The 112,965-nt window shown below is 40.8% G+C and overlaps 3 protein-coding genes and 2 long non-coding RNA genes across 22 annotated transcripts; 2 read left to right on the forward strand and 3 right to left on the reverse strand.

The window, feature by feature from the left end:
- Window positions 1–13,681: 13,681 nt before the first annotated feature.
- On the reverse strand, window positions 13,682–33,390 carry mical1 (microtubule associated monooxygenase, calponin and LIM domain containing 1). 9 transcript variants are annotated; one of them, XM_035521511.2, is made up of 24 exons: window positions 33,179–33,364; window positions 27,511–27,814; window positions 27,179–27,386; window positions 26,831–26,944; window positions 26,660–26,755; window positions 26,376–26,531; window positions 26,032–26,132; window positions 24,979–25,236; window positions 24,543–24,658; window positions 24,016–24,142; window positions 23,797–23,881; window positions 23,347–23,494; window positions 22,735–22,931; window positions 21,331–21,425; window positions 20,789–20,854; window positions 20,287–20,470; window positions 19,389–19,483; window positions 17,875–18,751; window positions 17,404–17,516; window positions 17,103–17,210; window positions 16,624–16,717; window positions 15,703–15,796; window positions 15,137–15,210; window positions 13,682–14,897 (listed from the first exon to the last, which is right to left on the reverse strand). In XM_035521511.2, exons 2-24 carry the CDS (start codon window positions 27,769–27,771, stop codon window positions 14,698–14,700), a joined length of 3,867 nt encoding a protein of 1,288 aa, XP_035377404.2. In that variant the 5' UTR covers window positions 27,772–27,814; window positions 33,179–33,364; the 3' UTR covers window positions 13,682–14,697. The 9 variants fall into 9 exon arrangements, 6 of the variants coding, with proteins under 6 accessions (XP_035377404.2, XP_035377403.2, XP_081560567.1 ...); XM_035521510.2 differs by having other exon boundaries at window positions 17,404–17,519; window positions 33,179–33,362; XM_081704441.1 differs by having other exon boundaries at window positions 26,660–26,944; window positions 33,179–33,365.
- Window positions 33,391–36,135: 2,745 nt separating this feature from the next.
- On the reverse strand, window positions 36,136–61,103 carry src (SRC proto-oncogene, non-receptor tyrosine kinase). Of its 5 annotated transcripts, none has more exons than XM_027008301.3 (13): window positions 60,664–61,103; window positions 44,620–44,899; window positions 44,256–44,355; window positions 43,278–43,295; window positions 42,252–42,350; window positions 40,764–40,867; window positions 39,711–39,860; window positions 39,244–39,399; window positions 38,803–38,982; window positions 38,533–38,609; window positions 38,139–38,292; window positions 37,838–37,969; window positions 36,136–37,502 (listed from the first exon to the last, which is right to left on the reverse strand). In XM_027008301.3, the coding sequence occupies exons 2-13, from the start codon at window positions 44,888–44,890 to the stop codon at window positions 37,294–37,296; spliced, it is 1,650 nt and encodes a 549-aa protein (XP_026864102.2). In that variant the 5' UTR covers window positions 44,891–44,899; window positions 60,664–61,103; the 3' UTR covers window positions 36,136–37,293. The 5 variants fall into 5 exon arrangements, with proteins under 5 accessions (XP_026864102.2, XP_081560295.1, XP_081560294.1 ...); XM_081704169.1 differs by having other exon boundaries at window positions 60,999–61,064; XM_081704168.1 differs by lacking the exon at window positions 60,664–61,103 and adding an exon at window positions 59,832–60,175.
- On the forward strand, window positions 59,146–62,186 carry LOC145652788 (uncharacterized). Its single transcript, XR_014119041.1, has 3 exons — window positions 59,146–59,356; window positions 61,501–61,605; window positions 61,859–62,186. It is a non-coding gene; the product is annotated as an uncharacterized LOC145652788 (long non-coding RNA).
- A 1,480-nt stretch (window positions 62,187–63,666) lies between these two features.
- kcng1 (potassium voltage-gated channel, subfamily G, member 1) lies at window positions 63,667–78,889 on the reverse strand. Of its 6 annotated transcripts, none has more exons than XM_027008323.3 (5): window positions 78,585–78,889; window positions 76,076–76,113; window positions 74,806–75,012; window positions 67,073–67,948; window positions 63,667–65,050 (listed from the first exon to the last, which is right to left on the reverse strand). In XM_027008323.3, exons 4-5 carry the CDS (start codon window positions 67,874–67,876, stop codon window positions 64,271–64,273), a joined length of 1,584 nt encoding a protein of 527 aa, XP_026864124.3. In that variant the 5' UTR covers window positions 67,877–67,948; window positions 74,806–75,012; window positions 76,076–76,113; window positions 78,585–78,889; the 3' UTR covers window positions 63,667–64,270. The 6 variants fall into 6 exon arrangements, with proteins under 6 accessions (XP_026864124.3, XP_026864122.3, XP_026864123.3 ...); XM_027008321.3 differs by having other exon boundaries at window positions 76,053–76,113; XM_027008322.3 differs by lacking the exon at window positions 76,076–76,113.
- A 46-nt stretch (window positions 78,890–78,935) lies between these two features.
- LOC145652864 (uncharacterized) lies at window positions 78,936–98,375 on the forward strand. Its single transcript, XR_014119137.1, has 4 exons — window positions 78,936–79,348; window positions 95,456–95,508; window positions 97,276–97,539; window positions 97,630–98,375. It is a non-coding gene; the product is annotated as an uncharacterized LOC145652864 (long non-coding RNA).
- The last annotated feature ends 14,590 nt before the right edge of the window (window positions 98,376–112,965 follow it).

The following is a 112,965-nucleotide window of genomic DNA, read 5'->3' on the forward strand; positions in this document are numbered from 1 at the left end:
GGTCTCATCAACAAAGACAACGAGTCAATATACAGAGAGGAGGTGCGAGAACTGGTGAGCTGGTGTAAGGCCAACAACCTGTATCTGAATGTTGACAAGACAAAAGAAATGGTTGTTGACTTCAGGAGAGCAAGGCGAGATCACTCCCTGCTTGCCATCAATGGCTCCTCAGTGGAGATCGTCAAGAACATCAAGTTCCTTGGTGTTCACATAGCGGAGAACCTCACCTGGACCCTGAACACCAGTTCCATCACCAAGAGAGCCAAGCAACGTCTTTACTTCCATCTCCCATCACCCATCCTCACTACCTTCTACAGAGGTACTGTAGAGAGCATCCTGAGCAGCTGCATCATTACCTGGTTTGGGAACTGCACCGCCTTTGACCGCAAGACCCTCTAAAGAATAGTGAGAACAGCTGAGATAATCATTGGGGTCTCTCTTCCCTCCATCACGAACATCTACATAACACGCTGCATCCGGAAAGCCACCAACATTGTGAAAGACCCCACGCACCCCTCACATGAACTGTTCACCCTTTTGCCATCTGGAAGAAGGTACCGCAGCATCCAGTCCTGCACCTCCAGACTGTGCAACAGCTTCTTCCCAGAAGCCATTAGACTCCTGAACTCTGGCTAACTCCAATTCCAATTCAGATTCCAAAATGGGCACTTCTCTATATGCTTATAGACAGTCTAACACACATACACACACACACACACACACACATACATACATACATATCTATACACACACACACACACACACACACACACATTGTTTTGCATCGGACTAGTGCTGAAGTCAAAACCTTGCACATTATCCTACTTGCTGCTAGAGTACTGTACTAAACCAGCACTGTACTCTGAACGGTTCTGGCTGCTACCGGTGACTGCTATGTTCAGGGTAGCATGTCACTGATTGCTATGCACAACTCGCTTTACATATGCCCAGTACTGTGTACTGTACTAAATAATTGCACTGTCTACTCATTTTGTATTTGTCCTGTCCTGTATTTATTATTGTTTATTTAATGTTTATTTAATGACATTTAGCACTATATTGGACTGTTTGTACTTGTGTAGCATGTTGTCTGTTGCACTGTTGTTTTTGTGTTGCACCATGGTCCTGGAGGAACATTGTCTCGTTTTTGTTGTGTACTTGTATATAACTGAAATGACAATAAAACCTCTTTGAACTTTGAACTTTGAACTTGAATGTTACAACCTGGAACATTATGTGGTGAATTGTCCCTAGTGAAGGGCAGGGATTTATTATATACTGTATATAAGCATATGTATATCTCATGCATATATGTATATGGATACATAGTACATACGTGTGCATATGGTAAATGTTTTGTGATGTATTTGTTGTGTACTGCTATTTGTTTAGTATATTTTGTATGGTGTTTTGTGGTGGGTTGGACTTGGACTTTTGTGGAATGGTGACAACTTTGAGCTGCTAACAAGTTCTCAGAAATTTTAAATGCTGTGAGTGGGGAGTAGAACTTCCACCTGGGACCAATAGAGTTTTGTTAGTATTACAGGACTGCAATATCTGCAGGATAAAAAGGCAGCGGAACTAGCATGTGAGGAAGCAGTTGTGGGTGAAGGGATTCTCTGATGGACACTCAGCAAGTGGAAGTGCTCCAGCCATGTGTGCAGGGAATTTTAGAATTTCTGTGGCTTTGCTGGGAATGCACATTTTCTCCATCAATATAGACTTACTGTTGTGGAAAAACTACTCAATAGATAAGATTACCGAAACAGATATCCTGCACAAGTAGTTGCATTTAGATACGGTTTATTTCTTTTTGCAACATAGGAGTCACACACCCCCCTAAAAGACATGCTTGAAGTATTCATTAAAAAAGTAAAACTTCCTACCACTTTCTATTAAGTGGTCAAGCTCACTACAGCATAAAAAATACATCTCTTTAATTTTGTGTAGTGCTTTGTACTGAACTTTAATTTAAATATTTTGTTCGTTTTAGACCTATTTTTTACTTACCTTTTTACTGTCAATTATGTTGAAAAGATTTGTAAAGCAATTTGAGTCCAGAAAAGTTTATGCATGCTCCTGTATGAGAAATGCTCTATAATTAACATTTGTTGTCATCAGTAAAATCACACTTCATAAAGTCTGCAAAACATCAAGTAGACCATTGATTCCTGCAGCTTGATCTGCTGGACTGCAGTGGTATATTTTTCACACTGTGCCTCTGTGTATCCTGTGTCGCTGAACTCAGGTCCACGTGGCTGGGGACAACACCTTGCTGTACCCGCACACGTATATTCCATACTTTGGTTCTGCTGTAGTTCCAAACTAAAAAGCAGAGCAGTAAGGTTTAGTGTATTCAATGAAGTTAAACAGACTATCCTCAACACCACACATATAGCTGGTAAACCTGGTAATAGGCAGCTATAAACTGATGAATCCACATGTCTCCGTGTTATAATCTCCAAAGATAATGTCTCTCACTGTCATATTAGTACAGCAAATGTGATTAGCCTTGGTGTGGGATTGGTCAGCAAGACAAAAGTCCTGCAATCAACTGTAACCAGATTTTACCAAGGACACTATACAGGGTGTAATACTTAGAAAGAGATTATAACGGTCATAGCCCTGACTTTATTATAAATGACTTATCAAGCTGTGAAACATTCTCTCTGTGTTTAACACAGTACTGCAATTAATGAAAGCATGTTACCAATAAGCCAATAATGAAGGTTCATAGTGTTGTTCGACTGCTCCCATTTGCAGAGCTCCCAGATGGTGCTTTGGTTTGTACAGTCACTATTGCAGTATGTGATTAGTGGTTTGCAGATCCCATACACACACATGCTGCCTCTGTTCTGTGGGCTTTATCACCATGAGATTGAGGGGGAAGAGTACAGGATATTTAATATGCAGGCTGCTGGGAGCTAAAAAGTCTTCTATGCCCAGCAAAGAAAGAAAAACAAACTGATGAGTGTATTATATTGTAGTGAGGAATACATTAATAGCACCAGATCACCACAGATGTTTTGAATTTGAACCCAGCAAAATGATACATGAGGCCTAGATTACTTTACACCAATGGACATCACTGTGTTATCACATAATTTAATGCATATACATCCCAGTCCAGTCCAGAGATCCCCATGTGCATGTATTCGATAGGGTTTGGAATTAAACTCTTTAGGTTAGATGCACGTCGGTACCAGCAAGCTGGCGATCACCTAGACCAGACCTGAGCTGTTATAATTAGCTGCACCTCCAGCTTTCGCATAATACTTATTTCTTTTCTTTTTCTTCTTTTTTTTTTTTTTACCAATGCAAACCAACTCTGTATTAATGACATTTCCCTCATCTACATCCAACCTGTAAAAAATGTTGTTGAAACAGGTCTAAAAGCACTGCCTTGCACATATACACCCTCAAACACACACAAACATACACTCACACACACACATTTATTTACGCTTTTCACATTTTCATTAGTAGTAATATGAATGAGAGTTATGTTAATCATTTCTCATCTAGGCCAGTTGAGAATGTGACTTATATAAATGCTGCGTTTCAGTTACCCAAGCCCTTAATGCTACATAACTAGTGCACCAAATCTATATATCTAACTCGGTGTAGAATACAGAGGCTATAAAATTAGGATTAAGATACTGCAAAAAGGTTTTACACACCACCCTAATAAGTCAATAAGTGCATAGATCTATAAGTTTTACTAATTGAATTGCACAAATAAAACAAGTATGCAGCAATGAGTGTTTAGTTTCATTCTTAACATTACCTACATTACATGTGCAATTTTACCTGTGTTGCATGCACATATTATTTAAGGAGTATGAACTGAAAGTCTGGTTAAATGTATAGTATAGCATTTTGTGAGCGTGCCTGGGCTCATTGTAACATTGTGATGGCATGCCCTCTAGTGGTGCTGTAGAACTGTGCAGAGACATATTGCTACCCATAGTCACAAAGGTGGTTTTAATTGTATGCTTTTAGCTGCACTTTTAGATATCTCCTATAGGGCTCTACAGGCTTTTTTTCCCTAAACACCAGTGATTATAACGGACATGCCCAGTCATATGAAAACAGGAAAATATAAAAATGTATAACATATGAATATACCTCATAGTGACTGAATGAATCATGGAAAACATCTTAACTTTTAATGAGACTGCAAGTAAGAATGAAATGTTTCAGTAAAATTTTAACTTTGATGTCTTGAGGTGCTGCTTCCATTTTTCTAGATAATTCTAGAAATCCTCTAGATAATTTTAGATGATCCTTGTGATGTCATGTTTATTTTTATGTGAACTAGTCCCTTTTCCAACAAAACACCCCAGTATGATGCTGCTACCACCATGCTTTATAGTTCAGAAGATGTTCTTCAATGAAAACACTCACCCTTTTACCTCTATATACAGCACTGGTCATTCAAACCAAATTTGTTTCAATTGGCCAGAGAACTCTATTCCAAAAGGAGAGGTTCTGGTGATCCAATGCAAACTGCAGTCTGTCTTTTTTAATGGAAGTTTTGAAGTTGAGGTTTCTTCCTTGCAGGCGAGACCTTCAGGCTCACCGTGACATTTAGTACTCTCCTAATAGTGGATCTGGAGTTGAGTAGAGTGTTTGTTCTAAAGAAAACAAAGTTTGTTCAGTCCTTGCTGTTAACTTATGCCTTCTTGTTGAACAATGCTGTATGGGTGTGGTTCCAATATTTGTGGAGGTCCAGTTTTTTCCTGAGGATTTGGTTGTTGGAATTTCTTCATGGTGCCAAGAGCAAAAAGGCTCTGGCTTCAAAGGTAGGTCCTTACATACAACCTCAGGTACACTCCCAGTTAATTGGTAACTATATCAATTGGTAACTATATCAATAAAAAGCTTCTTAAAAATCATTACCTCAATTTCTGAAATCCAAAACAAATTCCAAATTGCTTCTGATCTGTAGCCTATGTTCTTTAGTGTGAACATTAACAAACTCTTGACCCATTTCTACATGATTGGCTGATTGGAGGATTATATGAATGAGCAGGTATTTGATGTTTTTGTTAGAAAAATCTGCAACTTGTTACTTGCTGGTGTTCCCCCTGTAGGCCTCTATAATTGATCCAAAAGTTTACATGTTACTCCATTGCTGCATTCCCTTTAATGGCTTCCGGTAGCTGCATGCATCAGATTTAAAACCCTGATGCTTGCATACAAAGCCAAGAATGGACCAGACCCTCCTTACATGATGACAAGGTCAATGCCTGATCCATACCTCATGAAGTTCGGATTTCAAGAATTGTTAGACTCGAAACATCATCCTTCAGATCTCATGGAAGATGAACATCAAAACTCTTCTTTGTCCTGGCACCCCGATGGTGGAACAAACTTCTACTGGCTGTCCAAACAGCAGAGTTCCTTCCTGTCTTCAAACGCAGACTAAAGATTGATCTATTTCTGGAGTATTTTGAATGTCCACTAATGTTGCACTTACGGAAATAAAATATGGAACTACTATTGATTAATTGAACCCTTCTAGCCATTAATGCTTGGTATTGCTGTTTGATACTGCACTTTTATGTTCATTTTGTAATTCTTTCAAGGTATCAGCACTGACTCCTCTATATAACAGTATCCTAGTTCAATGGCATGTTGGACTCCAATGTATACCTATTGTACTGGCTTGAATGCACTGTAGGAGACAAAACACTTCGTAAGTCACTCTGAATAAGAGTGCGCTACATGCCAAAAATGTAAAATAAATGCTTGTTCCTGATAGACACAGAAGCTTTTGTGTGTGGCCAGCAATTAGTCAGTTCCAGAATCTTCAGAAAAGACGAGCAGAATCCAGAACCTACCAGTACCAAGACTGCAATTATGCCATTGTTCAAGGAGACGGCATAGAATGACAATGAAGAAGCTCTCTGACTGAACCAGCTTTGGAAATCAAGTCCAGTGAATTGGCAACAGCTCAGTTGTTCCCATGCTCATGATGTACAATAAATGCAGTTTTCATAAATATTTTGTTTATCTTCTCATTGATGAGTAGTTTTTTTTTGTAAATTTTACTTATTTGTACCAAATCTTTTTCCACCAGTTTTTCTAAAAGGCTGATCAGCCTCTTCTCTCTCCTTATTCCTCTTGGCCCCTCTCATCCTCCCATTCCAATAGTTCAAGGACAGGGTCTTTCTTCATTTTGACAGGATTTTGCCCTGCCTCTGCTTCCGTAGGAAGCCACTGCCTGAGCCCTGGAATGTTCCCCCAAAGCAGAAGCAATGAGGAGGGGAGGCTTAATAGATGGCCTCTCCCCCAACACTGCATCCATGAGTGAGTACCATTTCTAGATTCCCACAGTGGTTCCCCACGATTCTAGTCCCCTGTCTTGTTGGGGTTTCTTGAGTTCCTTAAAGCATTAAAGTATCATTTTTCTGAAAACAAATAGCAGATATTAACTCATTAATTCATTTAGCTGATGCTTTTATCCAAAGCAAGTTATATTATGACTGAGTACAATTTGAGCAATTGAGGGTTAAAGGCCTTGCTCAGGGGCCCCAACAGTGGCAACTTGGTGGTAGTGGGCTTGAAATGGCAACATTCTGATTACTACTCGAGTACCTTAACCACTGACCTACCACTACACTACCATTCTAGATCACAAATCATTAATTATGTTTACATGCATGCAATAGCCTAACTATTAATCTGGACTGAACTAAGTCCTTTACATGGCTTGCATAAAAGACTAGTCTAGTGGCTCCCAAAGTGAGGCCCATATGCGCAACACAATTTTATGCTTTCTATACTCTAACATCTGATCCAACTCACCTGACCCAACACATAAGGAACTTGGTAATTAGTTTATGACTTTTTTCAGTGCACTCAAGCTTATGGGTTTCCAGCCATATCGAAATAAGAGTACTCCTCCTATTTAAAAACAATAATTTCTGTAGTTTCCAATTAGGGACATCTCTTCTTTGATAAAGAAGAGTGAGCAATTTTGTCTTTTGTGAATTTGTCTTGGTGCGAATAAGATATCATGTGTGATTCTACAGAAAAAAAAAAGCAAAATGTTCCAAAAAAAGCTCCATGTGCCAGTCAGTGGGTCAATCAAAGTATTTACATCCAAATCTGTTTGAGTATTGCAGATAATATTGATAATATTGGCCTGGAATATTGTTTTAATGGCAGGCTTGTTTGTTTTGGTTTTTTTGGGGTTTTTTTTTTATATAAATGACCGCCAATATTTCTAATCTATTAGCTACTTAGCTAGCTAACAAGCTTATGCTAGGCCTACTACAACATATTTAGCTATTATTTAGCACACTTAAGGCTCACCTGTTTTTTGTTTTTTTGTTTGTTTGTTTTTGTTTGTTTCTCTCTTTGCACAACTTTCATTTCTGAAATCCTGATATTTGGTTTCATTTTAACCAGGTCTAAACTTCTAGTTGGTCAACAACATTGCTACAAATGACATAATAGATTTGCACGCAGGAGGAGCAAACCACTTTTGATGTTAGGGGGGGTGGGGGTGGGGGGGTGATAGGACTCAAGACAATGGTCTGTAAACCTTTAAATGTATCTGTCATCTGTCACTGGCTCTTACAAATTCCTCAAACAATCTTTCTGCCTAACTGGTCAAGTTATTCTTTGTGCACATGGCATTGTACAGCATTGTTATTAAGCCTTGTTTGTGATAGTCGATCTAATTCAAGTTTTTAGCCTTCAGGAACATAAGATATTGCTGACTGCATGGATGGCATACCACATGCATGAGAGATGCATGAGAACATAAAGACAAGCCTGCAAATCCAAGTACTGTAATCTTAGCCCAGGGAGAGGCTAATAACTGGAAGACCACACCAGGGTCAGACACACGCAGACACACACACACTCCAATGCAAGTAATATACACAGTGCATTAATCCCATTTACACACTTTTTATCTGCAAGTCTCTTTAACAGTTTCATAATTTCATATTTGACATACAGCACTTATACAGTATATAAATGTGCTTTTAATATGAAGTGCCTTAAGAGTCACATATCCCATGCATAAAAATGCAGTAATAAATATTAAAATTCCTATGTTTTTATAGCCCTTTTCCATTGAGTAACTATGATTTAGCTGTTGGACGTCTAGATATAGGGAGAAAATCAGTACTAGAAATTATTTACAGTGCTGTTACTTTAAAGTAGGCTAATCTCTAGTAAAGATAACATATTTGCCAAGAAAGTTGCTTAAGAAAAGGGTACCAAAGGTTTACCATGTTTTAATTGCTCTATACAGTATGAACATATTAACCTCTAGTATGTACTACAGGGAGAAAATCACATGTTATATAATTCATTTTTGATTAGATTGTAGTTTTAATATGACATTCCTAATTATTTTATTTTATATTTGAGCTAAATAGCATGGATTAGGAACAATTGACCACAGTTTCTTTAATCTTTTTAGACTTTGATTAATTAATAGATACATAATAGCCTCAATATCAGAAGGACAGACATCAGTACTGTACTGATTCATAGAAAAGGTAAAGTAGCCTATGCTTTATTTAGCCTTCATCAGCCTATAGTGCATGCAACCAAACTTACTAAACACAGTTCCACATATACCACAAAACTATATACAAGCAATTAGGTGACCCATGTACTGTATATCCCCTGCTTAAATTGCAGATATTCACACACAGGACTTACCTTTTTAATTTGAGCCAGAGGTACTGCAGACATGACTGGAGGCTAACAGTGTTAATGCACAAGATCAAAGTATTTCACTATACTGTTCACATATGGTGTTCAGAATGCTAATTTGTGATCACTAGGAATTGAGTGCACATCAACAAGCAGATCTGAAAATATTATATAACAGTGTAAACACTGCTAATTTTTTAAAGAAAAAAAAAAAGATATGTTTTTAGTTTAACAGTTGTGTTAAAATATATACTTACGATCCCAGCAGCTCTACTAAATCCAACACTTCTTTAATATTATTAGGGCTCTTCTTCCGGCCATTAGCCTCCTTCTGACCTGTTTTTACAGCACAATAGAACAAAGAAAATTCTCAATTATTATTTAACCTAAGCATCAAAAGAAAGCATTTCCCAGCCAAGCCAGGTAGAGTTCATGGAACAACAAAACATGGCAGAAGTACCCATGTTTGGAGTGCAGTTCCTAATATTATGGACCCATGGTGTTTGTTCTACAAAGCCACTCCATTTAAAGTGTTAAATGAGAAGCTTTAAAAAACTGTTTCACCTGCAGCCTCTGGAGTATAGAATGTGAGGCTGTGAGTGATGGGGGTCAGAGCACTCATCAGCTAGCTGCTGCTGTCTCTGCCAGGGCACTTGACTGACTAGGTGCATGTATGCTAATACTTTGCTTAGTTATAACCAAGCAACAACCAATGATTGTTGTACTTTGACAGTGGTAATATTGAAAGAAACTTCTAGTAATTTGTTATGTAGTTTAAGTTCAAGTTGTTTTATTGTCATTTCAGCTATATACAAGTACACAACAAAAACGAGACAATGTTCCTCCAGGACCATGCTGCAACATAAAAACAACAGTGCAACAGAAAACATGCTACACAAGTGCAAACAGTCCAATATAGTGCAAAATGTCATTAAATAAACAATAATAAATACAGGACAGGACAAATACAAAATACAAAATGAGTAGACCAGTGCAATTTAGTACAGTACCTAGTACTGCGCATATGTACCTTAATATTATGCTGACAGATGCCTGAATTTGTTTGATGGTGGTATATGAAAGCTTTGAGCATACAATACAGTCTTTTTACTGTTAGGTAATGGACCATTAGACACAGAGGCAAGGTATAAACAGATGCATACTAAATTAAAAAATGGATTAGGTACTCTGGGAAAGTCAACACACTCAAGAAATAGATTTCTGGGATCTTCTGGGAATTCTAGAAAAAAAAAACATTGATATTAAAACCACAAGCTCATATTCCTGGCACCTATTTGTTTCAGTTCATTTTAGTTTTTAGCCATTTTTAGTTATGTATCTGTACCTAATGGGCTGCCATACATTTTATAGTAAATATAAAAGCCATTTTCCACCACATGTGATGAGACCATTGTATTCTGAAGTCAGATTAATAACTGCACTGCAGTCCTGTACTCCGTGCATTCTAGTCTGTGGCCTCCCACCTTTCACTTAGTGTACAGTCTCAGAGTGCTGGATTTGTGATAAAACCCTCCGTGCATTGTGAGGAGTTTCCTTGTCTTGATGCCAATTGCTTGACATCAATCTCCTCCTTAGACCAACTTATTATGCCAGCAGGGTACCTGATGACTAGTAGAGCATAGGTGTTGATAGCTCGGAATTTGTTTCTCCCGTTCAGGTGACTTCTCGGGACTTGTCTTACTCTTTGTAGGTACTTGGCTGTAGCTGCTTTCCTTGTGAGCTCTTCATGACTCATATTTACCTGTGGGATTCCAAGGTACTTGTAGCTGCCCTCAGCATCTGTTATGTTACCTTCTGGTAGTGTGAGCCCCTCTGTTCTAGCTACCCTCTCTCTCCTTGTAACTATCTGACCACACTTATCCAGTCTGAATCACGTTCAGATGTTGTTGCTTACGATGTTGTTTATTCCGATCCTGGTGATATAGATTAGTGAGTCAAGGTCTCATTCACTTCTGGCATAAAGCTTGATGTCATCCATGTAGAGGAGGTGGCAGATGGCCGGTCCATTCCATAGCCATTGTCTGTAGCCACTCTTAGTGATGAATTCACTGAGGGGGTTCAGGCCTATGCAGAATAGCAGCGGGGACAGGGCATCTGCTTGATAAACACCACACTGCGTGACTCGTGCTATTGGCTTAAAGTTGACCTTTAGCATAGTCTTCCACAGACCCCATGAGTTCTTGAAGAAGGTTCTTAGAGTCCTGTGATGTTATACAGCCACAAGCATTTCAGGATCCAGGATGTGGTGCAGTGATGCCTTTCTGGGCCCCACTCATCCATATGCCTATCCAGCCATGTGCCTATCCTCTAAGCTATCCAGCCACTATATATGCTATTTTTCCCTCATACATTAGTGAAAGAGGCCACTGGAAAAAAAAAAAATGGCACAACTGTAAAGAGAACAAGGCAAACTACCATCAGTCAATGAATCATGAATGTCTAAGTACATAGAATTACCTAAAAAAAAAGGATTGGTTGTGTATATATAAGCTATAGAGTAGGTGGGCCTAATAACCTGACAATCAGTCCAAATTGAGTTAATTGGAATTAGTGTGGCAATCAACTTGAAAAGTACACAAAATGCTCTCCATGGATCTTCTATCGTAAAAGTATACTATACCAGGCATCACAGAAATAGCCAAGCTCGGGGATACATTCTCACAAAAGAAGAGGAAGCATGAGCAGGAAGGGTTGCTTCTTAGAACTGCAAAACTCTATATGCTCTGTAATGTAATAATTATTCAGACTTCTAATGTTCAAAGCTGGCTTGACGGTCATCTTAACAGTCAGTAACCCACTGAACGATAATGATGAGCCATAGCCATGTGCACAAAATTATACATAATCACTTGATAACATCAGCAGTTAACCCTAACAATATCTTCAGCCACACAAAAGCACTATTACCAGCAGTAAGTCAATAATTATGAGTGTTCATAGTGCTGTCCGATTGCTCCCATTTACAGAGCTCCTAGATAGTGCTTTGTTGTGTAGTCACTATTGCAGTATGTGATTAATGGTTTGCAGATCCTGTACACACACATGCTGCCTCTGTTCCGTGGGCTTTATCACCATGAGAGTGAGGGGGAAGACTACATGATATTTAATATGCAGGCTGATGGGAGCTAAAAGGTCACGCTCAGCTCATTATGCATAGAAGCACATTTCGATTTTTAAGCTGACTGAGCTGGTACTGCTTTGGGTTTTAATTTAGGACAATTTATTAAATTCATTTATGACTGTCATTTCAAGAAGTAAAATTTACATCAGGCACATGACATTAGCTCAGATGCATGCTAGGACAGCTGAGGTTAGTTTGTATATAGGCTACTACAGAATAAGTGCCAATTTGTGCCGAGTCTGCTAAATACTAGTTAGGCCAGCACCATATTGCTTCACTGTATGATTATTTGAATGCTATGATTCAACAAAAACATCCACAGAAAAGCTGACTGGCAAGCCTGAGATTGGTCAAGATGCTCTAGGAACTAATTTAATTTGTAATTTTTGAGAGTACTCATTTAATATTTGGGCCTTCCATGGTCAGCACTTACCTTAAATAAAAAGACATATCATGCATCTTTAAAACAAGGTTTATCCCTGTTTATTTTGTGTATTATTAACAAACATAATAAAGACCTTCCAAAAAACAAGAATATATAAACAAAACTGCAATTATAAATAGGACTTTACTGGAGGAAAAAGTGGGCTTTAAAACTTTTAAAACTTTCTCTTGTATCTATACCTAGCAATGCACATGAATATGCACCAATGAGTCTCACTAATGAGATTAACTATTTAGTTATGATGTACCTTTTGATTGTGGTGCTTGACTTGTGATTGGGCGTTTGCTGGTTCGGGCCCTGCCTCGGCCGGGTTGTCGCTGCGTTAATGTATTTTTTGATCAAGCTTCATCAGTGGTCATTCACCCCACTGATACCGTAGCAGCAGTATTGGGCCCTTTTAAAACCACAAGGTTTGTCGATCTGCTCCCATGACCTTCCATTTGGTTCTGTTCAAATGGTGACTCACTAACGCAACATACATTGGAAAGCGTCAGCCACTTGAGTCAGTCTTGCTCACTAGGGGGAAGAGAGCCATGTCTGGGCCAATATCTGACTTACCAAGCTTACCTTCCAGCTTTTGGTGCTCATAACAGTCTCGGGGGAGAATCTGGTATTGGCTGCTCTTTTCTGAGCCCATATGCCAATAAGACATGCTATGCTGAATTTGCCCACCAACCCCTTTAGATGTCTCATACCTCACATGCCTCATCTCATGACATTGTCTTCCGTCTGTTATTCTTGATGTTAACTTCACATTTTGTTTGATCTCCCACACTAAAATGGCACACCCCTAGTGACATGACAGATTAAGGCAAAACACTGCTCTTCCAATTCACTAGAATTTGCGGCCATCTCATAAGCATTATTAATATATCAAGTATTACAAAAAATACAAGGTATAAGGATTTTTATTCTTCGAATAATTTTAACTCACCAAAAGGTTAGATTTCTCCCATATACATTCATGTACATTCACGATGATGAACAACAAAGTCAATTTTGCGTAACATTCCTTGCTCATCTTTAACAAGGGTAAAGATTTACAAACCATATACAAATGCCGACAGGAAAAGCATCAACCATGAGTGAACTGCGTTAGACTTTGGAAAGGGGCTTAAGTGAAAACATATGGACCCTTGTCTTCCTTTCTAACACTACAGTAATGCTGTCTTCTTCAATCTATGTCAGTCTTCTACATCAGTTGTTAGGTAGCTGGGTCACTGTGAAAAAGTTGGGCTCCTCCGTGATATTTTAGCTTATACCTGCTTTGCTGAAGATCACCTGCGCCTCATCTCCTCTCAGAAGTCTGCAGCTCTGCCCTATATCTAACATCATGTCGGCACACCAAGTCAAGAATATGCACAATCACCCCATATGCATCAAAGACCAATCCAGCAACGTGACAAATGTTTCATATACTGTATTTATTGTTGTTGTTAGGACACTATGTATTGCCACAGTTAAAAAAAAAGACAAAATGAGAAATGAGGGCCCCCCCCCCCACCCCAGAAAACTGTTCCACTACCACTTCAGCTATGAGCCTCATGCCATCCATCATCAAATCCAAACTTTTCAAGCACCTCAGATGGAAATACAGCTTTTCTATTTACTGGATGTTGACACTGATATGGATTATCATATCAGTGTGGATCATGTCACCAAACCCTGAGTTTCAAGACCACCTCACTTTTTTACTGTGATGATAATAAACAACAAATAAAATTTTACATTGTACAACAGTCCAATGTCATAAGGAATATACTCTTTGATGTGGCAAAGATTAACAAAATGTGTTTAACTGGTACTTCTTTAACAGTGTTTGCACTGACATTTTGTGGCTATGGCATGGTATCAATAAGCAGCAGCAAACAGACTCAAATAGCATCTCTAACAAACAATACATTATAAATATATTTTTTTGGAATGACACCATGAACCTTCTGAATGTTGATGTGCTTGGCAGACAACCCTGATAAATATTACAGATATAATATAAGGAAACACGTTCAACACCTCCTCTTTGTTACTTACAGTATAATGTTGTTGAGGGAGAGGGGTGTTCGCAATATCACTGTTCCAAGTCCAGCTCTCTGATGCAGTGTCTAGTACACTCCGTGTGCAGAATTATAGTTACAACAAGAAAACTCTCCTGGTATCTCTTTAGGCTGTGACAGGGCAGTGAAGGCTGGGGTGGTCTTATTACATTCCAGATCATTCTGGTACAATTCATCATTAGGTAGCCTCAGCACTGCATGGTTTGAACCCCACTATGTACTGCCAATGGCCTAACCCGAGCGTGCCCATGTGCACACGGTTATGAGCCCCACCTCAAAGGGTTATAAGTCTTTGGTTTTTAAGTGTTTGTCGGCACAAGGCCATGTCTGAAGTCTGCGCGTGTGCGTGGGTGAGTGATGCATGTGCTCCCTCATGCCCAGTGTACCTGGGCTCCTGGAGCAGGCTGCCTCCTGGACTCCACAAGTGAGGAGCCCAGCTGCTCCTCACCCAGCTCCTTAAGTCTCTTCTCCTCCAGGAAGGCCACAAGTGAATTCCTCATATCCACCACCTCCAGCATCTTCTGCAAGATCTGCTCCTCCTCAGTCTGCTGCTCTGCTGTCTTCTCAGAGTCTAACACACACACACACACACACACACACACACACACACACACACACAAACACAATCAATTTGGCAGGCAGGTGTGCCACGCAGCATATTACAGGCTCTTACTGCCAGAATGCTCCGACACGTAATCAAATACCGAAAGCACAAATCACAACATGCATGATAACGCTGTAAAAATAAATCTTGAGTGAGCGATGCAGAATGTGGAGAACTGTGAAAACAGAAGGTGTCTCCGCTAATACCATCCATCTCCATGCAGCGGCGCAGTTCCAGCTCCAGCATACCCTGCTGGTCCTCCAGCTCCAGCTGCCGAGACCTGCACAATACGGCCGAAGTCAGAATCAGCTCTGCTGCGTACACTGCCATGACAACATTGTGATATCATGTGGCCAACATATGTAGTAATGGGATTATGTGCATCATTCAGAGGCAGGGATATTGGAGGTTTGACCATGACTGATTACAAATATGTGCTGAATATATTGCTTTCTAAAGAGGTCTTAAATGCAACCTTTCCAGCTCCCACATTCAGCGCAAGTTTATATATTGAAAGACACTCATAACAAAGGTTGCCAATAGCAACAGGGCAGGGAGAACAAGATAGCAAGGCTTTCATTATTGCTGGAATGATTCACCCCCCCCCCCAACCAAACCAGTTCAAAGTCCTGCCATAAACAAAATGAGTAAGGACAGGATAAAACAATGATAACTGCTATTATAATTAACCATCGCATCCGTTGCTTCGAATCTGAGAAGTACACTCCAGGTTTACTGAGTTGCTATAAGCACAATGAGGCTAGCGACTTACGCCACCATGAGATCTGACTCCTCAGAAACCAGAGCATTCTTCTGCTGGACCAGCTCAATCCACTGGTCTATCATAACAGAGGAGCCATCAGAACCTTAGGAAGGAGCACAGACATGAATTTAGCCAAGGCAGTATGGAGGGAGAACAGCAGTTAGAGCCGCCACATCGTTTTGGTAATCCATCATTTCGTTATTAAATTAGGTGCTCTCTTGCCACCTTGTGATAAGCTCTCTTAAGAAAATATGAATATTTATGCTAGAAATCATGAACAAAAATGTAAAGATTCTAACTGAATTAGACTATGTAAAATATAATTTTTCTTGGCAAGGTGCTCTGCAGTGTCCGTGAGTGCCCGGCTAGACCATTCAGTGTTCAGTGTATTAGATTCAAAACAGCTGAAGCAAAAATTCAACTTCAGTGATGCTGTGGCCATTTCTCATGCATGCAAACCCATTACATTTGACAAAATGTAACATGATCTTCAAGAAAATGGATATTTGACAAAACTGGTTGCTTTAGAAAATCTCAATCAGCATGGAAGAGAGGACTCTCACAACTCACAAAAACATTTTAAAACAAAGTACTTAGAAAAGTACAAATTAAGTGTATATAAAGTGTATATATTTCTACTACACTGGCATTTTCCATAGGTGTAGCCTGCCAAAAAAAAAACCCAAAAAAAACACAAGAACTGATGTATAGTGTAGCGCAGAAGACTGCTTAAGAAGTTTCAGTTATTTGCTGCAATTATGCTGTTGACTACAGCAAAACTAAAGCAAAGAAAAAAAAAACCCCCATAAAACAGTGTACTCAAAATATCCTAACAATCAGTCATGTGCTACAGAACAAAAGGATGTGAACTGCATGCAATGTGTAGTGTACAGTGTGTGTGTGAGAAAGTGTTGCGAAACCAAGACATACCAGGCTCTCCCCTGAGAGATCTCTCCAGCACCACTCCCTTCTCCTCCAGGTGCTTAAACGTCACCTCAATCTCCTCTAGCCTCCTCTGGATAGACTGCAGATCCCATCCAACAAACACCAGAGCCATTAGTGAAAGAAATTACCGGTGCAGGACTAGACATAATAATTGTAAATTAGTCTAATCGATCTAGGAACAGTTTTGGTCACAGATTTTACCAAAGACTATTCAGTTGGGGTGTGTGGGGGAGTGAAAGAGAAAGGCAGTAGCCCATTTCCATTCTCTAACATATCACACATGAGCGTTCAGGTTAAATTAAATGCTGCTGCAGGGTGAAGCTAATCGTAGTTGGTTAGAACAGGCAACGTGCCAGATAAAACGGTGAGCGCGGTTCAGGAAAGAAAAAAAAAAATGGTTTAGCAGGGGCTAAATGGATGGAAAAGTGTATGTGGCGTCACACGCAGAACGTGCTGCTTCCAACCTGAGCTTTGTGGAAGCGCCGCAGCTCGCTCATCTTGGCCCTTCGCTCCAGAGTTCTCATCTTCATCAGCTCCTGCTTCTCTGCCTCGGACAGCTTCAGCTGCACGGCCTGGACCCATGAAACAGTTCAGTGTGTTCAGATCCAAGTGCAAGCCTGAGAAAAGGGACTTGCAGTTTTGCATTCAGCTGGTGACCTATTAGAGACAGCACTCCACCTCGAGGGCTTAAATATACTGTGACCCAAGACTGGCACCTACTGAGCCGGACGCACATATGACCGCCGTTTCATTCCAGCATCTAACCTGGCCATCCATATAACGATCCACTGACACAAGTGTCTCTTCATTCTCTTCGTCATCCTCATCTTCAACGGCATCAGTTTCATCCTCTTCCTCGGAATCTGGCTGAGCTGGCACTGCTAATGAAATCCAATCATAAGCAGCAGTGAACAGGGCTGGGGTTCACAGCAGAGTTTAGGCTTTTTTTTCACCTCTAACATAACATAGTTAATTCAGCCTGTTTACAATTTACTGAGCCTTTCATTACATAACAAATTCATATCTAAAACATCTGCCAGTGGAGTATAGGATTTTATCCCAAGCAATTTTGAACCATTTCTAATTATATAAAATGTATAGTTATGTAAATGTATAGGTTTGCTTACAGTGGTACTATTCATTGCTGCAAATGACACCCCTGGCTTTGAAACAATCGTCCCTTTGTTAACAGAAGATCACTGAAAAGATGCATAAGCTTGAAGGATGTAGTCCTACCTGCGGGATGGACCCTCAGCACTGTGAATCGCTGCTGCAGCCGTGGCGAGGACAGGTTCCAGGGGGAGAACTTCGATCGCACCCGGCCCTGTAGGGTGGTGGCAGCTCGCTGGGGCTCGGCCTTCCGCCGGAAACACTGCCGGTTCTTTTTATCGCGTAGGTGCCCACTGCCTGGTCCACCGCTCCAGTAACCCTCCTCCTCGCCACCATCGTGGGGTTTGGAGGACGAGGAGGTGGAGGCAGCCGACGACGATACAGGTGTCTCCGAGTCGGAGTCCTGGCTGAAGCTCAGGTTCATCAGTTGGGTCTTCTCATCTGTGAGCTGGAGCTTCCGCCGTGACTGCTTGGGCTTGGAGTCTGCCTGCTCAGGAAGACTACCAGCCTCCTCCTGGGAGGGTGGGCTCTCAAGCTCCTCCCCATGGCCCACGGCCGGCATTGGGGCAGGGTCAGACAACAGCGAAGGTACCACATTGTGAATGGTGCGGGGTTTAGGGACTGGGGTGGTCATCTGGGAGCCACGAGGGGCAGGCACGGGTGTGGCAGCGGGACAGAAGGGCTCCATGCCCTCTTGTGGGCAATCTGCGTCACTCTCCGGTGATTGGCTCTTGCCACACAGTGCTATAGTTTCAACAGGCTTTGGGGGTTCTTGGTCACCACTGGCTGCTGGCTGGTTCTCTCGGTCTGCGCGAATGTCGGACTCGGTCATTTCAACACAGTCTGGGTCTATAGAGATTTTATAGGAGCTTTTTCTCCTCACAGAGCGGCGTGTCTGAGAAAGCTCATTCAATTCTCTTGTTTCACCGTTGTCATGTTCGCCCTCCTTACTTTTTTGATTCTCCTCCTTGCTGAGCTCACTCATGCCATCCTGGATTGGGTCCTGTATAAATAGCAGTTAAAAACAGACCTAATGTAGTACCATGTTATGGCAATAATGCATAATAGGTGTGTCATTAACAAACCTTTATAATAATTGGGCAATCATGAGCTCCATTACATAAATTAGGTGAAATTATTTTATACTGTACTATAAAAAGCATGCTTATAAAATTGTGTAGTACACACAGTATTGATTCAGCTTTAAAGGGTCTTGTTAGAAGGCATTCAATACTACAGGCTACCAATCTACTTTATCCTGAGCCACTTTGTGTACGTGTACACACACACACACACACACACACACACACACACACACACACACACAACTCTCTCTCTGTCTGTTACCTTTCCACTCAAGTTCTCTCAACACAAATCATCAGCAAAACAGACCTCATCTTTGCCAAAAAATAAACCCAACCCAATGTTTACTCCACCGTTACCCTAACTGGGCCCTGGTGTCCAAATTACATCAGTTCCTATTGCAGAAGAAACCATGCTTTCCTATTCAGTTACGGACGAGTTACTCCCCCTGAAAGACGTGGAACATCCATTCACGTTACCGCAATGTGAATATGGCAGATTGTAAAACGTCAGCGCGCTATAATGCACAGTACGGTTAGCTCTGTCGAGTTCCATACCTGAGCGCCCGTGGGGCAACCCGCTTGTGCCAGTTCTGACTTTACCTTCCCGGTCTCCTCCACAGGCTCGGAATGCTGCTCACAGAAGAACTTCCCTGTGAACAGGGCAGACAGCAAATAGTGGAAGACCTGTGTGCATGGCAAGACACTGGCAAGCATAATGGCCAATCTGCATGCATTTTTCATCTCTGCAGTGAATAATTCAGCCAATCCTATTTTACTGCGAGAGATAGGCTGAGGTTCTACAGGCTAAACAGCTGTTGGAGAACAATGGAAACATTTGGCACATAAGGGTGTCTACAAACTACAGGATTAACTCAGGTTGTTGGTGTGCAGTGCACCAAAACATTGTGTTACTTTTCAAATATGTATTAGTGTGCAGTGTCTCCCAAATCTATTTCTTCCTCTACAGTCAATCGTGAACTGCAGAAAAATATACCTAGCGGCATAGTAGTCAAGACGTTGCAGATATTTTCTGCGTGTTCATATGGACAATAAATCACACAAAATAGGTTAATTTCTTTGAATGAACACCTATGGATATGCTCTTCTTTCACATTAATCTCAAGCACATTTGCAGATCCCTTAACCATCTGCATTCCGCCCTTAACAAAGTGAATCATGGCAGCACACATGAAGCCAACACCATAACCCAGGCCTCGTTCAGCATGGTAAACGACTCATAAGTTCATACATGTCATACGCATAATGCAGCTGGACCATATGCTACAGACATTTTTGCAAAGCCTGGTTCATGGCCACATATAAAAACCATATTAACCAAGTCATCATAGGTATCGTATAAACAGCACTGTCATGCATCAATATTACAGTAATGGAGTGTTAACAGTAAGGCAGCGGTTGGTGGTTCATCTCTGAAGGCTGGCCGGGGGCTCACCTGTGTCCGAGAGGAAGGTGTATCCGCCCTGGCGCAGCGTGGCACCACACTGCTGGCAGGCGAAGCAGCTGCGGTGGAAGAACTTGCCCTCCGCGCTGCCCCGCTCCACCACGTAGAGGCGCCGGTGGCAGAAGTAGCACAGTTCATTGGTGCCCGCCTCCGAGGCGGTCGTGGCGGGCACAGGCTAGAGGCACATGACAACACACACGGCATGGTCACCTACTTGGGGCGGGGGGTTGAGAGGCAGCAACAGCCTCTGACTACAACACAGGCTTGATGCACCAAAGCTTAAACAAAAAACAAAAAACAAAAAAAAAAACCCAACCATACAAGCAGGGACTTCGCATCCATAGTCATAAGCGTCATTTGTGTCTGACCTGCTCAGCAGGCAACGGAAATAAAACAAGGGGCTTGGCACAGCAGGGCTGCCATCAGCTAGCGCATGTCTGTGGGTACACACAAGTCCCCCCACTAAAAGGAGAGACGACATCGTGATACTCACGCATTTGCCCTCATCTTCAGCCCTCATGTTTTGTTCTCTTTCTTCTTTCTCGGCTGCCAGCCGCTCCTGAGGGGGCACAAGTCACATGACCTTGTTTACCACTCGCGTTATGCAATGCAGCCAAAAATATACAATGATTTTTATCATCATGGTCTGCTACTGTTCGGAGGAATCAGTTAGGTAGTTTGGCTGTTCCGGGGGTTGGAATTAAATTGTACAGAATCACTCACACAGTGCATTATTTCTTTTTATGTCTCCCACATTCTCTTCCCCCTTCAATTTCTCCTTTTGTGCCTTACCCAACAGTGACAGCAGTATGAGGCAACTGGCAGTTGCAAAATGTGAACGCGCTTAACGAGGCAGTTGAAAGGTGACCACACTCTAACGGCCCATTGTAATGCTGCCGGCTCGAGAGCACTTCGCGCTCAGCTCGGCTCATCAGAGCCAGAGCCGCTGAAAGCCTCTGGAATACCCGCAGCCCAGCAGAGCAACCGAGCGTTTGCGAGAGCCAAAAAGGTGGGCGGCTCTGATATGGGACCCACCTTGCGCCTCTGAAGGGAGTTGTGCTTCAGTTTGTTCAAGAAGAAGACAGCAGAGCGGGTTCTGGCAAGGGACAGCGACTTGGAGCTAGACCACTCTGTGGAGGGCGGGACAAACCACATGAATCAGCAATCCCCTGGAGCCCGGCTCTCGAATAGGGGTTCCAGTTACCAGAGGCCATCTAGTGGGTGGGTGAAATGGACTCTCCAGAATATGAGCTGAGGGATGCGTTTGGCAAAGAAGATTCTGACAGACATTTCAGTAACGTACAATAGGCTTCGGTGACATACAAAGGGTGAAGTGAAGCAAGCAAGTAAACTTTTTAAATTGTTCAACTGGAAATAAAATAAAAAGATTCTAAAATGCAGAAATACAACAAATACAACCAACTGAAATTAAAATGGAATGCTAAAAGGAACATTTTAATATGATAACTTTTTGTCTAAACATTGTATATTGGATAAATACATTCGTAACAGCTATGTTCAGAGCATACCTCATGATTCATATCTCATGTACTGAAACCTTATATTTATATGTCTGCTATGCATACAGGAAATTCTTCCCCTCACTTCATTTTTTCCTAAATCAATAAATTAATTTAGAGAACAAGCAACAAAAGAGCATCCGCATTCACTAATGTGTTCGCGGCGGCTGGAAAAATAACCCTGGCGCCATCCTGTTTCCCAGAACACACACATCCACACATGACTGACAGCTCGACCTGCCTGCACATCTGGCCGAGGTTCCCTCCCAAGTGAACGCAGCATCCGAACCCCCGAAAGACGCACCCAGCCCATCAGCCAGCCTTTGAAAGCTCCTCCGAATTCACCAATACCTTTTCCTCCGTCGACGGCTGCCTAGACCTCCCTCTGAGCGGGATTAGCGCTCGCTGACGTCGGCTGTGGCCGGGCTGGGAGAGATCCCCGCCCTTAGCCCTGGCGAGCCATTTCTCTTCCCAGCTATGTGTCGCCTGGTGCAGTAGCTCCCGAGCTACAGATAGCCCAGCTGAGGAGCAGAGCACTGCACTGCCCATTCACAGCAAAGCATGCTGGGAAAGGACTCTTAAAGAGGCAGTGCCACTATTGACCAGGAGCTGCCGCCCATCACAGCTAATGCTACTGCTACCTAGCAAGCTATTGGCAATATAATATTAATTAAATTATGTGAATAAAAAGTCTAATATCCTTACACATATTTGCGGTACCGTCTGACATGACGAATCACTAGCTGTCGTCATTAGGTCGGTCATAGAAGTTGGTTTCCAAATTATGTTTTATAAAATTTTTCAGCTGGGAAAATGTTTTGGTTTTTTTGCCAGGAATAAAAAATAAATAAATAAAAACTAAATAAAAGAAAAACTGCAAAGCTAGTTGTAGATTTCTAGGTGCTGTTCAGACTATTACCTGGTGGTGGTGATATCTCAGTAAAAGCATTATGGACTTGGGTGAGGTAGAGCACCACAGACAGCTGGTCAATCTCCTTGCTGGAGGCCATGTCACTGGCAGACATGATGGGCTCAATGCCGAACTCTCTCTGGAGAACGGTGAAGGCCAGCTGGTTGTTGTCCACCACTGTGTTCTTGTCGAGAGAGGACATGTCTCTGCAAGACCGGGGGGGGGGGGGGGGGGGGGGGGTTTGGGAGGGAAAAAAAAGTGAATGGTGCCAGATGGCAGGCCAGGTGCCTTTTCAAAGCCACAAAATACTTTTAGATGCACACAAGCTGCGGCATGCTAAATACCGCACGTAACTGAGATGACAAAATGTCTAAATGTTTCACAAAGTGGCATAAAGTACAGTGATCCAAACTTAACAGGGTTCATCCCAAAATTTTGCATTAAATGACCTTTTAATATTAATAAAAACATGCCATAAATAACCCAGTGATCCAGGTTTGAAATGTGAGAATTTCAAAACTATTGCATTGCTTTCTGGTTTCTTTCCTCAGACAGTAATATCCTTCTAGGCCACATTAGGGTCAGCAAGACCCTGTTCAAATGCAGTGGGAGGAACCTTACATGAGATTGGGTCTGAAGTGGTGAATGAGGGCACAGAGAGCCACCCCAGACCTCCAGGACTGACTGAAATCCTTCACCTCAACCTGACTGCACCAGGCTGTGTGTTGCTGACACCATCTCATCAAGTCTGCCATGCGTCGCAGGGAGTCTACACACACACACTATACATTTAGAAGCAGTTTGTGTGTCTAAATTGTGGCAGCAGGGTCAATTGTACCTTTAGGCAAACATCTAAGGGAATAGTTTAAAAGGACTAAATATTAAAATATGGCATGTTTAAAAAAAAAACAAAAAAAAACAACAACAACAAAAAAAACCCACTGACAACTTTGTCTTTGTCTCCATTGCACTGCCTAACCTTAAAGAATTACATTAAAATTAAGGAATTCAAATGACTCCGTAGAGGAGACTGATTGTAGGTAAGAGGCTTGGGTGTAGCTTATCGCTAACCTTGACTTTTAGAAGGCAAGGGGCCTTTCTTCTTTTTAGCTGCCACACTACTAACCAACTGATCAGCATCACACAGATGTTGCACCTATAGAATGCACACAAGCACACGCAGTCATGCACCACAAAGCAGTTTCACTTGCTGCTCGCATATACATCCTGGCCATCCAGTCACTCGACGCAACCATGGGAACAAACATTAAACGTGGCTCTTCCGCTTACTTGTTTGGGCTTGATGGAGGACAGGTTCACGTTGGGGTAACGCGTTCTGGGATCGATGCTGTACGCTGAGTGGTTCTTGCTGGTGTTTTCTGGCGTGGTCTGCGATAACAATTGATACACACTTTCCCTGTTTTAGCAAAAGAGAGATGAGATGGACAGCCTTTCCTCACAGTCAAGTCTGCTTAAGCTAAATGTGTCAGAGCCAGGCTACATAGATCCCACTGCATGTTACACCCTGACTTCTTTAGAATACCAAGGCTGTTATAAAACCTTCATATTATTCCGAAGGGGTACTGGTTTTTGCCTAGAAACCTATAATATAACAACGGTTATAAAATATTTTTTCAAATGGGCTGCATAAATCATAGACACAACATACAAAAGCAGGCTTTTAATGGTGAAATGATTTACCAAAGTAAATCATAGCAATAGATATATTTGCTTATTTATCATAGCAATGGAAACATTTGCCAAAGCTCTAAATCGAATCTAGTGTATCATTAAAATGCAGAGTGGCCCTCCAGTACCTCTCAGCAAGGAGCTGCAGATGGGGCACTCCTTTTGCCCAGCTCCTCACCATCCACGCTGCATCAAAGGCAGCAAGGAAGCCCCGAGCAATACCCGTGCCCAGGGGCCAAAATGGCTGCACACAGGGGCAACACCGTAAATAACCATATCCCTTACAAATGAGGTTGGTCCGCTGAAACGTGTCCAATCTTGCTTATATAGTTTTGGAAACAGACTTGAAACACATCTTGGCTGATCAACCACACTTGGCATAGAGAGGAACAGTAATCCGATTTTTTTTTTTTACTAACAAAACATGATAAATGGTAATTAAGACCTTCAAAGATAATTTAAGACTTGTTGGAAGAAGGATGATGCTATATTCTGCAGTGAATGAGTGTGTGTGTGTGTGTGTGTGTGTGGGCACACGTGTGTGCACAGTTGCCTCCTACACACCTCAACCAGGCAGTCTCCGACCAGGCTGATGAGAAGTTTCTGCCCTCTGCGTTCCCTCACCAGCGAGGCGTTCTCAGCACGGTGCATGCTGGTGAAGTCGAACATGGCCACGTCTGGCTGGCCTGCGTGATTCAACGCAAACTCCAGCTCGGGCAGCTTACCACCCGTGGAGAACCGAGCCGCGTCGCACGCATATCGCAGCAAAGCCTCCTGGCTAACATTAGCTGGCGCCAACAGCTGTTCAGCATCCCCATAGTCCTGACAGACAGAGAGAGGCAAATTGTGAATTTGTGACACTGTACTTCAATTCTTAATGACTAAAATGAAAAGGACTGAGTTACATGCAGCAAAGTTTCAGAGAGCATACTAAAAATAACCAAGCTGAGAAATACAACTTCAATTGTTGCCAAATATATTCATAAATGATTCTCTCTCTCTCTCTCTCTCTCTCTCTCTCTCTCTCTCTCTCTCTCTCTCTCTCTCTCTCTCTCTCTCTCTCTCTCTCTCTCTCTCTCTCTCTCTCTCTCTCTCTCTCTCTCTCTCTCTCTCTCCCTCTCTCTCTCTCTCCCTCCCTCCCTCCCTCCCTCCCTCCCTCCCTCCCTCCCTCTCCCAGTCAGACTGAATCTAAGACATTTCCCTACGAAAGACATTACACACTAAATCTAATCTGCTGTAAGAAACGACAACTTACATGACACCCAAGTTACTGTATTATTGGTATCGTCAAAACATTTTGAAGGTCTCCATTTGAATAATTAAGAAAATATTAAATCTACTTGCTATAATGGAACAATTATGCAATGCCAATATAGAGTCAGCAAAGAGACCAAAAAGAGCCCTGATAATATATAGAGGATTTACGTGAATCTGTCAATGTCTCTGTGGGTCTCTGCATGTCTCTTCTGTCTGTGTGCATGCATGAGTGTGTCGTCATGCATGCGCATATGTATATATGTATGTGTCACTTACAAATACCACTTAACTTCACTGAATCAACTGTTCACTGCTTATCACTGCTATGTTCTAATGTGTCCGTGTGTCTGCTGGTCTTACTTGTTTAATGACCCCTTTCTTCAAAAGGCTGTGTTTCTTAGCAGTCATGACAAAGTAGTGAGTGTCATCTTTATAGTAGACTATGTTCTCCAGATCAATGCCTGATAAGGGAAACAAACAAAAAAATGTATTTTAAAAAAAGAGAGAAACAAGTATCTATTCTAGTCCATGGGGTACGTTTCTGCATACATATTGGCATGCGAGTGTACGCATTTCATTAGCACGTAAGCATGCGATCTAAGAGTATTGTACAAGAATGTTTAGACACACGAGTATAAATGCATGTGATCATGTATGTACACATCAATCTACGTCTATGTCTCCACAGTATCCTTTTACCATACCCATCTCTGTCTGGAGATTCTGAAAGAACTTCTGGTTGTAGATGCGCGCCACGCCACTGATCTCCTGCACCTGGGCCTCGGCTGCACTGTGGCGGTTTACAAAGTTCGCCGTGATCCCGATGGCCAACTTCCCCCTCAGCTCCTTTATCTTAAAGCCTGACACACGTACACGGAACTTTGAGCAAAATATAAATCAAGTACAGCCAATCGCTAGTCGAATGGCATCAAATAGCTGATGTAAAAGTGTGTGGGGGCGTGTGTGTGGATATGCATGCATAACCTACCGGCAGGTACAAATTTTCCTCCTCCAGCGGAGACGAAGACGTCAAACTGATAGGAGGACAGAGGACGGGACGGAGGATGCACGGAGGCCGTCCAGCCTGGAAGAGAGCCAGAGTTAGCCGGCTCAAGTGTGAGCTGGGTGTCCCCGTGGCCCAGAGGGCTGCACTGTGTACCTGTGGCCCCCGATTCCTGTGGCTCCACCAGGCCATTGAATTTCACTCCCATGTGAACCTCAACTCCCAGCAGCAGAACCAGCTTCAGTAGGATCAGCTGCAGCTGACGGATGCCTGCATACACACGTCTTAACATTAACCCTCGGACACAGATTACAAGTAAGCAACATCAGCCAAGGGCACAGTCATAAACCACTGCACACCTACATGAATACATAAATTAACACCCAAAAGAGAAGCATTTGGCACAGAGCTCCCGATATTTCATGTAAATGATGCAAGATATATTTGGTTTTCAAGGGATAGTGAATGAGCTCCACAACAGAGGAAAAACCTCTAGAGACCCACTGATGTGGTCCAGAGAGCCGGAGCAGAATCTGCCATAGAACTTCTTTGCACCGAGGTTGCGCAGGTCCCGGATGGTATAGGGCCACAGGTGCAGAACATTGTTCCTGGAGAAGGAGTGTCGCTTGTCCAGCAGGACCACCCGTGCGCCGAGCAGAGCCAGCTCGACGGCAGTCCTCAGCCCGCATGGTCCCGCTCCCAGCACTAAACACTGAAAGATCAGAGCAAAACAAAGGAAAACAGTTTCCGAAAGTCTAAGATCGACAGAAGAAGCATGGCTGCAGTAAATATGATTGGACTGAGTGTATTTGTTCAAAGCTTTGGCACAATCATACCTTTGTCTTGGCACAGGTTTTGCCCTGCTCATAGTCTGGGTGGGAAGCTCTTTTGTCAATCTTCTGCCACAGCTCTTTAGCTTTCCAGAAGTTGAGTCTCTCTTTTAGCCTGATGTAAAAGTGCTGGTAGTCTTTGGGGTCCACCTCTAGGTGGCGACAGAGCTCGGCGAAGGTCTGACGAACCTCCTTGCATGTTTTGGCGGCTACGAAGTTTTCAAACAAGACGTGAGCCTGGTTCGCATGCCCCTGCTGGTCAGCCATACTGATGGGGTACAGTGCTCGGGGTTACAGACTGCTGCGCTGCCTGCAGGATAAGACCAGCAAGGAAGAGCTCACATTAGCATGTGGATATTAGGATGCGTTTAGTGGCAAGTGAACTGAGGTAGCAGGGTCATCTTATCCATGTCCATTTCTTTTAATCATCTAAATTCTTAAAAGAAATAGACAGAATAAATTATTTATCTTTTCTCAACACTTTACATGTTTAATTTAACTCTTTAGGCGCCAATTTAACACTTTATTTCCTAGTTTATTTAGATCTTTCATTTTGACACTTTTGTTCTATTACAGTTCCCTTTTATATGAGTAGTCTTGTTTATCTATGCAGTCTCTTTTTTTTTCTGAGGTAACAGATTTCAGGATGAAATAAGCCTGTTATTTACCTGTGATGTAAAACACTTTAAATTGCCATTGTGTATGAAAAAGTGCTAGATAAATAAACTTGTCTTGACTTGTGCATGGATGAGATTCAGTCACACCCAATTTAATATTATATATATTTAATTTAAGTTTTATCGCTCTGCTCCAAAACACAACCACCATTTTTATATATATATATATATATATATATATATATATATATATATATATATATATATATATATATATATATATATATATATATATATATATATATATATATATAAATCAATAAATCACACACACATACACACACACACACACACACACACACATACACACTAAATTCTTGCTCAGAGGACACACCTTTGCCCTGGATCTTTGAACTGTGGGACAAAGGCATGCTCATTAAAGCAGGCTCATTAAAAGGCAGCTCATTAAAGCAGCCTTAGGCAGGCTCATTAAAGCAGCCTTAGGTCATTATCATAATAGCACTACACAACATCGTAAAACTACACATAATAAGAAAACCTACAGGCTTCTCTGAACATGTGCACTAAAGAATCTAGCTCACAAAGTTTGCTTACCTTTGAACTTAGAATTTGCCATAGCTATATTCAAAATGTACAGCGTTTCCTATCCAAAATTTTTATCCATAGCCACCACAGCTCATTACATGAAGTTCAGCATAAAAATGTAAGCTCTCTAAATCCTGTGACTGTTTTTTAGTGTAGAAAGGTCATGAGAACAGATGTGGAAACTTTTGTCTTCTGTGTGATGATTTGTCAGAGGGCATCTCAAAAAGCATTTCACATTTAAGCTGCAAATAAGTCGTCCAATGTCATACTCACAAGTTCCCTAGCAACCACACTCACAGCTGGAAATAGTGAACTTGCAAAACACCATCAGCTAATTAAACACATTAGTATCTATACTCAGAACCAGTGCCTCCCACGTCCATGCCAAAAGCAGGTTAGGACATGAACTAGAGCAGAGCTTTTTTACCAGAGCTCTGCTTGGGATGAAAAAGACATGTCAGAGTTACAACCAGAGCCTCCATAAACAATGCTGCACATTTAGTACATGATGAATCTACCCATGATACTGAGGAATGCACAGATCGCCCAGTAAAAATGCTCATAAGTTGACAAGCCTTCCTGCTTAAATTGTTTCTATCTCCACTTGCTTTTCCATGATTAGTTGGGCATAAAACAGCAGGGGCTCCAATGATTAGTAAACCAGCGCAGAAGGCCATTCTCTTAAGATAATGTAAGATGAACAGAATCAGCAGGAGGGGAAGTTGATAAGAGGGGCACTTATGAACAATGAACCAGTGAAGGTGGTTGCTTTTCCATGGAAACAAAAATTAGACTTGTCCAATAACACTGGTTTGGATTAAAGTATTGCAGGAAAGCACAACACATAATTACAATGTCGTAGTAAAGGCACATTGACAGACAGTTAGCTTTAGGATTGTCTGGCTGCTTTGGGCTTTAAAATACTGGCTTTGTGGTGCATTCCATATGTTTAATATGTTTCTATATGTTTAAATAAATACATAAATAAAGACAAGAAAGAAATCCAGGAACTTATTAAGCAAGCAAAAAACAAATTATATTGCTGCTCTACATAACAAAAACACAGGAAATATGTGGTGGAATGTGCACAAACAGTTCTCTGGCACACGCAACAGTAGTTTAATGATAACTGTACCCACGCCAATTAAGACAGGTTACCACCAGTGAACAATAAAACAGTAGTGTATGAACAAAAACACGATCTTCTGTCCAAAGAGATTCGAGATGCTCATTTGCACGGCTGCAAATACAGCAAGTTTTAAAAAGCAGCCAGTAGAGGTTCAGTCCACCTGATTTCTTACAGTGGTCAATAACGAATCCTGGACCATGTTAAAAGAGGCTCTTGATCAGGGTTCACCACATCAGAGCGATCGGCCGATGAAGGTACAATGGGCACATGCTCATATGTCTGCTCCCGTCGGCATTAGCACCCATGACCAACGTGACCTAGCTCAGAGCAGGCCAGAGATTCAGCAAGGTAAGGGTGTGTGCTGTTTGCCTCACACTGCTCACTTCAGATAAGCTAAACACACGGTTCCTCTGAGTTCAAGCAAGAACAGATGTGTGCACATGTGACTGGTCAATCTATATTTTCTAGATTTCCTTTACACAACTTTCAGCACTGCCTTGAAATGATACAAGTGCTGCTTAGTATTAACTTATTAATTTAGTTCCAATTTCTATTGCAACTAAATTATGGTAGTTTCAGTCTTTAAAACAAAGCCATTTCAAAAGTAGACAGTGGGTGCCATCAATTGTCTCTAGGTAGTCTTTACAACATGCAATAAAAACATTAATCATTAAACAAATGACAAAAAGGCCACAGCACCAAGTTGGCTCTTGCTTTATATCTTTCGCTTTTGCTCCATGTTGCTCTCCGTTTTCATCTGGTCATGTTAAAGAAATCAAGACAATGGAAGGACACCATTTCACCTCCTGGGTGTACTACCTACACCACTGTGGTGCATGTTTAGAGCATTCACTACTTGGGACACAGGAAAATGTTTATTATATTTGAAAGAAAGATGTGATTGCACTATGAGTGGCCCCAGTACTCCTGTGTTTGAGTAAAAATCTGTGTCAAGTCTATCGCTTAGATTTGAGTTGCTTTACCTTCAAGTTTATACAGCTAAAAGATCATAAATACTAAAAGATCATAAATATTTGTTGGGACAGAAACAGTGACCAGAGTTCACGTCCAACTGCAAAATTTCTTTTTGTTCCCATGTGGAATGGCGAGGCCCAGAAAGAATATTAACATGATAGTTTGAATGTGATCATGTTGCTAATATAGCCTTACAACTGCTGACGCAGGATTTGAGCTTCCACCCTTTCGTCAACATATAAAGATATATTTAAAAAAAACAAACAAACAAAAACACCACACACATCCCAGCATAAGGCCCACAAAATCATTCCTAGAATGGCCATCAAGTGGCCTTAACTGTTAATTTACATAGCAGTCATGTAATATATGGACTAAACCTGATGCCTTTTACATATGGTTTTCCCAGAACCTTTAGTCTGTTTGTGTGCATTTGTATAGACTGCCTAAGGCTGATTGATACATGCAAGGCTGACTGAACCCCTCTTCAAGCTGCAGGATAAACAACTGGCTCATCGGGCTGGTGGGCATGCGAAGGAGAGGAAATGTGATGCTGTGCCCACCTTAACATTAACGTTAAGGTTAAGTGTGTACTTACAAATACACCCACATTTCATCCTCATCACACCTTTGCAGCTTGCAAATAACACTTCCACAACTTTGTAGTGTACAAATAACAAGATCATGTTAGCAAAGAAAATAAAACATGGACAGCTAAAATGTAACTTGTAGATTCTCTACAATGCAAGAGTACTACTCAAGTCATCTACTTGAGTCTTCCAATTCCTTCAGCCCATATTTACATCATGTAGACTTCAGTTCATATTTTAGTGCATTCCTGCTACAGCTACTTGTTAGTATGCACAGCAATGCTGCAACAACAAATAGCTACACATTCGCTTCCAAAGAGAAGTCCCCCTCCCCCAGCTCACAAAAACCAGATGATGCTTGAAAGAGAGGATTATGGAAGAATTTTATAACCGAATTGATCTTGATACTTCTTGTACTTTCACAGTAGATCCAGGAAACCTGGTAGATTGTTTCATACCAATGCCAGGCAACAAATGAAGTCAAAGGACTACATTTTGTATTAATTGCATCTAACGTTCTTTAGTTTTCCATGAGTGAGATGCCACCCTCCAGGAACCGGCATTATTCTGCCATCCTCCATATTTCAACCCATCTAGAGGGCGTCTCTGTGGTCCAGAGTACTTGGTGACCCTGAAAGTGAAGGGCAGATACAGGCTCCTGACAGCAGGTCCTGCTCAGACAGACTGGCTTGGTGTGCCAACGTACAGAGTTCTTCACTGACAGATGTACCCAGTAACAGAAGTCAAGCGAGCCTAACGCTTCCTGCTCACTAAGCAGTCCATAGTGCACTGGTGAGTTTTTCCTTCTGCACGGAAGAGCCACATCGGCCGTTACCAGTGACAAAGTGTTACAAAACGTTTCGTTCTCGGCTAGTTTGAATGCCAAATACAGACGGTTGGGTACCGGCTAGATTGTTAGATGCCACTGTTTAATTACCAGGTCAATGTTTCGAAGCAACCATTTACGCTCGCAAAAAAACTTCAATGGTGAAGAAAAATTAAGTGCCATGCGTTCACCATTTGACGGAGTTGTTAGCTCAAACTGTGGACTTTCAATACACATCCAAACTATAAAAGAGTTTAATAACAGAACTGAATCAATATTGGAGTAAAACGCATGCACACGAATGAACCCTACACACCTCAAATGCACGACCGCTATGGGATTGAGATCATTTTAACGATTAACTGTTGATTAAGAAACCAAGCCCCAGTCAGTGAGATCTTCAGCAAGCTCTCAGACCTCTGCAAAAATGTTTCTACATCACCCTTAAAACATAAATGCCCCGAGTTTATCTGAGGCACACAGTAGTCATAAGCTCCGTCAACGCAGACAAGCTTATCGTTTCTCGTGAAGGAAGTGTAGCAATACCATGCGGTTTGTTCTGGGAAGTGGTTAACTTAAATTTACTTATGTGCACTGCATACATTAATTCAACGTAAAATACGACATTCGAATTCTGACAAAAGTTTCAATGTGATTTTACATCCTGGAAGCCGACTAGGATGCAAATCATTACCTTTCATTTAGGCAACTATTTACTAGTCGTTATTTAATGTAACTTAATGTATGTCAGCAAAGGTAGCCAATAGAATTACAGGCTACAGCATGCCAACAAACAATATGATTCAACACGATGGTTTAATAAGGTTCATGTTCTTTTATGGATGACTGTATAAATGCCACAAGAATCGACACGGGTACCGCAATCTGGATCGATAACACAAGTTTCTAGGATAACTTGTCGTGTACCTACCCAACTTTTATCTTGAAGCTCGGTAGTCTCTTATGCAGTACAATAGAAACAGCGCCTTTGTTTGAAATGTCCACTGTTTCTGTTCGTGACATTAGCGTGTAATCATGATCCCTCAACTTCTACCTGCACCAATAGTCCTGAATCTTCCGGACTCAGAGAACCCGACTTTCTACGCGTTACTGTTGGCTATATACACGTCATACACCTACAGTAAGCTACGCCAGTGTCGGGCAGCAGTGTAGACTGCTACAGAGATCTGCCTCAGTTAATAATAACCTTGTTTCAGAATGGTTTTCACCGCACTCAGTTTCTATATGTTTCACTCATTGATAAAACATGACACGGGACATATGATTTAGATCACTGACGGTCAGATTATAACACGCACAACTCGATCAACTTCCATTAATTTTGACGTAAAATCGAATGAGATCACAAACGTATTATATGACGATATTTATTAAATAACTACATTCGTATTTTTATTTAAACGCTTTAATATATGATACTTCTTAATGAATGATTAAATGAACGAATGAAGGAACTGATGTAACCGATTCACACAATTTTTACGATTTCCGGTGTTTGTTTTTTTTTTACTTTTAAAATTTCCATCAGTAAAAAGAAAGACAATCGTCCACTTTTGCAAGGATCTGGTGCCCCTAGTGTCAAACACAAAGCAATACAATTTAAAAAAAAAGCTGACGCTTTTACCCAAAGCGACTTACAAATATGACTGAGTACAACTTGAGCAATTGAGGGTTAAGGGCCTTGCTCAGGGGCCCAACAGTGGCAGTGGTGAACCAGCAACCATCCAATCACAAGTCAAGTACCTTACCCACTGAGCTACCACTGCCAATAATATCTCTCTCTCTCTCTCTCATCTATCTATCTATCTATCTATCTATCTATCTATCTATCTATCTATCTATCTATCTATCTATCTATCTATCTATCTATCTATCTATCTATCTATCTCTATATCTCTCATTATATATATATATATATATATATATAAATATATATAAGATAGATAGATAGATAGATAGATAGATAGATAGATAGATAGAGATATATAGATAGGCCTCAGGTTACAGCTATATTGTTGCTTCTGTTTCTCTTCTACTACATACCTGCTGTGATGTGTCCAAAACACTTTCAAGTTCACTCTTAAATCCAAACTTTAGAAATGTAGTTTATTGCACTTTAGAAAAGATAACAACATATAATTTTTTGAAGTATACAACTCTCCTTGCAAAGTCGACTTCTCAATTTGAAACAAGTCATTGTAGAACTGTAAAGTATAGTGTAAGCAAACAAGAAAAATAATCAGTTAAAAAAAGCAAAGCCAGGAGCAAAAATTGCATAGGCTGGGTACACTAAACAGTTGTCAACATGTTTACAGAAAGGAAAATGATGTGTGTAGGTTCAACAATAGCAGATTGTTGAGAAATTGCTTAACTATTCATCCAGTCCCTCACCATAAACTAGAATGTAACTCAAACCACAATTGCCTAGACTAACAATACACTATGGTATGGTAACAACAACTATGGTAGGACCTCACACAATACCAAAAATGTGACCAACAAGAAAATGGTGCAGTTACATGGGAATAACTTACATGAAGCCAAACTAAAACAACAACAACAACAACAACAAAATACCCATTACCTTTAACTTAAACTTTAAAAAAAATGTAGAGTGATAATGTAAGGTCAAGAGTGCATCAAATAACATAAATACAGGAAAAAAGCTTCCCGTTAAAGACTGAAGGGGTGGGGGGATTGAAATATAGTGTGATTAGCACAACTGGCTACTGTCAAATAACTCGTCTTAGGTATTTTTTTGATTGATCCAGTTCAATCTCAATGTCAGTGCCATTCCAGGAATGGTTTCACAACACAACCTAGAGCCACAGACAGCAGACTGAGTGATGGCTGGGGAGGAACAGGCTGAGTGCTCTCAAACAGCTTCTGCAAATGATGGATCAGTTATATTAGGGCAGTGCTTCAGACTAACTAGGCCTAGTCCTATTCTCCCAATAATTTCTAATGCAAACATTCCAAGATTTTGCTTCAGCAGTATCTGGAGAACCACCCCATAATGCTTTAGTTTGAGGATGGTCATAATATTAAACAAAATGAATAAATAGAAGATTTACAATAAGTGGTATGCAGAAAAAAAGGTATTTACAGTAACCTGACCAGTGTCACAGGAAATGTCCTCTATCAGCAACAGTACCACGCAAAAGCACGTCTAACCCCAGACCCCGTGAAACGCATCGGTGAGCACCCATTTATGCTAGTTCACCTACCGTTCACAGTTCTGATCACCATAATTATGACTGAAATATCCTACAATTCTTACAAGCCTCAACTATATATCAGCTTTGCAGTTTTACAGCATTTTGCCTCCTGTAACAAAACAGATGAAATTTCTTGGGAAGAGGAACGTAATGCTTATTCTTGTTTATTTATTCTTAATATTATTTTTAAAATTCTGCATGTGATCTGAGATCCGGTGATATAGCTGATGACAAAACTGAGCTACACATACAAGGTCTTCCAAATTCCCTTTGTTACCATTGCTATGTGTTTATTTTTAAAAAAAAGAAAAAAAGAAGTGTGTTTTACAGCCCTGCAGCACACTGCATGACTGTTTCAGGTGTTACTGTTGACTACTGCGATATAACCAATCAGCAGGACACTTCAACAGTCTGAAGTAAGGTTAACATACTTACTGTTTTTTCAAACTATTGCAGGCTTAAGGTAAGAGCAGCCCACAAATACCAAAATCTGTTTAAACACCAAAAATGATATACACAAAGATGAATGCCCAGTGCTTAGCATTTGGAGATCTGAGTCGTTCATTCCGATGAATCAGTGATATTTATACCTCACAATTCAAATCTAGTTATAAAGCACACCCACCCGTTTTTTGATGATACCAAAAGATCACATTAATAAAAATACACTTTATATATAATAAAATGGTACAAAAAAAGTTTCCACTATTCACACATACAGTATAATCACTTATAATAAAGACTGTACAGTCCCCATGTTAGAGACTTTATCAGTAGTTTTGTTTTGGGTCAAATCGGCAAAAAGGATTCAGTAATATCAGAAAAGTAGAATAAGAGCAATAAATGAAAAAGCCAGACAATGATTTTTGAAGTTGAAGGCTCAATGATCTATTTTGCCATGAGTTTGACCTGTGATACTTTATGTGCCTTGTCCAATTCAGCATCATGTGGCAATGTTTCTTCTGCCACAAAACCTTGTCAGTGTGCTGACATAAATGCCATAAATAATCTCAAAATAAAATACAGCCACTATTTTTGACAGCCTTTCACTGTTCTCCAGTTTATCCAGGCTGAAGAAAGGGGGGAAAAAATGGGACATTATCTTCTCCAAAAGGGGCCATGAAATACTTTGAGGAGTTCCGTTAGATGAGGCTCTGGATGAATGTTGGAAGACAGCAAGAATTTATAAGTCTATTCCGCTCATCAGGTCTCAGATGTCTCTTTTCAAGTCAGTCTCACACAGCTAACAGCTAAAGTCCTGTGGGTGTTTGACAGTGGTGGTCTTGTCTCATCTGCCAGTTTTCTGTCTTGTGAGACTGCAGTTGGCAGGAAAGAACCATGGGATCATCGGTGAAGGCTGGAGACTCCCAGCCCTGTCTGTCAGGGTAGAATTAGGACGAAGGGCAGAAACCGGGGGAGGGGGGCCCTTAACAGAGGAGTGGGGTAAGGGGTGGGGTGGGGCATCAGCAAGGATGAGTGACAGATCTAGATCATCCTGGAAAAGAGCTCAAGAGAGGTGAAGATGGAAGCACAGTGATGTCAGAAAAGCAGCTAAAGACTGATCCGTACTGACCTACAAAAGGAGCTAGGGAAATAAGGAATTACGATGGTGCATCCATCAATCTGTTTGTTTGGGGGTATGAAGAGGTGTTCTGTAGAAAGAGTTATATGGCTAAAACAATAAAATGTTTCTTTCTCCTTTAACTGTGCAATTGAGCCACCACTCTTTATAGAGCTGTCTACGTCACACACCTCCACCCCCCTGTTCCTCCACCTGCAGTTCCTCTCCTCAGCCCACACTGGTCCTCTACAGGTTCTCCCCTGGCTGGTACTGTGGCTCGGTGGAGGTGAAGTAGTCCTCCAGGAAGCCCTGCAAGTACTCAAAGGTGGGCCGCTCCTCAGGCTCTTTCCTCCAGCAGGTAAGCATGAGTTCATGCAGAGAGTCTGGGCACTCGGGCGGACACGGCATCCTGTAGCCGCGCTCCACTTGGTCAAGCACCTCCCGGTTCACCATCCCTGAGAGCAACAACAGAAGAGACAGGTTGTGAGGGGATACAGGGAACAATGTGGCTACCACAGAGTTTCCACTTCCAAAGGGAGTAAAAACTGCTTAATTGGAATGGCAATTAATTAATAACTAATAACGAGCAATTAATGGCTACTATTAATGGCTACTAATGGCTAATATGAGAAATGCATACGTCTTCCACTCAAGAAACCAAAAAGTGATCAAGTCTACAGTTACATACAATTTGCTGATATATGTATGGTCTGAGACTCAAAGTTGGGCCCCATTCTTCAACATCACTTTAATGAAATATGTAAAACTATTCCCTTGGAAAAAAACGTACCTGGATATGGCACCCTGCCTTTAGTAGCTAGCTCGGTCAGTAAAACCCCAAAAGACCAAACATCTGACTTGATGGTGAAACGACCATAAAGAGCAGCCTCCGGTGCAGTCCACTTTATTGGAAACTTTGCCCCTGTCACAAGGAGGAGATGCCAATATGCATGCCAAGAAGAACAATTACGTACAACATGTTTCAGAAATTCCCATGGGCTGAAGAGACAGAAACAGAGAGAGAGAGAGAGAGAGAGAGAGAGAGAGAGAGACACACACACACACTCACTACCCTTTCTTGTGGTGCTCACCCTGTCTGGCAGTGTATTCGTTGTCCTCTATGAGGCGTGCCAGGCCGAAGTCTGCCACTTTACACACCAGGTTGTCTCCTACCAGGATGTTGGCAGCCCTGAGGTCTCGGTGCACGTAGTTCATTCTCTCCACGTACGCCATGCCTGAAGCGATCTGAGGATGATGTAACCACAGACAGAGCGTACCGAACACACTGAGTTTACCATGCACCCTGAACACACCACACTATTCCTGTGGCTATCTATGTCAGGCCCACATTTCAGCACACATCACAGTAATGGGGTATCGGTTAACATGCAATTATTTATAAGCAGCTGTTGGGCCAACAGGAAGAGCAACATATTGATTCGGTGATTTGTTAATTGTAACAAATGCGGTTCAAGAATCACGCACCTGGGCAGCCATGTCAACCAGCTGGGGCAATCGCAGCATCTTACCCATGTCCCCTTTCAAAAAGTCAAGCAGACTTCCTGTGTTGAACCAGATCAAAACATGGCATCGGTCCCATGCTTACCTTTACGCAACTTACAACACACACTTAAGTCATTTTACAGTTAAATTAGCTTCTGTTCATGTGCGCTCAGTGTAAAACAGATTAAGCATAGTTGGGTTTAACCACGGCAGTGCAGTGGGAAGGTGAGAAAGCTCCCCGGTTTGGATCACCTTGGCCCATGTACTCTGTGACGATGTAGATGGGTTCCTCTGACACCACAGCGTACAGCTGAACCAGTTTCTCATGTCGCAGTTTCTTCATGACCTGGGCCTCCTGCAGAAAGGCCTCAGGGGACATGGTGCCCGGCTTCAGGGTCTTTATGGCCACACGTGTCGTCCCATTCCAAGTGCCTGACCAGAACATGAGTTGTGGGGCGTTGGAGGGTAGCGAGGGGGATGTTTGGTTGCCATATTTTGTGGAATATTGCATTAGGCCTAGTGCTACAGATAATTATGAGTGCACATGTTAAATAATGTGCTAATCTAAATCTGACAGTCATGGATTTCGGTTGTACACTTGCTTACACAGAATAACCAGAAAATAGGCTGTATGGTGAAACTGCATCTCTTGACTGACCTTGCAGTGGCTATATGATGAGATTGTGTTCTTACCCATCCAGACCTCTCCGAAGCAGCCCTGACCCAGTTTCACATCCAGCCGCAAGGACTCACGGGGGATCTCCCAGGCATCTCGAGCCAAGCCCTGAGTCTGGGGCTTCAGCACTGGGCACACCTCCGTCAGACTGTGACACAAGCCATCAGCATGCTCTGGGGGGAAAAGGAAGGTTTGGTTGAGTTTATCCTAACGTCAGCCTGATCATCTTCATCTTGGACACGGCATGTGTCCAAGACAGACAAATGGAGCATTTTCAACAATTTGTTTGCAACTTTTCATACATTTCATCATTTATCATCAGCACCTGACATTGTGCAGTCAAGCAAGATTCTATTCATGTCACTATGTTCCTCTAACGGACCACATCTGACAGAGTCGCATCACCCCCCCCCCCCCCACACAAATAGAAGCGCCCAACTTCCCACAGTCCCCAGACTTTCAGTGCTGGGAGGCGCTGACTCACTGCGGTAGTGGCCAACCAGCTGCTGCAGGTTGATGAACTGCGTACGGGACGTGATATAGAAGCCGCCACTGTCCAGCTTGCGGATCTTGTAATGCTTCACGTTCAGCCCCTTCACATTGTCGCAGTCGAGTACAGATAGACAGTAAGCACCTGGAGGAGGAAGGGAGACAGGAACGATACAGACATGAGACACAACATCTGCAATTCCACACAGGCAGAAAACCAGTTGGGTTTTAATGAGAACAATGAAGCCCAAACACTTAATACTATGAGACTGCTAGGACCTGTTGACAAATAAAAAAAGGCACTTGTTATATGCTTAACAAAATGTTGTATAGGTTACAAAGTACTTGAACAATAACACAACGTGTATTGCTCTAAAAAAAACCTTAAAAAAAACCAGCAGAGGGCAGTGTTCCAACAATGACATTCTTTATCTTTGTGTACCAGACCACATACACTGGCTCAGCCACTCCCATGGGTTATGCTTTCATGACACTTGCCTGATTTTAATTCCCTGAATATGTCCCTATCTATTTCTTACTCAATCATACCCTTTCTCTCTCTCTGTCTTTCTCTCTCTCTCCCCCTCTCCCTCTCCTGCTCCCAATCCCTCTCTCTTTGAGGGTATAAACTGGGAGACATGGTTGCTGGCTATAATGACCGCTATGTGATGACCTACTTCTGTCTCTCACTTCCTGCACTATGTCCCCTCCTTCACCTTGAACATTCCCCCACCTACTCCTGTTTCTACACACCCACACACCCAAACACACCTCCACACACCTACACGAGTAGAGTCAAACAGAATTATGCAATCTTGTTGTGAATATGCATTCATGGGAACCGTTGCCCCTAGCATCCGTGACTTCTTCAACAAGGAGAACAAAGCTTTGTTTTAACCTGTGTGGCATGCAGCAAGGCAAGTGTCCTCATTCAGCCTATATTTAAACACCATCCGAGCACCATTGATTCTTGCTTCTAGTTTTATGTTCTGAAATGGTTAGAAGTGTGTGACGTTTGTGATAAAACATTCCCTGAATGTTTATTCACCTTTGGTGGTCTCACTCTCCCGAACCAGGAAAGTTCCCCTTCTGTTCTCAAGATTCAAGAGCAAACGTTCAGAGTCCCTGCGGGTTATTTTCCCAAAGTACCACCTAGGGCAACGGGGGGGAGAGAGAATTTTATGTACAAAATAAACAACATGAGATTAAATGTGGAGGATCTGTGTGCATCCAAGCATCGCAGAGTAGCAGAGCAGACTAGCCAGTTTTATGCAGCACCTAGAACAGACCAGAAGAGCAGGAAACTGCTCAGTCTGCTTAGTCACCGGGCTTTACCTTTTTTCCACAGTCAGTCTGAGGTGACTGGCAAGACACAGGTGGAAAAAGCGAGACCTTACAGCCAATGAAATGCTGACTTTATCTAAGCACATTTGTGTGAGTGGCACATACCAGAAATGTAAGGGGCAAAGTGGACGAATACCAGCACTTTTGCACAGTCGAGTGCAATCCTCTGCAGATGGAATACGATGTAGACGGTTCAAGCTCCACAACGGAACGCTCAAGCCCTCGATTTAATAATTTAGGATGCTTTGAAAACTTTGCGAAGTTAAAGCAGTTAATGCATGGTGAAGCAGGTTCAGCTTCCTCCACAACAGGAGTGGCTAGAGGAAGCATGTGGTTTCAGTCAGTGCAATGTGAAATGAGTTAACTGGAGAGGATGAGGCATATATCTGCTCTTGGAATCCATATGTTTTGCTTTTTTTTGCTAATAAATCCATGACATTAATCTAGTAATTATGCACTTTGGTCTCCCTGAAGTTATGAACATCAATATTCGTCATGTGAGATCAGAGAAAAGCCGGATAACTCTGTGTTTGAGTATATATATATATATATATGTGTGTGTGTGTATGTGTGTGTGTGTGTGTGTGTGTGTATGTGTATGTGTGTGTGTGTGTATGCGTGTGTGCGTATGTGTGTGTGTGTGTGTGTGTGTGTGCGTATGTGTGTGTGTGTGTGTGTGTATGCGTGTGTGCGTATGTGTGTGTGTGTGTGTGTGTGTGCGTATGTGTGTGTGTGTGTGTGTGCGTATGTGTGTGTGTGTGTGCGTATGTGTGTGTGTGTGTGCGTATGTGTGTGTGTGTGCGTGTGTGCGTGTGTGTATGTGTATGCGTATGTGTGTGCGTGTGTGTGTGTGGAGAAAAAAGGCAAGTAAGCTTGGGACACTGACTAATGGACGAGTGGGTGGTGAGGACGTCGCCTTCAGGTTGAACTCTGTCATAAAGAAGGATGTGACGGCTCATGAAGAAAAAAAAACACAAGACAAGCCTTCACGGAGAGAAGTAATATGTGCAGGTCAAAATGAGACATTCAGCGGAATAAAGCCTCAAAACAGACTAGAGAAGGGAGATGACAAACAATGATGGGGAATATAAGGAACTAGGGGAAAAAAGCAGGCAGGAGCAGGCACCAAGAACCTAAAAGGGGGCAGTACAGGAGGAGAGAGGATAGGAGAGAGGGAGAAAATGGCCTTTACTCTTCAGCCTGGATGGAGTCCGATGGCGCAACGTAGTTGCTGGGGATGTAGCCACTTTGTCCTGTGGTCAGTGAGCGGGCCAGCCACCAGTCTCCCTCCCTACAAGGAGATCACGTGCACGCGCACACACACACACACACACACACACACACACACACACACACACAGTTGTAGATTTTACAGGGTTACTCAATTTCACTTTCTTTACTCTTTGCTAAGCTCTGAATTCTTTATTGCTGGTTCACAGTTTGAGGTTCATGGATTTTAACACCATTGAGTGGCCTCATGAAACTTAACATCTGAAATGAGCTACGAAATGTCTATCAGTCTCTGCAGTTGCTGAGTAGACAGGCTCTAACAGCCTCACTGAGTTGAATCACTGACCCTTTCACTCCTCCACCCCTTTACTGAAGCAATAATGCTGGCATCTTAATACCGCCCAGACATGCTGACTCAACACACAACCTCCCAAACTCAGAGCTAGCTCCCACTGCCTCCTTACAACACTGCCGTTACCCCGTAAACACTGAGGGAGGCCACACGTCTATACACTCATAACCCACCAGCAGTATTCATTCACAGCATGCCATGTGAAAGACATTAATACATGAATTATTTATAGTAGGATATTGACACGGTTAATCTTTATGACATGGGGATATGAAGCAACAATGACAGACAAATACAGTGATGGATCCCACGCAATGATTGTGCTGAATATAAATGGGGCTCGACAAAAGAAAAGAGGTGGTCAAAAATGAGGAAAAAAAAGAAAACTTGGGATTGCAAGTGAGCAAATGTAAATGAAATTAGCACAATGAAGGCTGGAGCAGAGAGTGGACTTGAAGGACAAAATGATAATGACAGCGCCTGGTCCAGTTTTCCAGGAGAAGGGAATTCTCCAACACTCTCCGGAAGCCTAGACAGATCTCTGGTGGACAGGCAAATATGGCGGAACAACGTGGGAGGCGTGTGCACGAAGGCCATGAGGGTGGCAGGTGACAGAAGAGGACAGTGTTCACTAACCTGCAGTTCAGCTTTCTCCTATATTACACAGCGACCGCATGTGAGAGGAGACACACAGGAAAGAGGCATGGAAAGGGTTCAAAGGGTTAAAAACACAGACAGCAGGAATTAGAGCAAAAGCCACAGACAAAACCCTGAGACTTTAAGTACAATAACTGATTCAACTCATGGATACATTACAGCTCGTATTTAGCATATTTGGGGGAAAAATGATGTCTATGGAAAATGTGATGACACCTTTTTTTTTTTGTATTTATACTTGGTTTAACCCAGTACTGAATCTGAGAGTCAGAAGGGACATAATTAACAATCCATTTCTTTCTCTTATCGAAGCCTTTGAATGGGGTCATCTTTGAATGGGGAGGGGTAATGGTTGGAGTGGTACTCAAAGTAGTATTTTATGCTGCCCTTCTACTGATTTCATATTAACCATGAACAAAAAACCCTTAGCCCTGCGTCTTTTCTCTTGAATGCAGGGCTACACTGCAGAGGGTGCTCTTTTCTAACGACGGCACCACACACCCCTCGCAGGAAGTGATCGTCGGCAGCATAAAGGCAGAGAGAGCGTACCCTCACGCCCCAAGACTGGAAGAGAAGGCAAAGACACAGCTGAGCTTTAGTGAGCAGGAGGCTCAAAAAAGGAGTGGGAAAAAAAAGATATCCCAGAAATCCAGAGCCTTCAGAGGGGAGCCTGTTCCTATGGTTACCAGTAATGGAAGGGGGTGCTATGTGCTCTTTGGTGGCCCAGCAGTCAGTGCACACAGCCAGAACCCAGACAGGCAAGGTGTGTGTGTGTGCGTGCGCACGCGTGTATGTATGTGTGTATGCACACATAGGGGTAAAGGTGGGTATGTTGATGTTTGCCTCGAGGGGTACATCCAGTGCACAACAGACAACAGAGCATGAGCATGTATTTTTTGATGGGGAGGGAGGTGTGCATAAGCGTGTATGTGTGAGGCTGTGCATGTGCTTTCTCACGTGTTGTTGACGATTTGAAGCCGCTCCCCCTTCCTGAATGACAGATCGGTGGCAGTGCGTGACTCATAGTCATACAATGCCACAAACGTAGTCACGCCCCCTGTAGGAAGAAGCGATAGACCAATCTCAAGCACCTTAGATTTCAACAATACTTTTTAATTATGTAACATTTTGTCTCCACATTAGAAGTCTCACGTCCTACTATTCTGTAATAGATGGTTCTATTTAAAATTCCCCTTTGGTTGTGAGAGAAACACCCACACAGAGTCTTGACAAACATTCTTCAGCTGCTTCTGAAGCTCACACGCTAGCCCTTGTAGGCCCTCAGGTGTTTGCCGAGGCAAGCAGATGGAGCTGTTCCTACCTGCTGCCAGCGCGCTCCAGTGGGGGGAGGTGCCACTGTTCATGGAGGAGTCCACTCCTCCGAACGGGGTCAGCTCGCTGCTATTGGCGATGGGTTGGACGCTGCGCTGCGTGCTCTCCCCTGCCTGGTTTCGGATGGGCGTGAGGGCTTGCTGGGATGGACTGAGGTGGTGCCCTCCGGTGCTTCCCCCCCCGCCACACGGCCCCATGCTTCCATCCATGCTGCGGGAGCGCGGGCCCAGCTCTCTGGGCTTACTCTTTGTTGCCCCCATGGCCTTAGTCTGCAGAGGAAGCACATGCATGAAATAACACACTAGTGAAACATGCTAGTGAAAAACATAGGATCTGCTTATATATGATGCAGAATATAACTGCAGTAATATATTTGTTATAGGTTTAGAAGCACTTGTTCTAAATAACAGCCATGTTATCTGTGCCATCTTTATTGCAGATGTGTTTCACAAAGCAGACCTTTTTCCAGATTTTGTCAATAACATTTTGTTAAAGTCGTCAGATATATGTTTGAGAAAACCTGGTTCTAATACCATTAGTACAGGATGCAATTTGAATGATTTATGCATTACTCCCTTAAAATGTATACCATATACCATACCTGCTATGTAGAAATATGGTAGCATTCCTTTTAAAGTGTACAAATTAATATTGATAGCACTTTAAAAATAGTCATGTGTACTTTGAAATTTACTTGTGAAACAACAAAAAAAAACGACATCCGTTATGAAACAGTCCATCCAACATTCCAAACAAACCATTGCTAGAATAACGAATGAACATTCAGTGTACATACAACATTTCAAGCTAAGGCTATAAAAGGACATAGGGAAAGATAAGAAACTAAAGGGACATGGTGTGCATTTGTGTGTGTGACCTCTAGCGGTTCCGGGTTGCACCCAATCCATTCCACAGTGAGCCCTGCCATACAGTAAGAGCCGACAGCTGCTTCCCTTCACACAACGTTGACAGCTGCTGCAATCAGATCCTCACACTGTTCTCCTCCTCCTTCATACAGACACACCCCTTGATGTGTGCGTTCCTTCACATTATAAAACTGCCTGCTACACAATCTGCAGACACATACACATGCACCCACACATGCGCACACGCCCCCACATCGTCTGGCCCCTCACTTCGTTTTCCCCGGTCTCCTCACTCAGGCAGTGTTCATCACTTGCTGTCACTTCAAGTGCCTGCTTGCCAGAGGTTCTGAAGTCCCAGGAGGCGAGAGACACTATTCCTCAAACCACTGGCTGAGTGGCAGTTCCGTGCTCTGTGCCTTCTTCTAGCTCTTATTGGAAATGCTGCAGGCCCTGCCAACTGGAACTAATGCCAGCGAAGCAGTGTGAACATGGGGTCAGGGCACAGCTACTGGGCTCTGCTCACACAGCAAGTTATTCACCCAGACAAATGGAAAAGCTGCTTTCAGATTCACGGTTTAACTTTGTATTATGGACCAACCACAGTGGGTTTTTTTTCCCCCTATTGACTACCATTCTGCTTTAAGTACTGTTTACTTGTTTGGAATAACCTATAAATTATACAAATACATTTATCCTGAAATTTACCTGGGTTACATGTGAGTTAGTTACACAAAGATGCAAATACAGTAGCTAAACATAGAATAGGTAAAAATACTATCAGTTCTTTAATAAGTCTCACAAAGCATTCTCCTTCAAAGTTGTAAAGTATCTTCTAATGAAACAGCAAGTTTACGGCTCTACTAATTTCAGTGGACACTGATTGGCAATTTAGTTCAGTATGTCCTCAGTTCAAGCTACTTTTAACCATATCAGTCTGGGTCACAGCATATCTTAAGGGCATTTCCCCCTAATTATTCCCAAAAAAGGTGTCTAGACTTTAATCTGCAGTTTTCTAAACACAGCAATTGATTATTTAACTGTAAGTATGTAAGGACAGTAACACATCACAAGTGGAGGGAAAAAAAAAAAAACAACAACAACAACAAAAAACCACAATGGCTAATCAGTATTTTTAATCAACCATACGCTCAGCATCTTAATAATTCATCGACTGTGTGATCTCACTGGAATATTTGCATGTGCACTGTACTGAGAGAAATACCACCAGTATAAGTCACAAAGCAGCTGCAGTCTGGTGTAGCACTGCTGTCTTCGTCAGGAGCAGATCCAGATACGCCAGGGGCAGTTCTGGATAATTGAAGAGCGGCTCCTGCCCGACATTCCCATTCATAAGTATAGGCATCATTACACGGAAGCGCTTTGGTTCTCGTCTGCAGCGGCTGCCGGGACGGACCTTCATGTTATGTGGAGGGCATGACATGGCACAGCCAGCCAAGTCGATTGTGACATTAGAGGGTCGATCAGAACATGCATTACTTGCACAGAACTTAACATTAAACAGAGCGGGGGGGGGGGGGGGGGGGGTGTTTGCACATGAGTGAACGGCGCTAAATGGGACAGTCTCCAGTGTCAAAATGGCCTCTGTCTGCACAGTCTTAGATGGAATTAAGCTTAGCATCAAGCTTACTATGGCACTTTTCCTACACTAGGAGTTCTTCTATGAATGCATTTCACTCAATTGCTTTCAATTTCGGCAAGGGGATCGTTACTTTAATCCACACCTCTATTCGGGTCTAATCAATCTCCCGCTTTGCACATGCAGGGCTGATTTGTGTGCCTCTAATCTGAGTACAAGCTAGAGTGGCGTCCCATATTCCTGCTTTAATCAGCTTCTGGTTACTAAGTGCTTAAGGAAGTTAGTTATTTGAGAGCAGCGGTCTTACACAGCTTTATCCAAGTGACTCACTGTGTGAGGCCATGATAATAATTCTGCTGACCCAGCATTTCTGGAAATCATTAAAGAGCAATAAGTTTTATTCCTGAGCAAGTTCCTGCCACATGCAGCCTCTCACCAGCACTAAATGATGAGAAGTCAGGTAACCCAGAGAAGAGTGCAAAGGACCGTTGGGAAATTGCATAGGAAATCAGAGCCATGGCTTTGGGTCGGGGCAGGGCCCCCATTCCGTATGGGAGCGCTCTGGGAGACGAGAATGCAGGGCCTCCACTGTCGACTTCCAGCTGAAGAGATTCCTGCAGATCAGATGCACTACTGGCATGGATCGCCTGTCAGCCAGCTGGAGCTTCGTGGCTCCAGGCTCCAATTTCTCGGGGGGGGATGTAGAGTGGGGACTCTGGGCGAGAGGGGGCATGTTTTTCAGGCACCGTGACAGGCAGCCGTCAGGTTGGAGCTCCAGGCTAGGACAAATGGGAGGGGGAGGGGGCTCGGAGGCTCCAAGGGTCGTCTGTGCAGTAGAGAGCAGCTGGAACAGACTTACTCGGCTAGCTGCTGCATTTCGATGCACAGACGCTTATTCATACACACATGGACGGAGTGTGACATGCATGGACAAAGAAGACAGTCATGCCAAAACACAAAGGAACACAACCACACAGACAAGCTATGGCCTTGTGTGTGCGCGCGTGCGTGCGTATAGGAAATACCCAAGCATGTACACATGCATGCACACATCTCCTGTAACCATCAGCTGAGCTGCTAGGTCATTTCCATTCCCAGGGAGCACACGTACAGTCATACTGATAAATATGCAAGTTGCTCTGGATAAGGGAGTTTTCCAAGTACCATAAATGCATTTCTGCTACCATATCATTCATAAATAAATAAATAAATAAAAAACCACCACACATTTCTGTTTCTCTGAATGCCTGTTTTTCTGAGACACTGTTACTGCTTCAGATTTGTATGTCCTCCATGGATTGTTAAAGATGATTAATGATACTGGCAGGACTAGTAAACAACATTATTTTTGTACTCTACTAGTGAATTTAACAGTATATTCGATGTCATAAAATTTGGTACCTTATGCATATGTAAATATAGACAACACCACTGATAGATAGTAAACAACATTCTGGAACATGAGCTCTCTATGAAGCAGAATATTCTTTTCATAAATTTCAACCTTGAAGGCCAAGTGACCTACATCTCTCATAATCCAAGTCAAAACTATTTCCATTGCCCTCCTCAAAATCTAGTCTGAACTGGGGGACATCACCACAGTTCTCTTCCTTCTGCTCTGTGGCAGGTGCACAATAGGTCCGCTCTTTAAATCTGACCCCTACCGGACTGAAGACCAGAAGCAAATCCACCAAACCACACAGAAAGGACAGAGACCTGCATTCTGAGCACAGCTGCAGCTAGTAGCTAAAGCTAACTGGCTGGTTAGCACCTGCTCAGAGCACCGTTGGTCAGAGGCCAGGCATGGGTGTGGATTTGCTTAATTATTCAAGAGATGAGCCGGAGGATTATAAATCCCATAATTCCCAAGATCTTTAGTAAAGTAATTTCAGCTGAACTGAGTCTAGCAGGATTTCTTCTAGTTTGTTTGTTTGTCTGTTTTTTTCCAAATGAAGGTTTTTGCTTTTGCAATTTATGATGTAGCTGCACACAACAGTGATACAACACATGAAAAAGTCTTAATGTTACAAGATGACATTTGTCAAAGTTCAACTAACAGATTGTCACGTTTTTATGCATTCACTTCTCAGAAAAGCTCTTTTCCTTCTCACACTTAGCAATTCAGAGATGGCGGAGGGTTTGGTTGATTGGTATTTCAATATGAGCAGATTAACGCAAAGTGAACCCAACCCCTAAACCATATGTCAGGTTGATCAAGGTAGTTCTTGCAATGGGGGGAAAAAAAAGCATGTCTTTCTACAATGCTGTTCAAGTGCTTTTTTTTTTTTTTTTTTTTTTTTTTTTTAAAGGTGTTTCACACCCACCCACGCACGGATCCACCCAAACCTAAAAGCCAACATGAGAGAGAGCTGCAGCCCATAAATCAAAACCAAAAAGGTCCATTCGGACTCCATTAGCTTGAGTGCACCGTGAGGCCTGTGGCATTCTGAGTAGAGCAGACCACCTCCACTCCTCTCCCAGCTTCTACACCCAACCAGGGCAGCAGTTACTGGGATGCTGGGGATAGCCATCTCATCTTTCTTGCATCTGCATGGGCCAACATCAAACGTTTTGCTGGACGTGGATACGCTCCCGCAGTACAGTCTGTCCGGTGGTGGCTGCCTTGGAGGAAACACATGGATGAAAATGTTTTCCAGAGTCCCGTGCTGCGTTACAGTGGAACGGAAGGGGTGGTGCGTTCTGACAGGGAGAATGAAACAGCAGCGTGCAGTTGGCGAGCTGGGCCTGTTACATTACTCAGTGTTTAGCCTAGAGTGGCACTCTAGTTGGTCTTACCCATATCGGGGCTAAAAGGATGGAATATGCTGTACAAACACACAGACACATAGAATGGAGGAGATGAGTAATGATATGACGAAGCTTACAGGTCATCAGGTCTAGTCTATGTGTTGACCATTATGCAAACCGTTGTTGCAGACTACTAAATGGATATTAGCAGTTAAAACTAAGGGCAAGTGCATGGACATGAGGGCATCTTATCTTGAAGCGCTGGCCGTAATGACATGGAGGGAGAGTAGGGACCGTTCATTGTGCATCGCTGCACATCAATCTAATCCAAGATCATGTTCTTAAGCAAGCTCATCCACATCATTTCCTTAATCACACACAGTGAGGCTGTGATGACATTCCATCTAGGGTTCGCTAAGCAATACGAGGGCAAAACCATCTGATGACGGAATCCAGCACTCAGACACAAGCTCTGACCATTATGCATCCAGTCCAGCCTGCTTAGAGTGTGTGTGCAGGGACAGGGGATGGTAAACACCCAGCATGTTATGTGCATAACATCATGATACTGGAGTCATTGTGATATGAGGTGATATACACAAGAACATGATTTCATTCATAAATTTAAAAAACTGCACATGTATACTGAAAAAACACTCATGTCCATTTCATTTTTTTTAATCATTTCATTGTTATACAGCAATTTGAAACAGTTGCAATGTGCTCTAGAAATAAGTGTTACTTACTATATTGACCAGCCAACAGAAACGCTTTTGAGTTAAAAAGAGAACAATAATAACCCCTCTAAACATTAATACAGGAACTAGCGCATCGATGCATGGTTCATCACTTTAAATGTGATATCATTAGCAGAATTTATTTTAAAAATCTTCCATTTGTGAGGGCTGATTCAAGTTACACTGGTGTGATCTTGCACTTGGTATACCACAATTAACACCTACTATCCGTATATAGTGCCATTTGATCATGCTTCACCAATGCTCTTCATGATAGAGTCCTTCCAAATAGCACTAAAAGGAGACTCTGCTGTTGACAACCCTATCCATGTCCCACTCGCTGTGGACAGATGGTTTGCGATCAAGGTGTATTTACATTGTCACCCAAGGAAACGCGGTAGAGTATGACTCCGGCTACATGTTTACACTACACACTGGCTCTCCACAGCAGCGTCAAAACAAACACGTCAGTGACGGGGACCAGGTCCATGCGGACTCAAATGTCAGGCACCTTTTAGTCAAACATTAATCTGAGGCAGAAGATAAATGTTGTAAGAAAGTAAAGTCGTGACGCAAACCTGGTCTTTTAAGGCAGCAACTAAATAGCCTGCACTGTAACGTTAATCTCCTAGGTTTCTATGTATCTGGCAGCACAGAGAATGCAAACTAAATGGCAGTGTAGTGTTGAACATAAGTGACGGCTCATGTTAAAATCACGACGATGTGCGTTGCTGCTTAAAAGCGCTGCACAAACATTGACCCGACGTGAACCGAACGTCATTCATTTTTGGTGCAATGACGCTACAGGCAGCGCAATGCAGATTACAGCAGCGTCTGTGTGGCCGGCCAAAAGCCGAACTCTTCGACCTACAAGGACAGCTGTGCCGAGAGGCGCCGGAGTCAATATTTACTACGGCTGACAGAAGCGGGTCAGGGGTCAACACGGACGCATTCCTGGAGCCGAAGGGAGGGGAGGTCCCGGGCTTTGGGAGGTAAAGGCGAGATCGCGGTAAATGCTCAAGCTCCCTGGTCGCGGACGGAGACATTGTTTAGCACTGTTTGAAATACACGAGGGGAGGTTGCCGTCAAGCACTAGAAGACCTGGAGGTCTCGCAATGCAGTGCGCACATTCTTGGCTCACTGCATTAATAGAGGGTTATAAAGACCGATTCATTATCTTACCTTTTCAAACGCATTTTCTCCTTTCAAACATGTACAATTTACAACTAAATGATGATTTAAGATGCTTTCACATTAGACCAACTATGAAACCATCACAGATCTCATCATAAAAAAAATTCCATGGCAAATATTGTCTGCGTAGCTTAAGCAGCTAGTGTGCCCATCAGTAAACAGTTCCAAGGGTTCATCCAGCATGCTCCAACTCAGTGAGTCGCACACATATTACTGCATTTGCAAGTAAATGAATGCATCTCAAATCGCTCACTCACGCGAGCCTGTTCTTACCCCACCCTTCCAACACCGCGTGCCTCAGCCATAGTGCAAATCACAGCAATCGATTTGATCAATGGAAAGAAGTGAGATGCAACATTTTCATCCTTGATGTATGCAAATGTGATGGTATGTAATTCAAGGCAGAACATGAAAGGGTAGCACCCTTTAACACCAGATGTCGGAAAGGGATGACAACAAGACCCACATTTAAACCTTGTACTCCTGGGAAATTAGGATGGGTTACATCACTGAATGGCTAAATACCCTGTGGGTGAACATTCAGATTTAGATGTTTGGAGTTCTGCCTAAGAGACTCCTAAAATGTGACTTGATCTTCATCTAAATCAAAGCATGTCAGTGCACCTATCTACATCTGTCAGGGAGTTAATACCAAAGACATCAGGGTGCATTACAAGCTGAAAGAACACTCAATGGCTAACTGGGCTTGCATTTGCTAAACAGTAGCAAACTATATCAAATTCAACTGTGAGTACATGATGGTTTTATAATTCCCTGCCCCTTACATAAAGCCACTTTACATCCTAAATTAATAATTTTTTTCCTTGACTTTTGGTGAAGTCACAAATAAAAGCAAATTCTTTGGCATCAATAGTGCAATATTCAGGTCGTGGTCATGCATTTCAGGTTTTCATTGTGTGATTACAGCAATGTGGCACACAAAAAAAACCCTCGATAAGGTTAAGGCCAACATTTAAATGACCTTGGGACCCATCATGGTTTGAGAGGTCTGTCTGGAAAATGCACTCCTCCTGTTGTGGAATAAAAGGGAGGTGAAGATCCTGATTCATATGTACCAAAGGACTCACTACACTAGCTGGCTGTAAGTCTGTTATACCAAGATGCAATGAAATCTCGAATTAAATTCAGATGTCTGAAGAAAACAAAAATACCTTAACACAAATCTAACTTTGTTGTAGACAGACCTTTAACAGACAGGTGTAATGAAGCGTTTATGGTAAGTTTTGCATTCCAGAACATCTTCGGCGGTGACTTTGTCCTGATGTACAGGATGTCAAAATGATCAGAGACAAACCTCCCTGGCCTCACACCAAATTAGTTACCTGTATGACCTAGTAAAGAGCAGCACTTCGGCATAATCCGGCTAATAATAAACGGCCTGGTTTATTGCAGTCCGTTACTTAAAAAGCTGTGTTAGTCAGACGCACTCGTAAAAGTCCCCTGCTATCATCTGTAAATAATCATTCTGCCACTGTTCCTCTTCCTCATCTAAATATGGTCATGACATGTTCAGAGACTGCTGATCAGTGGTCATATGGTTTTTTGGTTTTTTGTTTTTTTTTTGGGAGGGGGAGGGGGGTGATAAATGGAGAAACGAAAGATAATCCCCACAGTTTTGCCTTCTGCTTTTCTTAAGTTCTCCCTGAATCCCCACTGAATATTTCCCAGGGGTAGGTGGGGAAGGAAGCAAAAATATGACAGCCAGTGAAAGTACTAACGCTTTAAATGGTTACAAATATAAGTATGTTGATGTGCAATATATACATTATTCATTCTTGCCTTCTTATTCATTCTTTCCTTCTCTGCTTTTATGTAAATGCTAAACATTTTGCAATGAAGGCATAGGAATTATACTGTCAGAAGCTGAGTGCAACTGAAAACACGGAGCCCAGATAGTCCATTACATTTACTGAAATGGCATGAAGAAAAAAAGAGACCCTCTGATACAGATGACTCACTAATGGATACAGTTTTTCAACATTATGAACTTGCAAAATGGTGAAAAGTATAGCCCAGTTTTCCCTGTGTGTGTGTTTATATGTGTGTGTGTGTGTGTGTGTGTGTGTATGTGTATGTGTCTGTGTGTGTATGGTGTGCGCACAAGCATGAGGGCCAGGCACACTGAGATGGAGAATGACTCAACTCCAGCTCAGGAATGTCGAGCTGGCCGAAAAAGACGAGTCCTGACATCTCTTGCGTACCCCCCCACAGCAGCTGATATGGCAGCAGTGTGCTGGGGCACCTTGCACCAGACTGGGCTGCAGGGCGTGCATTCTTCCCATGAACGCTCCTCCTTGGCACCTCCCGTCAGCAAGTAACAAACATACCACGCCTCATGCTCTCGAGCGCAATGCAAACAGCAAAAGCATATGGACAGGCCACTCACTGATGCTAGTGCTCCAGTCATCACTCACATTCCTGAATCAAGCCATGAGAGCATGAGTGCTCACAGACGCAGAGGCTGAGACTCAACCGATTTCCGGACATCGTCAAGGAAACAATATTCATCTGTGACTCAAAATAGAAGAGGAAATTAAGCGGATCTTCCCTGGATTGAGTCTACATATAGTATATTAAATCTTAGAGGCAAACAGCAAGAGATATGGACATGGAATTCATGCAGGTTTGCTTTTAACCTGCTCAGACATGAGTGTACTTTGATTGAGTAATAACCTTACCAGCCAAGCAGAGGTGTGAAATGCTTACAGCGTGCACATAAAAACAGACAGATGTGCGGAAGCCACTACAGGTATAGAAATGGAACTGATTTAGGAGCATCTCATGCAGGCAGCACAGCAGGGGGAGGAAGGATAGCTGACATAGACTGACCATGTGGTACAGCCAAAGCGTATCCGTGTTCTCCTGAGCTTGTCCGTCCTGAAGGAGAAGCAAGAACCAAAAGCTAGAACATACAACAATGCCCCGACACGCAAGGAACACGCAATAGCACCGCACCCAGCAGCGCTTTCTAGAGGGACGGACAGTACAGCCACAGCAATAATCAGGCAAACTGCTTACACAAAAGCATCAAACTACGGTCCATCAGTGGAATGGGCCAATATAAAAATGGGACCAGGCAAATACACAAATGATGTCCAATCACGCAATGTCACCACACTCAACTGCCTCATGGCCCCAGTATTTCCATTCCAGAGATTAGAGTGCCCACCAAATGGCAACTCGATTTCCATCGTCGTTCGGGGTGTTTTTTGAATATGTAAATGACCTTGCGATTCACCAGTGTCCAGCTTTCCTCAAGCTGATGTCTTAATGATGGATTTAGTTATACCAGAGAAAAACCATTACGGAAAGAGCTAGCAGGTATATAGAGAGATCCAAAATTGTAGTGGAGTACACAAGGTTTCCAGAGAAATAGGACATTTTGGACAGAGGTCCATATCATTTGCTTTCAGTACAAATCACATAATCAGCATAACAGTTTGGATGAAAGGTTTAATATTTGAAAAGACTGAATTTGGTACTGCTGAAAGGCAAGTAAGTACATATCTGAAATTGACCGTCAATTCCTTAGTACAAAAGTCCGTCTCGGGTGTGTTACCGACTCTGAAGTTAGGCACTTGCACAGAATCAGGTAAACCCTAACAAAAAAGAAATACCAACCCATGCTTCAGAAACATTTTATAACCTTTGGTTTAAATGTTTGTGGACAAAAATTCATACTGCAGCAGGATAATAACCCAAAAACACACCTCAAAGCTTTGCAACAACTACTAGAAGACTGAAGATTAAGGAGTGCTGACTCATGTACTTTTCTTCACAGTCACCTGACCTAAACACCACTGAGCACACACACACACTCACACACTCACACACACACACACACACAATCATAATCATACATAGTGCATATCCTGCTATGTTACAGCTTTTCCAAAGATGGCTCTTCATGATGTGGAACTGGGACAACCTAACATACAGCAGCGGTGCCCCACTAAAAAAAGGATTAGGAAAGGATAAAAATCCTTAAGTATAATGGTAATTCCATCAAGCTGCAAGAAGGTCTACTAACAATCCAGATTTAATATGTTCAAGTGAAGCACCCTTGATAGTGTTTTGTAGACCAACTACAGACCAAACTGTCACATCACCATTCTGATTGACTTCTATATTCCTGGGTTTTCCAAAAGGATTTTCAGCTGTCTAATAATCTATGGAGTAGTACGTAAGTAGTAAGGTAATAAGGCAATATGTAAGCTGTAAACATCTATTGTACAGTATATCTGTATTTAGAACTTATGGACACAACACCATTACAACTGCAGAAAATGATTGTTTTACAACCTTCAGCATATTCTAATGTATTTAGCACATGTTATCTGGTCTGGAAGTTCAAATACATTTTGAATCTTACATAATGCATATTGAAAACTGGCGGCAGTCCCCACAAAAATTAACTACATTGTTTTCTTCAATACTGTCTTGCTTTTGCTAGTTTATAGGTAGGACATCTACTCTGTAGATGTACCTACAAACTTAATCATTTTTCCACTGATTTCATGTTCTAGACGTTAACTGACTAGGGTAATATGTCTTCTCTGCACTTGTTCTCTTTTATGAATTACCTGTTTAAATAATAATTACAAAAACATAGGTGATGTCTGGATTTCTTGTGCAAGTATGCATATATAATGCATATATATTCATTTATTCTGCATTCAAGCATATGCATAAACAGTATTTACAAGTGCGTTTACGACATAAATGAATTAGGCCAAGGAGACTAGTAAAAGGTTGGTTGTATATACAGGATGACCTGACTTTCAATGTATCCTGCAAAACTCATAACTTTGAATTTATTTGAACTCAATAACTAACTCAAGGGTTCATATTTCTGTAGGGCTGTAAAACAGGAAGAATACATCCCTGTTGCACTAAATGCCATTTGCCCATTTTTCATGTCACCCTGGGGCAGGAGAGGTAGGAAAAAAAAAAACCATGCTCAAAGAAAGGAGAGAACAGTAGAGGAATTGAGATGAGATGTAGAGCATCTGTGGCCCCTCTCCTCTGCCGAGCTGACAGGAAGTGGCCTGAACTCTGAGAAGACAGAGTCACACTGTGTTCCTTAGAATGAATCGATGTCACGGCATCCATTCAAATGGCTCAAGTACGTCTTACAGATGCAGGACGTCAGATAAGAGCTCTGGCCAGTGTGAAAGGGCTTTTTTTTGTGAAGACCCTAAGCAAGCTAATTAAACAACCTCTCATTCTGCAAAGGCAAGCACATTCACACTGATTTCCGATTAGTAGTTAACCAGATATTCTTACTTGGCAGATACATGGGCACATTTAATGTTGTCTTCACCAGTGACTGCTAAGGACAATCGGTGCGCAGCATGCAGAACCAGCACAGTGAATGGCAAAGCACTCTGCTCAGGCTGAAAACCACATTCAAAAGTACTGACATCATTGCCTAATACAAATGCCCCTGGAAACATGCTTAGAACAGGACTGAAAGTGACCATAACCTGTGGCCACACAGCATCCAGGAAGAGAAGAAAAAGAAATGGCGTCACTGTGTACCGTGAAAACAGGTGGCTTTTCCCCAGTCAGACAAGCGTCCTTGAAAATCACAGGGAACTAATTAGGAGAAGAAGTGGGCCAGTGTGGCAGAATATGATGAGGCAGTTACACACAGCACCAGAAGTGAGGTGCCGACACACTGAAATGTTTAATGAGTTCTGTGGGAGGCCACAGCGATCCTCTCCTCAAAAGCAGGTGTCCATTGGGAATCGCAAAATTCATGGACAAAGCGAATGTCATTCTGTGTTGTAATAGTTAAAGGCTTTTGTCTGTTAAGCATCCATCACATCAGGGATCAGTGTACACTTCACGATGCATCAGAGAGTTCAGGCAGCAACAGACCTTTATGTTGAGCAATAGGTCATTACGTTCTTCATCACCACACCCATACATCAAGGCAATCAAAATGTTTTCAAACAGTTATTAGTATGGCATTCACTGAGGTAGACAGTTTCAAGTTTCAAGCAAAGTTTACTCACAGGCAACCTATTGATGTCTAGTATTCAAGACATATACTGACACAAATCTGAAACTCTCGTTAATGAATGATGTAAATGGCTCCAGTCTTCGCCATTTGGAATCCTTTTGAAAACTATATAATTTGGTCATATGGGGTAGTTCATACATTTCAGCAACCTATCTCAAACTGATTCCCTGGGGGAGTCTGGGCTCTGATTTTCCGTTGGGTGCTCTCTCTCTTTCTCTCTCTCTCTCTCAAGAGAGACTCACATTTCAAAAGATGAAGCCACTTTTAATGATGTGCCAGATCTCAAACCAGTTCAGGGAAACAACAAAGTCATTGACAGCACAGCGCAAAGCCCAGTGTATGAGTCCACACGGATAGAGAGTTCCAGTGTGCCACAGTGGACCAAGGCACCAGTGCATCGGCATGCTACCAATTAACAGGAATTGTGCCTTCCAGTGCTGCTTTGCCAGTGATCTAATTTTGAGTCATTTGCGTAATCTATCATAATTGTGCATCATATTCGCTCTGAGGCCTTTGCACAATTTTGAGATGTATAAAGTCCACTTGATAGGCTTATTGCTCCCATTTTGACATATCCACAGTGATACTGTATAAAGGTTTTAATAAATTTCAAAATGTCAAGTGTGTGCCGGAAAAAACACAAAGATGGCAATCTAAATCAATGACTTTGACTCCAGGGTGCCCTAGTTAACTGTACTACAAAGGGATGATAATCGTTGGTTTAGGCAATTTTCGTTATCGGTTTCTTTAAAAACAAAACCTGGACATAGAATTTAGATGCTCATTAAAAATATTCCTTTTAAATCCACCCATGCAGCTCTGCTTCTATATGCATTGTGAACTGAAATGCTGACCTTTGCAGGCATGTATGTGAATGTGATGCGAGAGCAGATGTGAAGAGACTCCCAGTTGGAGCAGAAAGGGATTGGGTCTGGCTGGCAAATGAATGTTCCCACGCTGAAATGTGTGCCTGAGCGTGCTTGTTTTTCAGGAGGGGGTCAAAGCATACCAGCATCTTAATGCCTCTGGGGGTTTTGTTGTTGTTTTTTGTTTGTTTGTTTTTTGCAACTGCTAAACACATTGTTTGGGGGGGTTGCAATAAATAAACATATGGGACATATGCATGCAGAAACACCACATGCAAACAAAACACAGACATAACCTGTTTGACATGCGCAGTCTAAAATCTGGTCAGAATTCATACTGGATTAAAATTGACATTCAACCATTAAAATTGCCCCAGTAAAGGACAGATAAAGAACATGGCACTAAACGCAAAAAAAAAAAAAAAAAAAAAAGGAGACGATTGTAAATTGGCAAGCACACAAACAGTTGGGGGAGGGAGGGAGGGAGGGGCAGCCCCAAAAAAGGGAAGAGCATAAACCTGCTGGAGTTTGGCTAGCAACAACAAACTGCTTGGTTTTACTGTATCTGCAGTGACTGTGCCACTGCAGATCCCTACAGACAACAACCCAGCCTAGGGGGAGATCCTACAATGCAAGATAAAACTAAGCATCAGGGACATGGTTGTGCAGGTGTGTGTGTGTGTATACAGACAGTGGGAATATAAATGTCTCTTGCATTATCTTGCATGATAATAACAGTAGATAAATATTTGACAGCATACAGCTAAGATAAGAAAACACATTATTGATCCCGAAGGAAATTCCAACTGCATGCAAAGTTCCAGAGGGTAGGCTATTTATTACCAATTAAAAGAGGTAGTCGTAGTTTTCTAATTACTGCGCTAATATTCAATTGATCTAGTCATCCAACAATAAAATAACATGCTCATTCTGACTGTACATTCTTCCAAAAGAAAGGTAATATGAAGCGATGACCCTGACACTGTTCGACTCACTGGTTTAGTTCTTAAGGCCAGCTAAACTCTTCTGCAGAATAAAAGGACAGTTCAAATTTGTCATTTTAATTGATTTAAGTGGTTCAACAAATTGGGAGAAAATAAAAAACAACTAATCTTGATTTTGGACAAACAAAAGCAAAGCCTACCTCTAGAGTCTTTCATCTAGCAGAAATGCAGTTTTTCCATACTGGAAAATCCCTCATCCATAACGGTCTGCTAAGGAAAACCCCTTGTAGATCAAAGTTATTCCAGTTTTCCCGTTTAGTTAAGAGTTAAGGTTTTTACTATAAAAAAAAACAACTCTCGGTTTTGTAGTGATAAAAAGAAAGCTTGTACAAATGCCTTAGGAAAACCAAAAATACTGTAAAATTATCAGTCTGACATGAACCAACGCATTCGATTTCCAGATTTTAAGGATCTTTAAAAATAGAAAAACAGCGCCTCGGGGAAATCGCAATGTTGAGCATTTTGAGTCATTATGAGTGGGAGAAACATAATCCCGAGTGTATAACACCCGCAGACAGCAACGCAGGAGAGTAAGTTGGTGCACAGACGGATGAGTCTGGATGGCTCACAGACTTTCTTATGGGCAAGAAGCATTAGTTCCTTACCGGTAATACAATAAGAACAATATTTCACATACGGATGGAAAACCAAAAATGAAACCAGAAAGGTTTCTACTCTGCTAGTCTACACAAAATGAACCAGATTGGCTGCGTTGGTGTTCCTGCACAGGATTTTAGGGGGTTTGATTATGAACTCGCACATTAGTCTAATTGTGATTGTATGTATGTTTCTTGAGCCATGCGACAATGAGTACCTTAGTCAATAACAACCTGGATCTATGCAGGCATTGCTGTGCTGGTACAATTTCATCTGATCAATTGCTGTTACCTACTAGAGGTTTTGTTAAAGTAGCTAGCTACATAATCTTGGTTCCCCCATCAAAACACGATACAAAATAGCGATTATACTCACCCCGGCGTTTCTCCTTTGTTGAACGGGTGTGTTGATTCACTTATAGTAGGGGCAGAAACAGTTTAACTCAGATTCCCATTGTCAAAAATCTACTCTGAAAACGGATATTAAACAACGCTCGTTTATAAGGATAACCGACGCGGTGAGAAATCCATACAGTGTATTGGAGGGGCGGGTTAGTGAGGTCATGTCGGGGATTGCCTGAGAATCCGCGTAGCATACATCCTAAATGTGACAATATTTTGCAATAAAGGGGCAGTCCATTGTTTAACAATGAAAATGTTACCAAAAAGAACCATGAGAATGCTAATGCGTAAAAACGCTCCTAGGCTCACCAGCGTTGATGAGGAACAACGTTAAGACAACGGGAAATCAAATCCATTCTTCCAATGAGCAAATCTGGCGGAAGAGAAAGAGTAGGGTGTGTGGTAATTTGACATAAGAAGAGCGATGTGCTGTATCTCATTGGTGTGTTCACCTCTCATTGGTGTGTTCCTTCTAGCAACTAGAGGGGGCGAAAGAACAACTCGGTCCTGTCTGCACGAACTGGCGAGGAGAGATGGATTTCTCAAATCCATTGTTTCACTAATCAGATTATTTTAAACAGTTATGGTCTTGTTTAAATTGCATTGAATATTGTATTAATATTGAAATAGGCTACTAAAACCACATATTATCTAGTCTATGTAGTGTTTAAAATTGTTTTTGTTTTGTTTTTTACTTTAAAAGTATTGTGACAATTCATTTTATGCTAAAGATGTTCTGTCTGGAAGAGGGTTTTATGTATATCTGTTAAAATAAATATAAATTATTTTATTTTTTCATCAATTATTCCAGGCTTTTATAAGAGATAAGAAAATGGGCAGGAATGCATATGGGTGTACAGTACCCACTGAACACTTCTAAGAACTATTCTGACAGCAGAAACTGGACTCATACCAGGTAAGGTCAAGCAAGTCCATTTTCAGTCAGGCTTGACAAGAGTGCGAATTACACCCAAGCACTTAGACTGAAAACAAACAAACAAACAAAAACAGATGTTCATTAGTCGCTTCCTAAAGCTTCTAGTCTTTACCAGCGGGGGGGTGGTTGTCTCCACAGATTTTTGCCTGCCACATATGCCAGATACATAATAACTATAATCAATAAATATTCGTATTTGTGAACAATAAAAAGACCTGGCTGCTTCCCACAGGATAAAGAACCGCTGCTCCATACCTGGAAAATGACAAGCTCTTGGAAGGGACCAGTGGGCAACATTGGGACAAAAAGGTCTTTTGAAAGTCTATTGGAAATGTGATGCTGGGCAGTTTGAGGGAACTAACAAAGATGTAATGAACATATTAGAAGTAAAATAAATAAATAAATGCACTGGATGAACAGGTGAATTCATTCACCTATCTCATGAACAGGTACTTCATTTACTAAAGTGCAGCTTCTAAACTGAACATAATCAACGTTCTCTTTGGTAGCTATAATTTAAACATTTAAACATTTGTAGTGTGATTGGCTGTTTAGGTAGTTTTCATAGGAAATAAACGATTTGTTCTTGCACCCTCTCCTGGTGTGAACAAGTAATTGCTTTAGCTGGCAAATTACCAGCACACACCACTAATGAGCTGTAACTGCTGCTGGAAGAAACCCTGTCTCTTTTCATTGATGAGCAGAGAACACCATGTCACATTGGATAAGATATTCATGACTACAGCAGGACTTTAAGGTAACCGGGACACCTATTGCTGTAACTAGGGCACTCCAACGTCATACTGACTTCTGTGGGACAGCTCAAGATGAAGGCAGTGGTGCCTCCTCCCTGAAATAGGCTCAGCGTTAAATGTGCTCTGTTATTCATAAGTCTTTTATGTAAGTTTCTCAACATTGTCCTTGAGGTCCACCAGACCGTCCACAATTTTGCTCTAAACAAACTCCTAGGATGCCTGTACCAGGTATCTTAGTCGCTTGATTTCAGATTGATAGCTTCTTTGTCACATTTTGTGAGCAACATTTTTCCCCTTGGCTTCACTACATACCAGACTGATGACAAAGTCCATTTCATGCTGCGATGAGAAGAGGAGCGGGTTTCCCAGTCCGCATGCCGGCGCTGCACGTGTAACAAGCATGGTCGATACTCACTGCTCTTAGGCCACCTCAGGCATTTCAGGCCTCTAAAACACAGGTGCGCTGTGTAGGTGAATTCTCTTAAGTGCATCTGGTGGAGAAAACAAGTGAAAAGACATAATGCAAAACATAATGATAGGGAAAATAGTTCTAGGCTTCCAGCCAAAACAGTATTTCCATGGGATTCAAAGGATGCGTTTAATTTTCTGATATGCTTCAAAACCTGCTTTGCTATTTTAGAAAACAGATAGACTGCTTCTTGAGATATAACTTTATGTTAAACTCTGAAGATTTCTCCAGAGTTCAAAAGTACTTTGAGAAGCCATGGTAAGCATGCCTCTCCAGAGCTTTTTAAAAATATCATTAAAATGAAAATGCGCCCATGTTTGGGGTTTACAAAAAATTCTTAGATTTGGGAAATGAACAGTGAAAACTCATTTTGATTTCTGCTTGTCCTTTTTACTGATTACTTAAATCAGACTGATAAGTCTCATCTGGATTCTAAGTCATGTGCATATTGGATACATAATTCAACAGTTGAAATGACAGTTTCATAATGAGTTATGCGTTATTTCTGGAAATTTCCACTTTTCTGTCCAAAAAACAAAAGAAAGCAAAACCTTAGATTACAATTAGGTTTTTGTATCAGTATGTGTCACAATGCTGCCCTCTGGTGTTTAAATGAGATAAACGGGTTTGGACATGGACAGGGTAATCTACGAACATCGAAACCAAATAAATTAACCCGACATTACTCTGTGGAAAAATACTATAGTTAAACTAAGGTTAACACCATAGCACAGTAACTCGTCTCTGTATTTTTGAACATTTGTATCTTTGACAAACAAATTATTTGTTGTATGTGAAGAGTAAAATACACCAAAGGAAATCAAAACAAATTTATTGTCCGTATGCTATATATGTATTTAAGAAATTATTCAAAAAAAATAAATAAATTAAAAATAGTCCTATATAATTACCGGCAAAAAGTGACATTCCAAATAACTTCAAATCAATGTTCTTAATTACCACATTCTGGAAACTTACAATAATAGTAACACAAAGGAGTTACAATGATCTGGCTGTTTAAAATATATGGGGACAAGAGCTCCATTTAGACTTAAACTCATGCATCAAAGTCGTTAACATTTAGAAATAATTTGTTGAATCAAAAACATACACACACGGTAGGTTACTTTTTCCTTGATGCAACCACTTAAAAAAAACGAGTAGATTTATTAATAGTTAAGAGCAAAGGGACCTGCCTCCCTCGCCGGAACTGAGAAGGATAAAACTGGGAAACACTGACGCTAATTTTAACATGCGTTATGTTTTATGAGGTCGCTTATGTTTATGTGCACTGAAAAGCTCGGCGCACTTTGAGATTATTACGTTAAGCTTCAGGAGTGCTCTCTCACTTCGGATTTGATAAAGCAATGTCTCTAAACATGGTTGTCCTTGTCCACAGTATTCTCCAGTCATTCCTCTGTCAGTCATTTGCGTCTCTTGGATCAGACGAGGCGCTAGGGAAGAGGACGTCGCTTTCAAGTGACATATTGCTGCCGAGGCCAGCCATGCGGCTGCGCAGCATAAAGTGAGTCCGTCGCTGCAACAACCGCTGTTGCTCCTGCTTCAACTCGACGTAGGAACGCGAGAACGTGTGGAAGATTGACGTAACGGGGAAGGCCATGAGAAGAATCCCGCTGAGGATGCTACTCAGTGCGACCACCTGCCCGGGGATACTGCGCGGTACCATGTCACCATAACCAACCGTCGTCATGGTAATCACCGCCCACCAGTACGTGGCGGGTATGCTACTGAACTCTTGTGTGGCTGCCACCTCGTTCTCGATAAGGTAGAGGAGAGGCGAGAACAACGCAATGGCCACGCAGAGGAAGAGAAGCAACAAGCCAAATTCGCGAGTGCAGCGGCGCGCCGTCAGTCCAAGAGTTTGGAGCCCGAGCGAATGCCTCGCCAAACGCATCACGTAGAGGATGCGCAAAGCGCGCAGCACGCGCAGCACGAGGCCAACTTTGTCCAAGTAGCTGCTCCCCGATCCCAGCCTCTTCTCACCCGAAGAGGTACTGTCCACCACTAGCGTGATGTAGTAGGGCAAGATGGCTACGACGTCGATCAGGTTGAGCGGGCGCCGCAGGAAGGCCAGTTTACTGCGGTCTTGAATAAACCGCAGCGTGAATTCCAGCGAGAACCAGGCCACGCACACTGTCTCCACGATAAAGATGTTGTAGCACATCTGAGAACACTTTCCCTAAGACAGAGAATAAGAAGGATTAGTATTTTATCACTTAATTCAAATATTTCTAATTAATTAAGGCCATAGATCTAATGTGATCCTCACATATCATATCATTAACGCTATTATATATTCACTTGCTTGTACAGCTGAAGAAAAACCTCTGTCCAATACGTCAGGTTTCTCTGAAAACTTTCTGTACTTCACTACAATTTTGATTAGCTCTACATAATTTACTTCAGTACACATTATTCTCACATGGAATATAGAAACTTTGAGTATGAGAAACTTGAACAATTTGTATATATATATATATATATATATATATATATATATATATATATATATATATATATATATATATATATATATTTATTTATTTATTTTTATTTTATTTTTTTCTCTAGGATACTTTAGAGCAGGAGTTTTCTGGAGATCTGCCAACTTGCAGACTTTCGGATGTTATGAAGGTCATGATGAGGTGCGTTAGAGTTGGAAATAAACGATGCACTAGGGTTCATCTCGCGGCATTAGGGACCTAGCTTTTGTAGGTGCAATGCCAAGCAGAGACCAGCAGAGGGAAACAATACCACATGAGACCTGGCCAAGCACCCTGTTACATCCTCTTCCCACCACATTCAAATTCAAAACGTTTTCTACATTTCTCTCTGAATTGGTTTCTCCTCGCACACGTCTGTTTCTGTTTGTGCTCAGCAAATCCTGCCATTACAAACCAGCCTGTGATTGCACATTGTACTTTTCTCGAAAGTGACAAATGTGTTGTTTTCTTCCAGCGGCTGCATATGTGATGATTATTGCTTTGTGAATGCTAGCAATGACTAAGCATATTGAAATTCTAACAAGGTTTCCGAAGGTGAGGACGGAAATATTGTTATTAAGTGTCCTGCGGCACAAACAGACCACCTTGCACATAGGTGTACATTTCAGATAATGTATTTGTCCCTGTACTGCAGGAAATTGCAGTTGGCCTGCCTAGGCAAAGCCACCACATCCTAGCTGAGCTTTTGGTTTCCACTTTAACCCAAGCTCACTGCATTAGGAAACGAATCCCCACAAAGGCGGAAATGGCTTAAGTGGTGCCTAAGTGACAGAAGCATGCATAAACCTTTATCAAAATTGCTGTGGAAAGTTCATCAATTGAACATTCTAGGGTGTTCCTTTTTTTCAAATATTGGCTAATGTACAAGCTACAGCAAATTCCTTTAAACTCTGTGATCTGAGCGCAAGCAAATGTAAAGCAAAAAAAAAACACAAAAAAAACCAAAAAAAACCCCTATTTTGGCATTTTTCTTTTGGAGCTCAGAATGTTTGCATTATGCTCCAATTTAAACTCATACTGGAGGCATATCATGAAAGCACTCTAATAATCTCCCCGTGCTTGTTTTTGGAAGTGCTTTAGGCCTGTATACTGATGGTAGAAGGCGCCATTTGTACAGGTTTGATTCCCTTATTTATATGATTTTAGAATGTGGACAGTTTCTTTCAAGGCAGTGCAATGTTCAAATTCTAATTGAAAATGATGGGTCCTGCCTTGCTGCTTAGCAGAGGGCAGTCACACTAATAAGTCCTCTGACTGATGCCACCCCAGATAACGAGCCTCTAAATTCAATTAGCAACAGAGGTTGCTAAATGTGTGAGTCTGTAACTGCAGCACATTAGTTCTGGTTTAAGATCATCTGACGTTGCAATGTGCCTGTGTTGTAGCAGTGGATCTGTTCTTAGAAAGGCTATGCCTCCTTTTTTTCAGAGTCCTTTTTAAAATGTTGAATCAACATATTAGCATTGGTTGTACAGTTAAAGGCTGACTTTGTGTAAAATATCAGATAAGCCCCAAATCTAGTTTGATTAAATTTAAAAGGAGCCTTGATTACATAAGAGAGATGCTTTCTATATTGATTCTAGCAGGCATCGTTTGTACAGGTCTGACATATAACCAAGTAATACAGTTTGTAGTCGCTTCAAAAAGTGATCTAAAATTGAAAACCACGGTTCAGTTCTTCTGCAGTGCTCACTCACCGCTTCCTCCTCCACCCTCATGGCGGGCATGGTGCTAATGGAGAGGTTCACAGCCGTGATGGTGACAAACAACACAGAGAGGCAGGCGAAGATCTTTCCAGGCAGGCCTGAGTGCGGCCTCTCTACCATGTCCCTGAGCTTGGCCATGCAGCGGGCCAGCCGTGAGCCCCCACGGCCGCCTTCGCTCTGCTCGTCCGCCTCCTCCTCTTCTTCGTCCTCCTCCTCCTCGGCGGCGGCACGCTCCAGTTCATCGCACTCCTCGGCACGCTGGAGTAGGCGCCGGCGGCAACACCACTCCAGACTCTCCTCGGGCACACCCCAGTAGAGCAGCTCGTCGCGGAAGGAGAGGGCGCACGTGTTGCGAAGCGCACGCAGCCGGCCAGCACGCAGGAACGTCAGGATGGCTCGGAAGGCGCACGGGCTGCGGTCAAAAAAGAACTCGTTGTGTGCCACGTCGTAGTCGTCGCACACGCGCATGATCTCATCAAAGCTGCTGCACAGTCTCAGCCGGCCCAGGCGTGACAGCGGGAACTCCTCCAGCGTGCTCCACGGCAGGCGGTAACGCAAGCCACCCACGTTGATGATGGCATGTGGACGCTGTGCACTGGCTGGGGCCCCGCCCGGGGCGTTCGCCCTCGAACCGTCGCCGGTGGGGGTCGCCGCAAGGAGACGCTGAGCCCGCTTATAGTAGACGCCCTTAAGAGCCTCCTGCTCCTGGACAGGTGGTGGGTTTATGGAGTTGTCTGAGGTGCAGCTAAGGGCGCTGTAGTCATAGTCAGAGCCATCGCCAGCCAGCAAAGTCATCTTTCACCCGGCCACCTGCTCCTCAGGGCGGATCACATGCCAGTCCGCCAGCCCTCACATGCTGGTCCTGACCTGAACAACACCACAGCTGGTCTCAGTCAACTGAATACTAGCAAGAAGGATACCAACATTTTTGCACATATACACATTAGCAGTTTACAGACTTACAGGCTATAGAATAGTTGGCATTATTTTTTCTTTAACCTTAATTTGTTTGGGAGTATAACAAACGGTTTCAATGGAAAACCAAGTTTCTTTGGTAACAGAATAGGAACTACTGTTTTGTATGGAATATATTAACAGAAAGTGAAATTATGTGAATTATTGTTCCACAGTAACTGATCTTCTATTGAAAACATTCATTTAATTCATTCAACATTGTTAAAGTACAGAAAAACAACTGTACATAAGCCTTTACCTGTTCACCTGCAGTTACAAGTAGGGCAAGCCCAATTCTTATGGTCCCTATACAGCGAAATCCTCAGTTGAATTAAGCCCATTCATTACAGTCCCCATACACCAAAATCCTCAAGGTGCTGAATTAACACCTGCAGAGTTCAGTCCAGCTGGATACAAATGAAATCTGTGAGTCATTTCTGCTGTTTGCATGTGTAGATAGTGCAGATGCTAAACATACTAAATCATATGTTCAGCCTGTGCTAATATACAACAGCTAAAATTGTGCTAGGATATGTGTAAAATGTAGCACCACATTAACATAGGACTAAGGAAGAAAATGTTCTCCTGACTTAAAGGGGACCAGTCACAGGGGAATTTATGATGTTTTAAAAAACATGACATTTTTGAGATACTGAACAATTTTATAGCAATGCTAAAAATGTGTCATTGTCCACAACTCCCGGACTATGCTGTTTCCATTTAGTGAGCATATGGCTCTGACGTCACTGTAGGACAGAGTCAGTGTTGATTTCTGGGAGTTGCTATAGACAACATGATGTCATTGGTCTGTTTTTTGTTTACTGCTTTTGTCAAAGGTCATATCCAACCATTCCTCTTCAATATAATTTCATTTGGGTCACTGTGTATTTACTACAAGGCTAAAGACAGACTAAAGGCTGACAGTTTATGTTTGATCTCCTTATTTAACAGTTAAGTAATAAACTAGATAAACATTCCAAATAAAGTGAATTTTTCAGTCAAGGGCATTCTTGTCTTTGTTTGGAATATCAACAGGTATGGTTTCTAATTTGTTCTGTGAAGAGTTTGATAATATAAATATACAATTTTATTATTACAAATATGTTATACCTTAAGATATGTTTCTGTTAAAAGATGTTAATAAATAGTGCAGACAAGTCCTTATATATTTAAGATTCTTGTAAACAGCCTTTTCCAAAAACATTAAGATCTTACCACAGAGCTGAGGTGTTCCACAAAGTAGACCAGTATATTTTCATTGTCAAAGACTGAATGCCACCTTGTTTGTCCAGTGAAACTCTAATTACCTAGCCAAAAGAGCCCATAGCTCAGACACCTAATGGTATTACAATGAGTGCATGGCCTCAGATGAGTGCACCAAAAAACACTATTTTGATGGCCACCACTGCCACATTAACACAATTACTAATGGCTTTTTAGGTAGCAGGCTATGACTCAACAAATATGAAGTCTATAGAATATGACAACTTCTTCCCTGATTTTTAAAATAATAATAGTAACAACAACAACCATAATAACAATGCATTATTATTACTACTAGTCATTATTATTATTATTATTATTATTATTATTATTATTATTATTATTATTATTATTATTATTATTATTAGCATTTAAAATAGCCAACGAGTTGTAAGATTGAACTAATGCACTTGTTGCCACAGAGGGACCACAGGACTGGCACAGGTGGAGATTTCTATTTCAGGAGCTCTGCTCTGCTTGCTTCACACTTATGGATGTGTGTGGTTGTGGTTTTGTTAGCTGTATGCTGGCCGCAAACCACAGTGAGTAGTACCTAGCAGGAAACAATTAGTCTTGCATTTAGTAATCAGGATCTTTTCACCAGTGTTGCTGGCCTCTAGGTCAGGCCAAGAGTCACAGACTAGTTCTCACGCAGCTGTGAACACCACACTAGATCTGCACTGAAGCACTGAACATTAACACCCTGTGATGCATAAGGTGACACTTATACAAGTGAACTTTATAGAACAAGTTTGTAGGATATTAGCACAATTCTGTTTGCAAAATAGAATATACCAGGACCAGCAAAATGCGCACAAAGGTTTTGTTTTATATTTCATTTCGATTTCTGTATCTATGCTTCATTTGATCTGCGTTGATCTACACCCCAATTGATATTAACGTTGTGCAACAATCATAACAGACTCAAATTATCGTGTACATACATACATCTTATCAGCAGCGAAAGCGAAGGAAGGCATTTCTCGCGGCTGCAGTTCCACCGTTTCCACTGGCCTGTGTCCAAACTAATTAAATCAATTGCTGTGATTAAAACGCCGTACGTTCACAAGTCACAAATTAGTGGCTGTGCCCCTGTGCGGTCGCGATCCAATCAGAACAAGACGGGGGCTCTCGGCTGCCTAAAACCAGGGCGGGAGTGCGTCACCGGGATGCTTATTAAGCACCTGCAATGTCAGTCATTGCCGGATAATGATTACGCTTGGCCCTTTGTGTCTGGCATGTCAAAAGAAGGTCCCGCTCTGCTGGGGAGGATCAGCTGGCGAGATCCGCTCTCGCTGCTCGTACCCACGCCAGATTCGGGCCCCGCGGAGGGCCGCACACAAGAGCAACGATAAGACAGGAATAATTAAGTGGGAAAGGGCGGGGGGCTACGCCGGCACGGTGCCCTGATGTGTGCGTTGGGCTAGCCGAGAAGAGATCTCTTCTGGCATCTTGATTAAGAGAACCGAAAATGATCAAGCGGTTGAAAAAGTATGCCATTGCGTGTTTGTGGTTTTGCATGTACCGTTTGTTGTGCGGGTTAAATATAAGGTCGTTGGATGGATGGAACACTTGGACATCCTCTTCGTTTTCCATACATGTATGCAAAAATAAAAAAGCAAATTAAATAGCCATATTTACAGTTTGCCACATGACTCCCTCTTGGATGAAAGATTAAACTGAAAATGTCGCAATTTCATTTAAATTTTCATTCAGGCAGAATATTTACGCATGTGTATGTAAAACGAAATGGCAACTGTGGGTTGCATTTTCATTTTATTGTTTTAATGATATCCTTTTTGACTGGATTTTCTTGCCATAATTCTCTCTCTCTCTCTCTCTCTCTCTCTCTCTCTCTCTCTCTCTCTCTCTCTCTCTCTCTCTCTCTCTCTCCCAGCAACAGTGTGATCACAGCTTTGCTCCAGGGCTTATTCTCCAGATTGCCTCTGACTCACAGAATTGATTCTGTCTAAACCAGGACAAGCATACCTTCCAACCCTACATTGCTGACTTCTGGTACTCTATAAAGCAACTGTGCATAAATCGACTTCAAAAATGGCTCAGTGTTTATGGCACCATCTCATACAAGTCAGACACTATCTACTGTTTACCCAATGTGCAAATTGCTTCCCTGAAATTGCTAGTTCATGTAAAACTTTTGAACAGTTCTGTTTTTGAACAGTCCAGTTGGTTCAATATTTAAATTGTATGTAAATCTAGGCTGTCAGTGTTTGGAAGTCTAGCTATTTGACATTCAGAGAACAGTTGACTAAATGATTACAGGCTTCTGTGCATGTTGAGATGTGTTTGTAACCCCGTGACTGTTTCTGCATGTGTGAAAGTGCCAGTGCTGTTAGAAATTCATTAAGCATATGATGTGATGTGACTTCAAAGATGCATCATATCCCAAAACATATTTTTAGAGTATTCAGTGCATACTAAATTCACGGAAAATATTGGAGATGCTGCATACCATCATGTTTTGCTAATGAAGAAGATGATGTTTGATTTCAGGCAATAATACAGTAGATGAAACATTCATATCTAGTCAACATTTGTATAGTTTGTATATCAGTGCATAATATGTTTATTAAACTGGAATAACATAAAATCAAATTCAGAAATGTGTGTGTGTTTGTGCACTTTTATGGTCATGGTACTCACCAATATCCTACCAGGGTAGTGCAGCTGCATCTGGAATAACTTCTGATTAATATGTAGTACACTTATCAGATTATTAGAACATCTGGAATAATTTCTGACTAATATTTATTATGCTTATCAGATTATTGTAATATCCAGAATAATCTCTCACTAATGTGTATTATTACACTTATCAGATTATTGTAATATCTGGCAGATTTTGGCAGGATACCTGTGTGTAAGGATTTTATTAGTATTCATCCAGGCATAATAGTCATAAAATGTAGGTCTATGGTACGGGCAGGTAGTTAAATTCAAAGCATATGCACATTCCGAATCCAATTACTCACACACACACACACACACAAAAAAAAAAAAAAAATCAGGCAAGGGAAAGCCTAACAATAACCAAATCGCTAGGAGCTAGGAGACCACAAGATACAACAAGGATCAGCAATGCATGTGATGCATAAAGCTAGAGCAACTAAAAACAGTAGTGTTTCAGAAAATGCTGATGAGTGTGAAGACTGCAACAGTGAAGGGGAAATGGAGGCAGTCTGGTCCAAGGCCATGAAATAGCAAGCAAAGCCTAGAGGGAAGCCTCCCAGACACAACTGTCCATAACTAATATCAGGTCTAAGCATTCAGGTGTCAGTCTAAGTAACATACTGCCCATTGTCTAGAACATCGTCTCTAACAGGTCACAGCATTCTCGCAGCTAAACCAAATCTTCACTTCAGATTTTCTGGCAGTGCCAATACTTTGGATAATCGAGTTAGACATCATCCATTACATCTATTGCACTGCTTTTGGTTTGTCATATTGGAAGCTGAAACGCTATCCATTTGGTGACCATGTGAGCACCCTCCAGTTTCTGCCCGTTTCTGACAACACTTGGCAACCCTGGCCCCCCCCCTCCCACGCATCTCATGCTCTGCTCTGGTGCCTCCCACCCATCCGGCTCCGCTGCCTTGTTTTGCATCCTGGATATTTTCCTTCTCTTGGCTTGACTTCTGCATTCCCCTTTCCTGCCCACCAAAGTGCCCTTTCCCTCTGGCAGCTCCTCCAGGAGCTGGGCTTTAGGCTGGAGGACTCTGCTTTTCTCTCACCCTGGAGTGTGTGCTTGTCTGAAGATGCCTGTCGTTCTTCTGTAAGTGCCCTTGATAAGATGTATCAGATTTTTCTGCCTGAGCTGTCCTCACCACCTATCTTAATTTTGATGCTGTTCCTGGCTTTACACTCACAAAAAATGGGTGAAAAAAATATCTAGGTAAACTGAAGAGGGAATAATTTCATTTTAACCAAATGCAGTACTAACTAAGTTCAATCAAGAGGGGCTTGTCCAGGGTAAATGGAAAACGACATGGTATGCACACAGTGTCTCTCCACTCTGATGGAAAGTACTGCAAATGCATTGATTTTCAGTCCCACTGAGCCCATGTAGAGCTCTGACACATCGCTGGACCTCGGGGCAGTCATTTACATCTTTTGAGCTATGTCTTCTCTTGTCCTGTCCTGGTTCTCTCTCTCTCTCTCTCTCTCTCTCTCTCTCTCTCTCTCTCTCTCTCTCTCCCAGTTTATATATATATATATATATATATATATATATATATATACACACACACACACACACACACACACACACACATCCACACTCTCAAAAAGTTTCAAACATAGAAGTATTGGGGTCTGAAAATGCCTGTCTAGATCACAAGTCTAAATTACATTGTAGGACCTTTGCCTGTACCAGCACTGGCAGATAAAGAACGAACAGATAAAGAAAAAAAAAACAGATTTTAGATTTTTTTATGGGTGGATTTAATAAATCAGTGCATATATTAAAACAATGACATTGCATTCTATAACATTCCATAATTGTTGTCTCAGGTTTCACCATGGTCCACTGTGGGCAAAGGAGCATTTGAACCTTAGCCACAGTGCTGATTCAGGCTAATTCCAGAGTTCATTATCTTATATAAAACTTCATAAAAATTAGTTTAGTTTAGATAACTGACAAATCAATAAGAACATAAATAAAATATTATTCGAATTGAATATAATTAATCATTTCAACTTTACAGTAAAAATAATGATTATTATTGCTGGGTACAAAAAATAATGCAGAAATTAATAATATAGGAAAGTCCTTTTGATACATAGTTGTCCCTTTGCAGAGAACGGTTAGGGGCTGGACAAATGATTAAACTCAAGTTATATTTGACTGCACCGGCTCTGTACAGTGTTGTTGAAGTATTCAATGTTGTCCCAGCTTGCTGCCAGAGTCAGTAGTTGATTTTAACATGTTTTGGCTGTCTATGGTTTTAATTTTTCAGCCTCACAATGGCCAGTTTCACTGGTCCTGACACATTTTTGCTGCTGTTGTTATTCTTTGTTATTTCTATAGGTTGTGTGTAGTCATATTTATTATGGTAAAAATTGTATTATCACTGGCCAGTTTGTATATGGATGCAACTGCAATTGCAAAATAGTTAGGGCAGTTACTGAAATTACACACACACACACACAAACACACACACACACACACACACACGCACACACGCATGCACGCACACTTATGCCAGTTATCCTTCTCTTTTTGTATGCATATTATCAGGGTTATGCCTAGTAGAATACGATAGGGGCTGTCTAAAAAGCATCTGTTCAAAATGTTTGAGTGATCCATGACATTCACTAAACATAACTTTTTTCTCTCTTCTTTCTCATTTCTTTCTCTCTTTCTGGTGTATTTTCATAATTTCAAATATAGATCATAGGGCTGCACTCATCCAGACCTCAATTTGAATTACATAAGTATTACATAAGATTTTTTGCCACCAACTGTATGCATTACCACAAATTATTACCCATTTATCGTCCATCTTCATTGCACTATGCAGGCGCGGGCCAGTGAGCTCATAGCTTTCTCTGCGGTAAAGCTCCATTATGTCAAAGCACTTCCAGGAATCAAGAGCATAGTGGTCTGTGGAGGAACACAGTGCCTCGAGAGTGATGTCGCTGATGCTGGCTGAGTGTTCAAGTTAATCTCTTCATCGGCTTTGCTCAGCAGGCATCTGAGGGACGGCATAGAGGAGGACATGCATAGGCAGGGAATAAAAAGAAGACATAGAGAAGAGCTGAGCAGATCACGGTTTTGGGTGGGGCGGTGGTGGGCAGCAGGACATCCAGAATTGCTGGATGGTGTCAATGACCTTTCAAGGAGACAGGAGGGTACAGGAGGATCTCTGTTCTCATCAAATGTCAAACAGGTGAAGAACAGATGAGTTCTGTGGGCATGGTAGGAATGGTTGTAACCTGTGGCGCTAGTGAGGAATGGTCTTGAGGAAGTGGTGAGGAATGGTTGAGTCCTGTGGGAGTGGTGAGGAATGGTTGAGTCCTGTGGGAGTGGTGAAGAATGACTGAGTCCTGTAAGTGTGGTGAGGAGTGCTTGAGTCCTGTGGGTGTGGTGAGGAATGGTTGTATCCTAGGGGTGTGGTGAGGAATGGTTGAATCCTAGGGGTGTGGTGAGGAATGGCTAAGTTCTGTGGGTGTGGTGAGGAATGGTTGAATCCTAGGGGTGTGGTGAGGAATGGTTGAGTCCTGTGGGTGTGGTGAGGAATGGTTGAATCCTAGGGCTGTGGTGAGGAATCGTTGAGTCCTGTGGGTGTGGTGATGAAATGGTTGAATCGTAGGGGTGTGGTGAGGAATGTTTGAGTCCTGTAGGTGTGGTGATCAGTAATATTTGGAAGGTGGGCTGAGGTGGTCCCTGAGATTGGTCCCCACTGCGAACCCACAGACGTCTTCAAAACAGAGTTTCCACTGTCTGCCATATAATTGCATACTACCAAACTTGTTTAATAACTCAGTAATCATTTACTGACTGTAGTGACTTTCCTATAAAGCTAAGTAAAGGGGTGTGAGAGGGTGTGCACATTTTAGAACACAGCAATAGTAAAATTTAAAAACCATAGCTTAATGTCCAAATATATACCTGACAAGATCAGTAAAAAAATTTATTAGGTTTACCAGATATCAAACAATAGGTTTATCTCAAATAAATCAACATAATTTGGAAAAGCTTGAAAAAACTCACTGCATAATAAAACTCTATTACCTTAACAGGGTGTCATGACCCACCTGCCCATATCACGATGAGCTGTGAAGATCTAAAACAACTGAGAACAATGAGCAATAATTACTATTATAATTGCTATAAAGATAATTTGTTAAAATCAATAAAATTAGCTCTAAGCCAAATAACCAGCCTGCAGAATGTCTGTGGAGATGAACCTTTATAAGCTTGCAGTAAAATTTCAAATGAATTGGCTGTTATTGACTCAGTATCATTGTTTGCTTGGTAAATGGACATAGGAGAATGCGAGGGTGTGCATGTCAGAGTTTTCATTATGTAAGAACACTAAGATCATATAGCAAGATGGCAGAGCCAGTTTAAATCAACGTCAACACTTTGTCTTATAGTTAAATGGAACATTCAGCTGGTAAGGCTTTGGCAAACTGGACATTCAATCTGAACTGAACAAAGACAACACTGTCTCCATCACAATTGTACTCACAGATATGTGGGAAAAACAACATGTGGGCCACAACCTGCTCAAGAAAGGAGTGATCCCTAAAATGGCATTGTTCTATATAGTCACAGAAAACAGCTTAGGTGGTATGCATGGCAGTGTATGCTGGTTTTATCTATCATGCTGCCATGTGTGGTGTGTGCATGTCTATAAGTTAGCATACATTCGCCAGTTGTGTCTCCGGAGAGCTGATCTATGATCAGCATGCTGAGATTGACTCTACTCAGACCATGTCAGTGACCTGGTTCAAAGATGGCTACTGAATCACTCCCTTTTACTTCAACTCAACTAATTTTCTTCTCATTTATTTCCATACTTCAAATTCATGATGTGAAAATAGTAATCGCCTCTAACCTCAAGATAGCCATTAGAGTTATAGTCCTATAGCCACATAATGGCAATATAGCACTCAGAGGGATTCAGATTGATATCCTGGCAAACTCTTCATCCCCTTAGACTAATGTATAGCAACAGGAATACTGTCAGACAGTGTCTCTCTGACTGATGAGCAGAGTATATGATCTCCTAGGGAGAAAACCTGCTGATAATTCATACCCGTCAAAGTTAAAGCTACTTCAGATCAGGTCCTGCCAAAAATGTAATTACATAGTGCCTTTGGATTAACACAAGTTACAATGTTTATTATGGAAACTGCAACAAAGATTCAGAGGCATTGCGAGGAAAATTTAGATATATTACTTTCAGCTGAGAACAAATATAGCTCAGGTGGACTTGTTAATTTCCCTTTCCGTTTGGTTGCTCAGAAAGACCTTGATAAGAAGAAAATTGTGTTCACTAGTGCATATGCCATTGTTCTGATTTAGTATGCCTGTTAAAGATAACTTTATCCTACTGTTCAACTGATGAATCTCAGAAAAGTGCTTGAAAAGAACTAACCATTTTTCATTTGACAGGAAAAATGATGTTTGCAGCCTACCACCTTGAAAGCTATTTTAGCAGTGTTAATTAGTTTTTAGTTCTTTAACCTTTGAATTTCCTATTTTCACTGGATCTAAGAAGAACTAACAGCACAAACTATTAAGCACTGACAATCAAGACATTATTGATACTTAATTACTTATTTATCTTATGAACTTGTTGTGAGTGCTCCTAATAATAATACCAGTTTAGTAGCCTTTTATCATGTGAAAGCAGACAAGGTAGAAAACCTATTCAAACCACCAGCCAAAATATTTCCAAATCACTAGCACCGGTCTGATCAGATGTATTGTTTTCTTCCACCTGGAGCTATTTTTATTAAATCAATGTAGTGATAAATATAGTCATAATGATGTAATATAGAAAACCTACATCATCAAGCGCAGCAAAGTTCTGATATTAATCTACACCCATATGGTATGTTTATGTACTTTTGAGGTACAAGCTGATTATACCACAAGTATAGCATAGGTGGTTGCAATATATGTCATGTTATAGCTGATTTTATGATAAGGTGATTATTACGGGTGCAACAATAAGATTTATGTTCTCATTTATGTGATTCAACTCATAAAATCACTTGACTTAATATGTCTTAAAATGTGATCAATGATAAATATACTTAAACAAATTTGTTACAGAAATAAATCTGTTACTCTTATGTGCAAGTCTGTGATTCTCTTTGAAAACCAGATTTTATGAATACATTTTGAATTCCAACTTAATACATGAATGATTAGATTGAAAAAGATTAATTCAGTTACCAGATAATGGCGTGCTCATATTTATCATTAGATTAAGTCTGTGGCGCGCAGACATGGTGTAATGAAAAGGTCAAGTGAGCAGACTCACACTTCCTTGCATTTGTAATACAGTGCCCAGCACTGTAGGCTATGCTTTTTTTGCATACACAAACACATTACATACTAGCACAGTGTACAAGAAAGCAACACAAAATTTTCTATGGCAGTATTCTCACTTATCAAAATCAAAATTTTCTGTCCTACTTTGGCATTTTAGATGCATGTTTACTCTGCAAAATTAAAAGTGATTTTTCTGTAACTAAAAAAACTGAAAGCAAACCCTCGAGAGCAAGCACATCAGTTTAAAATACTTACCGCAGTTTTGGGTTAGTTCACCTGCAGCTTATCATGTTCATGGTGTTTGGAAATCAGCAGTAAATGAAGCGCAGAGAGAACGCTGGGGGACAGAGGGAGATGAGCCAAGAGACGGTCAGGAGACGATCAAGAGACGAACAGGAGGCAAGCAGGAGACGACATGAGCTGCAGTTCAGAGCTCCAGCTCCACGTCATCTGAGAACAAGCGCTGCGTTTCAGGAGTGCTACCAGCACACTGCCTGAACATGAGCAACAGGCTACAGCGACCTACTCCTCCTCCCCCCCCCACTCCATTCTCACACACACACACGCGCACTCAAACACACACTCACTCGCATGCACACACATACACAGCTCCAAGCTCTGACATCAGTGGTGGGATGTGCCATTAAGCGCTTTGGAGAGAAATCCATAGCAACCAGCCTGCAGCCAGTGGAGGATTCCCTCCTTCAAACAGGGCTAATCACTGCAGGGTTTTTTTTTTGTTGTTTTTTTTTGAGCTTCTGCTTGATATATGTTTCAGTATGGAGCTGTATGGACTGCTCTCTCACTGAGAGAACAAACCCTTGTGTGGCTCGTCCAGTTCGTGATGTTTCGCACATTCTCCACCATACCAGCTCAACCACCACTTTCTACAAAATTAGATTGGCGTGTATAGGAGCATGTATGAGGTTGGTTTACTGTGCTGCAAAGGAAGACCCCAAGAGCCAAATAATTCATCTACTCCACAAAGAGATTTTCTTTCCACCAGACAGTCCTATCAGGTACATTTTAACACTAAGTTTTTTTAAGTGTTTGCTGTAGAACTGTGAAAACAATGCAAGTTTTTATCCCTAGATATATTTGTGGGGCTTCAGCTACAGCAGAAGAGTCGATTTATTTGTTTTCTGAAATACATTCCTTTTTCCTTTCAAAGGTTTGTTGACCTTCAGCAAGCAAGGTGATGAATAATGCTTGCATTTATTTAAAAATAAAAAAAGCATATATTACATATTAATTTACCACAGCTTATACCAATATACTTATACTATACCACAGCTTATACGAATACATTTATATGTTGTCTTTTAACCCATTTTGCATGTTGATGGTTTATTAATTCAGAAGTGTTGAATTTTATCGCTCTTCATATTTAAGCAATCATGAATAATTTTGATAAAGATTGTTGTAGTGTTGTCGTAGTATTTTAGGTTTGTTGCTTGGGGGTCTGACAAAGTATGCAGAGACATGAAAATGGAAAGGAAATAGTTCAATGGTGTTTAGTATGCTCAGCACGTACAACGATCCACTCCCAGGCATTATCTCTGAAACACAGTATCGTCTGCATTCGTCGTCATTATTTCCTATTGAACCCTCTGCCTTACACTGTATGGACTTGGTATGGACTATGGACTTTGAAAGTCAGTTGGCACCAATTACATTTACTTGAAGGCTAACAATTATTTCAATAGCAGTTCAAAAAGACACACTCTGGATCCGCAGAGCTCTCGTCTCTCATTGACTTTGTAGTGGCTTAAGCTAGTAAGAATAAAGAAAAGAAAAATGCTGTAGCTGCAGTATGAAAATGCTATACTTGAAATCAATATCTCGTGGTGAATTATCAACATGCCAAACAATCACAACTGGTTTCCTCTGGTCATGATTATCAAAATGAAGAGAGATGCAATAAAGAACTTGATAAATGCGTTTATGAGGTCATCAAGATTCATACTTGAATAGTAATGGCGCAATTGAGTTTTATTACACTATTAGTTATTATTTGCAATTCCAGACAAGTAATAATAACATAATAATAATCTGAACAACTATATTCTGAATGCCAGTTATATGGGGCATTAAAGTGGTTTTCAGGTCAGGTAGTCTTTAACTAATCAGGTCTACAGAATAATAGAGAAACAATGACAGAACTAAAGTTACAGGCATCGGTAGGAAATTTGCTTATCTTCTTTGACAACTTTTTATGCATGCATTTTTTTAGTTATGTAATATTCACTAGCATACGGTGTTTTAGCTTTTTTTTAGTCAGACCTCCTAAAGTTATTCTCCAGTTGCTGAAAAGCAGAGCTGATGCAGTTCTAGCTGTTTTGGCTGTGCTGTTGGGAAACATGATCCTGAGGAGATCAGAAATATGCATGCGCCAGGGAAAATCAAGGAAGTCCTTGCACACCCTCTTTGCTGCAGTACATGCGGCTCTACAAAGTTCATACTGAGACCAAAGGTCAGCGGGACCTACAACTTCCTACAACATCCTACAACTTCCCTCGTACGGTAGAATGATATAGAAAATAGAATATTTTGAAATTAGTCATATGATCAGGTCTCTGAATATTTTCTGTTGCTGCATGGCATGCTCTCACTGAGAGAAAATGGGAGGCTGAAATGTGAAGGGAGAATACTGACCCTTGCCTGTCAGCCTGAATATCGGAATGTGTCTGATCTTGTGAGGCAATGTCTCGTCATCAGCCAGTGTGACGAGCAGAGGCACGAGCCGTGTCTAACACAACAAACGTTTTATTTGACATAAAGACGGCTACGTGGTTAGCGAACTAAGCTGGTTCAAACATTGACACACCTATACGTAAACACAGGACATATATACATACACACACACACGCTATTGACACACAATAAGGAGCAGGTGTGAAACACAGGGAGGGCGTGGTCATACAGACGAACACACACACACACACACACACACACACACACAGGGAGACATTTGGGGAGAGGGCTCGTACCGTGACAGCCAGCCACAGATTCTGCGTAAATGTCATATCCTTTTTTAATTGATTGCTTCACAAGTGTTTGTCTCTGCAAGCACACAGCATGACTTATACAAATCTAGCAAATCACAGAGTTTTGATTGGCCAATCATGGCTTGATCATACCAGCCAAATTAGCTCTAATATTCCTGATTGCCCTTACAAATTGGAGGTGAAAATGGAGCCAGGCGCATTCACATGGCATTAAATTTTTGTCACATAATGCTCTGATTTGCCATGGGGTCACTCCCATCCAATAAAAATACGTTAAGGTGAGGGCACTTTCGAGTCCGACAGTTTACTGCTAATGACTGTGTAGCGAATAATTTTTTATTCTTTCATTTTTCTTTTTATTCTATTTATTCTTTATGTCTTACATACTTGGAATAGCCAAAACTGCAAAACAGTGATGGAGTGATGGAATAGCCAAAAAACCAAAACAGTGATGGAGAGGTGTACCACTGCAAACTATACACACTGAGCTAAATCAAGCATGTGTGGGCGGAGTAAATACACAGCTAGGCTCTGTAGGACAGGAGTCGGATGACCCTACTCAAGCCCAATGGCATTTCATGCTGGCGCTTGCCATTTTGAAGTCAGGCTGTGAACTTGAAGCCCTCCTACCTGCCATGCTCCCAGTCTTCAGTTAACTTGATCTGTCTTCTGTTCTGGGCTTCATGTCAGTTACCATTTTTTTGTGTTTAGCCTTGTCTGTAATGCCTGGATCTCTAAGTAAACATCACTGTATTCTCCCTTATCTGAGTTTCTTTCTGTGCTGCACATTGCTGTATAGTGCTATCACAATTCATCATTAAAAGGACATTATTCTGGGGTCACCCATATGCACAAATATACTTTCCACTCATTAAAAACATACGCTGTAGTTAGCTTTGCTGGCCACTGTCTTTAAGGGCATTAAGGGCAATTGTACAGTTACCAGGTGTAACCCATTTGTTGCTATTCACTCTAGTCAGGCAGTCTTCATCCTATTCATTACTGGTCAATGAACATTATTTTGTTGGCATATTAGTTCATTGTAATGAACATGTTGTGGTTTTTTGTGCTGGTATAAGTGTCTTAGCTACAGCAATGTTGTTGGAGTTCAAATAGTCCGAAAATATTCTATAGACATAAAAACAGACAAAAAAAAGTAACATATTTTCAGCATTTAGCAGACACTCCAGCACAATTTACATACTTATCAGTAAAAAAAAAAAAAGGTTTGCTTACCCATGACCTTGGTGTTGCTAGCTGCTTGCTCTACCTGCTCTATTAGGTGAGCTACAAGGGTACATGGTCCATAACTGCAAATCACTGCACATGCACTTTCTGCATGACTAGATTTTCTCCTCTGAAACCTTAAATAAGTTATGTGCTTCCAAATGGTTGTAATCAAATGCACTGTTGCACAAACGCTCCTGCACATGGTCAGGCAATTACATCACAGCTGAAATGGCATGGACTAAACATTAGGAATATAGGCAGTGGGAATCCATGAATGTTACCACTGCGATGGTGCCCTTCCCACCGTCAGACTCCGTTAGGCAGTGATGGCATTGCACGTGGCTTTTGTTCATTTTTCGACTTTTGTCGCACATGGTCTTTGTTTTGAATCTTTGCCACGTCACCCTCAGGAGGTGTGTGTCGTGCCTCATTCTACCCACCACCTGCGGGTTTTAATGTTATTATGTTGTGCCCTTTTTATAAGCCTGTTTTGCTTCCATGACCATTGTCAGTCATTGTATGTTACTTTGGCTTTCTTTTGTTCCAGTTAGTTCAATTTTAAGTCTGGTTTCATTTTTCTTCATTTCATTGAGCTCGTAAGACTCACATTTACTTCCTCATTTTTCCTCATTCCTCATTTTTTTCAGCAGGTTCTGCACCTGTGACAACCACTAAGAAACCACCAAGAAATCCTAAGGGATTCATTGATTTAATCTAGTCAAAGATTAAAGGTTTTTCTTCGATAGCTTTTTTCAATTAAAATGCATAATGGCCTGATAAAATCTCTTATGGCCAGTAGTGGCTAAAAATTGTTGCAACATGATCTCAGGATGCATTCAAGCCAGTTTGTATAAAGAAATATTTCCAAGAGGATAAAGAAGACCTCACATAAGAAACTTGTACTGTGTAAAAAGCAATATAAAGCAACTGTAAGGTTTCAACTTAAAATTTGCAAACAGTTATGTGTGGTGCAACAATAAATGAGAAAGAGAGTCCAGAGAATTAATGGTAGTAAATACATTATTGCTGATAATTCATGTTACACATTATTATTATTATTATTATTATTATTATTATTATTATTACCTTTGGATATATTCTGAAGCATCTCGCACAAACAGTGCATACTGTGTGTACAGTGACAATCGGTTGCTAGCCTTTTAATAGAAATGTGCTGAATATGATACAACTTGCTGTTCTGCAATAACCATGCCATGTTCTGTTAACTGAGGATATGGACCTCAGTCACACCAAGCCTGTGAGTAAATGCAGTTATCACTCATACAGGTAGCAAATCACCAAAGCAGGCATGAAGTCTAGAAAATAATGTAATGGTTTTTGTTTGCATATAAATATTAGAACTATACTAAAAAGATAACTAGGAGCTCCACTTAGGTCCACCCAGCTCCACTCAGCCTCACTCAGCCCAACTGCTTATTAGCGCAGCCCACTGCAGAGACTCAAGTGGACAGTAGAGAGAAAAAAAAGCAAATGCCCATTCAGTCCATATTCAGTCATCAGTCCATATATGAACCAACCACTATAAATAAAGCCAAGAAACCCTAAACCCTAAGTGCTAGAAAGCTAATCTGAACCTGAAGTGGCTAAACAAGAGCAGAAAGGACGTCATCATGTGCCATGGGACTGACACTAGGAGAATGACCCTACTACGGACAAAAAGGTCACCAGTATCTCTATTTATTAGAGAATAAATAAACAGACCATGTAAAAGGCACTTTGCATTCAGTTTGGCAGTTACCCATGCAACCATCAAAATGAATGAATCAACCAGATTGCACACCCAACAAAACAAAGCACAATGTGAGTAGCAGCCAGATTTTAAAACCCAAACTACCCTGAAGGTTAACACTTTTTACTGAGCAAAAATCTTCTGATACCAAAGAACATACAAAATAACAAATAACATACAAAATAACAAAAATGTATTTGAAGTTCACAACTGAAGTCGAATTTTATTTACATAGTGCTTTTTACAACAGATGTTGTCACAAAATAGCTTTACAAATGTCTGAGTCCAAGTCCCCAGTGAGCAAGCCAAGGGCGACAGTGGCGAGGAAAAAGGGGAAAGATAAGGAAGAAACCTTGAGAGGAACCAATACTCAAAGGGGGGCCCATCTCTGGCTGACAACAGACACCAAAATAATAACAATTGTAAGAGAAAACTAAATTAAAAATGAAAAAAAATAAGCAATTAATGTCTAGTCCAATTTTCTAGAGGTCCTAGTCTTGTCCCGATGGTGTGCAATGTGTCTGAGACCCATCCTGCAAGAGAACATCCATAAAGGGCAATGGAGAAGTAGTACACTGGGGTGTTGGCTAGTAGTTGGCTAGGTGTGGTGGGCACCCACAGGAGGGGACATTACGGAGTGGTGGGAGTTGCCATGGCAGCTGAGACAGGTAGAGGCTCAGTAACATCAAGACATCCCACAAGAGAATGTCCATTAAGGGCAATGGAGAGTAGTTGGCTGGGTTGGAGGTGTGGTGGGCTACAGCAGGGGACATCAGGGAGTGGTAGGTGTAGCCATGGCAGCTGAGACGGGTTGAGGCTCAGTAACATCATGACATCAGGAGTAGGTGCACCTCGGCAGAAAGAGAGACTAGATTATTAGGCATGTCCAGTTATGAAGGTGTGTAAATTATGGAACTATAATGTGCAATGATGGAATCCAGCAGCTCTAGCTATGACAGCACAGCTAAAAGGAAAGAGCCAGAAGGAAACACATGCATGAGGGCACCCTGGAACATCAGCACTCTGCCACTGTCAGTCAACAAACGAGTGAAAAAAGAAAGGTGAAGTGACAGCATCATAACATCCCAGTTTAGCATAATTCTCAATGCCCATAGACATCTTTACCTAAGATGGGAAGTCGTTAATAAAATGCCTGACAGTACAGATAGGGTTTCAGCCTAGCTTTAAATATTGAGACTGTGTCTGAGTCTTGAACATTTACAGGAATATATAGTGTGGGAGCATTATAAGAAAAGGCTCTGCTCCCAGCGGTAGATTTTTTTTTTCTTGGTACTAGTAAAGAGTCTGCACCTTTTGATCTAAGCAGACATGGTGGATCATAATGCACTAAGATTTCTCTAAGGTACTGTGGGGCAAGACCATTCAGTGCTTTGTAGGTTATTATAAGTATTTTATAATCAATAAGAAATTTTACTGGGAGCCAATGAAAAGCAGCCAAGATAGGAGTGATGTGATCAAATCTAGTTCTAGTAAGAACTATATTTTTAACTAGCTGGAGCTTAGTTAAGAGATACAACCAGATAGAAAGGTATTACAGTAGTCCAATGTAATAAATGCATGGACTAGCTTTTCTGCATCATGTGAGGAGAGCATGTTCTTAATCTTTGAAATGTTTCAGAGGTGGAAGTGGAAGTGCCATGTAAATTTATATATTACTGAGAAAATTAGTTCACAGGACTTGATGAAATTCCCAATCTGCCTAAATTCATCTATTAAATGAGAAGAGAAAGAATTGCAAATTAGTTTTAGCCACTAGAATGAATTTGTTATTATAGATACCATTTCTCACACGTACAATATCACCATAATTTATGCACCTGGATGGTTATGAAGTTGTTCGTTTCACTACAGCTTGAAGCTTGTTCTTGGCAAACTGCATTTAAAGACCCATCTGTTGTATTCACTTGCGGGAGTAAGTTTTTAAGTTTTAAAGCGGTGCATTGAATAAATTATTTTAGGTTGAACTTTGAAGCAAATGTATTCTCAACAGTTTTATTTATTTAAATAACATTATTGAACCCATTTTTATCTGTCAGTAAGCTGTAAAAAAATAAATGGTGTCCTACAGCCTCAGTAGTGACCACAAGCGGTTCATGTGTCCAGCTGGCAGTACTGCCCTTCATATATGTGCCATGAAACATTCATGTCTGTAAAAGAATAAGAGTTTTATGAAGTTGTTTTCCTTTTATCTGTGCTGCCATAGCTAGATCTGCCGGAATCCATCTTTGCACATTATAGTTCCCTAATTTAAACACATTCATACATGGACATGTGTAATAATCTATTCTTTCTTTCTACACCTACTCCTCATGTCTGGTTGTTACTGAGCTTCAACCCATCTCAGCTGCTACATCTCCTCCCACCACCCCTTGATGTCCACCTGCTGTAGCCCATCACACCTCCACCCCAGCCAAATACTTCTCCTTTGCCCTTGACAGACATTCTTGTGCAAGATGGATTTCAGAACAAGTACACTGTTGAACCCAGACTAGGACTTCTAGAAAAACAGAATAGACATTCTTATTTTTAAATATTTTTATTAATATTCTTTTCCCTCGATACTTATTTTGCTCTTTATTGTTTATATTGATCCTATTGTAGTGTCCGTTATTGGCCAGAGGAGGATGTCCCCCTCCCCGACCCTTTGAGTCTTGGTTCCTCTTAAGGTTTCTTCCTCATGCCCCAGAGAGTTTTTCCTTGCCACTGTCGCGTTTGGCTTGCTCACTGGGGGCTTGGACTCAGATATTTGTAATGCTGCTTTATGACAATGGCTGATGTAAAAAGTGCTATAGAAATAAATTTGACTTTGACATTGTTTACTTTAAAAGCTAGAAATGTATTTCCAAGGCTGCTGCTTTCACTGCCATGACCTGACAGGCAAAAAACATTTCATTTTGCTTAAACCATATGTTAAAAACCATAAAATGAGATTGACAAACATCAGTTGTCATTTTGAGATGAAAGGCTGTGTTTATGATTCAGCTGGACTTTGGCCACCCCCTGCTTACAGCAGGTTTAACGATGCCATTGACAGGCAACAGAGATCTCCAGTCTTATTTACGGTAAGCAGTCGGTCATGGCAGCAAACAAACGTGACTAACAATCTCAGGTGGATATGACAGGGAGGGGAAGAAGAAACATCTGTTTGGGCTGTCGATCAGCATCCCTCAATCAGCCCCCCCCCCCCCCCCCCTCCAAACAGCACAAATGTGTTTTGGAAGTCTAAACTTGTTATGGAGGATGGTGTGAAGCCTTGAAACTGCCAGTATCATCACACTTCAGCACACACGCCCACATCGCCTTCTAATTTCACACCTTTTATTTCGCATGGAAAAGAAAATGGCAATTGATTTAATGCTTGGTTTCCCATCATTAAAGGTTCATCTATAAAAAAAAGGATGCTGTAACATTGGACAGCAGCATCAGAGAGCACAAAATGACAGTCCTCAGGTATTGATTTATGGCTGTGGGGCACCAAATGAAAGTGCACCAATTGCTTCTGGGTTACGTTAGAGGTTCAAGTTCAGTCTTTGATTCTGAATTCCATCCAAGCAATATTTTGCCACTGATACTGATTGCATTAATACAGCAACACAGTGGTGGTAGTCAAGGCCTTAATCACAGAAGACACAAGCTAAATATTGTATTGTTTGATACCTGCACCATGAGAAATGTCTTGTACAGGTGGTATTTGGATAATAAAGGTATTGATTCTGATTGGTCAGAGTCTATGTATTCCCTGTTTCATTTTTAGCTTTGCACAGTTTGTTTTTCATTTCAGACACTGTTTTAACACAATTTGAATAGCAACTGGTTTTCCCAGACAAAAAAAAACAAAAAAACAACAACCATCAAACCAACCCCCCCCCCCAAAAAAAACCAACCTTGTTATCATTGTGACCATGCATTATGAATAACACTACTCATGTTTCTGTTCCTATTTCAAACATGCTATTTTGAAGCAACACCAAAACAGAAATGATCATAATGTGGGTTTAACAAATCTGTGGTGCCAGATCCACATAATGTGTATCTGGCACCACAGACCCACCAGTCCATGATTCATGATGATGCTTAAATTTTTTAGGGAACAACTGAGTGGGTGTTTGTATTTAAGAAATAAATTGTATAAGAAAATTTTTTAAAGAAAAACAAATGCACCAATGAATCTGGGTATAGACAGAAGTTAATGTTCAAGTTGAGTTGTAGTTCATGTGTACATTCAATTGGTAAACATCAACTGACAGCAATCATTGTACATAGTGTTAGATTTAAAATTTACTTAAAATTCATTCTGAACAACTACAGTGCCTCCTACAAAATTCACTTCCCCCAGTATTTAGCTTGTCAAAGCTTGAAAGTGGTATTTCTGCTTATGACTCTCCTCGCTGCCACTTGAGCAAGAAAACAATTGTTATATGCAAATTAGTATTTAAATACGCAGACTGCAGGGAACTCCAGGTGCTAGAGTGTGCAACTGCAGTGAGGCAGAGACTTCCAAGGCCCTCTAGCAGTGGATTGGGCTGGTTGCAGGCAGATATTCAGCACCTGACAGTCGCCGTCCTGCAGAGAGCAGAGCCACATGCTCCCTTTTGATGGGCGTCTCTGGAAGATATCGATGGATGTCCTGGGGAGCTCAGGCAGCGTGGCAAATCAGCTCTCAGAAGTCATAAAAAGCTGAAGGGACTGCTGGTAGGATAAGAGAACTGGATTCAATGCCTGTCACATTCACAAGGGCAAGCAGGCTAAAGTCAGGAAGTAGGAAAACTGCCTCAGATTGGGTATTGGTTTACTTTTTATAGTGTTTTAACCAATCAGCCAAGTGCCTTACAAACGCTCCCTTAAAAATCACAGCTGTGGTGATAAAGGTAAACACTCAGGTTTCGATATTTGAAATATAAAAATAATTTTCTTTTGGTAATTTTCGTGAGAACGAATGGCCATGCTGTTCTCCAAGGGCGAGAGACCTAATCATGACTCTGCTGGTATTGGTGGACCAAATGACATTAGGATTGTGGTCAAGTTCCGTGTCCACTCTTATTCCAGCATGCTTGAAAATGACACTGGAGATGAGATAGCAGAGCATCCAGCTTTTCCTGCACAACTGAGTCATTGCCTCGAGTACCCTCATGCTCATCAGTGTGTGTTCACATCTAATAAAAGAAAAAGGAGCTAATACATGTTCATACTTCACCCTGGACAAAATCATTGGTAATGAGAGTCCAGTGTAACACACCATCATACCTTCTGCCTCCCCCAAACCTTGTTGATATTCCATCTCAGGAAATGATGGCTTGTAGTGGGTGCCTGAATAGAGGCAAACTCAATTTGTACATGCTGCACATGACAGGCTGACTGTATGTGCCTGTCAGAGGGAGCCATTTAAGGAATAGTCAGTGAAGAAGAAAAAAACAGTACAGAGTCGAATGTCTCCCACACTGCTGTTTTCTAACAAAGGAAGAAGACCTAAAGCTTTGCTACCCTGGTGCTTCCTCAGTATTCCACACTGAAACATGTTCCAAGAGATACAAAACAGTGACTCATGCAAGCAAGCCACAATGCCAGTTATAAAGAACCATCACACTGCAATCCAAAAGTTTCAATAAGATGATAGCTGAACAGAACCATGTGTCTCCCACAATGCTGCCTTGTAATAAATGTATGTTGTCACTGTAATGCATGACTTTACCAATAACTATGTATGCAAAAAAACAAAACCAACGTTTTTAATCATAATTTGTTATGGTTACATACATTAAAAATCACATTCGGTCATTTTCAAGAGTCAGAACGTCCCTCAGTTTATCAGTACTCAAAAACTGCTTCTTCCATTATGTTATACAGGTTTTTTTTTTTAATTTATATAGGCTATAGTATTGCATGTATCCCTTAATTTGTGGCAGAATGCACTGATGATTTATTAACTGAGAACAAACACTCTCCAACCACTTTCTGATTACCCACTTTGCACCTACACTCACAAGTCTCTTTATTAGGTATACTCATCTTTCAGGTGCATTTTATACATGTAAAATGATTGACTTATTATTCATGCCATGCACATTTTGTTAGCAACCCTCTACTCTGCTTACTGCTCAGTTTCTGACCACAGTGCCACCGCCAGTTGGATATTATTTTGTTGGCAGACACAACACATCAGTAATACTGACATGGTAATTGTATGATACTAAGTCTTGCACTTGTATGATAAAATCAGACAGTAGCGGTGCTGGAGTTTCACAGTGTCACTGCCCAGTTGAGTACAGTCACACCCACCAGTATGGATCTAACAGCAGCTCTGTAGCCAGAAGGTGACCATGGATAGGGGATGGTAGACAGAATGACTACAGTCTCTTACTGTATGCCTATGAATGTTTTCTAATAAAGTGATGGCATACTGTGTATTTTGATTCAGGTGTTGATCTTTTTGAGAAGTTGTCTTTGACACAATACACATCCAAACCCTTCCAAAAGCTGTATGGGTTTTCAGTCTATACCTTACACCTGAAAGGCTGCACAAAAGAGTAAAAATAAAGAACAAAGCCATAGCAGCCATTATCAGTTGCCACAGCTAAGGTGTTTTCCAAAACAACAGTGACACTGGCAATGTTAAACTCATGTGTGTTATACTCAAATAGTGCTAAACTCATGTGTGTTATACTCAAATAGTGCTAAACTCATGTGTGTTATACTCAAATAGTGCTAAACTCATGTGTGTTATACTCCAATAGTGTTAAACTCATGTGTGTTATACTCAAATAGTGCTAAACTCATGTGTGTTATATTCAAATAGTGTTAAACTCATGTGTGTTATACTCAAATAGTGTTAAACACGTGTGTTATACTCAAATAGTGCTAAACTCATGTGTGTTATATTCAAATAGTGTTAAACTCATGTGTGTTATACTCAAATAGTGTTAAACGCATGTGTGTTATACTCAAATAGTGTTAAACTCATGTGTGTTATACTCAAATAGTGCTAAACTCATGTGTGTTATACTCAAATAGTGCTAAACTCATGTGTGTTATACTCAAATAGTGTTAAACGCATGTGTGTTATACTCAAATAGTGTTAAACGCATGTGTGTTATACTCAAATAGTGTTAAACTCATGTGTGTTATACTCAAATAGTGTTAAACTCATGTGTGTTATACTCAAATAGTGCTAAACTCATGTGTGTTATACTCAAATAGTGCTAAACTCATGTGTCATACTCCAATAGTGTTAAACGCATGTGTGTTATACTCAAATAGTGCTAAACTCATGTGTGTTATACTCAAATAGTGTTAAACTCATGTGTGTTATACTCAAATAGTGTTAAACTCATGTGTGTTATACTCCAATAGTGTTAAACTCATGTGTGTTATACTCAAATAGTGCTAAACGCATGTGTGTTATACTCAAATAGTGTTAAACTCATGTGTGTTATGCTCAAATAGTGCTAAACTCATGTGTTATACTCAAATAGTGCTAAACTCATGTGTGTTATACTCAAATAGTGCTAAACTCATGTGTGTTATACTCAAATAGTGCTAAACTCATGTGTGTTATACTCAAATAGTGTTAAACTCATGTGTGTTATACTCAAATAGTGTTAAACTCATGTGTGTTATACTCCAATAGTGTTAAACGCATGTGTGTTATACTCAAATAGTGTTAAACTCATGTGTGTTATACTCAAATTAAACTCAAAACTCAAGGCACGTGTTAGATAACGGGGAGGCTTTTTATCCGCTCCCTCTACCTTTGAATCAAGGCTGTTGCCTGAGGTTCTTAATGCCACTTTATTTCCTTCTGCCATATAACCAAATTAACCCCGATGTTGATCTCAGCTGCTCAATGTAGCATCAGGCCCCTACATGATCTGGTCATTAATCCTTTAAGGATAAAAATCTTAGGATTAAAATCTGCATGGACATTTTCAGTGTTTTTCAAACAGACTCAGAAACCACTAAATGTTTCATTTTTAAAATAACATTTAACTGAAAATTAGCTGCCCACAAACACTATCATCTTTAAAAACTCTATTATAATTCAAGGATTATTCATTATTACTATCATTTTTAAAAATAATTTCCTGCCTTGAGTTTCTCTATTTTAGAAAGAGATTGAGAAGAAAAGGTGGTGATAAAATTTATGCTTCACTGCTTTTTAATTATAGAATTTGAAAAATATCAAACATTGTCATGTTTCAATATATGCTTGTGTCTACGACTACATTTCCCAACACAACCAAATGTCAGCTGCCGCAAAATAAAATCTCACCCTATTCTCTCTCCCATGTGCAATGGCACAGAAATTAAATTAAATGTATCAATTGAAAGGAGAGGGCATACCAATCATTCCTAGAAAAATTCAGTTGTGTTTAATGGGCCCTAAGCAGCCAAATCATTGGACACGCAGTGAGACATTACTTTTCAGCTTGGCAGTATCTCAGTAACATCTCTCACTACGGATCAATAATTGACTGAGACAAGCTGATGTGGAAAGGAATTAGCATTTTCGTTGGGCCCTTTCAAAAGGTAATCTCGACATGTTCACTTTGACATGAAAGTTGGGCCATCTGGGGAAACAGTGTCCTGGTGCTTCTCTTTTAAAGTCACTTCATTCCAGGCTTGTAGTTCTTGCAGACTCTTGCAGCACTAGAGACATGGGACTGTGAAAAGACTTGGGCCAAGGAAGAGTTTAAATATGACTTGTGCCAGAAGACAGAGGATGCAAACTATTAGATTACGTTTCACATTAGTGTATGTTGTAGCAGAAGTGAGGACGCCCTTAGGAGGTGGGTGGGTATGTGTCTGTGTTATAATCACATTGTACATTATTGCAAGAAGGGGTGACTAAATCTTATACTGATGGAAGTAAAAATTGTGTGCTAACCCAGAAGAAAAATGGGGGAAATGTTCTTTGCACATTATTTATAATTTTTAGGCAAAACAGAAATGCATTCCTACCAAAAAACATTCTGACAAGATTAGGATATAGCAGAATATAACAGAGCACAGGTGCAGATATCATTTTTTGGAGTTGTCGTGTTTGTTTTAGCTGATATTGCTAGAAATGCATTATCTGCTAAGGAAAGTGCAAAAAGAAAATTTATTTCAGAAATTAATTTCTGAAAAGCTATAGCATGGTAGAGTGAGACATGGGAGCAAGATACAGGTGCCAGTTGTATTTATAGGATTCCATAGTGTTCACACAAAGGAATCACCAAACAACCAAGGGAGCAAAACACCAAACACAACAGGAAACTAAAGATACAATAAAACTACAAAATACTGGAGCAGAGAAGATAAAGAAACAAATAGAACAATGAACATGCCAACAGGGCGTAATGCAATGCTCAGACCCATATGAGGAAACAATGCTTACCAAAGAACAATATCAAGATGAAGACAAAAACCTGGGGAGAATTATAGGGATAGTTATTAGGACGTGCTATAGGCAAGACACAGGTAATGTACATGATAAGGGAGACAATGAAGAGCACGGAAGTCAAAACAAAGTAAAAGCACATGGCACAAGGAACATAAGGAACCAAATACAAACACAGGTACATAACCATGACAAAAGCATTTTGAACATGTACAAAACATACAAAATGTACATGTGTACAAATTCTGTACTTTAATGAAAAAATTAACATAGAGGTTTTCCTTGGACTGTTGTGAACAAAAAGAGAAGCTCTGTAATGGCACCCGATCCTTTGTGAAGCCATTTGGCTTTTTTCCTGCTATTGGAACCAGCGGTGTTTGGACTTCAGATGTGGTTTACAGAAGCTCTGACACAGCATTTTAGATTTTTTTTAATTATTTGTTTTATTATTATTATTAACTATTTACTGTACATTAATGACTATGTTATCTTTCAGGAATTTATGTGCAATGAGAGGAAACCACATTTTCTAAGAATTTAAATGACTAGCTATGTCAACCATTCACAAATGCACATGCGAATAAAGCATTTCATGCTTTTACTCACCTTTTGATCCCTATGAAGTCTTTGTTTACCTTGTTTAGTCTGGTGCCAAAGGGATAGATTTTTCCATGAAAATCAAACCATGGACACAAGAAAGCATCTAATACTGAGACATTGTTGGTGGCTGAGTGTCCGTAGCGTCTGTTGAATTCCAAAGCTGAGAGCACACTTGATATTCAGAGAGGACTTTGACAGAATAAAACAGCGTGTCAGAATCAATTAGCACTCAGAAGCTATAGCAACTGCAAATTGAAAGGATGCAGTTATAACCTGCTGTAGGCAGGCTTTATTTCTTGTCAGGAAGAGTGACATAATTTAAAACAAGTCAAGAAACAATATATCTAACCGGAGTTTTCCCCATGATGACAAAAAGAAATGAAAGGGTCATACAAATGCATATAATGCAATGAGTTTGAAAATCTGTTTGAAGTAATATATTTGAATGTTGAGGCTACGATGGCCCGCTGATATCATAATTCAATTAAATGTATCCAAGAAACATGCTGTCATGCTCTGGGAATTCTGAAAGGTCTTAGAAATCTGCCACTTAGACACTTTTTCTTTTTTTCATCATTTCTTCTAGTGCCCCTTCACATCAGCTTCCCACAGTCCAAAAAATAACCTACAATGCTTGAATATAAGCCATTATAAAAGCCAAAGGCTGGCACTGGCATCCTGCACTGGCTATGTTTGTGGATGTCACCCCTCCTCCACCTCTTCACAGTTTACCATACAGCAGGGGTGTCAAACTCAATTCCTGCCTTGGCCACATTGTCATAATTTTTTTTCTTTTTCCTCATAGGACCATTAACTACAAGGCAGTATTAAGATATTAAGTGATAAAATTAATGAATGCAGTTTTAAAAAAATGTATACAATTTAATGCAATTTACCAAATATCAAAGATAATTTTCTGGATAGAACGTGTAAAGATTATTGGGTGTCTTTGGGGCAGAAATTTGAAAAAACCTGATTGCTTTTGCTACGATATACATACAATGTGCAAGGTTATTTTTTATTTAGCTTTGTGCTGTTTCTTGAGTCAGGTTAGTATATCTAACTTTGTGTGATGTGTCATAATGATAATATAAATTATTAGTTTTGCATTAAGAATAACCATGTGCCTCTCAACTTTCAGGAAATCCTCTCTCTCCATCATCTTTCCTTTTTCTGGACCGCCAAGCTGTCACGGTCAGTCCCTCCCGCCTTCCGGCTTCCGTGTTTTCCCTGTCTTGCGTATTTGAGTTCCATGCCGTAGTTTCGTTTTCTCCGCCCCTCGTTTAATTGCTCACACCTGTCCCTCGTTTCTACCTTGTTAAGTTCATGTATTTATACCCTGTTGTTTTCCCTGCGTCTGGGCTGTTCATTGTTCGTTTGAATGGTTGCGTTTATGTGGTTATATCGAAAGCCCGTCTGTTTTCCCTAACCTTCGTTTTGGTTAGTCTCTGAGTTCTTCCTCGTACCTGTCATAGCCTGTTTCCCCTGTTTGTTTTCATGTTTTGTTTGATCATGTATCCCTGTGCTCTCCATGTCGGCTCTATGACCCTGGACTACTACAACGACTGTGATTTTGGATTTGCCCGTAATAAATCTCGCTCTTCTCCGCACATGCGTCTGCCTCCTTACCGCTCACCGTTACACAAGCAAGCTGGCCTAGAATAGGCATTTTCTCCCACTGAAGTGAGAATTTGTATTTTAAGTTTTATTAAAAATTTAAATAGAAAAATCAGGAATATAAAAAAAAAACACCCACATATTCCATTAAAAAATGCTTAGCTCCAGAGTCATTATTCATATATACATCATCTCTTCTTCAGGTCTTTGTGAAGTCTCTCATATGCCATATGGATTTCCTGAGCCATTCTGTTCATTCATTTTTGCCCATTTCATACTGTTTGCCCAGTGTACTCGTCTCTTGGGCAGCCTCTTCTATAGTTGTCTGTTTGTCCATGTTTGTCCTTTGCCTTGTCGATCCTGATTTCTGGATTTGCTCTTTGGATGTGTTTTTGCTCCTTGTATGTGTTTGCCTGTTTCCTAATAAACCATTCTTTCTTGCTGGAGCACATGCATCCAGTTCTTCTATTCCTGACAAAGTTATCTAAGAGAACTTATGTTGAACATGTGGTGTTCAATATCTATGTTATAGCCATGGCTATAACTCACAATAGTAAAGGTCACCATGAACTCCATTTTTGGCACTCTACATGGCAGATTATCTTGCAAGACAGGACTCTAGACAGCGGTGTTTTCTCAGCAGTTGAATTATATCCCTCAGATATTTCTATTTCTCAGATATTTCTGTTCCTATTCCTAAGTGTTTCAGGTGTTATAGTGTTAGCACTTGCATGAAAAATGCTGCACAGTGGATTGCGTGCCTAGCTGTCGTATTGTCTTGCTTAGATGTCTTGTTGTGTTGCTTAGTTATCTTGTTGTCTTGCCTAGTTGTCTTGTTTGTAGATAGATACACTAGAGACTAATCTGTGTTGTGCTGTTGTATATGTGACAGTGATAGAACTTGTGAAGCATTATGGTATTTGGATTCAGTCATTTTATTGTGCTAAAGTGAACATGCTGGTTAATAGTACATGGCTTATGTACTATTTAAGTATATTTTTTGGAAGTTTATGTGAGCCAAATTAAATCAGATACTAGGCCTTGAGTCTGACTGTTGCCATAAAGCATGCACTTGACTAATCAGTAAGTGGTTATTAATTTATGCCTACTAAATAATGACCCATATTTGATACCTCAGTATAATTCCCTACTGCACGCCACAGGAATGCTATCCTATTTATATATAACAATATACATTCATGGCCAGTGGATGACAAACAGGATTCTCTTAATAGGAAATTTAGCAAGCTCTAACACTTGTATTCATTATATTGTTTTGTAAAATATATTTTTAAAAACGGTTTTCACTTTTATCATTAAAACCAATTTGCTTGAATGTGCAAGAGCGCTGGCCAAGTGCAACACAGACAACAAACTAAGGTTAGTATCAGCTCCACGGAAGCAGGTGAGTTTGTGTTTTTTTAATACACATATTCAGTATGTAAGCTTTTCTCACATTATTCTTTATTGTAAATGGTAAAGTGTGATTTAAGAAACAAATCTCAAATTCAAAACAGGGATGAAGAGTGTATGGTGTAATCAAATGCAGATTCCTTCACGAGCTGTTTCTAAGCTGTTTTGCTGGCAGTTGAGAGCAAATTCTTAGAGGTGAGTTTACAGAGAAGGATAAGCATCTCTCTTCCACCCAGACTTGTTAATTGTGTTGTTGCTATGGACTGATGGCCACTGTCTTCCTAGTTCTGCCCCTGGAGAAACAATAGCAGGCTGACCTTGCTACTCTCCTTCTCGCAGCCAGTATGCTAATATTAGCGGACTGATATGCTGTTGGGCTCCAACCTCCACAAGACAATGCTTTTTTTTTCTTTCCCATTAATGCAACAACTGTTGCCAAATTCTAGCTGCAGAGACTTCGATGCTTTTGTGGGATGTGTGTAATGCACAAATATCTTTAATGGAAACTGCATGCTAATTTATATGGAGATTAAATATGCCAATGAAGTTTGCAGGTTACCAGCTCAAGCACCATGGAATCATAATTTTCTGGCATGAATGAATATATACACCTTGAACAAACATTCCCAAAATTCTGAATCACACATAGCAGCAGAAATCCACAAAATCCATCATAAGACAGACTGTGCCAATCAATCAATCTCTGTAATAATTACTGGCATAAAACCAGACTGTGCATAATTGAGTCATGCAATTATGGGGATGGTATGGTTGTCTAAGCACTCCAAAGACTTTTTGAACACAAAAGCTACATTTAGTAACCCTTTTGGCCCTCATCAGCATCTCTTTGAACTTTTTTTTGTTGATGTTGTTGGTATTATTGCACTGCATTGTATTGTTGCACTCATGTAATGTGTTGTCTGTTGCACTTGTGTTGTGTTGCATCATGGTCCTGGAGGAACATTGTTTTATTTTTGCTGTGTACTTGTATATAGCTGAAATGACATTAAAGCCTTTTTGAACCTTTTGAACCTTTTGTTGCCAGAAGTGTTCCTGCTTACACAGTACTCACTCTTCACTTGCTGCTGATGGGTAAAGGCAGTTTGCAGATTTCAATCTTCACAAACACACAGCAACACATGACAAGCTGCAAAAATGGCACTGCTGGACAATCTAAGAGTCTCTGAAGGGTTTTTAATCTCTCAACCTCCTGAGTGTCTATCGAGGTTTTGACCTTCCCCTGATTTTTCATGGCTCACATCCTTATTGGGGTCATGTTCACTGCCTACTGGGAGACCAGTAGCTTTGTTCTCTTGTGGAGCAGGAGAAGCACTCTATCTAACAGGTGGAATTTCCCAGGAAGTGGGAGAGCGCGAAGAAGATACAGAGAGCAATAAGAAGAGAAAGAGGGATTAAGAGAGAAAGAGCACTGAAGAAAACCAAGAAACCATGAAGATGTGCTGTTTGGGGCTTCAAAGGTGAGGCAGACAATGGTTCACTTGCAGTCAAACACTTGATTGTGTGCTTGGGCCTGGTTTGAAAACCTCGTCAGTACGGCTGATTGCACAACAGGGAATGAGGTCTGACTAGGGCCATGCTGAGACTCCCTCCGTATAAGAAACCTCACTTGGAATACAGGCAAAATTTCTCAGTGTTGCAAAACAAAATGGCTACCACTATCAAATGGTAAATTAACGATTGTATAAAGAACAGATGAAAAGCCTATTCTCGCATACAGTAGATTTATAAAGCAGGCTGATCTGCAACTTAGTATTAATAACTTTAAAGGTCAACCTCCAGAAAAGGATATGTATGTATACCAATATTTCAACTATTTATTTAGGTTAAGAAGGCATTATAAAAACTTGTATGCGTCAGAAGTTCAGGGTGGAGTTTGTCCTGAGTCTGTAGACAAAAAAAGCAAATGGAACATATATCTACAATGATGCCTTAATTCAATTTGTAAGACAAATGCAATTTCACCAGCTGAATATCAGTAATGGAGTTACCATGATTTCAGCTAGGACATTTCAGCTAGGATACTTGCTGCTTGCAGCAGGCATTACAACCTAGCAATAAGCAAAATGGAAATTATGATAACTACACTAATATAAAGCATAATAAAGGAGTTTTAGGAGGCACTTCTTGTTCTGTACTGAGTGGAGAGGTGAGGCAGAATGAAATGTTTGGAGTCAAGCGATATTTATCATGGGTAAATCCATACTCATTTGCCTTACTACTGTCTTTGGTCATACAGCCAGGAGACAATGAATACATTGAATACAATGAGTACATACTGACAACTAGAAATGAATGTGAAATGAAATGCTGGGATAATGAAACAAAGATTATAACACGTTAATAACAACAAGAAGTTTGTAGAAAACCAGAAATGATAATGACCGGTAACTGAAACAGGAGAACACAGGGTATGAACACATAGGAGAACCAAGGGAAATGACACAGCTGAAACTAGTGCAGGGTGGAGATTCACATAACAAGACACAAGGGTGGAGAAAGCAACCAAAACAAAACCACATGGCAGACATCCTCAAAGGAAGCAGAATGAAAACAAGAACAAACAACACCTTGTAGCATTCAATGCCATGGGAACTGATGCTAGAGGGGTTCTCTCCCACTTGAGCACCTCCTCCTCATCTTGTTACTTATATCATTATTGTCTACATGTAGTCCCTGTATTTCCCAGTGTCTTTGGACTTTGCTTGTGTTTGTTATCAACTTGTACAGATGTTATAACATTGTTTTGAGGATGATTTATTATCCACAAAAATTGATTGATTAAAAAAGCTACACCATCCAAAAATGAACTGCACATAAAGACTATAATATATTAAAAATATACATACACGGATCAGCCACAATATTAAAACCACTGACAGATGAAGTGAATAACTGATTATTTCATTGCAGGGATGGGATATATTAAGCAGCAAGTGAACAGTTCTTGAAGTTGATTGAGTGGTGTAATTACTGGGAGGGAATTATATATATCTAATTTCTAACTTTAAATTCCTGACAAATGAAGGTAATTCCATTCAAATATATCAAAAGATATATCTTATTCAAATATACACATTGTGCAGCAATGGTTCTCTTATTTGTCCAGTGAGAAATATATGTAATCCAGAGTCATTGTTAGGGTAGTCCAGGGTCATTGAGCCAACACAGAAAGTACGAGAATGCATCATAACAAAGAAACAAACAAAAGCACACAGAGGCAAACAGCGGAAGTAGACTATAGTAGAGGCTAGGAAGACACTCAGAGGCTATGAAACACGAAGGCCAGGACATACATACACAAACTAACAGATATGGGTTTTCATAAACATACAAGGAACCTACTTACATACAATGACCAGCCAAGACACAGGGAACAAATACTTGAACTTAACAAGACTAGAAATGAGGAACAGGTGTGGAAAGCCAAATGCTGGGTGGAGAACACAAAACTACAGACCAATCGTGACGATATAATGCATGTTTGTTGCAAATTAAATAGGGAGTCCGACATAAAAATTAGTTTAACATTACAGGAGGCTTTGACTTGTTGGTGTCGTCTACTGGTGATAGTTGTGAAGATGCGGAGTAAATTCAAGCACAAAATATGAAAAAAAAAAAAAAACTTCAGGAAAGGTCCACTGAAATCAGAAAAATGGGCAAGCATAAGGATCTGAGTGACTTTGACAAGGGGCCAGATATGATGGTTAGAGCATCAGAGCACCTTATTATTATTATTATTATTATTATTATTATGTAATACCTCCCATTTTCAAGGGAAGGGTGGGACTGAAATATATCAAGGTTTCTAATGATGGATAAATGTATTTGTATTTTGTATTTATTGCATGCACTGCATGCATTTGTATTTGTATGTATAATCTTCCCGTACAGTGGTGTTGAGACCTGAAAGCAGATATAAAAATATCTACTTTTACTAATTAGAGAATTCTTGTTTGGCGTAGGAATGAAGTAGATATAAATACACTTTGTTTTAAGTTTAACACCGTTTCTATGGATACAGCATAGTTGCTATGTGACTGAGAGAGCGGGAAAAAAAAACATGTGGCATGCGATATGCACTTTGAACATCACATGCACCCCACACTTGCAAAATGTGTCTCAATCTGTGATCTATCTGATTACAGTATCATACTGACAATCACTTCCAACAATATTGCTGTCTGTGAAACCCCCAAAAGCCACAAGACTATATCACTCCCTATCAGTGGAAAGCATCCTCTAATAGAAACCTATCACTTGTACACTCTGCACAGATTAATACTGCAACTGAAGGGTTAGTATATACATGTATGGTAAAGGAATAATCATGACAACTGCTTGCTAGAAAATAGACATACATGCTGATATTTAAATGAGCTGAATCTGTTGCATCTCCCAATAGCACAACTATGTGAGTGACCAGTATAATTCTAGTCACCAATATTCAACATATTAGCCACCTGATCTATTAGATCTCTAAATATGAGAATGACATTTGGAGCTTTCAAGATTGGAAATTTCAGCTGTGTTTCATCTAAACCATAGAACACAACCCAAAATCTCTGGTTTACACAAGTGTTTGTGTAATGTTTTATTTTACATTGTCACAGAAGTATTCACAGGCAAGAACACGAGGTTGTACTTATGTAATGTTCCAACAATACAAAGTAAATTGAATGTCTACGTATGCCTCATGGCTAGTGTTCTGTTTGGTGAAGTTAACACAACAAATGACGAAAGCTGTCTGACATTTGTTCCCTCTCCCCTCATCTACAGACCATATGTAGTCCCTTCCCTCTCCCCTCATCTACAGACCATATGTAGTCCCTTCCCTCTCCCCTCATCTACAGACCATATGTAGTCCCTTCCCTCTCCCCTCATCTACAGACCATATGTAGTCCCTTCCCTCTCCCCTCATCTACAGACCATATGTAGTCCCTTCCCTCTCCCCTCATCTACAGACCATATGTAGTCCCTTCCCTCTCCCCTCATCTACAGACCATATGTAGTCCCTTCCCTCTCCCCTCATCTACAGACCATATGTAGTCCCTTCCCTCTCCACACACCAGGCGTTCAATCACATTTACGCAGTCATGATCATCAGCCGAGCCAGGCCTTCTGAGGTGCTCAACCAAGCACTGGAATGACTGACAGAACATTCATAATTAATGGGGAAATGCACCAGTTACCCCAGGATGATGTGCACTCTCCCACTGTTACACGCTGGGACAATCAGGAGGGTTTGTCCTCAGAAGGCAGGAGAGAGAGAGGGAGTGACATGGAGACAGGGATAGAGAGAAGGAAAGGGAAAGACAGGAACAGAGACTGAGTCTCTGCAATTTGTTAATCAATATGGTTACATTTATTGATATGCACAGGACTTCCTCTTCAGCAATGTCATTTACAATCCTTTCCCAGACCACAGAGTGAGGCCAGAGAACTGTGGCAGCTCAGGACTGACTCTCAATGGTCCTGAGGTTGCTTGCGAATGCCAGCTAAATTTGAGGAACAGTTTCCATGGCAGGATAAAAGATGCAATACAAGAGCTCTTTATTGATTATCCAGATTTCTATACAAGGCCACATTGTGTTGAGAGCTATTGTGGCATTGATGCACAAAGAATACTGTAACCAGTCACAATCATATCAGGCACCAGTTTGATAATCACACAACAAATTGTGGCAATGATGCATAACATAATTTAATGAGTCACTCTGCGCTGGGTTCCTGTTTTAAAATGAACAAGCTTCGTTAGTGAGTTAGTATCTGTGAAGGACATATCTCCCACTGAGAAACAAGTTTCACAGATGCTTTAAATAGAGAGAGATAGAGAAACAAAAAGAATACACAAGGGATCTTCATTAAAACTCGATTTTATCAATCACGTTATTTACAACAGTTTCTCTATGTCCTCCTCCCGCCTTCCTCTCTCACGTACACAAACACCTGCAAACAAAAAAATGTGATGCCAGAGTTATGTTGGCTCTGTGTAAATTGCAAATTGCACTTGATATGAGTTTGTAAGGAGCTTTGAAAAACAAAGAGTGGTTTGTAGTCAGGTGTTGACAGATGGATGTCTTCTCTTTTCTAATAAAGCAGAAACCACACAAAAAAGTAGTCTCCAAAAAAAAAACCCGATGCAAATCAGATCGAATGAATGAAGATGAATGTCAAACGACTCGGCAGAAGAATTGTCATGTTGCGAGGGGGCTCTGATGGATGCTATAGAGCTCTACAGAGTAATAAATAATCTATACCTGAAACTAAGCCTTATAGAGTTCACCTAGCCTTGAATGTTTATATATATTCTCTGTTCACATTGCAAGATTAGCTATCTTTAAAAAAATATTTGTGAACTTTGCAATATAGCCACATATTAACTAAAATATATAATACCCAAACTCAGTATTATATAATACTAGTCAGTATTATTTATTAAATGTTTAGGAGCCTTTGTATAAACAGAACTTTGATAAGTTAAGATTAATTTTGCTTGTCCTAATGTTGGATATCTTTTCTTATTAAGAGCTTATTGATTGTGGGCTAGTAAGGAAGCAGTTCCAAATGATTTGGGATGGCGCTAATTACACATATTAAAGGAGGTAGTAAAAAAAATTGGAGTGTGTAATTAATGCTCTCTTTCACTTCACTAAGTCTAATCAGTGGCTGTGTGTGTGTGTGTGTGTGTGTGTGTGTGTGTGTGTGTGTGTGTGTGTGTGTGTGTGTGTGTGCGCGCGTGCTCACTGGTAGCTGCAGAAGGTCCGGGACTGTGAATGACTGGGCATGACAGAGCATAATTTGAACAGCATGAAAACATGTGATTTTGGGCTTACATTTAGTTCTGTGCAGCTGCATGACCTTCAGTCCACTTAAATTTTACAACATTTTAATGTGACACATTTGGCAATGCTTTTTTATTCAACTTTCACAAAATCATGTTCAACCAATGTCAAATGATTAGATTTTTAAATATATAATAGTAATGTGTTTATCTTTCTGTGTGTGTGTGTGTGTGTGTGTGTGTGTGTGTGTGTGTGTGTGTGGTGCTGAAAGTGGGTGGCAGGGTTCAGTGATCACAGCACAGATGGCTCCAGCAAAGCAGCACATGGAAAGTGTGTAAAGATTATAAAGACTCCTTGCCCAAGAGGCTGAAGTGTTTACACTATAGTTCAGAGCACAGAGTATCTCCATTCTGAGCCTCTAGGACTGCACGTCCATGCTATGGTAAAATATGACCAATAAAACATAAGTACATATTTTAGTGGAGATCCCACCATGTTATCTGCCTCTGGTCTACATGGCAATGCATAAGTATCTAAGGTAAAATCTGAACTTTTTTTCTGTAAATGTCTGGAAAAAGGTTTCACTTGGGGGCCAGCTGCAGCCAATGTAACTAGATGGATTTGAGCATGTCAATTATACAAATCAGTAAGGTGCACAACACCTTTACCCAGTGAAACGAGTATGACATGAATAACTCAGCTGGAACCTTTACAGATATTAGAAGCTGCTTTTGACATCAGCCTACAAGGCTTTCCTCTCCCTTGGGGGCTAATTGGACAGCTCTGTCCACATGCTCACAGCATGGCATGATCATGCTAGCTGATAGGAGAGCACATATTTGTTTTGTCAGAAGGAACTCAGCGAAATGGATGACTAATAGTGCTCCATTCATGACATGCCACAGAAGTGAAGGACCGATGCGTATGGCTTCTTTTCATGGTGGTCTCATGCCTTTTTCCAGCCAGGCTTTCATTAACAGTGAAGGATGAGCAGTAAGACTAAACAGTGGTGTTAAGGAGGAGTAAATGACATAGTGTAACAGCAGTAATTACCCTGACGGTGACAGACACGTGGAGAGCATGGGGGGGGGGGGGGGGTCCTTGTCTTGTTGTTGGCTGCCCCTTTTGCAGATTTTTGTCTTAAAACCTGAGTCATTTGTTTGCCAGTTTCCAGACTGTTTGGAACACCTATTACGTGTTCACAAAGGTCTGCACAGTTCTGAAAATTATTATTTTGAAATTACTCCAAAAGATGAGCTCAGAAGTTATTTCTTGACTTACTGACTTACTAGCCTCCCTGTCGAATTCTCAGCTTTGAGCTCTGCCCAATGACACATCCAAATACACTCCGCTCAATACTACCTTTGAGGTTAATTTTCTCCTACTTGTTTGTTTGTCGTACATGGCCATTTGCCATTTCCCTCCACCTGAAGAATATCAACAGCCAGCTGGGTTTGTTGATGATGGAATTAAGGCCATGTGGGGCCAAGCATCAGAGGGATATCACCAAGTGATCAAGATAGCTCACTCTAGTCGAGCCACAAATTCAGTGGATTAGTACAGAGAGAAGCCCAGCACAAAGCCTGAGATAATGAGAGGATGGTCATAACTTGTGCTGGACTTAGAAACAAAGCCAGGATCTGTTAAAAGACTACATGCAGAGGATGATTCACTCTTATACAGACAACACCAGAATGTTTTGCTGCAGTAGTTATGTTGATACTGAACTAGGAGACAAAGTCCTGGCAGAACACAGGCAAAAGCCTTAACATTTTCCAAAAGGTATATGAGGAGAGTGAGGATGTGACTAAAATAAAGCAACTTCTGGTAAACCACTCAAAAGTGGAATGAAAAAAAATATTATTAAAGATTAGTATTTTATGGAACCTGTGGCACAAGACAAAGATGGGCTTTAGAGAGGACTTTCACTTTTATATAACATCAGTGACAAACCTTTATTTTGTTCTTTATATTTTATAATACTTTTAATATGTGAAAATCAAATTCATTATCAGTTATGTACTTAATCTTTCAACCAAAATATACAGGAATCCCTTAGGCTGCTGTCTACAGTAGAACCTGATATGAGAAGGAATTAATGGCAGACTAATGAGCTCAGTAGCTGCTTCACTAAGCCAAAACATCTGATTGATGAAATGAAAGCAAGAAGACGCTTAACAGCCCAAAGCCGTTTAGATATCAAGTGCTACAATAAATCTTCTCGCTATCTGATCTTAACAAATACAAATAAAATTTTACATAAAGGCTTGAAGCACTGGCCGTAACCATACTGCTTATACATCACTTAACATTTCCTCTGATCTTAGCTAGTGGTACCTCTATTGTATCCCCCAGCAAAGGTGAGACATGAGCTCACAAAACTCCTCTGTGACTGGACAAAATGGATGGATGGATAGTGAAGCGAAAGAACAAGACAAAAAAAAGCGCCAGATGAGCCTACTGTGTCTAGACCACCTTTCAATTTATTCCCCTGAAGATCTCATTACCATTAATCTCTGCATGAATATCCCACATTAGAACGAGAAAGTTAGAATGTCAACCTAAACCTTTTCCAACGAACCCATTAGCTATTGTTAGTGAAAATAATAATTCTTGAATGTAATCCATCCGTGTAGCTACTTACCCAATTACGTGATTACTGAAAGAACAACGATCACTCAGTTACAGACAACAAAGTGTATATTCTACACTGCTAATCGTTTTGTGGGTGTTGATAGCCTAGCTAGCTACTGCACAGTCTAATTCCCTCAAGCATGCACATTTCAAAACTAAGACCCAAGTCTGGGGTTGTGTCCGAATCTAAAGGCAGCTGCCACAGTGCTTGCTGCCTTTGACGTCTTAAAAGGCAGTATTTAGAGATACGACAGTTCCTAAAATACGTCCTCTACAGGGTTGAAAGTCATTACTGCGCCATGACGTTGCCAGAATACCTACAGTTGACTGTCAAATAGTGCAGTTACTTTACATAAGAATATATTTATGGACTACTTTAGGTGTCTACTGCACTTTTAAACACCAAGTAGCTAGAATAACGTTTCAGTATAACTTTGGCTAGGCTACGTTTGCTAAATTAGTCAAAATAATTAAAACAGTTGGACAGCAAATAGCAAACACATTCGGTGATTACATCGCCTATTTCTCAGCAGAAATAAATTATTGAGCTAAACAATCACAACTTCCATTTGTTAAGAAACTTCACAATGCCAACTGCTTGCACAGGATTATAGGAAATTTAAAGCAGTGAAGGATTATCTACACTGCCTTCAAAAATCTCTTCAAATGAATATATATATATATATATGTGTGTGTGTGTGTGTGTGTGTGTGTGTGTGTGTGTGTGTGTGTGTGTGTGTGTGTGTGTGTGTGTGTGTGTGTAAACAGGACTTTGTCGTCTTTAATACAGAAACCAGTTTAACTGTATAAAAAGGAGTCATTTATTAAGTGTGCTAGGGAAATAAATTTAATGTATTAGGTGCTTTCCTTAGTTAAACTAAGAACTGTTCCATTAAAAAGCACATGTCAATTAACTTTTACTTAACATACTCTCACACACAACTTCTTATGTAAAGCACACCGACTGAGACCAGAAGATAAATGAACAGTAGGTGGGCGGAAGAACATGGCCAGTGGGAGTTTGATATTCGGTTTTCTATTTTTAAAAAAGTGTAGCATTACAAATACTTAAAAAACTAGTAAAACTGACAATGGATGCTAATCTATAGGAGAAAAATGATCTGATCTAAAAACAACCTGCCAACAAACTGGATGGGCACGTTTCTAAATATAGAGGAATGCATGAAATGCTATTAAATCTGAAGCAAAGAGCACAGCTAAAGGAACATTTACTACCTTTTCTCCCTTCTATTTGCAAATGTATGGCTATGAAATAAATAAATAGATGAAATGAAATATTTAAGCATTAGCTTGTTTTCATTTATATTTTAAACTCCTTTAGTAGCATTTGGAAAACTATTCCTTTTCCTAAACGTTCAGAAATGTGGCATAATGTGATTTTAAATTAAAAGGAGAAAATTATCTCTTTAACAACCGGATTTACAAGACATAAATTGTAAATAATAAGTTACATTTTAGAGCTACCTGTCCAAGCAGAATCAAAATGTATCATATTGTTCTTTTATCGCCCTCTGCTGGCTCTGTGGGAATTAAAAACAAGGTCTTCCACATCGCCATACCTCAAAAGTTAAAAGCTAAAGCCTCCACTTCGTGGAAATTGTGAAAATGTCAAGGTCTAGATGCTTGCTACAGCAGATTAGCAATAAAGAACTTCAGTGACTTGTATCTTATTTAAAACAGAGCAATGTCTCTTTTAATCAAAAGTGGGATCAGATCTATCTATTATCTACCTATTAAGACAAAGTTAATGAAAGTGATTCATAGACAGTACAGCTAAGAACAATTTCTAATGGTAAAGAGAATAATTTTTCAAGAGCAGGAAATAGATCATGTGGAATAGCTGGGAGTTTGTGTTTTCAGAGGAAAGCTTTCTTTTGTATTCCTCACACACTCATACACACAAAAAAATAGTTGCACACAAATCAATTAAATGACTAAATGATGCACAGCATGCCCAAGGTGGTATCAGGAAGGCTTCCAATTTAGCCTGTACATTGCTTTTTTTTCTTTTTAACAAATGTATATTGTATATTTCAACTGAAAGGTCCTGGTGTAACAAATGCCTACTTTTGAAGAAATTTTAGTTAGCTAATAATGAGTTGTGACTAAATATTAGTTGTGTTTATATTTCACATTTTTATAATGATTAATTACATGAACATTAAATATTAGTATGTATGACTTCTGACTTTATAGCCACATCAGCATAACACAGCAAATCCCTTATTGCTTATATCACAAACTAGCAAGTCAATAAAGTCATAGCAAAAATATTCTCACTAATCATTTTTAAATTCATATTCCATCTCCATCAGGCTGAATGGAACTAAGTGATTAGAGACAATTGTGGTCAACTCTTCCACAGGCGTGCCAGTCCATCCTCGAACCCTTAAGCTGTGGCTGTAGCAAAGGCCACCTGAGGAAGTGTAAATGTGAAGAGAACTGTGAAGGAGAATAGGTTCAGCAACAAGACCAAAATAAACACGTTTCTGGAGTCAATCTTCAAGTTTTTAAACTACACATGCATGCAACAGACATTATATAAAGTCTAGCCTAGATTCTCAGATACTGTGATTTGCTTCTCAACAATGTCACTGAACTCACCATTAATGATTCACTTGAACAGTTATTTTGTATATAGTATTATTGTAATCTTCCGCCATCAAAACACACGGCTAGACATTACCGTTTCTGCATTTCTACCATTTATTAGCATTTTGATCATGTGAACTTCAGGCCATTTGCTGTGGCTACCACTGGTATTTGGAACACCAGATTGTACGCCTATAACGTGATCTCATTGTCAGTCATCCAAATAATTAAAATGCTTGTTAGTGACCAGCCATGGTGACTGGACTTGTGGTACAGTCTTGAAGGTGTGCCACTCACCCAAAGCGCTTCATTAGTTTGACTGCCAGAGAAATTCCCTCCACTCAGATCAACTCAGCTAAACCTAAGATTAGTGGTCAAATGTCAAAGTCAAATTGATTTTTATAGTGCTTTTTACAACAGCCATTGTCACAAAGTAGCTTTACAGATATCCCAGTCCAATCCCCCAGTGAGCAAGGTGACAGTGGCAAAGAAAAACTCCCTTGAGCATGAGGAAGAAACCCTGAGAAGAACCAAGACTCAAAGGGGGCCTGTCCTCCTCTGGTCAACAACAAACACCATAATAACAACAATATAAACAATAAAGAGCAAAATAAAAATAAGCAATGAATGTCTATTCCAGATTTCTAGAGGTCCTAGTCTGGATTTGATGAGCATGTCCAATAACCGATCTGGCACAAAAACGTCTCTCAAGGGTAACGCAGATGTATTTGGCTGGGGTGGAGGTGGGGCATGAGGAAGTGGTGGGAGGAGCCATTGCAGCTGAGATGGCAGAAAGAGAATAGATTATTGGGCATGTTCAAGTACAAAGTTGCGTAAATTAGGGAACTATAATGTGCAAAGATGGCAGATCTAGCTATGGCAGCACAGCTAAAAGGACAAATACAGAAGGAAACATGGACACGGGGGTTCGCTGGAATATGAGCACTTTGCTGCACTCAGTCAACAAAAAGATTGACATACTTTGTGACAGCAGCATAACACCAAGTTTATCATGAGAGCTAGCAACTCTCAGTGCTCATGAACCCCCAGATCTACACCTTTACATAAGAAGGGACGTATTTAATAAAATGCCTGACTATACAAATAGGTTTTCAGCCTAGCCTTAAATTTTGAGACTGTGTCTAAGTCTCAAACTTTGAGAGGACGGTTATTCCATATTGTGGGAGCTTTAGAGGAAAAGGTTCTGCCCCCTGCGGTAGATTTCCACATTTTAGGTACTAAAAAAGAGCCTGCACCATTGGATCTAAGCAGACATGACAGGTCATAATGCACTAGGAGTTCACTACGGTACTGTGGGGCAAGAGCATTAAGTATTTTATAATCAATACAAAGTTTTACTGAGAGCCAACTCCTATAGCTAAGATACGAGTGATGTGATCAAATTTTCTAGTTCTAGTAAGAACTCTTCCAGCTGCATTTTTAATTAGCCGGAGCTTAGTTACGAGGTATAGCCAGATAGTAAGGTATTGCAGTGTTCCAATCTGGAAGTGATAAATGCATGGACTAGCTTTTCTGCATCAAGTGAATACAGTATGTTTGTAATCTTTGCAGTGTCTCTGAAAATATTTTTTTACGTGAGCTTCGAACGAGAGAATGGGATCTATAATTTCACCAGGATATTTAACTGCTAAAGAAGGTGTTACTGGGAGACCATCAAGTTTTATTATATAAATTGAGAGTGTATTCCTGGCTGCATGTGGGCCTAATAGAAACATTTCTGTTTTTTTAGGGTTTAGTGAGTGAAAGATTCTCAACAGCCATAATATTTGTCCTCTGGTTTGGCTGACACATATAACTGAGTATCATCAGCACAGCAGTGGAAACTATCACAGTATTTACATATAATGTTGTCTAGGAGTAGCATATATATAGAGATGCTTATGGGACACCAAAACTAACCTTATACCAACACTAACCTTACACAGTATAAGAGGCTGTTCCACCACCGACACCACGTTCATATATTAAGATGTTCTCAGACCTGTCATTAGAACCTGGTAAGTGCTGTACCTTTAGGTAGATTTAAGGGAATCAAGTGAACAGAGATGTTTTTGCAAAGCAAATGAAATTCAATAGCTAATTCCCCTTGGTATGACTTCTAAGGAATTTGTATTTTTCCAATCATTATTGTCTGATTTATTGGGTTTCTATGATACAATGTAATCAAAGTGGGATGCAATTTGTTATTGAAACAATGTGTTCATCATGCTACAACAGTTCAACAGAATTAGCAGTGGTAGCTTACTGCTTAAGGTACTTGGTTTGTAGTGAGAAGGTTGTTGGTTCAGGCCCTGCCAAGTTGCCACTGTTGGGTCCCTGAGCAAGACCCTTAATCCTCAAGTTGTACTCAGTCATAATTGTAATTGGCTTCAGACAAAAGCATCAGCTGAATCCCACAAATGTAAACCTTGGTGTATACTGAAAAGCCTCCATCCATTTATGTTAACAAACGGGCAATGATCAGCTAAATAATATTTAAACCAGGAAAGGGCTATTCTACTAATCCCAACAATATTTTTGATTTTATCTAATACATTTTCGTGATCTATGGAGTCCACACTGAGATAAGGCAATATAAGGAAAGGTACTTAACCCTGGTTGGAAGCCAACAATATGTCTTTAACTACTTTAATCAGTGCTGTCTGTACTATGATGAGGCCTAAACCCAGAGTGAAAGACTTAATGTCTCTGCTTCTGATTTACGTATATGCTCAGCTACAGCTTTTTCTAGGATCTTAGAAATAAAGGGAAGGTATGAGATCGGCCCGTAGTTCGACAAGTGACATAGGTCGAGGTTAGCTTTTTTGATAAGTGGTCTGATTACTGCTAATTTAAATGATTTAGGTACACAGTCAATGTTTAGGTGGGAGTTTATTACATTTAGTGTTCAAAATGTGTTCACGACTATACTGCAGGCCCAGTGACCTTGAATGCTGCTATACTTGTTACTGCAACTAGACTAGATTTACTGCTTCTAGACAATCCTTTGTTGTTTGCGGAGGCAGGTGGTTAAGTACATCTCAGTAAAAATCTCAACATGCAGGAAGCCTACGACCGCATGTTCTCATGCTGCAGTAAATGGAGATAAATCTCCATTGTTCGCTTGTTCCTTCCATGTGCACTAACAGGCACCCCTAAAAGGCCCCCTGAAGTGCTTCCTCTTGCCAGAGGATATTTTTAGGTGACCCTGGATTTTCGGCAGTATGGTGCTCCTCCGCACTACATACTTCCACGCTGTTGGAACAAGTGAAAAGGCAAAAAATTCAGAATGCTCCAGTTATGTAATTACAGGCAGAGCTACTGTGTGTTCCAGAGGAGCTACAGGTCACCGGTGTCAAATGGAAGGTACAAGCAGCAGGCTTCTTAATGTAAAGTGTGTTTATTGGGACAAAATTGATAATCAGCATTGTTAACATGAACAGCCGTCTTTAGAAAAAAATTTTAAAAAACAATCCATGTCCCAAAAATGGTGAATCGAGAGCTGAGAGGAAACAGACCATTCAATGGAAAACAGGTTCAGAAATGCTCGGATGAACTGGCAAAAGCGTGA

Source organism: Electrophorus electricus, chromosome 21 (genome assembly GCF_041902795.1).
Source record: "Electrophorus electricus isolate QZ-2024a chromosome 21, ASM4190279v1, whole genome shotgun sequence".
Classification (NCBI taxonomy): domain Eukaryota; kingdom Metazoa; phylum Chordata; class Actinopteri; order Gymnotiformes; family Gymnotidae; genus Electrophorus; species Electrophorus electricus.

Bases quoted from the DNA above. Each gene is read 5' to 3' on its own strand.
- mical1 (XM_081704440.1), bottom strand. From the start codon at position 27,771: ATGGCTGACCAGCAGGGGCATGCGAACCAGGCTCACGTCTTGTTTGAA. The intron at 22,932-23,346 runs GTAAGGTTCCTC...CCGGTCTTGCAG, and splicing joins CACTTCAGACCCAATCTCAT to AGACATGTCCTCTCTCGACA. The intron at 20,855-21,330 runs GTGGGTCCCATA...GTGCCCCCTCAG, and splicing joins ACTCCCTTCAGAGGCGCAAG to GAGCGGCTGGCAGCCGAGAA.
- src (XM_081704166.1), bottom strand. From the start codon at position 45,558: ATGGCAGGGCTCACTGTGGAATGGATTGGGTGCAACCCGGAACCGCTA. The intron at 40,868-42,251 runs GTAAAGGCCATT...CCGTTGCCCTAG, and splicing joins GACTCCATCCAGGCTGAAGA to GTGGTACTTTGGGAAAATAA. The intron at 38,983-39,243 runs GTAAGAACACAA...TGTTCTGGTCAG, and splicing joins CTTCGGAGAGGTCTGGATGG to GCACTTGGAATGGGACGACA.
- kcng1 (XM_027008320.3), bottom strand. From the start codon at position 67,876: ATGACTTTGCTGGCTGGCGATGGCTCTGACTATGACTACAGCGCCCTT. The intron at 65,051-67,072 runs GTGAGTGAGCAC...TCTCTGTCTTAG, and splicing joins TGAGGGTGGAGGAGGAAGCG to GGAAAGTGTTCTCAGATGTG.